The 133,552-nt window shown below is 46.8% G+C and overlaps 2 protein-coding genes across 2 annotated transcripts; one reads left to right on the forward strand and one right to left on the reverse strand.

The window, feature by feature from the left end:
- The first annotated feature begins 10,359 nt into the window (after window positions 1-10,359).
- On the forward strand, window positions 10,360-98,912 carry LOC126531932 (probable 4-coumarate--CoA ligase 1). Its single transcript, XM_055070696.2, has 7 exons — window positions 10,360-10,457; window positions 21,689-21,891; window positions 27,381-27,549; window positions 65,128-65,409; window positions 73,751-73,895; window positions 77,287-77,556; window positions 98,757-98,912. The coding sequence occupies exons 1-7, from the start codon at window positions 10,452-10,454 to the stop codon at window positions 98,873-98,875; spliced, it is 1,194 nt and encodes a 397-aa protein (XP_054926671.2). The 5' UTR covers window positions 10,360-10,451; the 3' UTR covers window positions 98,876-98,912.
- A 5,152-nt stretch (window positions 98,913-104,064) lies between these two features.
- Window positions 104,065-106,218, reverse strand: LOC126530653 (uncharacterized). The gene has a single exon (XM_072287580.1). It carries the CDS (start codon window positions 106,216-106,218, stop codon window positions 104,065-104,067), a length of 2,154 nt encoding a protein of 717 aa, XP_072143681.1.
- Between the last annotated feature and the right edge of the window lie 27,334 nt (window positions 106,219-133,552).

Genomic DNA, 133,552 nt, shown 5'->3' on the forward strand with positions numbered 1-133,552 from the left:
TATGTATGACGCGCTTTCTTAATGTCATACTCATCTTGTTTCACTGTTTCTCATGTGTCCCAGGTGGTCAAGAAATCTAGTTTTGATAAAAAGCGCGAAAAGTCTACTACATTCCTTAGTACATCTTAAAAGTGGTTTACTAAACCATGGCTTCCTAACTTTGCTATTTTTTCTAAATTCTTCTACTGGGATTTATTTTTTGTAAATATGAGTAGTTTCCTCAAGAAATAAATCGTGTGTTACGAACGGATCTTCTGTATGGTAGATATGATCCCAGTTTGTTTTGGCTGTTAATTGATTGGTGGGAGGTCCGAGTTGCATGTTGTGCAATGTGTGTTAGAAAAATAAAGGTCGGTAAGTGGTCGCTCAGGTCCGCTAATAAGACATCAGATTTTATATCGGTCGAGTTACAGTTCGCGATACAATGACCTAGTTGATCTCCGGATGCATTTGTTGCCCTTGTTGGTACATGAATGACATTTTCGTAACCATATGAAAGACACACATCAATAAGCTTTTACTCATTCAACTCAGAGCATAGGGCATCGATGGTAAAATCCCCGATGACAACTGACGAACTATGCTGTAGACAATATTCTACCATTCCTTTAAGAAAATTAAAAAAAAAACACGCAGAATATGTTCCCGAAGGAGGTCGATATACCCCTACACATAGTGTATACACAGTCGCATTTTATCACAATTGTTTCATTAGGAGGACTAATTTGGTAACAGTTAGAAATCGGATCGGCAGCTCATGTGTTCATTCACACAAACTGTGATGCCTCCACCTCACACACCATTACGAAAAGCGGATGTATGTATGTGTCCTCTGAATTCAATGACATCTGTTTCATTCATGAATAAGGTTTCCGAGAAGGCCATATAGGCAAATTGTTCTTTAATCGATTGTAGAAACATATCCACCGCTTCCTTTTTATTTCGTAAGCCCTGTGCATTTAAGCGACACAAGGAAAATTTCTTATCACAACGTGTCTTGCAACCGAGGAAAGAATCAAAGTCACGATATCGGCACGTGTACTTCTTTATCTTTGTCGGGCGACCACTTCTCAGCGCCTAACAAATGTTATCGCACAGCGCGGTTACTCTGGAACATTCGACGACTGATTTATAAAAGCCGACGCGCTTGACCCGCTGATCAGATTTTCGACGATCGCTGAGTGTGCTCGCCGCTATCGTTGTTCTTTGAGTATAGCTTGCTTTTGAGGGCACAAGTTCGCCCAATAAAACGCCAGTTTCTATAATCACAGTTTGGCTGCCTTCTTCACCGTGACCACTACGTGACATTTGGTGGAGGTGCTTTACGTTCATGTACCCGACGCCCCCGATAAGCCTTAGTAGAAGTCCGGACCGCAAAGACAACACCAACGTCGTCCCTGAACATAGAGCAAGCCGCCGGCTAGAGCAGCTGCCCCCGGAACACGGCGTTCTACCAGAGAGGACCAAGAAGATCCTCCGAGAAGATCGTCCAGAGACGACCAAGAAGACAGCCCCAATGGCAGGCTTAGCGGCCCCAATAGTTCTGAAACAGCCCAGGGAGCCGCCCACGTTCCGCGGTTCCACATTTGAGGACCCAGAAAGCTGGCTGGAGGCGTATGAGAGGGTCGCTACATTTAACAGTTGGAACAGCGACGACAAGCTGCGAGATGTCTATTTCGCATTGGAAGACGCCGCCAGGACCTGGTTCAAGAATCGAGAAGCCACCTTAAGGACGTTGGACCTGTACCGAAGCGGCTTCTTGCATACATTTACAAGCGTTGTGCGAAAAAAGTGAGCCCAAGCTCTACTAGAAACCAGAGCGCAGCTGACAAATGAGACGATCGCGATCTTCACGGAGGAGATGGCCCGTCTTTTCCGGCACCCCAACCCGGAAATGTCGTAGGAGAAAAAATCCGCTTCCTGATGCGGGGCGTCAAGCAAGAACTTTTCGCCGGACTTATTCGTAACCCACCGAAGACTGTAGCTGAGTTTTCTGCGGAGGCATCGACGATCGAGAAAACTCTGGAGATGCGCACCCGGCAATATAACCGACAGCGGCTCACGTCGCAGTACGCCATCCAAGGACTGGGTTCCGAAGACCTTCAAGATACCATCATGGCCATAGTGCGCGAAAAACTGCGCAAGGTCCTGCCTTCGTCGCAGCCTCAAGTGGCCTCGATCGCCAACATCGTGAAAGAAGAGGTTAAGCGATCGCTTGGGGTTCCTGAGGTGCAACTTCAAATACCACAGCCCCAGCCAGAAGCGATGACCTACGCCGCCGTCGCACGCCGCCAAGGCCCCCTCCGCGACCGCGCCAGGGCCCTGTAACGCCGCAATTCCATCGTCCGCCGCCGCCACCGCCAGCACGCCCACCTGTCGCCCAGCGTACCTACGCGAGGAAGACGGACATTTGGCGAGCCCCCGACCACAGCCCGCTATGCTATCACCTCGGAGAAGCTGGTCATGTGTACCGCCGATGCCCATACCGCGACTTGGGACTGAGAGGGTTCGCCGTCAACGCGCCGGTTCCACAGCTTGGGGAGCGCCCACGTGACATCGCAGATTACCTAGCCGCCACGCAGTGGAACTCTCGACGACACCAGGCCGTCACCGGCCGATACCTGTCGCCGCAGCGCCGTCCATACACTGGCCCATCCCGGGGCCGATCAGCGAGCCCATATCCGGAAAACTAAACGCAGCAACCGATGGAGGTGCGGTTGCTGTTCGTCGAACTTACTGAGATCCTCCGCCACCGACGAAGGCGCCGAAGAAACTACCTCGACGAGATAACAAGACGCCGCCGTCCCTACGAAGTGTGGAAGCAAAGAATACGACGACGAAAGACGACCTGACGACGTCCCATACCAGCCACAGGTCAACGAGGAACAGCCGTGATCCGACGCCAAGACCTAACTGTAACGCAAGACAAAGAACAACGAACCTCGATGTGCTTCTCGACGGCCACGCAATCACCGCCTTATTCGACACAGGGGCCAATTACTCCGTCATGAGGGACACATTGCCGCCCATTTGAAGAAGGTTAAGACTGCATGGGAGGGCCCTCAAATTAGGACCGCTGGAAGACACCTCAATACGCCGACTGGAATCTGCACAGCAAGAATTACCGTTCATGACCGGGCTTACCCTGCCACCTTCGTTATCCTCCAACAGTGTTCACGAGACGTCATTCTCGGCATGGACTTCCTGAAAAAACACGGCGCAATCAACGACCTGAAGTCGAATTCGATAACTCTGTCGGAAGATCAAGCGATACCGACGGACATCTCTCGTAGTCACCATGCCTTGAGTGTTCTCGAGGCTCAAGTGAGCTTCCCGCCGCGCTCCAGCATTATGATTTCTGTCGGCACCGAAACACCCGCTGACGTAGAAGGCGTCATCGAGGGCGACCAACATCTACTGCTCGACCGTGAAATTTGCGTCGCAAGAGGGATCGCTCGACTCCACGGAGGGAAAGCGGAAGTTATGATAACCAACTTCAGCCAAGAGTTCAAGCACATTAGCAAGGACACGACAATCGCGCACATCGAGGAAATTGTGGAAACCAGCAATGCATTTGTCCTCTCGGATTCAGCCGCATCTACCCCGATGAGCATTGTCCCCGAACCAGACTTCGACGTGAATCCAAGTCTTCCTATGAGTAAGCAGCAACAGATCAGAAGTCTTCTCCCGACGATACAAAGACTGCTTTTCGACGTCATCGAGGATTCGACAAACACCAATTGCAAAGCATCGCATAATAACCGAAGAGTGCGCTCGACCACTCCGCCAGAGCCCTTACCGAGTTTCGACACGAGAACGTGAAGCTATTAGGCAACAAGTTGACGAAATGCTGCGCGACATCATCCAGCCGTCGAAAAGCCCGTGGGCATCTCCTGTTGTCCTGGTGAAGACAAAGGACGGAACCCTAGGTTTCTGCGTCGAATATCGTCGACTGAACAAGATCACGAAGAAAGACGTATAACCCCTTTCACGGATAGACGTCGCATTGGATCGGCTCTGCAACGCTAAATACTTCTCGTCGATGGACCTCAAGTCTGGCTACTGGCAAATAGAAGTAGACGAGAGAGATTGCGAAAAGACTGCCTTCATGCCAGACAGCTTCTACGAGTTCAAGGTCATGCCATTCGGACTGTGCTGGGCGCCTGCAACGTTCCAGCGCATCATGGAGACGGTGTTAGCAGGATTGAAGTGGCAGACCTGTCTTGTTTACTTGGATGGCGTCGTCGTCCTTGCCGGAAATTGCGACGATCACCTTCGGCGGCTTGCGACAGTACTAGAGGCCATCAGGGCTCACTCTGAAGCGAGAAAAGTGCCGCTTCGCGTACGATGAGCTTCTGTTCCAAGGCCGTGTCATCAGCAAATCCGGAGTACGCCCCGACCCGCAGAAAACAGCTGCCATCGCAAAGTTCCCGCAGCCCATCGACAAGAAGGCAGTGCGTAGATTCCTTGGCATGTGTGCCTACTAAAGGTGCTTTGTCAAGGACTTTTCACGCATCGCTGAGCCGCTAACACATCTAACCAAATCTTATGTCGAGTTCAAGTGGCAAACGCCGCAGCCCGACGCATTTCATGAACTAAAACGACGCATGCAGTTACCGCCAGTACTTGCATATTTCGACGAGGACGCCGATACCGAAATCCACACTGACGCCAGTATCCTAGGCCTCAGTGCCGTCCTAGTCCAGAAGAAAGACGGACATGAACAGGTGATATATTAAGCTAGCCGGTCGCTGTCAAAAGCGGAAGGCAATTATTCTACGACTGAAAAGGAATGCCTCGCCATCATTTGGGCTACATCAAAATTCCCCCCTTACCTATATGGCAGGCCATTTAAAGTCGTCAGCGACCATCACTCATTGTGTTGGCTAGCTAACTTAAAGGACCCTTCAGGACGGCTGGCGAGGTGCAGCCTCAGACTGCAAGAATATGACGTCACGGTAATCTACAAGGCCGGACGAAAACACTCAGACGCAGACTGCCTATCGCGAGCCCCCATCGATACCCCGCCGGAACACGACGAGGATGACGACGCCTTCCTCGGAATAATAAGCGCAGAAGACTTCACTAAACAGCAACGAGCAGACCCGGAGCTAAAATACCTCGTCGAGTATTTGGAAGGGAACACCGACGTAGTACCTAGGGCATATAAGCGCGGATTGTCTTCGTTCACATTACAAAACAACCTGCTCGTAAAGAAGTACTTCTCACCAGTCCGCGCTAGCTACCTTCTTATTGTTCCGTCAGCGCTGCGTCCAGAAGTACTGTACGCCCTGCATGACGATCCAATCGCTGGGCACATCGGATTCTCCCGAACGCTGTCGAGGATACAGGAAAGGGATTACTGGCCGCGTCTGACAGCCGACGTCGCCCGTTACGTCAAGACATGCCGAGACTGTCAGCGACGTAAGACACCACCGACAAGGCCAGCAGGATTACTACAGCCGATCAAACCTCCTTGCCGACCATTTCCACAGATCGGGATGGATTTGTTGGGACCGTTTCCGGCGTCAACATCTGGAAATAAGTGGATCGTCGTGGCGACGGACTATCTCACCCGCTTCGCTGAAACTAAAGCTCTACCGAAAGGCAGCGCAGGCGAAGTGGCGAAATTTTTCGCCGAGAACATTCTGCCGTGACATGGTGCTCCAGAAGACCTCATCACCGACAGAGGAACAGCGTTAACAGCAGAGCTCACCGATGCCATTCTGCAGTACAGCCATACAAACCACAGGAGGGCAACTGCCTACGAATGGTTTTACGGAGCGCCTGAACAAGACCCTCGCCGACATGCTGGCAATGTACGTCGACGTCGAGCACAAGACGTGGGATGCCGTCCTGCCGTACGCAACCTTCGCTTACAACACGGTGGTGCATTTCGGACCGTACAAGACCGTACATTTAGGACCGTACGTCTACATTGTGTACTATTGCCTTCATCTCTAATACCACAGTAAGCTTGATCTGCATGTCACAAATTATATGTCAGTGTCAGTTTAATTGTATGTCAGTGGGCGCCCAACGCTCATGGCCAGGGACCATAAGAAAAACGGTGCTTAGAATTGACTTCATTGTAAGCAGCTATTTGGTGACCTTCTGACTATTCAGCCGTGGCGCATGCGTACACCGCCGGCACCACGGAAGAGCGATAAAACGCCGCCGCCTGGCCGAACGCACTTAGAGTGCGCGTGTGGTTCCCGCCACAAGAAGGCACCGTAATGCTCAAGAAAGTCGGTATCGGTGAGTGTTGAGAAGGAACCGCGCTAGTGTCCGTTTGCGCGCTTCCATTGTACTTTTCGCGAGCGCATACGCTGGGAGGTGTTTGTAAGCGCAACGTAGTCAGCTATACGAAACGGCATCATTACCTATTTTTTTTATAGCGTTCGATAACCACGATGATGTTCATAAATGATTTACTCATTGTTCCGCTGCCCGGAATTGCGGTAAATTGGTTCCAATTGTTCCAAGAAATACAAGGGTGCAATGTGGCAATAAGGCTGCAAAAAACTTGGCCGAAATTCTGATACCAAGAAGAATAAACACACCAGCCACTATTTTAGCACAACACAACTATGAGCACATCAGCCGAGCATATCATTCAATTTCCTCACAAACAAATGATACAGAACGTTAATAATGTATGTTGTGAATTTCTGCAAAATGTACTTCTAATATTAGCTTGCGTGGTCCCCGTGTTGGTCTGACAGATGGTGAGAAAGTTACAGCAAGGGTGTGACTTATATTTGGCGAAATAAGAGAGCTGTTGTATAGTCCTGACCTTAGTGAAATTGCACAGCACTCTTATCAGTTAGCAGCATAGAAGGCAGGTTCTTTTGGCCAACAAAACCGTTTATTCAGTTTGCTAACATTGTGTAGTATGAATCACCGGGGCATCTAAATTAGGCTGAAGGGCGGTAAAATATGCGGAACAAAAACACGTACCATATGTAAACGAAAATGCAAACGCGCGTTCAGTAGTAATTACCAACCCAAATATAATTTTTATAAAGTTGTGCTTCAGGGAAAATGGATATTGGAGTGAAAAGGCAGAAGGTATGGTTAGGCGTAAACCACTGATGATTTTTGAAGCGCTGCTCTTAGGCCGCTGTTCCTGCCGCAAGGCTGGGATGAGCAGCAAGCCAGCGAATGAGCAGAGCGAAAGAAGAAAGCGATTGCGGAGCGCATCGGAGGATGAAAGACGCGATGAGGAAAACGGAGAGCAGGGTGTATCGAAATCATCCCGCGGAAAGCGGAGGAGGGTATAGTGAAAGCGTGAGAATAAAAGCGTACTGCGGCGACGATGGCTACAAGGTGGCGCCAGAGTAGATCGCGTCCTCTGGGAGGTCTGTCTGTGACGATTGCCGAGAATCGCGCCCACGCGCGATTCACGCGCTCGCTTTAGTGATCTCAAAATAAACGAGACTGCCTCGCTTTCGCACCGTTTGTAACGTGCCGCACGAGACAAATAGTCCGCGTCAACCACTATATCGCCAAATGAAGACACGTTGACAGGTGCGCTAAAATTTCGGTGTTAGGAAGTATCGTATTCGTCGGTAAATGTTTTATTTTTTTCTCTATTAGATAGAAAGTGATAGATTACCACCTTTATTAGGTATCGAATTATTATACTTATGCTTTGCTAAACTCCAGAGCTATTCAGCCATAAATTGTCCTAGAGTATCACGCTGCCTAGTTTGACCAATTACTTGGGCTTTTTCATGCAATTTTTTAGACCAATTGCACATTCAGTGTTTTAATAATTGGTACCGTCGCTCTATCTTGCGACGCGTTTGCCGTGAAAAATTCATGTCAATGCCCTTTAGCGCATGCTACGCTCGATCCAGTTTAAGGAATGCAGCGCTATTTCATGGCACGCTGATTGGCTGACATATGAAATAATCCACTTCACTAGAAGCGCTCGTGCTTCGGCATACCTTCAGTAGCGCTGAAAGAGACAGCATCGATTTAATTTCGTTATTTCATACTGTCACGTGGTAGTGACGTTAAAGAACACAGTAGCAGTACTGTGAAAGACAAAACTAGCTTTTATTGGGCGAACCTGTGCCCACAAAACAGGCTACACTTACAGCACAACGATAGCGGCGAACACAGTCGGCGATCGTCGAAAATCTGATCAGCGGGTCAAGCGCGTCGGCTTTTATAGAGCAGTCATCGAATGTTCCAGACTAATCGTTGGGACCCGCGTGCCTTCCACAAAGTTCTACACCATTCGCGTCAGGGGATGAAATCAGATAACATAAGGTTCGGAGACAACAGACAGCGGATAGAAGCATCGATAACTTTCCAGAAACTTCGGATACATGCAGGCGCGTCCTGCGCTGTGCGATAACATTTGTTAGGCGGCGAAACGTGGTCGGCCGATAAAGATAAGTATACGTGTTAATACAAACGATTTTGACGTTGCTTTCTCGCGTAAACCGTTATCGTGCATGGCTGATGGCGAGTATCGAGATGTTGGTATGATATCCTTGGCACTTTTTCAAACAAACAACCCTTGAAGTACAGCGTTAATTAGCTCCCTTGTCTTCAATCAGCAATATTCCTCTGCTTGTCCAACGCATATTATATTGGACAATGAACCCAGAACAAGCAGCGCCTAATGTTGCGGCGGCATGGTAAACCAGCCGCTCCACCATGCATTTCTATCCAACCGTTACTATACCAACTCAATTTCACAGCTCCGCTGAAAACATGGGCTCCATGGCCGCCACGAGAACTAACGGTACTGTGATCGTGTCGCGCTACCTGCAGCGCTTCCGGTTGTCCGCTTTCTTCCCGGGGGCGGCATGACATGTGGATGTTTTGTTGCGGCGCATTTATTGTGTCCTGCACAGCTTTGTTTGGGGGTTTTGCATTCGCAGCTCGCGTTGGTCTGCGGAGGTGTGAAGCCTGGCTTGTGTCAAGCATACAATATGGCGACGTGCTTTGCTCCGGGTTGAAAAAACAGCTACAAGTTGTCCGCCAACCGCTACTTTGAAAGTGAAAGCATTCTTGGAGTACTACAAGTCTGTCAAGAGAAAACAGTAATGTCTTGTATGTGCATAAAAATGCGTAATTTTCGAAGATGTTTAATCGTTGCAATATTATAAATGTAGGTGATTCGTAGCTTTATAAGGGATCAGCAATAATTAAAAAAAATAAAACTGTTAATAGAGATATACTTCAGTAAAACAAGATGCTGGGCGAATTATTAACTAATTCCAGGTGTAACAGCAGCGCTGAAACACGCACCAAGGAAAGCAACACTAACAGATGCTGATAGTGATACGTCAATTGCGTTGTATAGTTCAGAATGTGACGTTCTCTCAGCAAGAAGATAAGATATGATCTGTGGGGTGTTGTGATGGTACGTGGTCTCTATGACCGAACGTGCATGCGTGACGCAGCCTTTATAGTCTAGTTCTTTTCATATGAATGAAATCACTCGGGAGTGAGAAGCGATCGTCCGCGTCTGTCAGTGTTCCTTTCTTTTGTGCGTTTTTCCGCGTTGCTGTTATGTCTGGTAAGAGAGAGTAGCCACAGCGATACATAAACCTCCATATAAAATGCATGGGAAAGCTTATAATGCGGGTGGGCCAAAATAAATTTGAGGCTAGGCCAACTTGAAATTTGTCGGTGTGCAGACTGAAATTTGGGGGTGGGCCAACTTAAAATTTGGGAGTGGTCCAACATGAAATATTCAAATGGGGTAACTTGAAATTTGCGGGTGGGTCAACTAGAAATTTCGGGGTGGGCCAACTTAAATTTTGGAGTGCGCCAAGCTGAAATTAGGGTGTGGCCCACAGAAATTGAGAGGTGGGCAAATTTGAAACTTGGAGGTCGGCTAATCGAGATTTGGGGTTGAGCTAACGTAAATTTGGGGTGCACAAGAGCCACAATACGACTGTAACTTTCTCCAAGTGAATGCATAGCTTATACAAGATGCAAGGGAGCTCTCAATTTTCAGATGGCGCGGTAAACAATACCTTTGAATGCTTTTTCGTCCTTTCTGGTAGTTCCCTCTTCCCTCACTAACTTTTCTACTTTTATGCCCCACCCGCGTAATTGATTATGGAGTACGTACGAACACAGTCACAAGTGATGTCTGGGCATCTTCTCATTATAGCATAACGTTAAAATTGAAGCGTAGACTTCGTCCTTAGGATTTGTACTACGCTTGCGAAGCTGTCAGTCATTGTTTCAACCAGCATCGTAACGTCAAACGCCGCCAAATGCACTAGCTAGAAAAGAACTACTAGGAGTGCCTGGTTAACTGAACATGTTAAGAATGCAGTACTGTGGAGGAGGTTATGTACCTGATTGCTTTTTTCGTAGGAGAACTCCGCTACCAGGCAGGAGACGCCGATTGCACCCATGTCATCACTGATGAGCAGTATACAACAAAGGTCATTGCTGCAGTGGCGAACTTGAATATGAAGGTAAGCAGCCACGCGCCCAAGTTCCTTTCGGCATGCTGTCTATCGCTACAGGTAGTACATAAATATTGCTGCCTTTGGCGCCAAAATTCCACCCACAAGTAATGGCCTTCTCACAGCCTCAGATCTACACGCAGGTCTAGCGCTTCTATCTGCCACCCATTTTATAATATGTAGAAACTCTGGCGCACCTTGTATTTGGCATGGGAAGTTACATATATGTTTTTATAGAATATCATCAATACCTACTGCAGCAAATTTTTACATTGGTATAGTCATGAAAGAACGTGCTAAGATATCTCAAACTACTTTAGCAATCATCTAGATCTGTCATACATATCTAGTAAGTAGCTATCCAAATATTAGCGAAGTCAGCATTTACACTTGCACGAAGAGTAAGCTCTCGGGATGATGCGACATTCTTTAGCTAAATCACTTAATTAATGCGGCTCCAAATGGCCAGATTATTTTTACAGAAGCGCTTTATTATAGTATTTCACGAATGTCAGTTTGTACTTGGCCGTTGACATTGAGGTAGGCTTGTCACCCATCAGAGGCAGTTTTCAGTATGGATTTATCTTGATCCAAGAGTCGTTAGTTTCAACGAAGTAGTGCCGATAAAATAGTAGACGACTGGTGCAAGAACAGCATCTCGTTGGTGAATCGGTTCTCAAACACGGGCAGCTCCAGTTTCGGAATGTGGACGGTGGGCAGTCCGACGCCCTGTACCGTGATGGATGAATTCAGTGTGGTTGAGAGACCCTGATTATAAAGGCTGCGTGTGCGTTGGTTCAGTTTAGTGAACGCGGTGACAGCTTGATCACTGAAGTTAACTGTTTGGTTAAATTCTATGTTCAGTTAGTTGTCCAGAAGCAGCTGTCGTAGGTCAGATTGCGTTTGCCTCGCGTCAGTGACCTTACAGGCACACGGAGAGTGCGCAGAGATCTATATATGTAGCCTCAGCACAGGCAAGTGTGATATCGCTTTCGGTTTTGCCACTTGTGGACATTCCGCCTTCCACTTGTACCTCATTGGCTCCATACCCCACTGTACACGGCTGGAAAAGTCGCGTGTCGGAACATCTAACTAACCATTAACATTGGATCAATGCTTTCGGTGGCGTTGATGTGAACGTTGTCGTGACTCGGTTTCTGCCGTATTTTGAAACCGCTTGAAAGGGCTCGATGCCTACCCTAAGGAACAAGATCAATAAAACTCAGAAGTATCCAGCGCAGTCCGTGGCTGTCTTGTTGAATACGGCTCGCAGCGTGTCTCATGTTTTTGATCATCAGAAACTTCTTCATTTACCCACCGCGGTGGCATAACGGCTATAATAAGTTGCTAAGTACGAGGTCGCGGGATGGAATCACGGCCGCGGCAGCCGCGTTTCCATGGGGCCGAAATGCAAAAAATACCCGCGTCCCGTGCAGTGGAGACAAGTCAAAGTTTCGGCAAGTAAAACCCCAGAATACAATTCAACTTCCTCTTTATTCGATGCGAATCCTATTGATGAAGTCTAGTTCCCCTCGAAATAAAAAAAAATCTATCTTGGTTCACTGCATTCTTCCGTCAGCCCTACCCCCTTCAAGTTTGTCATCATAGCAGAATAAATGTCGCCGTGTCATCGTGATTGTAATAAGGCAGTCATGCTTATCATCAGCTTATGTCTCGCCATGCATTGAAAAAAAGCAAGCATTAACCCACAATCACTGGCCATTTAAATTACTCCCCTGCAGCATTCATTCCTTTGCAGCTTTCTTTTTTACCCTAGCCTTGTTTGCAAATCATTCTCTATATGCGAATCACTATTCTCTGGTCAGGATCTATGCTATTGATGACGGTAATATTACGGATGACATATGTTTTTGGGTTTAGGCTCTATTTCCACCTGGGAGGGTCTGTTCCAGATAAAGATTGTTGAATCAGAGATGTGGTGTGAAATAAACGAACTACTCGTCCTTTTGACCGCGATTCTCAGATACGATATCAAAAGGCGCTCTGTTTCTGAAGTGGTATTAGAGGTCGACATGTTCATATAAAAACAGAGACCTACAGGAGAGAAAATTCAGGGCGGGTAACAAGACTCAGGTATTCTTTTCAACCCTGCAATAGAAAATGAGCACAAGTTATAGAAAAGAGATATCAAAGGGAAGAGAAAGTGTTAAAAAGACCTCCATCCTTAGAGTGCCTGCTTGGTAATCTAAGAGCACCTGTGCTAAATTTGTAAATAGCACTGTTTACGTTTCTTTGGAAACGGGTCCTCCAGGTGATTATTGCAATCAGCTATATTATTCGGAACATCTGTCGGATTACTTTGGCTACATATTTTTTTACACTTTCACCTTTGTCAGTCATAAATCTCAGATTCCAGATAAAACAGCTGCTTTGATGAGTTTGTTGTATTATGCTTTTTGACGTAAATAAAATCAAACTGTAACTCCAAAATGCCATGCCTTAGACAATCAAGATCTGCTATACTGTTGTTCACAGTCCCCTTGACTTCCCCAGGGTATTTCTAGCAGTGCAATTAGTTAACTAGCTGTGTTTTATTAGGAAAATTTTCAAATCTTTGTTAAGAGGTACAAACGCATTTCAAAATTTGTAGTGCGTCCTCAAAGACGTCCTTGAAATCTTGTTATCGTTATCTTTACCATGGTTTTTACAGCGAAGCGGGTATGGGCCACTGTGCCCACTCTAGTGTAAGCGTGTAGAAAAAAAAATCGCGAAGATAGTTCAGTGCCGCGCCTACCCGTAGCGAAGGTGACGCACGCATTATGCGCTCCTCATACTTGGGCCGACCCCAAAGATAATGCGATTTTAGGCCGACCCACGGCGGTGGTGCAGTTCGCTATTCATCATCATCATCAGCCTGGTTACGCCCAGTAGAGGGCAGTGGCCGCTCCCATACATCTCCAACTACCCGGTCATGTACTAATTGTGGCCATGTCGTCCCTGAAAACTCCTTAATCTTATCCGCCCACCTAACTTTCTGCCGCAACCTACTACGCTTCCCTTCCTTTGGAATCCAGTCCGTAACCCTTAATGACCATCGGTTATCTTCCCTCCTCATTTCATGTCCTGCCCATGCCCATTTATTTTTCTTGATTTCAACTAAGATGTCATTAACTCGCGTTTGTTCCCTCAACCAATCTGCTTTTTTCTTATCCCTTAACGTTACACCCATCATTCTTCTTTCCATAGCTCGTTGCGTCGTCCTCAACTTAAGTAGAACCATTTTCGTAAGCCTCCAGGTTTCTGCCCCGTACGTGAGTACTGGTAAGACGCAGCTGTTATACACTTTTCTCTTAAGGGATAATGTCAACCTGCTGTTCATGATCAGGTTGCCTATATCCCTCAAGAGAATGGCTAGAGTTCGCTATTAAGGGGCCCAAATACACATCTTCGCTGGTCATCCTTCTCCGCAGAGTGGAAGGGCACTGAATTATTTTACAGCGAATATCTATATGGCTAGGTTACCATGCAGTTTTGTTCACCGTGAACAAAAACGGTCGTTACCAATGGCCGATACCCCCGTAAGCATTCATGCCCCCGTAAGCAAGGAAAAAAATGCAGTGGCTCATAGCCACATACGGCAGAAGCTACGAGCACGCAACAAAGTGAAGCGAACAGTGCTATGTTCTTTCTAATCATGAGTACAACATACAGAACAGGATGTAGAAAACTTATCTTTAATGGCTCGTACCCCCGCACGCAATCAAGAAAATGTGATGACTAGTATGGCGACGCTCACACACGTGCTACGACAGTGTAGAAATGCTCCGCCCGGCTCTATCTCGGACAAGTAGGAGAAGATCGTATAGCAGCCTTGCTACTCCAAGACCAGCGACGGGCCATCCAATGAGGCCTGCACAGCTGCCACTCGGTATTCCCTGTCGGTCCCTGTGTAGGAGATGCCCATTGCGCGGTGATGCTCGCCTGTAGACCTTTAATAAAGTTTATTCAGTCCAATCATTGTCCCGTGAGGTTCATGGCTACTCAGTTCGCGTGAATTAGCTCCGATGACACTACCTCTCTTTTCTTTGTACAGAAAAGGAAGCATTGTACGCGTTTGGTATTGCAGACATTTTCCTTGCGATGCCACACCGATCCAGCCCAACCTGTATCGTGTTTGAAGTGACGGACCGAGGCGACTTGTTGCTGAGCAAAGAATGGCCCACTGGTCGTTTATTCATACGCTTATGTACCTGCGTAGGCAGTGAGGAAAAGGAGAGCGAGGGAAAGAAGTGGCAAACGATATCGGCGCACATGCGCGATAGCCCATTCTGATACATCTTTTCTTCATACAATTGGGAGACTTGCTTGTCTTCACAGAAACAAACACACACACACACACACACACACACACACACACACACACACACAAAAACAAAGTTAAGCTAGCAGACTTGACGAAAGTTTTCGTCGTAGCAAAGACGCTTCGGCTCCGTCCGGGATCTGGTAGATCGACGAATTGTTGGCAGGGCGGATAGGTTTCCCGGTGTGTCTTGTTGCCCGGCTGAGTCAGGAACCCCGGTCATTTGCCGGCTTGAGCAGCGGTCGGCTGTCGCAGTGTCACCTGCGTCGTTTACCGGTTCAAAGTCTTCGATCGGTTGTAATAGGTTATTCGGTTCCGGCTCAGTGTCTTCTCGGCTGCTCTCGTAGTCGTTCACGTTTGCGCAGTGCTCGTCTGTTCGCCGCAAATGTTGTCGTTTGCGCCTCAGCTGTTGGTGGATCTCAGTTTCGACCATATACGAACGTGGTGCTGCTTCTTTAAGCACCGTTGCTTTGCGTGACCAGTTCCCATCTTTTATCCGAACGACGTTTCCTGCTTCAAGAGGCGATATTGGCTTGCCCCGCAATGATTGCCGATATTTTGATACAGGGCATCCCCCATCAGTGCTGAACTCGGGAACAGTTATCCGAAGACGACGACCTTGAAGCAACTCTCCGGGAGACCGTCCATCTTCTAAGAGAGACGATCGATAAGCCAAAAGGCCCAAACAGAAATCCTCACTGCACTCCGTAGCTTTCTTGAGAATTCTTTTAACAATCTGTACCCCCTTTTCGGCTAGGCCGTTTGAGCGCGGGAAATTAGGGCTGGATGTTATATGTTCGAAGTCTTACCGTCTTGCGAAAGCAGCGAAGTAACTTGAAGCGAACTGGGGCCCGCTGTCAGTGCAGACTTGCGCAGGAATGCCATAGCGAGAGAATATGGCAGATATCTTAGAAATGGTTTCCTTCGCTGTTGTGCCCACCAACCTTTCAACCTCTGGGAAGTTCGAGTGGTCGTCATACACTACCACGTACGAGTGCCCTGCGTATTGGAACAGGTGAATTCCGACACTGTGCCATGGCCGTTCCGTGTAGGCCGTAGCAGCAGGGGCTCGCTGGGTTGGCTGTAGGCGTATTTCTGACACACATGGCACGTTCGTACCAGGTTCTCAATATCACTGCCGAGTCCTGGCCAAAAAACTAGCCTAGGTGCCCTGGCCTTGCATTTGTTCTGTCCCAAGTGACGCTCGTGTTTCCGCCGCAGAATTTCGGCCCTCATGGCTTTTGGTATGACAATCTTTCTTCCTTTTAGCAGTATGCCATCCACTGCCGCCAACTCGGATGTGAACGGCTTAAGTTCCCCTTGAATGGCCGCACCTGTGTTTGGTGGTTCTATAACGCTGCCTAAATACGTATCCGTGCGAGTTTCTTCTTCCAGTCGTTGCTTTGTTCTCGTGCTTACAAGGCTCGAGACCACTTGAACTGCGTGGATATCCACGTCTTCCGTTTCTTCAGCGCACCCAGGCAGCGTGGCAGCACGGGACAGCATATCTGCGAGCAGCAAGTCTTTCCCAGGGATGAACTGCAAGACATAATCATATTTGAAGAGACGGATAAAAAATCGCTGCAGCCTTGGTGGCATGTCCACAACACTTGAGCGATAGCAATCAGTGGCCTGTGATCAGTTTCGACCAAGATCCTGCGTCAATACACAAACTGATGAAACTTTTCGCACGCAAAAACTATGGCGAGCTCCTCCTTTTCGATTTGAGCATACCGCGTTTCACTCTCGTGTACTCTACTTGAAGCCTTTCCTTCGACCATGATGCGTTTCGCTGCGCAGAAACTTCGGCTGCTTTGCACATTTGGTCAGCTTTCTGCAAGCTAAGGTCCTTCTCGCCAAGTAACCTCTGCCTGAGCTTTTTGTCGTTGATACCAAAGACCACTTGGTCCCTTATCATGGATGGTTCAAACTCTCCGAAGTTGCAGAGTTTCGCGTGCTTCTTGAGATCCCGCAAAAAGCTTTCAAATGGTTCTGCCTCGTCCTGCACTCAAAGTCGGAAAACGTGCCTTTCATAAACTTCATTTCCTTCGGAGAGACAGTACTCTTCAAACTTCCTGACCAAAGCTTGATAATCTTCTTTGTCCTCACCTTCGGCAAACACGAAGTTGTTGTACACGTCCAAGGCATCGTCACTTGCGGTGCTGAGAAGTATTGCCGCTTTTAGGGCTTCCTTCCTTGGCTTGTCTGGCGACGTCGCTGTGATGTAGAGTTCCAACTTCTGCTTAAACAGTAGCCAGTTTCTTCTCAAGTTTCTGGAAAGCTGCAACGGCTCCGGGCGCTTGACGGCGTCCATTCTGCTGCCGTGACAAACACTTCTGACACCATGTATCGTGTTTGAAGCAACGGACCGAGGCGACTTGTTGCTGAGCAAAGAATGGCCCATTGGTCGTTTATTCATACGCTTATGTACTTGCGTAGGCAGTGAGGGAAAGGAGAGCGAGGGAAAGAAGTGGCAAACGATATCGGCGCACATGCGCGATAGCCCATTCTGATACACCTGTGTTTAGAAAAGGAGCCGCGTACATGCATCGATTTGACGTTATCACAGAATGTGATTGCAGTTGCGAGTGAAATAATGACCGCCGATCAAGGCGATAAATAAGCTCGTACGTTTGTTCAAAATGATATGTCACCTCCGTGTCGCGTACTGAAAAGCTTCGCGGGTCAACCCCCTTTACACAGTTGAATGGCTCATAATTTCTTTCTTTGCAATTCCGTACATATATGGGAACGTTCTGCATAATAAACGTGTTATTTAAAACTGTATGCATACTCTAGCTAAGAAATATATGGTAGCCTACATGGGTGGTTCTCGCAGGCACGTGATTTATTTATTTGTTTAAACACTCTCAGTGCCATTGCGGCGTTAGGTTAGGCTGGGCCTGATGCAACGTTACTAGACTAGCTTCAGTTTTAAAACTCGGCGCTGTTGCGCGGAACCGCCACCCGCCCGCGCCTTCGTGGCGCTGCAGTCGCACCCGGCTTCATTTCCTCACTAGCCGGCTACGCGGGCGGGCCGGACTAAGCACGCAGTGCAGCGTTGGTGTATTATGTGGTTCGTTGTTGACAGCGAATTCCAGCAAGCATGTCATCCGTGGAACTGTAGCCTTCGCCGAGTTTCTTAAGAATATCAGCAGACGATGCCGACGTGCTGCGTATCTGGCTGCATAGGTCGCTATCGGAACGATGTCGACAGTTCGGCGCACCACTTTTTCTGTGCTCCCAGCAGAGCGATTCCTCGTGCCGACCGGAAACTTTCTGCGAAATAACCATAGGTACAACACGTTCTACACGGACGCGGCTGTGTATGCAGAAGCGACCGGGTGGCGCTACCAAAGGAGGTACGCCCTAGCAGCCGCGAACACGGTCAGCCAACAGCAAATTACCGCGTCGGCCACGGCGGGATCCCCCACCTCGGCTGAAATATTAGCAGTGGCAATCGCACTCGCTCACGCGGAGCGTTCGCAAAGGGACTCGGTCGTGGTCACGGACTCCCAGGAGACATGTCCCATGTTTCTCACGGGGCACGTGACTGCGGCTAGCCTCGCGATAATCCCCAAATCCTTCAACCACCATCATCACCAATTCTGGTGCCCGGGCCACGCGGGGGTACAGGGGAACGAAAAGGCTAACGCGTTAGCTCGAGGGTTCACTTACGGAGTGACGGCGTCCTCTTCTAACCCCAACAACCCGCACTATACCTCACAAAATTGCACAAATTTAAATGCTAAACACATATCCTTGCTCATTAGCGCGGAGTCCCCAGAAAATACCCGCCACCTCACCCACAACTGAGCGGGGAAGAGGCCGCCGATTGGCGTAAAATACAGACCGGGGTTTTCCCCCATTTAAAATTGCTAAACGCCATGTATCCCACTCGTTATAGGGCCAACTGTCCTTGGTGCGGTGGCATACCTAGCCTAATACGTATAACCTGGGAGTGAACTAAGCACCATCATAGGCGAAATACCAGCAACACAATGGAGCAGTGGGAGGCACAGCTCGCCCGCTCCGACCTGGCAGGACAAGAGTCCTTAATTAGCCAGGTCAGGCAGGCGGCAGAGGCCTGTGGGGCCCTGGACTGAGAGGCTCCGACCACCCCTCCTTCAAATATTTTCCATTGCAATAAAGTTTCTATTATTATTCTGCGAAATTCACGGCACGCCCTCGTGCCATTGCTCCCGCGTTCGTCGTCGTCTTCCACAGCTGGCTGCGTGGCCGTTCATCTTTCCAGCGTAGAATTTCACTTCACTTCTGTCGTCGTAATAGGGAGGCCACGTTTACGGGGGTATGAGCCATTGCTTAAGGGAGAATGAGCCACTCATGGTCTTACGTAACGGAAATATTTAATTTTGAAGAAATTTAATTTCGAAGAATCACAAGCGGAAAATCGCAGGCGAAGGCTGCTAACCACGCCGCCGAGCAAACTCGAGACATCGAACGCAAGCGACAAATGCGGACTGCGGGCGTACCGCCAGTGACGTCGTTCTCTCCGTCGCAGCCGATTGTGTGTGTAAGCTCATAACTGAGAAATACTTTAATGAACCCTCGGGATTAACCCAGGGATGAACACAGGGGCCGCACGTTTCAGCTTCGCTGATTAAGCGTCTTCACGGCATGAAAAATCCGACTTCTTTCTTTTTTTGTGTGTGTGGCTTGTGTGTACAAAGACCGACCTCATCTTTCTTTTTGTAGCGCTTCTTTCGCGTGGTGAGAAGCTTCGGTGTGGATGAAGATCATCCTACAATCACGCTTATTTGGCCAGATATTCAGACTCGTGAGCCTAAACTGCGCGAAACGTTAAGACGACAGGAAGAAACACACGAGATTTAGAAACGTAGCTTCTGCGCTTCGCTGTATGCGTTTCTTCCTTTCGTGCAGTTTACCCTTCTTTCAGTATTAACGAACTAGCGCGATAAAGCTTATTGCTGTAGGTGGATACCGCTTTCCCGTGGTATCACTAATTCGGATAAGTGAGAACGCCAGCGAGCGTGAAACACGCGCAAACTGCCCGTCCGCACGAGCTCAAGGCTGTGACGAGGCGTCTGCAGTAGAGCCCGATGGAACAGCGTTGCCATCTGGCGGCTGTCAGAGAAGTGGCGACAGCGGCTGTAAGCGCGCGGGTGGGGAGTTTTACAACTGAAGCTAGTCTAGTAACGTTGGCCTGATGGGTGTGGCATCACAAGGGATATGTCATCAACACATAACGCATAAATCGCTCCCTTTCGGTACCGAAATATCCACGTTGAAATCCCCTACAACGATAACAGGGGTAGTGTCATCGCAGCTAATTCACGCAAAGTGTTTCACTCGCAACGGCAGTCACATTTTTGATCCTGTAAAATTGATCCACGTACACCGCTGGGTGGTCGGTTGGGCCGGATTGGTGTGCCGTCGCAAGAAATATGTCTGCAACATGGAACACCCCCATTTTGGTACCGACAAGTCCACATTGGAATCGCCGACAACAACAACAACAACGGTTGTCTCATCGCAGCTAATTCACGCGATGTGAGTAGCCGCGAACCTTACTGTACTAGGAGTCATTGCATTTTTTGTTTCTTTACGGGAGTATGAGCCATTGCTGGCGGTCGCATGAGCCACTGATGACGACAGTTTTCAACATGCTATTATGCATGTTTTATGCGTGATTATGAAGAATTGAAGCATTGTTAGTTCACTTTGCTGAGTGCTTCTAGCCTGCGACTTACGGTGCTATGGGCCACTTCATTTTTTGCTGGCTTACGGGAGCATGAATGCTTACAGGGGTATGAGCCATTGATGATGATGGTTTTTGTCCACGAAACGCGAACCATATACAGCTTCGCTGTAAAAAAATGGATGTTTTCTTTTCCCAGAAGTTTCACGGTGGTTTATAAGGGCCATAGGTACCGATCAAATAGCCTGGGCTATTATATCCGTGCTCAGAATGTTGAATATTGGCAAGCACTTAAGAATACCTGATTTGTGTCTAGCCTTATAGTGCTGCTTGTGGCGCATGTTCATTTTGAGGCTTAGCTATCCTTGTATTAATATTGGCACTTGTACTTATTCATGATTTATTGGGGAGTGCATTTCCCCGCTAAGAACCAAAAGTGTTTGCTCAGGACGAGACGCGTTTGCATGATTGGAACATACTGGAATGTTATCGTCAATTCTACCTGCTGTGTATTTTCTTCCCGAACCTATTGTATGGTGCATATCATATGGACCGCAAATTAAGGCGGGGACAGTGGAAGAGAACACGTAAACGACACGGACTGTATGCAGTAAACACCAACTTGGCCAAAATGACGTTCTTCTGAACCTAGTGGTATAAGACTGTACGCTTGAGAGAAATTACGCAGTAGGTATTGGAAGGCACGCGGGCACCTCCGATTGCGCTGGAATCTTTGAAGAGACAAGTATAAAAGCAGCCATGCTTGTGTCGCAGATCGGATTTCTGGCGGTCGCCGACAGTTCTTTTCTCTATCGTTGCGCTTCCCTGTTACTTGTTTTTCTGGGCACAGGTTTGCCCAATAAAAGTTTTGATGCTGCTCCGTCTTTCATAGTTTTTTCTACTGTGTTCTTTACCGTCACTACAACTTGACAATACCTTAATTTCGTCCCTGGCTAGAAAATTCTGATTGCTGACCTAAAAGGTATGTCACGTTTGCATCACTTTGGCGGAATCTGGCTTCCTGTCTCGTGGGGCACTGTCACCGATACACGCAGTAGCGTTATTCATTTAAGTAAGCATAACTTTCCGTAGGCCTTCATACAAAAGATCAGCCTAAGGTGACTCGTAATAGCCGCTAGAAAAGATATCGGTGCCCTTGATGTATTCTTTTCTAACTATAGCTCGTTTTGGTGCCTTACATACGCGAGACGTCGGCAGCCAACTCATCTCTTCTTGCAGGCCCTCTTCTGCATAGGTCGCGCGGCTGGCTTCGTGTCGGCTTCCCAGTTTTCGACGCTTGACGAGAAAGACTTCTACGAGTGCCCCATTGCAGATCCTCGGAAATCATTGCTAGCTCTGTGCTATACGTCGGGATCCACAGGACTGCCGAAGGGTGCCGAGATTACACACTACAACTACGTGGCTTCCTTCTACTTGTTAAGGTAAGATGCGGAGCTGCATATACAGCTTAAAACAAAAGAAGCGAAGAAGAAATCGGCTTATTTGTTTACATGTGAGGGCTAAAGGCGAGCTATGTGTTTAGGTACCCTTCTTCGATATTGCTCACTTCGTTTTCTCTGTGAAATAGAGTGGCATGCATCGGCATAGCTTTCTCACAAGTTATTGTAGTTGTGCTTGTTTAGAACAGTAAAAAACAGGCAACGGCGTTGTATCGGTATTTACGACAACAGGTATATAAAAGGAGGGCAAGTAGAGCGCTTGTAGGATTTTTACTCCGAAAGTTTAAGCTCTAGGACATTAATACCTGTAATTATCTTGTTATTTCTTCAAGTATTATGAAGGCAGATTCTAGATTTACAATTTTGACATGTTGTAGGCGGAGCGCAGAAATGGCCTTCAGAGCGAGCAGACTCATGAAACTCGTATTCCTTCGGCGTTTGCCTCTGCTTCTCCGTTCAGCTGTCGCATAAGTAGTACAATAAGGAGGGAATTTCAACGCTTAACATCGCGTCGATGGAGAACTGACGAATGCAGACAAGAGGGTCTAAGTACACTTCTTTCTTTACCGCGTTACTGAACTGCCCAATTCCATAGAGGGCATTTCACCAAACCCGTTCCTCACAGTCAGAAATGCAAATGTACGCTACCAGAAGACGACCAGCTTTGAATTGTTCACTCTCGCCTTGAGCACCTCACATTATTTTTGCCTGTGAGCGTAGTCTATGAAAATAAATATTTACACTCTTTTTAAAATATTTACCAGTTCGCTAAATTTCCCATGACGAACTTGTAGTGCCCCATCCATTAATATCCAAAATAAATTATTTCATTCATAACAGCCCCTTTGGTTTTAAATTTTTTCTGGCTGCGAAAGCAGGCGAGATTTGAAACCAGCACCACGAGACAAGGCGCTAGCGTGCAGCGACATTTGTGCCATTAGATATTGTACTAATTAATGATTGTTTCTGCGGACCACCCAACGCATAAATATATTTTAAGCGGATGAATTATATGTAAGACAGTGGTCTTGGCTACTTCATGAGATATCTCTTTTGTTGAAGCAGTACAATAAATGGAGCATTGTATGTGCCATAAATAACACATGGTAACTCTCAAACCTCGGTCGGGGTTTTTACTGTTGATAAGCCGTGAAAAGTGCGAGCATATTTTGTCGGCGTATCGTGTTGCATTGAACCGACCGTTATGATCATCACGTATCAGTTCGCCTTATCACTTGGTCATTTTCTTAGGTGCCACGCATTCTCTTTGCAGGCCTCGGAAATTTTTGAACTGCAGCAGCTATCGTCGTACACACACACACACACACACACATACACACACACACACACACACACACACATATATATATATATATATATATATATATATATATATATACTCGAATGGGGCGTTTGGAATCTGCTTTGTTATGATACAGACACTGTCGTAGTTAGCGAAACAACAAACGCAAAGAAGAGCGCCAAATCCTCGAGCTTCTCAACCGTCATCTTCTTGAATGAGGTAATAAGCAGCCTACAACATAACATGACAGGCAATCAGCCTTAAAAGAACATATTCTTATGCCATCCGATACATAAACGACATGCTACGAAAATTCCACCCAATGTTGTCGAGCAACGAGCGTCTGAAAAAAGTGTTCACAGGATCTAGGAATCCATTGATTCTGAGTATACACGAGCGAAGGACGCTCGGTTGGTCGGGAATTGGTAACAACGCAAATTGACTGCAAGCCGAGATTCGCAATACTTGGCGCATAACAGCCTAAACAAAGGGAGCCATAGAAGCGACGTTATCATTGACAGGTGGGAACAGAGCCGCCGGAGACATGGCTTCCTCTTCACGGCGCACAATCCTCCTTGAAAGCTGCCGCTACCGCGGCATACAGTCCTGGCAGTCTTCGAAAGAAGATGTTGCAGCCGCATTGAAAAAAGAGAAAAAAAACGTGCAAAGGACTGCTAAATACGATGGTTTTCACCTGCTCGACACGCTTGTACTCCGTCATCGTGCCATTCACCGAGTACACCTTTTAAAGCATGCCCGAGTTTACAGACTCCGGCATTTCGGCGTTGGCCTCGCGGCTGAGTGACAGGATGTCTTGTATACATAGGTGACGTAGTCGTCACTCGACACCTGAACTCATGCTGCCAAATCTTTCTTGGCGACGACCTTCTGGGCAAGTGGTTTTTATGAGAGATATTGCAGCTTCTGCTTGCTGGTATCCCAGTCGCTCAGTTCTTATTCGTGGCTTTGAAACCACACTCATGCAGTTCCCGACAAGTAAAAACATTTTTTTCGTCAGCATCACTGTGTGATCCCATTTGTGATGGCAGCTCACGCGCTTATACAACTTCCAGAGAGTCATTGGTGTCAGCCCCACCGATACCGCGCAAGGTACCTGGATGACGCGGATGCGTGAGTACAACATTTGCGTCCACTGTCCACGCAGTCGACGCAGGTGTTGCCGAATTAGACACCGTCTCCTGCGACATCGGGGGAAGAATCGAAGCGGTGGCCACTGGGAAGCTCCGTTCCGAGTTGCTACCCTGCACCTGCAATGTGTGTGTGTATATATGTGTGTATATATATATATATATATATATATATATATATATATATATATATATATATATATATATATATATATATATATATATATATATATATATATATATATATATATATATATATCATCAGCCTACTTTATGTTCACCGCAGGACGAAGGCCTCGCCCTGCGATCTTCAATTACCCCTGTCCTGCGTCAACCGATCCCAACTGGCATCCGCAAATTTCCTAATTTCGTCGCACCACCTAGTCTTCTGTCGTCCTCTACTCCGCTTCCCTTCTCTTGGTACCCATTCTGTCACCTTAATGGTCCAGGGGTTTTCTAATTTGCTTATTACACGACCTGCCCAGCGCCATTCTTTTTCGCTAAATGTCTATTTGAATATCGTCTATACCCGTGCGCTATCTGCTCCAAACCACTCCTGTCTCTTAAAGTTATGCATAGCATTCTCCGTTCCATCGCCCTTTGCGCGATCCCTAACTTCTTCTCAAGCTTTATTGTCAGTCTCCAAGTCCCTGCCCCATATGTCAGCAACGGTAAAATGCACTGATTGTATACTTTCCTTTTCAATTATAGCGGTAAGCTTCCAATCAGGAGCTCGCGAAGTCTGCCGTATGCGATCCAACCCATTTTTATTCTTCTGTGACTTTCCTTCTCATGGTCATGGTTCCCTGCGATTACTTGACCTAAGTAAACGTACCCCTACACACACTCTAGGGGCTTATTTGCAATCTTGAACTCTCTTTGCCTTGTCCGGTTATTTACCATTATCTTTGTCTTCCGCATATCGATCTTATACCCCACTCTTACACTCTCTCTATGAAGGTCTTCAATCATTTTTTGTAACTCGTGCGCAGTGTTGCTGAATAGAGCAATGTCATCGGCAAACAGAACGTTGCTGAGGCATTTGTCGTCGATCCCTAATCCCAAACTTTCCCAGTTTATTAGATTGAATACTTCTTTCAAGCGCGCAGGGAACTCCATAGGGGAGATTGTGACTCCTTGTCTTACACCATTCTTTCTGGGTATCTTTCTACTCTTTTTGTGCAGAAATAGGGTGGCTGTGGAATCTCGGTAGATATTTTCCAGGGTATTTACGTAAGCGGTCTTTACTCCTTGATTACGCAATGCCTCTATGACTGCTGGTATCTTTACTGAATCAAATGCTTTTTGGCAATCTATGAAAGCAATATATAGAGGCTTAATGTACTATGCGGATTTCTCGATAACCTGATGAATGACATCGATGTGATCAATTGTAGAGTATCCCTTCCTGAAGCCAGCCTGTTCCCTTGGTTGACTAAATTCCAGTGTTGCCTTTATTCTATTGGATAATATTGTGGTAAATATTTTATATAATAGTGGGAGTAAGCTAATCGGCCTATAATTTTGCAATTCTTTAACGTCTCCCTTTTTTGGATTAGTATAATATTTGCACTCTTCCAGTTTTCTGGGACCCTTGCAGTCGATAGGCACTTTTTCCTTTAAACAAAACAGATACCTTTTCCTTTAAACAAAACGCTTTCATCACCATCACCTTCTACGCGGCGTGATTTTATTACATGGAGCTAGCTCCACGACAACATCTCACAGACCGTGGCCGGACATTCCTATCAAAACTTATCGCAGACATCCTGCAGTCCTGCGCCACGAGGCCCAAGCTATCTACGTCATTCCATCCGCGAACAACTGGCCTCACGGACCGTCTCAATTGCACTCTCACAGACATGCTCGTGAAATATGTCTCCTGAGACAACACTGACTGGGACCTCACTATAGCGTTTGTAACATTTGCTTATAATTCCTCACGCCACGGCACAGCCGGTTATTCCACATTATTCCTTCTGTTCGGCCGACAACAAGCACTGCCCGTCGACACAACCCTCCTTGTTCGCGCGGCACCGACAAGTGAATGTGCACTTGATGCCATCGCCCGCTGTGCCCACGCAAGCGAAATTGCCCTTGACCATCTTCTGAAATCACGAGAGTCAAAGGCGTTTGTACTACCGGCGACACCGATACATGGACGTCCCGCCTGATTCTTTGGTGCTTCTATGGTCTACATCGCGTCAGGTCAGCCTGTCAGAAAAACTGCGGTCTCGTTACACAAGCCCATACCGAGTGCTTCGTGCCGTGACTCCCACCACCTATCAGATCGCCCCTGGCGCCTCATCTGCTTCCCAGTCCAGTTATATCGTACACCTTACACGACTGAAGCAGTATCACCCTCCCAGTGATGACATTCAGACGCTCCGGGACGTCGCTTCTGCGGCCAGAGGATTATGCTACACGCGTGAGGTATTTGATTGTTTGAGCGAGGAGCGTGGGGGCCATCCCTCGAGAAAAAAGGAAGAACGAACTGGCCTGGCACTGTGAATCTAAGCGGGCAGCGCTGCAACCGCTGTTGTAAAGATTACCTGTGAATAGTTTCTGGTATTACTGACACATCCTTCGCGTAAACATATATATATATATATATATATATATATATATATATATATATATATATATAATATGGTCCGCACAATAAGCTCACGCGCTGAACAACATTCACAATCATGGCATTGGAGCGATAAAATAAACTGCTTCGCATTTCGTAGAGAAATTATGGTCCTCAAGTAAAAGGACGTTCAAACACTCACATCTCTGACATACATAGGAGGTACCGACGAAACCACTATCCCGTAAGCGATACCGTGCTGGAGCCTCGCTGTGAAACGCTCGCACTTTTCACTCCAGATATTTCAGCACGATTTAGCCCATCCCATTTGCTACAATTGAGACGGCTACATATCCGAAGCATCTCTTACAAATGAATAGTTATCAGTTGTCGATGAAAAACGGTTGTCATTGTGAGAGAGCTGCTCAATGCTTATTTTACGCAGGTTAAGCATGCCATGGGGTGATGGAGACATCTTTTTGGGCTCGGTACCGATTACACACATAACGGGTATGATGTTCTCCATGACGGCTATTCTGGAGGGGGCTTGTTGCGCTCTTGTATCAGACAAGCTGACCCCTGCGGAAATCCTGGACACAGTCATCAAGTACAAGGTAACCACTTTTGTGAAGTACACTTGTTAGCGGAATTAGAGAAATCTCTGTATGCGGCTCGGTAATCTTGCCATCGAAGAATACCCAATGATACTTCTGTAAAGTAAGTGTTTAGTAAGTTGTTATCTCTGCACTTCCGAAAAGACGCAGGAAATGCGACGAGTGCTCAAAGCTTCGCGCTTATGTTGTCTGGCATTGGAGCATTTTCATGCTGTCGTTCAAGCATTCGCATATTTTCTCTGTTCTGAATTTTTCGAATACTATTCAGAAGCAAGCCTCTTGAGACGTGAAGCACCTATATGTATGCAGGCACACTCAAATGTGAAATATTTTTTGGAGGGCTTACAATAGCAGAACAACATTGATTTGGTGGACCTTACTGGTAGTGGGTAATTGTGCGCATTATGGAAAAAAGTAGTGTGACATGGGTTAGCGTGTAATTTGTTTAAAACACACACACAAGAAAACCAACTAAGCCCGACCTATTTTCTGGAATTCAGGTTTTATCCGAAAAGCTCAGCAATAGCAATTTCGACGAAGTGCTAAGGAGGCGATCGCTTAGCGCTACGATCACACATTGGCTCCAAGTCAACGGACAGTGTCACACTGCTACAGGAGTATTCTTTAGTTTTTAATTGGTTTAGCATTCTTTACGAAACGTCGATCACTTGCGACGGTCTAAACCACTTTCGTGAGCCTATGCCGAGAGAGTGCAGTCTAACCGAAAGGTAAAAACCAAACTGCCCTGCTTTGGTACTGGTCGACTGATGGTGCTAGTTTTACTTGTGGTACTGTGTGAATCTGCATGGTGCTAAGGGGCCTACCCGGCTTTTTTGTACATCAGTGTTTAGTTCGCGGGAAAGCCAAACGTGGCTTAATGACCTTAAGCTTTTAAAACTTCCCGCGGTTACATGTGATCACGTCAACAAAACAAAAATAAAAGAAAATAACGCTAACCCTGTTCATTGAACTTTCCCACAAAGTTTGTCCTGCCGGGAGTATCAGTGTTTTTGATTATGAGTGACCGCTCGTCGGCTGGAAATTACGTGTCATCCTAAGAACGTGTAGTCGCGACAAGGCAAACCCGGTGATTGTACAGTGCTTTTCATAGATTTCCCGAAACGCAGTCACGGCTTTTTGTTTCTATGTTTTTATTTAGTGCAGCGGAATTAACAGGCTAGGATAATCGTCGGACTCCCTTCGCGGCAGCTTTAGTTCGGGCCCAACTGTGATTTCGCCTACTCAAATACATGTAAAACGCAGGATCACATTTCTGAAATAAGCACCGGCCAATTTTATTGAAATTTGTTGCATTTAAAATGAAATTATACTCTAGCGAATCTTGGAAGCAGAATTTCAGATTAGTTTTGGATGTTCTACAAGGAATTTAAAAAGAATGTTAAGTTTGAAAAAGAAAGAAGCACGATGCTTACAAATTCGCAGCTCTGCACCTAGAATAGATATCGCAGTTGTATGAACTGCATCCACCAGAGCATCCAAAGCGGACAAATTTGGTATGCTGATTCAGATCTTACGTGAATTTGTTAAATTGTTTACAATGGTTTCACAAGAACTCTACTCACAAATTAATTGTATTATTGAGGGACATTTATATTAGAACTATTGTAGCCGCTTTAGATGTACCTTTAGGAGTAATTGACGAAAGTGATATATCTTTTTTTCATTGCTAAGATACAGATAGTTTCGTTTTCTGAAAATATGCGATTTTCTCCTATTTTTATCGAAGAACCCACGACCTAAAAAAATTCACAGCTAGCAATAACTATATTATAAATTTTTTATTTAAATGCAACCAAGCTAATCAAATTTGGTGCTGTGATTGCGGGGAAACACGATTTCTCAATTTCCTTGCATTTAGATAGGAGGCCCAACCTGAAGCTTTCTCAACGTCGCGCAGCATCTCCGATTGATGCCGCGTTGAATGGATTTCGTTTTTCTCCTATCAGTTTCGCTAAGGCACTGCCTAGTATTTCCTTAGCAATTTCCATTTCCGCACTGTTAGGCTACTGCAGTAGCTCCGAATCGAGAAAAGATGTGCTTAGGTATCAAGATGGACGCATGAACAAGTTGGCTTTGTACATTCGCGCTAAGGTATTACGCAATAATTGTGCGAGCTGTTTATTTGTAGTCGTCCATTAGCATACTATGGCTTAAGCTTCCCACAGAATCCCGTTACATTGACTGGTGACTCCTCCAGGTGTACCTTTAGGCATGACATATATAATGCTTGCATTTAGTTGTCAAAGCAATGACCTGTCACGGTTATTCACATACATTAAAGATGACCAGCATGGAAGATTATTGTGCAGGAATACATGCAGGATTTGTTTCTTCTTTGTTCTCTTTAGTTTGTATCGTGTTGCCGTTCGTCCTTGATAATGTGCCCGCAATCTAGACTAGTAGGTATCGAACGGCAAAAAGGGTGCCCGCCTACTGAAACGATTCCCGCACAACTTCTACCACATACTTGCATTCAAAGGTAGTGAGACTGTCTAGGACATTATTAAGGACTGTTGTCCGTTCGAGGAAGGTGACAGTTGTAGCATCAGACGATTTGTCTGCGTTCTCATTGCACAAAAATTGGTATCGGCCTTCGAAGAAAAACACCATAGAGTGCATCGTAATTAACCTGATGGAGTCGCAGTCCTAAATTTCAGACCCATGCCAAACCCTGTAAGGCTCACCCTATAGGGCTCACCCAGTCGGGTGACTACGCATATAAGCGTCTCGCTTATATGCATTGTCACCCGATAGTTGCGGAGTGCTGGCGTTGGCTATGGGACATACTGTACCTCTCTTCCAAGCATGCCGACATTATCGCCTTATTTCGTACTATTGGACTTCTGCGGAGCTCTTTTTACCGTCAATTTATCAGTCTCAAACTTTTATCACCCTTCCAACGTATCGCTTATATGCGTAGTCACCGGATAGTTGCGGAACGCTGGCGTTGGCTATGGGACATACTGTACCTCTCTTGAAAACATGCCGACATTATCGTTTTATTTCGTACTATTGGGTTTCTGCGGAGCTATTTTAACAGTCAATTTATCAGTCTCAAGCTTTGGTCTTAAACCCTGCCAACGTACGTCGCGGTTTTTCATCGTTACATTATCTTTATATTTTAGCTTGTGCTCTCCCAAGATTTTCATCTGTTTCATCTTTCCCGAAATACCCGCATTTGTTCGGTCTCTGCTCATATTTTGGTAGATTTTTGATAGACGTTGAAACCATTGCCCTACCCCTGACCATGCTGCTCAAAAAGTCCCTTGGTTTTCCTGAGGCCGTCTGCAAGCATCTGCCTTCTCGCCTTTTATCAACTTCCAGAATTGATTATAAAATATAGGCCATACTGAGGGCTAAATTCTCACCGAAGTCGCCAATCACACAACGGCCCTTAGATGAACACTCTTTAAATAAACTTACCATGAACACGACAGCTGCTTCTTCCCACTTTTAATATACTTATTTCTGTAATGAGCGGGATTCTAAGCATATGATTTCGCAAACTAGAAAATTATGCGGATCCCACACGTGGTTGCAAGCGATGCAAGCGAAGCTCTGTGCGGTTTGCTTTGATTGCCAATATTGAGCGGTGATGGTGGCTGCGAATCTTTCATTTCTACAGCCCTTGGTGCAATACGAGAGTAGTAAGTAAAGGGTAAATTTTGCCTTGCGTGTACCACTGCTCTTTGTCTGCGTAAACACGGAACATACAGGGAGACGTGCTTGCTTAAGGAGTTCTTATGTGCCATTCTTTACGACCTGTGAGAAGTTTGAGCATTGTCATTGCCTCACATGACACATCGCGTCGCGGCAGAAGTGCTGGTAGAAGGATGGGGCTGTACCCGTGACCGAAAGTATACGGACCACGGGAGCGCGTGCCATACTGCATCAACGCGCCGCAAACTGCATCGACGCGGTGCCTGCTGCGCATGCGCGTCCCATCATATCTACTTGCCTGACATGTAGCCAGGGGGGTGAATCTCTGCGTGGCTGCCATTGACTGTTTTCGAGCAGACGCTCTTTCGACACAGCGCCATGGTCCTCTTCAGTTAGGCCGTAAACGCTGGGCGACGCAGAAGCAAAATGGCGGCGCATACAATTGTGCATGTTGTCATGGCAACAGGAACAGCAGCCGCGCGGCGCTTCCTCTCCCAAACGTTTTTCTTTTCTTTTCGTTTTTATTATGCCGATCCGCTCCCCTCCACTCAATTTGCCGCTTTCCCCCATGCCGCGCACGCCACTTATCTTTTTTGTTTTTACCTGTATGCGGCGCACTTTTTTTTATCGCGCACGTGCCACGGCGCACCACGCGCCAGCTCACAAGGAATGCCCGCGCTACGCAACGCATTGACATTGCTTGCGAGCTGGCGCCTGGTGCGCCGTGGGCCATGCGTTGGGACGCACGCAGTCTTGCCCATACGTATATTATACCATCATCTGCCGGGACATAAAAAAATTCCACTTCCAACACAACAGATCTTTGGTCTCGGTTTATTGACTTCGTTTCCGAAAACAGATATTTGTTTATAACGTGGTGGTGATACATGCTGAAGAAAATGAGCCAAAGTGAAAGGTGCGTGACATATACAAGAGTACTAAACACAAAAGTTCACAGACGGTGAAATAACAAAAGAAAGCGTTAGAAAACGCGAAGGCCGTTTCATGTACACACACATAAAAAACAAGACTTTTATATAACGCCCTCAAGACCGAAATGTAGACGAGCTTCTGATATATGCACTAAGATATTGCACAAAACTGGACGACATTTATGACATAGTCATGACAACTACAAAAAGAGAAAACTCACTGGTAATGGCTAAAACAATGAAACAAGAAAATAACTAAAAGATAGAATAAAATGCTAACATTTACTGGGAGCCATACGAAAAAGAGAGCTTACTTATAAATCTGCACGAAAGTACACGAAATGCGTGACATGTTCATTACTGCTGAACAAATTGAAAAAGACATGGCAGAACAAAAATAACATTGTACTAAAAACTGAAATACACATTATCACTTTATTTTGCACTTGGCCACAACTTGAGTAACGGTGGCAAGGGGAACATAGGGTAGTCGACTTTTGCAGCAGCACATAGAAAACATTCGCAGAGAGGCTTATTCCTCAATCAAAGACCAGGTAAACTGAGCCAACAACACGACTTTTCTTTCGACTCGATTGACATGCTTAGCAATAATATCACCTCACTTAAAGCACTAAGTCGTACCTACTGGGCACTCGTTTGTATAATAAACACGAACTGCAAAAATCTCCATGTAGGACACTTGCAATTCTCATGCCTTCTAGGAGAAAAAAAAAGCGTATCATGCAGACGCATGAAGGTTGTTCGCGCGGTTTTCCCATCGGCGGTTACTGAGATAGTACACATACGCGAACAGTAATTTTTCAGCTGTTAGTACGTTTGTAGAACGTGACACACAGAAAAAGCAGTGAGGGCGGTATGGAAAGCTGGGCCAGTTACTGAAGTTGCAAAATTAGACTTGACACAGAAAAACACAAGTCATAGACCAGCTGACAATGAGGAGGAACATCTATTTGTCAGCCTTCTCTACCGGGAAGAGGCAAGTGCAGCACAATCAAGGCGCAACGACGTCCATAGCCCCATGATGCACACACATGGACAGGGCTGTGTTCGTGTACATGCGCCTTCTGATGTCCTTGGGTCTGAGCGCTCACCTGTTGTCTTTAGGCACCCGGAACAACCTTGCATGGCTTGTTTTTGAGGTATTTCTGTACCACTGCACGACGCACGAGCGGTACGAGTCGTGAAACGTGAAACATCGCGGAGCACCAGCACACAGCTACCGAGGACCACGAAACTGACGAAACTACCCACGGCAGTCAACGTACAGCAGTGCACGCTTCCCGATAACAGCAGATAACAATACGTGAAACGTCATGCAGCGGGCTGAGCTGGCGCCGGGGCGGCGGGGCCGCACAACGTGCGCGCGGAGACAGTCGAAGATGAGGGATTTGGGAGGGAGAGTGATTGTAGAGGAGTTGGGGGGGGAAGGGTTCGGCCACCTGGATCAGCGCGCCTGCGCGCGACGATCTACGAGGCCATGCAAAAGAAACGCATTTTCGGGTTCGCCCAATAGAGATGGCGCCAACTACCTCTACCATCGAAACCGGGGAGTTTAAGCCCACTTATGTAGCTTCGCCTGACGTGGTTATCGTGCTCGTAGACTAAACGTCTACTGGGTGTCGTTTCCTCTGCTCCGTTGCATCTGGGCCATTGTTTTACACAGTGGCTGCGGCTGGGCTGGCACGCACGTAAGTCCGCGCTTCGTTTCGCTTCTTTAGTTTTTTGGGGGTTCATCGCGCTCCGCAATGCCTTCTCTGACGCATTTAGAGAACTCGCGCAAGATGGCTTTCTGCGGCGTTGTATTATCTCGGAATGCTCCAATGTTTGCTGTCTCAGGTAGAAACAACGTTTTGCAATTGGTGGCCGTCATGGCGTTAAGAAATAGAACTGAGTTGCAGGCGCTACTATGCCCCGCAAGCAGCAGGCTGCTAAAAGGAGAAATTAGCGGCACCGCACTGACTTTATTTTTTCAAACCCTTCAATAAGGCTTGTACAAGAAATGCACGCAGGGGTGTTACTACAGACAGCTGCGGCAACTCTGACACATACGCGAGTATATAAAATCTGGTGCAGCTGTGCGGTGCACGCAGAGGTGTTACTACAGACAGCTGCGGCAACTCTAACACATACGCGCGAATATAAAATCAGGTGCAGCTGTGCGGTGCACGCTGCCGTGAAGTTCCAATTCCAGCTGTCCCCTTGCGAATAAGTTACGCCGCGTTACAGGTCGGGGGGATCACCGATAGATTCCGGTCTTCAGGGCACATAGGTCGAGCCAACTTCCTGCTGTTCTTTTCGGAGGTTATAATTTTCACCACTATATGCGTGATTTCACTACGCTGTTAGTTTTCCATAGGCGGTGATGATGCCTCGGAGGTGCCCTGGTATCCATTCGTAACGCGTCGCCATGAGGAGATGCCGGAACGCGCTGCCATTTTTTGCTAAGTAGGCAGCATAATGCGTCTGCTGTTGCGCTGGAGAGGTGCCACGGTGACAGGCGGCTCTCCACGATACCCCACACATGTCGCACTGGGTAGAAAAATCGAAATAAATTCTGAGGTCATACTTGCGAAAATCACCATATGATGGGGAGGCTCCGGGTTAATCCTGACCACCAAGGGGCTTTAGGTGGGCTTAATGGAAGTGCACTAACGCGTTTCCATTTCGCCTCAATCCTAATGCGGCTGCAGCAATCTGTCGAGGGCGGAAGGTGTACAATAGGCTGTATAACGCAGTAAAAGACCATCAATCCGAAGAAGTGGATTGAGTGCCTCTACATTTACAGACTTTCTAACGCGCACTGAACATCAGCCGCTAGGAAGGACCCTTTGGGCCGTGATGGAATTTCATATAAAGCAATTATACAGATAAATTTCTCATAGTACAACCAGGCTATACAATATATCTGCCTTGTTTCGTTTGGAGACATGTAGGGACATATTTATCTAGCAAGAACTGAAAATTAACGTGGCATAAATGCACCATCAGCTTCAGCTCTTGGGACAGCTTGCGTCGATAAAAGCTGCCTGAACGACGGTGTTACCCAGGGTGAACAGGAGTGAGATGCAGAAGTCTTGGGCGGGGAGTTGTGACCATGCCTTTAAAAAACTGCGTGGTCATTTATTGCACGCTTTAGCCGACACGCTGCCTCTCTTATCATTAGAAGCCAAAAGCGTAAACGATCCCCGTCAGTGACGCATGATTGAAATGGTTCCTGAAATTGTCTGTAATACAGCTGTGAAACACTCTTTGAAAGCGGCTTCGCAGGATTTTTTTGTGCTTAAGTTCACCTTTCGAAATGGTGCCATTCATACCGTTGGAAGAACGAAAACGCATTTTGGAGCTTTCACTTCAGGGGCAGTCGCAGCGTGAGATTTGCCGCCTGATGGAGAAGTCGAGGACAGCAGTAAGCAGAGTTATTAGGGCGTACCGCAACCATGGGGGAACTTTTGCTGACGAAGAGCGCAGCGGGCAGCTAAGGACCACAAACAACCTCACCGATTTGATCATTGTTCCCTGTGTTGTGGCGGATCCGTTCACGAACACCGACGAAATTTGCCATGAGCTTCGCCTAAGCATCTCGTCCAGCGCAATCCGGCGGCCACTGCGAGAAGCAGAGCTGCAGAGCTGCATGGCTGCTCAAAAGCTTCACCTGACAGAGCGCCAGAGGCAGCTAAGCCTTGAGTCACTTGGCGCGTTCTGTGAAAGATTGGACGGTGGATGAAGGGCGCCAAGTTGTTTTCAGGGATGAATCCACCTTCTCATCGCGATGGGATCAGCAGCGTCTTGTTTGGCGCCCTATGAGTTGCAGGTGAGAATTTACAGCAGTTTTGAATTATTCGTAGGAAAAAATTGCCCTTACTTGAATAATGTCATGTGTCAGCTCAGCACCGTCTGTATCAAACTTTCCCATGAATGAGAATAAGCCTATTAAAAATGCCAGCGCTTGTCTGATTCCGATGCCAGAGTTCTTTTTTTTTTAGCACATGACAAAATAGTTGTGACGAACCTGGCTCCGATTCACAAGTTGGCTAGATTAACCATGACGATTCTTAGATTTCAAGTGCACCCAATCCAGACCGAGGACAGACTTTCTTTCAAATGAATATCTCCAGATGCGAGCCACGTTACTGCCGCAGCGTCCTGTCGGGCAGCCGATGCGCCGAGCGTATTGGAAGCCCGCAGAAAGGACGGACTCGGTCCACTTGTTCCAACTAATGGCTCATTCACTGCATCAGCCTAGTGCGAATTGATCCGGGAAGTGCTGGTGCATTACGCCCTGGAGGGACCATTCAAGGATGGCTGCTATCTGTTGCAGCTCGCACTGTCACCACCGTCCTTCAGAACCTCACCATCTGTACGCTTCCTTGGCCACCCGTTGGCGCCAATCTGAATCCCATCGAAAATATGTGGGTCACCATGAAGAGCCGCCTGCCCGCGTGCTGGTTCTCCAGGGCAGCATCAGACACACTTTGGCGTGCAGTGAGTGAGGAGTGGCAGTGCATTCGACATTCTTCTGAGGTGGTGGTGTCGCTGTACGAAGCCATGCGGCGACGCGTCCAAACCGTCGTTGCCGTCGAAGGAAAACTGATAGCGTACTAAACAACGCGCACAATTGTGTACATTTGCATGCTGTAGAATCATGGTAAATTGAATTGCAGCTTTTTTTTATTTACATAATACTGCAGACCTCATGTGGTCCAAGCAGGAAGGGCAGATAACAAGGCATATTTACAAACACCATGAAGTTATTGCACAGACAAAAGGTTTGATACATGAAACAAATGAGCAAAACAAGTCAAAGGAAATACATTGCACATCAATCAGCACATCAAAATTCATTTGTAAGATTTCTTTCAAAACTGTCACTTGAGACAATCTGTTCAGGCAGTGCATTCCAATCGTTTATTGTGCGCGGAAAGTATGAGCATTTAAACAAGTTTGTTTTCGCAAAATATGGTGTTAGGGCATGGGTATGTTGGTGACGGGTTTTTCGTGTAGTTGAAGGTGTAACATAAGGTGAAGAAGAAATTCCAAACTTTCCCTGGATGAGTGAATGAAGAAACGTTAATCGAGCAATTTTCCGCCTTATATGAAGAGGTTTAATTTCGTTGGAGGCCATTAAAGCAGATGGGGAATCAGTTCTCTTGAATTTATTGTAAATGAAGCGCACAGCCCGTCTTTGCACGTTTTCTATTTTTGCTATATCTTTTTTGGTGTACGTTCCCACAGTATAGCCGCATACTCAAGTTTGGGCCGAATAAGAGAGTTATAGGCTAATAGCTTAACGTGACTGGGTGCTCCTTTGAGCTTATGTTTCAAAACTCCAAGTTTTTTTAGCGCAGATGAACAGATGTAATCAACATGGTCGCTCCAGTTAAGCTGTGAATTTATTAAAACGCCTAAATATTTGTATTTTTCGACTTCCGAGATAGTAGTGCCGTAAGCAGAGTAACTAAAGGGGATAGGACGTTTCTTTTTTGTCACGCGTAAAAGCACAGTCTTATCAGAATTGAAGACCATTCCTGATCTGTCACACGAAGCCACAATTTCGCGGAAAGCATCATTCAGTAATATTTGGTAAGCCACAGAACTTATTGGGGTGTACAGCATGCAGTCATCGGCAAATAAACCAATTTTAACATTTCTATCAATGGAACACACAATGTCGTTTATATATATATATAGAGAGAAGGGAAGACGGAAAGGCAGGGAGGTTAACCAGACTGAGTCCAGTTTGCTACCCTACACGTGGGGAGGGGAATGGGGAGTGAATGAGGGAGAGAGAGAACTTAGGTGTAGGATGTCTACAGTCGGGCACTCAAGTCTGTTGCCCTCAGGTAGCGAAAAAGCGCTCGAACTGCTTTCTGGGCCAATGAACTGTGAGGCCAGGCTCCCAAGATCTTCGCTTCCGTAAATGGCCTGTCATCCAGTCTATTTAAGGCACACTGGAGAGTCTCGCGTTGATTATCGAAGCGAGAACAGTGGCACAGAAGGTGACTGATGGTCTCTTCACACTTGCACTTAGCGCACATTGGTGAATCCGCCATTCCAATACGATAGCTGTAGGAGTTGGTGAACGCTACTCCTACCCACAGCCGACACAGCAGTGTTGCGTCACGTCGTGGAAGGTTCGCTGGTAATGTAAGTTTCAGTGATGGGTCGAGGCTGTGTAAACGACACTTAGAGTTCTGTGGTGTATGCCAGCAACCTAACGTGATTGTACGAGCGAGATTGCGAAGCTCTCTTGCAGCATCGACTCTGGATAAAGGTATAGGGAGTGTCGGTGAGCCAGCCTGGGCGCGTCGGGCAGCGTCATCAGCGAGGTGATTACCAACGATGCCACAATGTCCCGGCAGCCACTGAAATATGATATCATGTCCTCTTTCAGAAGCGCAATGGCAGGTTTGGTTGATTTGTGACAACAGCTGTTCATAATTGCCACGTCGTAAACTTCGCAAGCTCTGGAGGGCTGCTTTCGAGTCACAAAATATTGCCCATTTGTTGGGCGGTTCTTTTTCAATGTATTCGACAGCAGCGCGAAGAGCGGCCAGTTCACAGCCTGTAGATGTCGTTACGTGTGATGTCTTAAACTTGATGACGACCGATTGAGATGGTAGAACAAGGCGCCCGTAGAATTTTCCGAAACGGAACCATCCGTGTAAACATGAATTCGGTTAGCGTATGAACAATGCAGAAGTTCCAATGTGATCTGCTTGAGAGCCGAGGTGGTCAGGCTAGCTTTCTTCACTATTCGTGGAACAACAAGGTACACTGGAGGCTTCTTCAACCACCTCATAGGGGACGGCGTTCTTGTTGCGGGTGAGTGCCTCAAAGACAAAGAGTACCGGTTAGCCGCAATTGATCTGGAGAACGCTGCCCTGGGTCTTTTCTCAGGCAAGCGAGCGAGATGGTGGTCAGGGACTCTGGATATATGGCGAACATGCACCCGGAGTGCGTCGATATCTATATAGGTCCTTATTGGGTGGTCTCTCGCGGTGGCAATTCTTGCCAGGGTTAAAGCATTTCGACGTAGCCCCAGACACGTTCGAGGGCTTGGCCTTGAATGCTCTGTAGGACATGGATGTTAGTTTTGTTAGCATTGGACAGCACTGGTGTGCTGTATCCCAAGTATCCCAGGAAGAGCGTCCTGTATAGTTGAAGCATAGATGCCACGGATGTGCCCCACGTTTTACCGGCAAGAAACCTTAGTATATGGGAGATGGAAGTAAGCCTCTTCTTCAAATATGTGATGGAGTCGTTTATATAAACCAAAAATAACAGTGGACCTAGTACACTTCCTTGGGACACGCCATATGTGACTGGGAGTAATGTGGAAGAGAGGCCACCAATATCCACAAACTGTGTTCGATTTTCTAGGTAGGAAGCAATCCAGTTTACTAAAGTCAAGGGCACGCAAATAATTTCAGTTTTTCAAGAAGTTTATTATGGGGAGCTTAAGCCAAGCAGCGTGATTTTTATTGTTTTGTCATGCGGAAATGCATATATATATATATATATATATATATATATATATATATATATATATATATATATATATATTGTTCCGCACGAAGGACACCGTTTAACACCCGTACGGTTGATGGGGGCCATGTACTTTAGGTCGCCAAGGTGAGCGCAAGAGTGGCCAGCAGGTTGGTGAACTCAGCGTCGTCTTCTTCCTCTTTTCCGGCTCGGGACTGCAGGCACCATTACCGTTCTTCATTTTCCTCACACGTAACATTCCTCTCGTCAAAGACGAAGCCCGCCGAGCGTATCAATCCATTTGTCTTGAAGTGAACAATTTCAAGCGGGGGACATGGACCACTTGGATCTTGGCAGTTCTTCTACCACTCACCGTGCAGCGAGTTGTGTTATAGGTGACTTCTGGTAGTCTGTTAATAATAACGAACGATCCATCGTAGGTAGCCAAAAGCTTTTGGCATAACCCGCGCTTCCGTACTGGAGTTCACAGCCCGACTAAATCACCGGGGCAAAAGGTTACAGTATGATGACTAATGTCGTTGCGTGCTTTTCATCTTTCCTGCGATGTCAAAGGGAGCAATACAACGAGCTTCTTCGGCAAGGCAGAGAGTCTCGGCGACAGTGGGATTTTCGTGACTATAGAAAGGAAAAACAGTGTCGATGGTGTACCGGTGAGGCCGTGCGCACAGCAGGAAGAAAGGGCTGTAGCCGGTAGTCTCGTGCTTGGCGGTGTTTGACGCGTACGAGATAAAAGGCAGTGCGTCATCCCAGTTATCTCAGGTCGGATAAAACATACATGGATAGCATGTTTACAATTGCCCGCTTGGTGCGCTCCGTAAGCCCGTTCGTTTGTGAATGGTATGCTGTCGAGTAATTCACGTGGGATTCTCACAAACGAAGCAGCTCCTCCACGACATCCGCTGTGAATTGTCGCCCACGGTCGATGATGATCACGCAAGGCGTACCAAGTCGCAAGATGTCATATTGCAGCAGGAATGTTAAAACGTCAGTGGCAGCTGCGGAGGGCACGGCCGCCGTCTGGTAGTACCGTGTGCGGAAAAGGGCCCACAAAGTCAATGCCCACTTGTTGGAAAGGCGTACATGGAGGCGGGATCGGCTGCAGGAGACAAGCTGGAGTAGTATATGGCCGTCTGTTGCGTTGACACTGCATGCAGACGGCCACATACGTCTAAACAGACAGTTGCTATCCAAGCCAATAAAAGCGTTCCTGAATCCAATAGAGCGTCCTTGCCGAACCCAAATGGCCAGACGTCGGGTCGTTGTGCATAGCACTCAGAATCGCTGTGCGAAGGCTCTCCGGTATCACTAGGGGAAAACGTGCGCCGGTCGTAAAAAAGTTCTTCTTATACAGGAGTCCATCCCGTGCACAGAAATAGTTTACTGTAGTCGAGGTAGTCGTAGCCGTGAAGAGCGGTGTTAATTTAACGTCTTTTCGCTGTTCAGCTATGAAACAGTCGAAGTCTGGAAAACGTGGCGACGCAGAAGCAACGAGGTGATCGAAGTCGTCGGCGTCGCAGTCTGTAGTGTTAAGTGGCATACGCGAGAGGCAGTCCGCATCAGCGTGTCGTCGATCGCTCTTATAAGAGACGGTGAAGCTGTTCTCTTGCAGTCGGAGTGCCCAGCACGCAAGGCGGCCACAACAGTCACGAAGATTCACAAGGCAACACAATTAAATTAAATTATGCCGTTTTACGTGCCAAAACCACTTTCTGATTATGAGGCACGCCGTAGTGGAGGACTCCGGAAATTTGGACCACCTGGCGTTCTTGGACGTGCTCTTAAATCTAGGTACACGGGTGTTTTCGCATTTCGATCCCATCAAAATTTGGCCGCCGTGGCCGGGATTTGATCCCGCGACCTCGTGCTCAGCAGCCTAACACCATAGTCACCGAGCAACCACGGTGGGTCAGCCAACACAATGAGGGGTGGTCGGTTACAACTGCGAAAGGGCGTCCATACAGGTAAGAACGAAACCGCTCAACCGCAAATATTACCGCGAGGCATTCTTGTTCCGTGTCAGTGTAATTCTGCTCAGGCCTACTTAATGAGAGACTTACATATACAATCACGTGTTCGCGGTCACCATAGCGTTGAACTAGGAGGTCAGGAATACCTGTGCCACTGGCATCCGTATGTAGTTCCGTCGGAGCTGAAGAACTGAAGTGTTGAAGAACCGGTCGTTTCGTCAGCAGAAATTTCAACTGACGAAAACAACAGTAGCACTCTAGAGTCCACTCAAAGGGGTGTCCTTTCGTAGCAGGCATGTCAGCGGATACGCGACGTCGACGAACTTAGGAATAAAGCGGCGGAAATAGGAACAAAGCCCCAGAAAACTTCGGCGCTCATTGACAAAGCATGGTGCACTGAACGCTTCAACGGCTGTTGTTTTCTGGGGATCAAGGGGGATGCCATCCTCATCGACGAGGTGGCCAAGCACAAGGGTTTGGTGGTGTTAGAAGTGGCATTTCTTGGAGTTTAAAACTAGGCCAGTGTTTCTGATGCAGTTCAGGACAATATCCAGACGTGAGTTGTGTTAACTGCAGGTGCGGCCAAAGGTGATCACGTCGTCGAGGTAACGCATGCAGATGTTCCATTTCAAGCCGCGCAGAACAGTGTCCATAAATATCTCGAAAGTTGCCGGAGCGTTGCACAGTCCCAATGGCATCAAAGTAAATTCGAAGAGCCCGTCAGAGGTAACAAAGGCAGTCTTTTCCTCGTACTCAGGATGCATCGGAATTTGCCAATAGCCGGATCGTTAATCTACTGAGGAAAAGTAAGAGGCGGAATGAAGGCAGTTTATTGAGTCCTCAATACGTTGGAGTGGGTACACGTCTTTTTTTGGACAGCATTCAAATGGCGATAGTCGACGCGAAATCTCCAAGATACATTTTTCGTTTTAACAAGAATCACTGGAGCTGCCAACGGACTCGCTGACTCTTGTACTCCCTTTTTCATCATTTAGTGCACTATTCCGTTGATAATCTGGCGCTCTGATGGTGAACGAGATATGGCTTTTGTCTAATCGAATTTGCTGAACCCATGGTGATGGTTATGGCGTGTTCGAGACGCGGGAATAGCAGGTATTTTGTCCTGCGCAAAGTCGAATATCGAAACGTGCCTCAAAAGCACACCCACTAACGTTCGGTGTTCATTCGTGCTGAGCGATTTATTTACCATTGACAAAAGAGCCGTTTCCGAACAGTGGCCATCAGGTTCTGCAGGCACATTTGTAAATTCAGCCACTGATGAGGATGCGTATGCCCTGGCGAAGGCTAATTTCAAGCCGTATGGTAGTATAACGGGCTCCTTAGAATAGTTTACGGCGCATAACCTAGTGCGTCCGCTTTTCATTGACATCACACAATGCGGCACAAACACATTCTTTTTGAAACCATTAATGTACATCGGTTCTACGATAGCATCGAAGCTGACAGTATCGGCGCCGCAACAGACAACGGGAACATAAACGGTAGATGATGCAGGTATGACCGTATCACCACAAACACAGTGTAGTTTCGTGATCTCCAGGAGTCCTGATGGAACCCTACCACTTATGAATAATTTCCCTGTGCGGCAGTCAACAGTAGCGTGACACTCCCGCAAGAAGTCCATGCCGTGAATAACATCATGGGTCGACCGAGGAATAATTACAAACACTGTCGTAATAACGTGGCCTCCCAAAAGCGTGTCAGCACTACACGCACCTATAGGTCTCAAAGGCTCGGCACTCACTCCACAGAACTTTGAATCTTTGTCCCATTTAAACAAAACATTTCACCCTAACACGTCTTTAAAGTAGCACTCATGACCGAAATTGTTCCTCCTGTGTCCACCAGAACCATCACGGGCACATTATCTACAAAAACCCGCACTTTGTTTTCAAGCATGAACACAGGAGGTATTTCTGTCAGTTGGACGTCTCCGGCGATCTCGCCTCCATCGGTCGCGCTAGCTAGTTTTCCGGTGATGAAGGGGACGTGGTGGGACGTAACGGCGAAGGAGAACGGAGAGCACGACTTTGCGGTGGAGGTGTCAAACTCCTGTCAGATACCGGGGAGCCATTTCAATAGCTGCTCGACCAATACTCGTCACCAGATGAAACGTGTGCTGGCCACGGGGCACCGTGGAGCCGTTCGGAGGGCCGTGAAAACTCTGAGGGCTGGCCATACCACGTGGTCATGCGCTGGTCGCCAAACCGCGATATATGACCCGGGACACCGAACACACCAGGAGAAGTCGAAACCTTGGTTGTTCGGGGATGAACCGGACAATACTATTTTCCCTCCTGTAGTGAGTTGGTTCGTGGCGTGTGTCACTACGATACATCGGGCGTCGAGAAGGCGTGCGCTGAGCGCGTTGGTCATAGCGGTCAGTCGGAGGGCGTGTTGTCATCCTGGACTCTGGGACTGCGCTGTACTCTACGGCCGCTGCGCTAACCACCGGTTGCGAAGTGGCCGAATGTGGCGCAGTCATAGCCTCACGTGACGTGTACACGCCATGGTGGTCAGCAGTTAAATGCAACATCTTTTCGTGGCGGGAAAGTTCCTCGTGGACAATCTGTCGGATAGTCGACGAAAGGTCGAGGCAAGGGCTCGTGTACACACTGGCAACCACCGTAACGTTTGCCAGCCGACCAAACTTTGCCGTAATTGACGCATCTTGAGCGTTTAAAAAGTTCTTTCCTTTCCAATTCCTTTCAAATTATAAACATATACACATCCTAAGCCACTCCTTCAAGCAAATGTCCTACTTTATCTTCCGACATGCGAGCACTGACCCCCTTGCACAGCTTTAATACTTCTTCGATATATGTGGTGCATGTCTCACCTGGTAGCTGCGCCCGGTGCGACAGTGTCGGCTCTGCACGCTTCTTTTTGGTGACTGAGTCCCCAAAACACGCCTTTAACTCGTCAACAAAAAGTTCCCACGTCGTAAGCGCGTCCTCGTGGTTCTCGTACGACACGAGTGCGATATCGGTGAGGGAGAACACCACATTGGTGAGCTGAGCGGTTGCATCCCACCCGTTGGACTTGCTCGCTCGTTTGTACTGGGCGAGTCACTCGTCGGCATCTTCTTCCGCTTTGCCTCCGGGGTGGGTGGAACTCGCTAGTATGGCAGTGGACTGCTAGGCGCTGACCTCGGAGCGGCTCCTTCTGGCACGTCGAAGACGGTCACGGCTGATGGCGGGAGGCCGGCACGTCGACGGCTTCGACGAAGCTGCAGCAGTGACGGTTCCTTTGTTGTGAGCGCTGCCCAGCATCTCCACCACTTTGTTACGCGCGAAGGAGACCGTTTATCACGCTTACAGATGAAGAGGGCCGTTTATATTAGGTCGCGAAGGTGAGCGCAAGAGTGGCCAGCTGGTTGACGAAGTCAGCGTAGTCCTCTTCCTCTTTTCCCGCTCGGGACCACAAGCACGTTCACCGGTCTTCGTTTTCCTCACGCGTAACAATATATATATTTCAACGGGGCAACATTTATTTTTATTGCTTAGATGCATTTGTATTAGTATTGCAAATATATCCTGTTGTTATCTCTAATCGTCGGCTGCGTGCAAGTAAAAAGTTTGTAATGAAATCGCTTACACTTATTATGTGGTGTCGACCAGAAAGCATGTGCCCCTTTCAAAAGACCATGTTGTTTACCATTGAGCTCAAGTTCCCGGTAAATGAAACTCTTCTGAAAAACCAAGTTATTTACCTGGTCTCTTGAATTCTGTTTAACGAGAGTTCGCTATAAACATTAGGCTGTAGCGGCCGCAGAACGTGTGTACGCAGCACGCCAGGGCGTTGCGTCAGGAATTATTCATCACACCGCGTGTACATACACTTCACTTATGTGTTACGATGTCGACAATTCTAAGTAATGTTCGTATTGATTCGGCCCGCTCATTTGAGTCTTCTTTAGCATTCTATTAAAGCATTCATTAAATATGGTATGTTGAAGTTCAATCCAAGTTATACCTCAGTTCCGGACTTCAATTTACTATGTTTAAACCATAGCCAACCTGTCTATGAACGTGTTTTATTTTCCGTGGTGGGTGAAAACATTGCGTTCTGTATGTGTGCAAGCTCGATGATTAGTAAAATCAGCACGCTTGATCTACAGAGTGGTTATTATTCTACTTTATTTTCTCTAGAGAGAGGGCTATTGTAAGAATCATTCGGGAAACCCTGGACGTTTAATAATGGAGCAAAGATAACGTCGGCTCCGAACTTAACCGAATCGAACATCTGTGGGCTATCGTGGAGAGCCGCCTGCTGGCGTGTCACCTCTCCAGCGCCACAGCAGAAGCATTTTGCTGTGCACTTAGCAATGAATGGCAGCGCGTTCAGGCGTCTCCTCATGACATCGCGCAACGAGTGGATACCAGGGCACCTCCGAGGCGTCATCCCCGCCTATGGAAAATTGACAGCGTGGTAAAATCATGAATACAGTGGTGAAAATTATAATCTCCGAAAAGAACAGCAGCACGTTGGCTCGTCGTAAGTGCCCTCAAGACGGGAATACGTCGGTCGTCCCCCCTACCAGTAACGCGGCGTAACTTATTCGCAAGGGGGCAACTGTAATTGGAACTTCATGGCAGCGTGCACAACACAGCTCCACCTGATTTTATATTCTCGCGCATGTTTCAGCCTTGCCGCAGCTGTCTGGTGTGATAACCTCGCATGTATTTCTTCTTCAAGCCTTGTTGAACGGTTTGAAAAGATGAAGAGTGTATTGTGGTGCTAATTTCGCCTTTTAGCATCCTGCTGCTTGCGGAGCATAGTAGCGCCTGGAACTTAGTTCTACTTCTTAACGCGATTACGGCCACCGATTGCAAAACGTTGTTTCTACCTGAGGCAGCAAACATTGGAACATTTCGAGATAATACTACGCCGCAGAAAGCCATTTTGCGCAAGTCCTCTAAAGGCGTCAGAGAAGGCAGTGCGGAGCGCGATAAACCCCCAAAAAAACAATAAAAGCGAAGCGAAGCGCGGGCTTACGTGCATGCCAGCCCAGCCGCAGCCACTGTGTAAAACAATGGCCCAGATGTGACGGAGCAGAGGAAATGACGCCCAGTGGACGCTAGTCTGCGAGCACCATACCCATGTCAGGCAAAGCTACATGTCAGGCCAGCAGATATGACTGGACGCGCATGCTCACCGCTGCTCTAGCGGCCCTCTCGACAGCCCGCACCGCGTCGGTAGACGACGCGTCGATGCAGTTTGTCAAGCGCACACGTGGTCCGTATACTTTTGCTCATGGGTGTACATGTCAAAACACCAATCAGATTATGACGCATGCCGTAGTGGCGGATTCGGGATATTTTGGACCACATGTGTTTTTACGTGGCCCTAAATCAAAATACACGGGTGTTTTCGCATTTCGCCCCTACCGAAACGTGGCCGCCATGCCGGGTGTCGCGTGGTAGGGACGATGACGAAGGCGCCAAATTTGTGAATGAGGAAACAAGCGTCCCATTGGGTGAACTTGTGCACTCAAAAGCAGGCTGCACTCGGAGAACGATAGCGGCGAACACAGTTGGCGATCGTGGAAAATCTGCTCTGCCGGTCAAGCCCGTCAGCTTTTATACACGAGCCATCGAACGTTCCAGAACAATCGCTGGCGCTCGCTTGCCTTCCAGAAAGTTCTACACCATTCGCGTCTCGAATACATGCAATCAGATTACGCAAGGCACCGTGAAAACAGAAAATGGATAAAGCCATCCATAATATTCCAGAAACTTCTGATATATGCAGGCGCGTCCTGCGCTGTGAGATAACATTTGTTAGTTGGTGAAACGTGGTCACCCGATAAACAAGTACAGGTGTCATGGTAGTCGATCCCGCGACCTCGTGCTAACGACGCTCTTTACTCAGAACTTTCGTCGTGTGCGTGGTTATCCGCCGGAATAAAGGGTAGGAGGGTAACACGCCTTCCCCAAATTAAACATTGGGGATATAACTCTTTGTTCGACGGTTGGACATATGTCAAGGGCCCACGATACGAGCCGCCTTCAAGTCGGTATCAGCTTGCGAAGTGGGAACTCAGAGAAAACGTTTTCAAGAGGACAGCCTTTTAATTATTATAAGGACATCTTCATTGAAATTTTCTTCATTGCCATCAGGAGAAAGGTGATTAATAAGCATCTATATTTTCTGTATTCTTAAGACCTGTTAATATGCATTTGCTGGTTTTTAAAACCTAAGGTAAGGAGTAAGCAATTAATATTATAGTATTGCGTTGAATGAGTAAACGCACTCGCAAAGAAAGTTCTAGACCGTTTCCCTGCATTCACTCAATGAAAATGCAGCCGTTTTTACTATCACATTGTGGTGATCTGAAGAACAAGGCACTTCCAAAAGAGTGAGTAACGAATCTAACTCATTATAAGGCGAGCTTGCGCTAAAGGAAATAACACGCAAAGCACAACGATGGCTGCCCGCTAAGTATTACTTCATCTCGATCTGGTCTACGGATCAAGGCGTCGATTCATTAGATTATATTCTCGTACATTGCAGCGCAATCTCGTGCGCTCAAATGTGATTCACAGGGTACGCCAATATTCGTTTCACGCGCGCAATCTGATTAGATAACGCTCTTTCGCTATTGAATCCATGGCAATATTCTGGATATTAGAAATACATGCAGGCGCGTCTTGACCTAACCGATAACATTGGAGCAGTAGTAGCTAAAGAAAGCTCACCGAAAATGGAAAACAAATAACGTACTGTTGCTTTAAATTGTAGCTGAAACACAGTGGTCATGGTAAAAAGCGCCCTCGAAATGGCACAGGGGCGCCGACATAACAAAAACTCGAGAATGGGTGACAAGAGGAGCGAAGCGGCAGTCGAAGAAGGCAAAAGACTAGATATGGCGATGAATTTAGGAATCTCGCTGACACTAGACGGAATCGGTTGGAACATGGCATGGGTAATTGCAGATCGCATGGAAAGGCCTTCCTCGTGCAGTGCGCAAGGAGTAGGTTGATGACGATGATTATGGCGTTCTTTTACTGTAATATGTAGAATTATTCTGTGGGCTTTTCAAGCTTCTAATTTCTTTATAAGATAGCTTGCAGACACTCACCACGCGATTATAGCTCTCGCAATCTGCTGGCTGTATACTTCCTACGCATACATTAAATTGACCATGACCACTGTGTTTCAGCTTATATTTAAAGCAACAGTACATTATTTTCTTTACATTTTCGGTGGGCTTTCTTTGGCGTCTACTGCTCCAAAGTTATCGGTTAGGTCTAGACGCGCCTGCATGTATTTCTAATATCCAGAATATTGTCATGGATGCAATAGCGAAAGAGCGTTATCTAATCAGATTTAAGTAAATTTAATTGCAATAAATGCAGTAAGCGTTCATCTGACAGCATGTCACCTTTGTTATGTTGGCAAAGAAAGTTAGGCATGCTCCACGTTATAGGAAATCATTATTTTATTTTTGCAGTTACACACTTTTCTTCATGTGAATATGTTTGGCAGCTCATTAAGCATCCTTATTACGCGAGTTCTACTCATTGTTGGTTAGAGTTATTTGCATTTACATTTTTCCTGTGCATTTTATAAATACGTAGCAGAAGCGTTACTAGTGAATAATGTATTGCTCCGTCATAACATGTTGAGTTTCGGCGCAAAATCTATAACATGCCCTTTCGGCGTAAGATCACTGGCCGACTTTCAAGACGCGTCCGATATTTTGTATCAGGATCACATTGCCACATTGATATTTGTAATGACTGCTGCATGCTAAGGCAGTATTCCGCAATAATTATCTTTTGCGGACATGTTAACTATCACGTGGTGCAGCGGCTTCTATAGGCATTAGTAGCCTAGGCATCCGCGAGGAACTGGATGTTGTACGAAACGCCTACGCTTCGACGCTCGGCTCCCTGAAATATACAAAAGTAATTTTCACATTATCCCGTACTTTTCAAAACTATTCATAGACCACCTTTTTGATAACGCCCCAAATAAATTTACAAGTTAGATATTTAAATACCAGTAAAATACATGTTTTATCGACCACCCTCCTGAAAACGTTTGGTAGACCTTTTCTAGATTGTCTCGTAAAATGTAATTGGTTGGACATTAGCCGCGATATCTGGCGTTTTAATAACGAATATGCCTCATGCGGGTTTCGCCTTGACTTCTTGTATCGTGTCAGATCAATGTTATGAAAATGTTCGGTATCTCTTGTATGCTAGCTGGGAGCTTAATAAACATTTCCTCAGAAGTATGCGTCTCCACCATATTCTGCCAATGTGTGTGATGCATAAACGCATAAATGTCCTTATATTTGACCTAAGAGTTCACAAACTTGTAGTTGACAACGGCCTCAAACTATTCCACTAAAAATTTTCAACCCCAGCTTAGCAGGCGCAGCAGTGGTGATCAGCAGAGGTGAGGGAGCGATCAATCTGGCGACACTCGTGAGCGTATTTAGCGACTTGAGACTGTCGTCGACTCACGTCAGGTTGATACGGCAGGATGGTGTCTATAGCGTGCCGAAGGCTCGTGTCCGTAAAGTAGGAAGTATGGAAAGAATACAGTGGTGCTCTGCGTAGCTATATTGTGGACATACGCCACAAAAGAAAGAATACCGTCCGAATTTGAGCGGTTGGAAGCGACGTAGAGTGGCAGCATATCGCCCAATGTTCGACTAAATATTTCTGTCGTACCGTTCGTTTCAAAATGGTAGGCAGTGGAAGTTCGGTGAACGTGGAATTGCTTCGAGACCGTTCCGACAACGTCCGACAAAAAGACAGGTTCTCGGTCGCCAAGCAGCTCACGTGGTGCTCCATGCCTTAGAATGAAGTGTTCTAAAATGAAGGAGGCAACGTCACTTGCCGATACAAATGGTAACGGCGAAGTCTGTGCGTATCGCGTGAGATGGTCGATGGCAATGATTATCGAGCGGTTGCCAGCAGGAGTGATGGGGAGAGGTCCGTTCAAATCGATGCCGACGCGGTTCAAAGGGCTCGCACTACAATGCAATGGCAGTTGAGGCGTGGTTGAATGGCTAGGAAGCTTTTTTACGGCGCTGGCATGCGAGACAAGAACGGATGTAGTGGCAAACGAAGCAGTACATTCCGTCCTAGTAATAGCGGAGGCGAAGGCGCATGTAAGTTTTCAATACTCCGCCAAGTGCGCACTGTGGGTCAGCGTGGAAGACGGCGCAAATGTCAGAGCTCATATGGCGGGGAATTGCCAAGATCCACTTGCGTCCATCGCGAAGATAGTTGTCAGGGTATAGCAAACCATCACGAAGAATGAAGGGGGGCGCTTGACGGCGTACTTCCCGCGAGACAGGACGCAGCGTGGGTTGAACCAGCAAGTCGATAAGAAAGCAATCCAGAGGTCCTTTCTTTGCTCATGAAGCACGACGGTGATGGCTAAGGTGGACACGTCTTAGGGAGGCATAGACGGTGTCACAAATCCAGGTGGGAGTGGTGAGCGGCATAGAGCGTCCGCATCAAAGTGTTTGCGTTACGATCGGTAAACGAGGCTAATTTTTTACTCCCGGAGCCTTCATGCTCAACGGCCTAGTCGACCGTATGAAACTTTCAAGGAGTAAAGTCAACATAACGCATGATGATCTGTAACCTGCATAATCTGTAACATCGATTATCTGTAATCTGAGATCGTCCACAAGCACCGAAAGGGATTTGCAGCCGTCTGTTCACAGCTCACGGATTTTTGTTTCATGTATCATAGGTGAGTGGATTGTGACGAGAGCTTCTTCAACTTTGGCACTGTTTAGGCTGCAAATTCCGACTGTCGTCTGATTCACCATGGGCGTTGATCTGTGTACCTACCGTGCACAGATAGGCTGCTTTGTGGCGCATGGCCATTTTGCCAGCCGTTGTTCGCCAATATGGCTTCGGCCTGCGTTGTTTACTAGTTGCTGGCGAATGGGTGGACGGTGTTCCTTGGTTTGTTTTGCACTGCCCAATTCATACCCTGCTTTGCCGACGTAGAGACCAACCGAGGCCCGGAAAGCTAGACCAAGTTCTCGCACTTGGTAAATGGTTACCGTTGTCAAATGAAAAATTTCAAAAAAAAGACGCTTCGTAGTAAAGGATATTCAAACGAGCGTCACTGACATCAAAAGGCGACTCAGCGGTGTCCAAGAGCGACTAAAAGCAATTGATAACCTGTGACATGACGTCACTGCCGTTAACTCAGTCGTTCAGGAATCGCAAGAGCAGTTGAACAACATAGAAACTAAGCAGTTGGAGCATGCCAATCAAGTTCTTGATGACCTAAATACCCGTATGCGCAGAAATAACCGAATATTTAAGGGAACTGCGGCAGAACCATAAGAAAGATGGGTTGATACTGAACGCATCATCAACCAGTCCGTGTTAACCAAGCTCGGCTTCAATGCAGGCGAAATAGAGCGAGCACACAGAATAGGTCGATCTAAAGCAGGTCACATCCGACCAATTGTGAAATTTCTGAATTTTAAAGACAAGAGCATCATTTTAAGAAATGCTTCCAAACTAAAGGACCTGCAGAAGCCACGAGTGTGGATTGAAGAAGGTTTCTCGGCCCAAATGCAGTTTATCATGAAAAAGCTCAGAGAGTTCCCACGCATAGAAAGTAATCCTAACGAACATATACTGTGGTCTACGAGAAACTTCTTCTCGGAAGCAAATGTTACACCTTTGATTCACCAAAAAAACTAAATAACCTGTCTTTCAACGCGCAGTGAAGCCGAAGTATGTTGGCTGATTGAGCAATCTACTGCTGGTGCACGAGGGGACGAAACTAGCCAGAATGATTGACACAGTCATGCTAATCAAGGTGATTCATTGTCACTCCTGGTGTGCAACTTTCGAAGCATGTTTCACAAACAAGACTAGCTATGTGCATTTATTGAGACTTATTCTGTAGATATTGTTCTTAGTACAGAAACTTGGCTTACACCCGTTATTGGGGACAACGAGCTGTCGCTCCCTAGACACTTTATTATATTTAGATATGATAGGTTAGCCGCACGGCGAGGTGGTGTTGTAGCTACAGTGAAATCTAATCCATGTGCTCGCGTTGTAGACACGCAGTCAAATATCCATGTTTTGTGGATTTCACTTCAGTTCTGTCCCTCTGTCAATTGTGCAGTCGAGGTCTGTTACCGTCCGCCTGATTCTACCGCTGAATTTAACGAGAGTCTTAACCATTCCCTCACTTTAATACAAGACAAGTATCCAACTTCACCTATAATCCTTGCTGACGATTTTAGGTACCCCACAATAAATTGGCAGACGTGTACGCTCCTAGGCTGCGCAAGGAAGAGGGAATGCAGGGAATTTTCTTATGTTCTTTGTTCGTTTGATCTGCATTAAATAGTTTGCAAGCCAACACGTGTAAACTCAATTCTAGATCTAGTCCTCACAACTAAATCGGAATATATGCTCGTTCCCGTCCTTGAATGTATTAGCGACCACAACGTAGTACACTGTGAATATCTTTTACAAACTAGTAAACCACAAAATGAAACGAAATCTATTTACGATTATTCCGTGCAAATATCGACCCGATTCTTACAGATCTGTCATCTTTTTCTGTGTAGTTCTTGGAAACCATGGCTTATCGCAAAACAAATGATAACTGGCTCGCTATCCGAAGAAAGCTTACTGAATTGAAACAAAAGCACGTTCACAAAATTGAAATCACCTCATCAACACAGATCTCACTTTTCACGTCCCAAGTGAAGAGAGCAATTAATAAAAAGAAGCGTCTTTACTCTAAAGCTAAATTGTCCAACACGGGTGGCGATTGGCAGCGATACCGAGAACAATAAAATAAATGTAAATCGGAAATTGAAGCATTTAAAGACAAGTTTTTTTTATGGGGGCCAACGTCAGCATGTTAATTATCAATCCAAAAAAAGTTTGGAAAGTATTTAACCCTAAACACCCTTCTCAATCCACTATACCGATCGTTAATAACGGCGTGCTACTCTCACCATCTGAAGCTACGACTGAATTAAACTCGTTTTTCAGCTATGCACTCACAAACGAAAACCCAATACCACCGAAATCTGGCGTCATTCAGGTCTCCGCACTTGCACCGATTTTATTCTTAATTTACAATAATGACATCAGGAACAACCTGACTTCAAGAGATCGGTTGTTTGCAGAAAACTGCGTTCTTTAAGGACAAATTATCACCTCTAAAGATACTAATATTTTACAGGCCGACCTACACAAAATTTCACTTTGGTGCGGTGGAAATTAATGTTTCTAAAACAAAAACAATGACATTTACCAGAGCCAGCAACATTCACTTAAGTTCATATTTTATGAACAACATTTGCATAGAGAATGTGTCTACATTAAAATACTTGGGCGTCCATTTAACTTGAATGCTTACACGGAATGATCACATTGATGAAATAATTTCGAAAATGAATAAAACACTTGGATTCATCAGGCGTAATTCCTATTTAGCAAGTCAGCCAACTAATTTATTAGCTTAGACAGCTCTAGTTCGCTCAAAGATTGAATACGCTTCCATAATGTGGAATCCAAATCAGACATACTTAATAAACAAGCTTGAATCTTTGCAAAATAAAGCAGCGCATTTCATCATTAAAAGCTACTCTAGAACATCCAGCATCACGGCTATCAAAGAGTCCCTCCAATTACCATCTCTCGAAAAACGACAACTGTTAGCACTGCTGCCATTTCCACAGATTGTATCATACCCCATCATCCTTTACAGCATACCATATCAAACCCCGCAAATAATTTTCCCCCGCCTCGACCATCCCTTAAATGTGCGTCCCATGTTTGCGCGTACGAATCTCCTTCGACAATCACCGCTCTTTCTTGCTATTTATCACTGCAACCAGCTGCCAAAATGAATTGCTTCTATACATGATTATGACTAATTTGTAAGTCACTTGAGCGCAGTTTTACGCAAGTTGAGTAAAACCAGAATTTTATGCCTTTGACACATTGTAATGCATCCACACGCTTGGTACCGAGTGTTCTTTTCCGTCGTGTATGCATTTCTTTCATTTTCTTTTTCTTTTTTCATATTTTCTTGTTGTATTCCTTGATCTGTATTCCTTGATATTGCCTTTCCGCCCTAATTGTGTTTGAACTATTCTGTTGTTAACCCCCCTCCCTCCATGTAATGCCCGTAAAGGCCTTTAGGACATCCGAAAAAAAGAAATAATGGGCGGCCGTAAACGTAAGGGCAAAAATTTCCTATGGCCCATACGATGGCTAGGCACTCTTTTACCGTAACAGAATAGCTGGCTTCGCCTATAGTGAGCGCACGGCTGGTGCAAGCAATGATGTACTCGCCAAATTCATGTTTACGCGGGGCAAGTATAGCGCCAAGGCCAACCCCGCTAGCGTCTGTGTGGATATCAGCCAGGGCGGATGGGTCGAAATATCGCAGGGTCCGAGATGGCGTAAGTAGGTGGCGCAGTGAGTCGAGTACATCGTCGCAGGCTAGTGACCATGCCGAAATGTCCCGGCAGCTGGGGAAAAGCTCAGTCAAAGGTTCTATCATGGAGAAAAAGTTACGAATTGAACGACGAAAATATGAACAGAGTCCGACGAAGCTGCGAAGTTCTTTCACTGTGCTCAGCTTGGGCAACTCAGAAACGGCACACAGTTTTCTGGGATGCGAAAAGACGCCATCTCGCGACACGACGCGGCCGAGCATAAACAGCTGCCGAGCACCAAAGCAACATTTCTTTAAATTTAGTTGTAGGCCAGCGGAACTGAGGCAAGAGAGGGCAGCTTCTAGGCGTTCGAGGATCGTCTTGAAATTATGCGAAAAGATCACAATATCGTCCAGGTAACTCAGGCACCTCTGCCACTGGAAGCCTCGGAGGCTATTATCGATCATGCGCTCAAAAGTGGCAGCCGTGTTGCTGAGTCCGAATGGCATCACGTTGAGTTCACATAATGAATCGGCAGTAACAAAGCCTGTTTTAGGCAAGTTGGCCTCAGCCATTGGCACTTGCCCGTAGCCGGAGCGCAAGTCTAATGAAGAAAAGTATTCGGCTCCTTGTAAGCAGGCCAAGGCGTCATCTATGCGAGGCAGTGGATAGATGTCCTTGCGCGTGATGTTGTTCAGCCGACAATAGTCTACACACAACTCTATTCAGCAGTTCTTTTTCATTACGAGAACAACAATTGAGGCCCATGGGCTATTTGAGGTCTGTGGGACGCAGCGCTGAAGCATGTGATCAACTTTTTCTGCGATGATGCGGCGCTCAGAGGCTGACTCTCGATATGGGCACTGATGTAAAGGAGCTTGGAGACCAGTGTCGATGTGGTGGGCTACGGTTTTAATACGGCCCAAACAAACCTGTAAGCAATTGAAGCTGGCGCGAAAGCGTTCAATTAAGGTGATGAGCTGTGCACGTCGCTACTGAGTAAGATGGGCGTCGACGCATCGAGAAAGGGCGTCAGTAAATAGCATCAATGGCGCCAATCTGAAGAGAAGACGGTGGGTCAGGAACGACGTATGTAGAAAAGGGCTCGAGTTCGTCAAAACCGCCAAGCCACTCGTCCCACAGTAAATTAGATGGGCAGGGAAACGAATTGGAAACAGAGATGGGAGTGGAAGTATCGTCAATTCTCAGTACGGCGAATGGAGCCAAAAACACTTGTGACGGAAGGGGGTTTCAGAAAGAGTAAAAGTAGGGTTGAGCTAGTTGGGACATGTATGTATGTATGTATGCTTTATTTCCACAAAATTAAATACAGCTTTGCGGGGGTAAAGTGGGGAAAGAAGCTGCTCGTAGCAGCTTGACCAGCCCCAAATACCCTTAATACAAAAAGAAAATAAGGGAGCAGCAGAGCGGAAATACAGTTTTCCGAAGTACTTACATATTCAAGCATTACAACATATTATGCATACGTATTGCAAATCAGGCGAGGAAAAAAAATACAAGAAAAGCAAGATGTGAGCAACCAAGCAAAAACACGAAATCTCACTGCACTTCAAAAGCACATAGGCATTGTACAACTCAGATATGAGAGAAAAAATCAAGAATATCAGGAGGAGAACAAGTTGCAATATCAATTTTATTAACAATAAGATTGTTTAATAACCGAGGTAGCCTGGAGCACAGCATTTGTGATCCATAGTTTGTGCGCAATTTAGGTACGTGCCAGTACTCTGGCTTTCTTGTGCTGTATGGAGTTTCGTGTAGTTTTAAGTTAGCCATAAAAGTAATGTAGTTTATGTTATTTTTCTGTTCATTTTTATACGCAAGCACTAAACGATACTTTAAAAGGGCCTGTAGTTTCGGTGTGTTAAGTTTATGAAATAAGTAAGCTGAAGGGAAATCGTATGGTTTATTGCAAATAGCGCGAAGAGCCTTCTTTTGCACTATGTACAGCCTGTTGATATTTGTGTCAGAAGTGGTAGCCCAGACCGAACAACAATAATTTAAATGGCTGAGAAAAAGTGAATTATATAACAGGCACCTAATAGAATGAGGAAGATAGTTCAAGGAATAAAATATTCCAGTGATTTGTGAAAGCTTACTAGCAAGAAAATCTATATGGCTCTGCCACGTCATAGTATGATCAAGAAATACACCTAGCGATTTTACCGAGTGTACAAGTTCAATTTTAGAATTGTTCATTAGCAAATCTTCTTCTCGAGTAATTTGCGTGTTCTTAGTGCGTAATAACACCGCCTTAGTTTTTTGTGAATTGATAGCCAAACCGTTGTCAAATGACCATGTGTATAATTTATTCAAAACTGCATTAGCTCTTATAATCAATTCGGCAGGGCGGTTAGATGAAAAAAATAACGTAGTGTCATCAGCATAGATAACGTAACGCGTATCAACATCAATGTTTACTAAATTATTAATAAAGATATTAAAGAGGAGGGGCCCTAAAATACTGCCTTGGGGTACACCTACATTGACCGACCGAACTTCAGCTTTAAAGCTATTTACTTGTACAAACTGCTTTCTATGACCAAGATACGACCTAATCAAGTCAAGTGCATTGCCGCGTATACCGTAGTGGTTTAACTTCCTAAGCAAGAGATCATGATTTATAGAATCGAAGGCTTTTGAAAAATCGACAAATACTCCCAATGTTAGCAAACGTTCCTCAAAATTATTTAGAATTAGTTCTTTCTGTTCAAGCAAGGCTAGCTGTGTTGATATATTTTTCCGGAAAGCGTACTGATGCCTAGTTATCAAATTGTGCTTGTCCAGAAAGTCTGATATTCTGCAAAAAATTATTTTTTCCAAGCACTTTGAAAATACAGGGAGAATAGACACAGGTCTATAATTAGGTAAGGCAGTTTTGTCACCTTTCTTGAACAATGCAACTACTTTTGCCATCTGCATTTTATACGGGAACACACCGGTAGAAAGGCATATATTATAAATATGGGCTAGTACTGGAGCGATTATATCTATTACAAATTTCAAAGGCTTGATTTTAATGTTATCAGCATCGCAGGAATTGCTATTGTTTAGTGCGGAGAACAGTAAAATTACTTCTGAAGTGTTTGTGGGACGCAAAAGAATTGAATGCACGCAGTTCGTTGTAATGAAACGGCAGGCGTTTTCATTCACATTGCGTTTAGGTAGATTAGTGAAGTAATTATTAAAACAGTCGGCAAACTTCTTGTCAGGTATGGCCGCTCCATCGGAAATTATTCGCAACTCCGCCGCTTAATTGGGCACTCTATTCAGCAAAGAATTAAGCCAATGCCATATCTTATTGCTGTCATGGCTGCAAGATGCGAAGGATGGCTTATAAAATGCAGTTTTCGCAGCACGTAATTCCTTAGTTAGGCCATTTCGAAATGATTTAAACACTCTTAAATCATCAGGATCCCGAGATGTGATGAATTTATTGAATAACCTAGCCTTTTCTTTTATCTTTTTAAATAATTGAACAGTAACCCAGGGTTTACGTATCCTTGATGGAGCGGACACTTTAGGAATGGAAGGAAAATGTTTAACATAATAAGAAATGAACGTTTCCAGAAAAGCACCGTAAGCACGATCAGCACTTGTAGCAGCAACAACACTGTCCCACACTACGTGACGTAAGTCATCGCGAAAACACTCTAGCCGTTCTTCAGTTATAATATGCGAAAAGCAAACTCGTTCTGGTGATCTTTTATCTTTACGTTTGACAGTGAGGAATACCGGCATGTGATCACTCAAGCTGTATGAAATAGTGCCACATTGAACACTGTTTGATCCGTAGTTAGTAATGAACAAGTCAAGGCATGTGGAGGTATCACAGGTAATTCTGGTAGGAGTATTGATAACATTAGAACACCCATACGTTTTTAAAAGCAATTCAAGATCATATGTGACATTGCAGTCAACCAGCATGTTTATATTGAAATCGCCACCACAAATCAATTTATACTGTAATTCAACAATGTATTTTAATAATTTCTCAAAAAAGAGAAAAATGCCTTGGAGATTACCTCGCGGTGGTCTGTAGATAACAGAATAAACAGTGCGCGCATGTAACACAGACAGTACCTCGTAGTCATCGTTAACACAAGAAAACTCTTGAACACAGTTGACATTAAATGAATCGCACACGATTAGGCTAACCCCGCCACCGCGCAAGTTCATTCTTGATCTTGCAAAGCACTCGTACTTTGGTGGACACCAGGGGACCGTAAAATCAGTGTACCACGTTTCAGAAAGCATTATGAAATGAAAACGTAAGTTTAGGCTGCTGAAAAAAAATCTCAAGTTCATCCTTTTTATTTTTCACTGACTGGCAGTTGATATGTATGCATCTAATCAATCCACCATTCTGCGAGCTTGCATTAGCATGAAGATCCGACGAACGCATTTTATTCGAGTGTCCCAACATCGTCATTTTAACTGCAACTTACTTTCACTCCTATGCTCAAAAAACGATCTTATCCAGATCTGCAGGCGACTTTATCAAGTGTGCGCGATCGCCTTCACTCTTTCTTAGGAACACTTTTCCAGCGCGGTGCCATGCAAAGCGGAAATTATTTACCCGCGCACATTCTTTCGCAGCTCTTAGGAGCATTCGATTCTGCGCAGTCAGGTTTTCCGTGATAAACATTCCATGCTGAGCACCTGACAAAACTCTCTTTTTGTTCAGCCATTGTTCCCTTGTTGACTGGTTGGAAAAGCGTATGATAATGCCGGGAGGCCTGTCGCCTCTGGTCTGAAGCCGGTGAATCGAGGTAACAGTTTGTTCAGTCAAAGGGGCAAATTGCAGTTTTGATGCAATGACATTCATTTTATCTATAAGACACTCGTTGTTGTCTTGATTAACACCGTGAACCTCAATATTTAGTTTTCTGCTGTGGTACTCAAGTTCATTTATCGAGGAGCGCACTGAAAGCAATTCTGCGCTCATGTTTTGCTCCTCTAGTTTGCAGACTTTGTTCTTGAGCGCCTTTAGGTCATTGTCATGCTTCGCAACGGCCTCAAGAATTTTGTCATACTTGGTTGATAATAGACTCACCGATTCCTCATTATCGTTTACCGTTTGCTTGAGGGGCAGTAATTCACCAAGTTTCCTGCTTATCTCGACCAGCATCGTGGCTATTTTTCCATCAGTTTCCTTTGGCACAGACGAGCTATGTCCTACTTTGCCCTTACGACATGACGAGCAACGCCAAGATTTCCTATAGTCTTCCCCTTTACACCGGTACGTGCTCTCAGAAACTCCGGAGCATGCAGTTCCGATATGATAATAGGCTGAACACTCGGAGCATTCCATAAATTGGTCATCGTCCTTAAAGGCACTGCGACACTTGCCACACTCCGATTCACTTGAAGGACCCATGACGGCAAATAGAAATCAGTGATTATATAGATGCAGGAAAATAAGGCACAAGTTTCAATCACAGAGATTGTTCAATGGCAGCAGCAGCAGCAACAAGAAAAAGTCATCACAAGGAAGAAATACATCACAAGGAAGAAATACCAGATTGTATGAGAAAGAGGGTAACACCGTGTCAGCAGCCACACACAGTTTTGGTAGGCAGAGGTGGTGAGCTGACAGAAGCCAGGTCACACAACGGCAAAAACTCCATTTCGGCGCGAGCACAGTCGATGATGGTGGGGTGAACGAAAGAAATGCCAAGCCTAGTATAACGTCGTGGGATCATTGCGAAAGCACAACAAATTGGATGCTGTACAAAGCATCCTTTATAACGACGCGTGCTGTGCCCGCCGCGAAAAGTCGTATATCTTGTGAGCTTGTAGTACTCAATGTAAAGTCAGAATGTAGCGTCCTTATTTTTCGGAGTTCATGGCAAAGTTTATCAGTCATTACAGACACTGCAGCTCCCGTGTCAACAAGGGTTGGAACATGCAAACCTTCGACACAGACGGCAACAACGTTCAAAGGGTACATACTAGGCCATGAAGAGTTCGAAAGCTGCATAGTTCTTGCCCCGCAACTGCGGCTTCTAGTTTTCCACAGGGACAGGCTGAGGGCGTCACATTATCGGTGAAAGGGAACGGCAACGTGGTGAAGGCTACTGGTGTGCGTTGAAGGTTGGGCAAGTCGAAGATAAGGAGTCAGCAGAAGGACCATATAGAGGGTTCTGAGGTATCGATGTAAAATCATAGTTATTTTGTCTTAAGTATTCAGGAGAGAGAAATGCGTTCCGGCGGCGAAACCGTGCTACGTTGCCTGGGATGCCGCGCGAGTAGCATATGGGGTGGTTGTCAGCGGTGTGCCGTGGATTTTGAGAACGAGGCGCAGGTGGTGACTTAGGACGGGCCGCGGGGTGCGCAGGTTGAGGCGACGCTGGGAAGGTGCGTGTTGGCACGTAGGAAATGGCGATGGGTACAGGCCGAGGTGTGACTACGACTTCGGCGTAGGTTCGCGGAGGAAGAGGCGTGTCGATGGATCCGGTGTTGTTGAGCGGAGCTGTCACCGCTAGCGCAAGGGCTGCGGGTAGCACCTCGGGAACTTGCTTCTGAACAACCTGCTGCATCGAGGGCGGCAGCGTGGATGGGTTAATGCCAAGGGTACGAGGCACAAGGGGCATTTGGCGCGCAATCTCCTCGTGCACGAACTGCTTTATTTCATTAAAAATCCAACAAACACTGACACCAAGGACAAAATAGGGCAAATTATTTGTGCTTAATAAATGAAATAAAGAAACGATAAATTAATAGAAGTAAAAGGGGGTGAAAAAATTTTTTAATGACGGGTTGCCTTCACCAAAAAAGGTCACGTTCTCGTGACGCCTGCGGCAGAAAGGATGGTCCAAATCCGCCGCCAAGGTTTTTCTGTGGTAGCGCAGGCTAACACTCCCAGGGTTCTGCTAGGAAACATATATGTATATATATATATATATATATATATATATATATATATATATATATATATATATATATATATATATCCAAGAATGTGAATGTGGAAACGGCGCCGCGGTAGCTCAATTGGTAGAGGAAAGCACGCGTAATGCGAAGGTTGCGGGATCGTTCCCCTCCTACGGCAAGTTGTTTTTGCATACACTTTTATATCCATGAATTTATTGTTTCTTTATTTGATTTATTAAGCACAAGTAATTTCCCCTGCTCTGTCCTTGGCTTCAGTGTTGGTTGGCTTCTGATGATATGACTAATAAATATTATGCCCATCCCACGCACTGTGGGAATCAATGTAAGTCAAGCTTGCCGTGCTGGATGCTTTGTTTGACGATAATTAGCGGTGACGTTGACGGCTAAAGCCTTACACACGAGAGTGGTGAGTTGATGTTAAACTTTGTCATGCGTGCACCACTGCTGCTTGCCTGCATAGTATACACAACACACTGGGAGAGGTATTTGCTTGAGGCATTAAAAAATTATGGGGTTTTACGTGCCAAAACCACTTTCTTATTATGAGGCGTGCCGCAGTGGGGGACGCTCGAAATTTCGACCACCTGGGTTTCTTCAACAGGCACCCAAATCTAAGTACACGGATGTTTCGGCATTTCATCCCCAGCGAAATTCGGCCGTCGAGGCCGGGATTTGACACCGCGACCTCGTGCTTAGCAGATCAACACCGTAACCACTAAACAACCGCTGCGGTTGCTCTGATCTCTGAAAGAGTTGAACGTTGTCATTGCCTCACATAGCCCATCGAATTGTGCCAGAAGTATTAAACTTGAATGGGATTATGGGGCTGTACGTGCTAAAATCACGCTCGGAATATTAGGCACGCCGTAGTGGCGTACTGCTCATTAATTTTGACACCGGGACGTTCTTTGACCTGTCCCAAAATGTAAGTGTACGTGCGTCTGCCATTTCACCCCCGCCGAAATTCAGCCGCGATTGGAGTCAAATACATGACCTATAGCATTGCCATAGCCCCAAAGCTAACACGGCGGGCACTGAAGCGTTGATTTGATGGTCAACCACATCCATTATGTCTCCGGAACCCTGCGGTGCGCTTTCATTAATGCGCCTCTGCTTCTGCACGCCCTGTGTAAATTGCCCGCTCGATAAATTTGCATGGCGTTTATTTTTCAGAAATAGCAGCAGCGTACTGTACCATACATTGAACTTAAGCTTATCATGTTTCCCCGCAAAAGCTGTCATATAGAAGTGCGGTTGCCTTCTCACGTAACCTCCACCCCTCACTTGTATGGGAACTGCCTCTTCTACGCCCTCTCCTTCACCTCCTCTTCTTCTCCTCTCTACAGTTCTATCTGCGTCCCGTCTGCCTCGCACGTTAGTAGAAAGACAAGAAACGTTTCAGAAACGCTCCTGAGGGGAGTCACTCATAATTACAGCTGCCTAGCGGCTAAAGTGGCGACGACCACGGAGCTCCCGAGAGCATTGTGCACAATCGACGCGATGGGGTGAAAACGAGTTTCTTCTGTCGCCTTTTCTCTCTGCCTTGAGCCTGGCATTACATACACGCTCTGAACCACCCAGTGAGGCGGTGTACGTGACAGCAGCAGACACAGCAGCCCAAAGCAGCCCAAACCAGCAACACCACCAATGGGAAAGTGGAAGGAAGAGGCAAAGAAAGCTTCAGTTTGGAATCGGGCCCCTCCGTTAACCCCCTTTCTTCTCGTTTAGTGCATAAGGAGTGTATCGAATCCGGCAACATTGATGCCTCAGGTAGCATGCGTGGGTTTATTGACCGGTTGACTTTACCCAAAAAGATCACGATCTTGTGACGCCTGCTGCAGAAAAGATGTTCCACATCCGCCACCAAAGTGGGTGAGTGATGGCGCTGGCTAACACTTCCAGGGTTCTACTAGGCAACATAAATACCAAAGAAAGTGGATGAGGAAACGGCGCCGCGGTAGCTCAATTGGTAGAGCATCGCACGCGTAATGTGACGGTTGTGGGATTGTTTCCCACCTGCGGCAAGCTGTTTTTCATCCACTTTCATTTCCATTAATCTATGGTTTCCTTATTTCATTTATTAAGCACAAGTAATTTCATCTATGTTGTAGTTGGTGTCAGTGTTTGTTGCCTACAATGCATACATGTCCTTATCATTCACCGAAGAGTGCACAAACTTGAAGTTGACACGGCCTCAAACTACTCAGCCAATATTTGTCAACCCCAGCTTAGTAGGCGCAGCATGTTGAGGTTTCTCTACTGCTGATCTGTATAAGATTAGCAATGACCATGGCATATATTTCCACATCACTACAATGTAATGATACGAAGGGGCATGCGGAAAAAGCTGTCATTTCGGCTGCTTGTCAAAGCAGCAGGCCCCCGCATTGACGATTACATTGGCATGTGGGAACTTCACAGTTTTTATTGCCAGATCACAATAAAACATCTCAGTTGAAATGCTCTAACGGTATGGGTGATTCATGAATCAGTTGCGCCAGGGAATGTCTTTCAATGTATGGTTATTGAAGGCCTTGCAAATGTTACTCGAACTTCTGGAAGGCTCGACAAACCGCCTTTGTGCACACCGGGGCGCTCTCGGGCAACTTGAATAAACCGGAACCTCGGTGCGCCCATGGGCTCTTTGTCGCGGATGTCACTAAAACGACAGGAAGAGACCCATGTACAGAACCTCTACCTTCACTGACTTATCGTGCGCATAACTTTTAACGCGTGATTGGAAAACAATGTTCTGCCTTCCAGTGTTATTCGGTTACGAACCATGTTCACTTGCACAGATAAGTATTTGAAAACGTCCATTTACTTTGGACATGTGTTTTGAGAAAGTCCAGATGTAGTCTACACTTCTTATTTACCGTCAGGGAGTTTAGTTTAGCGGTACAAGCAGCACAGCACGCCTCAATGCACCTGAATGGTGTTTTGAGAATTTCATTCGTGCAAAGCTATCTTTTGTGTATCCCACGGCAGGCCATTGTCATTCTATTAGCAGCTTTACAATGTTACATAAGCCTGCCCACTTGTTCCAAAAGCGGTACAGTCCCACTAACGTTCTCATTGTCCTCCAATCTCATCCCTCTGAAATCTTCTGATGTCTGTGCAGTCGACGACGGCGTTCTTCTTCCCGTCCCAGCTCCAAGCTATTGTGGGTCTGATGCGGCGCACAGGACGGGATCTGCCTAGCATGCGAGCAATCACCGTCGGCGGCAGTGCTCTGTCGGCCGCAGCAGCCGAGGCAGCACGTCAATGTTTCAGCGGTCTCAAGGTATTGCAGAAGGCGTATGGAATGACGGAATCGTGTGGCGTTTTCACTTGTCAATCCAGGACAGGCGAGCCACAAACCACTGCTGATGTTGGTGTTCCCTTGAGCAATTGTGAGCTAAAGGTAGGTTATTCTTGATTGATTTTGTGACCAACAAAGCTTTCTGCTGTAACCTGAGCTCATATCCTACAAAGAGTAGCAATTTAGGTAAAAATAGCACTGATACAAAGTAAGCGCAGTGAACGCAGTAAACGCCACTGATAAGGAAAGATTCTAAACTATTCCTAGGCAAACCACTCAATGCGGACAACCTCAGGCCGATTTCACTCACATCATGCGTCGGCAAACTGATGGAGCACGTGGTCCTAGACCGTCTCAATGAACACGTAGAAGATGGGGACGAGTTCCCCCACTCTATGTTTGGTTTCAGGCCACACCTGTCCTCCCAAGATGTGCTCCTTCAGTTAAAAAGGCAGGTGATGCAACCCGAAAGTCCGGCGGACGCTCGCCGATTCCGGTGCCTCCTGGGCCTCGACCTGAAGAAGGCCTTCGACAATGTCGCCCACGCAGCGGTTCTCGAGGGCCTGACCCAACTGGGTGTCGGAAACCGAGCATACCAATACGTCCGAAACTTTCTCACCGACCGGAAGTGCCGGATCAAAGTCGGCGAACATGAAACTGAATTTATAGAGCTGGGGAGCCGAGGCACGCCGCAGGGATCAGTCATCTCCCCTTTTCTCTTTAACGCGGCGATGCGCGGGCTCCCGGAATTGCTGTGCTCTATCCCTGGGCTTCACCACAGCCTCTACGCTGACGACGTGACGTTATGGGCAGCGGCGGATGATCCACAAACTCTTCAAGAGATCATGCAACGCGGCATCGACGTCGTACAAGCTTATGCGGAGTCGAGGGGTCTGACGTGCTCACCGGAAAAATCCGAATACCTACTGATCAAGCCCGGCAGAAGTAGATGTCCCAGGGGATTACCACGGAGAAGGCGCTTCCTTGAACTTAAGGTCGGAGAACTTACCATCCCGGAGCGCCCCAGTATCAAAATATTGGGGCTAGACTTTCAGAACACGCTGCGCTGCGGGCTCATGTTAAAGAAACTCCAGAGGGCGACCAACTACACACTACAGCTCATTCGCCGGGTGGCTAATCGGCACCACGGCATGGGCGAGGGCGATCTGCTTCGGCTTGTGCAGGCATACATAACCAGCAGAATCATGTACTCGACACCATATGTCAAACTCGCAGCCACGGACTTAGCCAAATTAAACACCATGATCCGACGAAGCACAAAGGCAGCCTTGGGCCTTCCGGACCACGCGGCCACCGCAAGGCTAGAGGCCTTAGGCATGCATAACACGATCGAGGAGCTCTTAGACGCTCACCACACAGCCCAAGTCCGTCGTCTCTCGCTAACCCCGGCTGGCCGCACAGTCCTCCGGAAGCTCAGTCTCGAGGCTATCCCCGAGGGGACAGAGTACATTACGATTCCGCGAAAGGTCAGGGGGCATATTTATGCCCCACCTCTACCCCGCAACATGGACCCCGAGTTCCATCAGGGCCGTCGGCAGGCCCGCAGTGAAGCCATTTGGCGACGCTACGGCTCGCAAGATGGAGTGCTCTACACAGACGCAGCCAGACACCCTCGGGGCGACCTCATGACCGCGGTGGTAGCGGATCACAACGGAGGACTGATAGAATATACAACAATCACGGCTGGCCGAGTGGTGGAAGCGGAGGAAACCGCGATTGCCATGGCCATGCATGCGGAAGCGAATACCGTCATCAGCGACAGCAAGCAGGCCATCGGCAATTTCGCCCGTGGTAGAATTTGCAAACAGGCGTACCATGTCCTCACACGACGCCCCCTAAGCGGCTTGAAAACCCTCGTGTGGACCCCCGCTCACGCGGCTGTGCCCGGCAACGCGTCGGCTCACAGTTTGGCTCGAGATCTCGCGCGCCGAGCCTCGTCCGCGGATGCGGACGGCGTGAATGAGGAGGAGAGACACGAGGAACCCTGCGAGACTTATTATGAAATAGCTCATCGGTATCGCTTGAGGCGTCGCGCGCTTCCACCGCCGGCCAAGCAACTCGACAAAACGCAAGCGGTCGCGTTTCGGCGACTTCAGACAAATACATACCCACACCCAAAATACATTAACAAAATCACAGGGGGCAGGGAAAGCGACAAATGTAGGCTCTGTTCAGAAACGGGAACACTAACACACATAATGTGGGAAAGCACCTCGCTCCCGTTCTCTCATCCCCCCGTCAGCAGCGAGACTGACTGGACAGCCTGGCTCAGTTCCGGGGACGTCGACCGACAACTTGAACTGGTGGACTGGGCGGAAAAGGCCAAGCAGGCCCAGGGCCTTACTTGAGCCCTAACCCTCAGCCACGTCCCTCTTTACCCTTCCCCCTTTTAATAAAGTTTATCACCACCACCACCAGAGAAATTCCTAGAGAAATTTTGCCTGCAGCAGACGACGGGTCTGTCTGGTGTGGAGGCAGTCCACCCTATTTATTGCTGCTTTGTATCTCAGTCCAAATACATCGTAAATAGTCACGCGTTGTGTCGTGTTACATAACAATATCATAATGAGTGTTAAAATTCGCACGTTTCTCAAAATTATCAGCATATCCTAAGTATTTTTAAAGTTCAATACCCCTTCATGCTTCAGATTTGCTTTTTGTATCCATTAAGCGTGAATTGCATATTTTTATTTGTTTCAACTGTGAAGACAATGCATATATTGAAGAGGAGGAGAGAGTCTCTCAATTTTTGCGTATGTGAGCGTTCATACCTCAAATCGCTGAAACTTTTAGTCATTTCGTCACAGAAAAAGTAACTTATTCAACCGTAAATGAAACCAGAAGACTATAGACATATTGGATATTATATGTCGCAATGTAGACTCATGCAATGTATGAGAACATATGCTTACACGAAGTGCCTTCCAGAGCTTATTTCTACATAAAAGATGGAGCGCCATCTGAAGCTTTCCAGCGGATGTTATAAAGACCGGACCATGATACTGCGTTTTTTTAAAGCAAGAGATTCCGATACATATTATTCGACACTCTAAGAATATTGCAATGCGTGTGCATGATGGGCTGCAAAGCAGGATTAAATGCAGTGACTTCTAATGGACATCAGGACCGATTTCGCGTTATGAAATTTCATGCCATTGTACCAAGAATAATACCTTAAACGCTACGAAAATTAACAAGTTTTTCTTACTTCTTAGGAATTCCTGCAAAACACGAGTAAGTAATACATTGTATTCTTCCCTAATATTCATTATATTGCGACAGGGCAGAATTAGTGAAGTGTAGTTCTATTTATAACATATTTAAAAACTGTTGCAACGCTGCATTTACAAGTTAACTGCCCGAACCAGCAGCTTCTTCCTCTTGCAAAATCGACTTTCCTGTTGCTAGTCTCCATATCGCGAACACCATGGCGCACTGTTCCGTAATATCACGCTCGAGTCGGACAGCCCCCGTGACGTCGCTAGTGTTTATGGGGTTGAAATCGTGGTGCAGTAAGGTTTTTTGCCTATATGCTCGTGGGTATCATCCAAATGCCTGACATCAAATGTCTGACTGAACGATTGCGGCTGTGGGAACTGCAGCTTTAATACTGTTCTGTATAAATTTAGCCGTTTACGCAAGGATGCTGACGGTCTTTCCGCTCACCAGGACGACACTTCAGATATATGGTGCTCGTGACACCGATGCTAGCGTCCTCGCCATTTCGGACTTGCGTGACATTCGCTATAAAGAATAAACTGAAAATTATTTGCGCCTCCTCATCGATCGTGTAGCTGCGGTGCATCCTGAATCCGCTATTAGGGTAATCGTACTCCACCACGACGTTCTGTACCGACACAACTTTCGCCCTGAAGGACCGGAACTCTTGCTCGTTCTACGTCAACATGCTCCAGTGCAAGTTCTTGGGCAGCTACATTACGCACCCACCGCCAGCCACCCAGTGTATCCCGTTTCTCTCGCTCTGTAAGCACCGCAAACAACCTGCTTTACTACCCGCTGCGCACCTACACCCCGTCGATGTCCGTTCCGAATAGGTATATGGTAGCGCTATTTAAAGACAGGACAAAGAAGACATACATGGACACACACAGTGTCTCTTCCGAGCCATTTTCGGCGCCAACATCGATCTCATAGGCTCTTTCTCTATGTCTGAAACCGACAACAATGGAGTCGACGCGGCGATGACTACATGACGCGTTACGCTATCACGCGAGCATTGTCGACAAACTGCACTACTTAAGTTGCGGATACTCTGTGAAATGCCGTCATTCTACACCACGGCCCACCGATTCGGATGCTCCCTAATCGCAGGTAAACGTTCCTGCCTCGCGTTGTCCAACGTCTCTTATGTTCCTGCTCTGCCGTGCACAAGCTTGCCACCGCATATCACCTGCAGACCAATCGACTAAATTAGAAGCTCAACTGGACGTGGACGGAGATTCTATACATGTATGTTATTCCAGGCCACAGTGATAGACACCATCCTACATAACATTTGCACAGAATTCTTCCCGTTTAGATGCCGCTGTTCTTTATTCATTTTATCTGCTGTTCTTCCGCCACGCAACCTTATGCTTAGACCCACTCCCTCCAAACACGACCAAGACTACAACCGAATATCCCCACGACACCTTTCTTCCGGGCGGACACAGCTCGCGAGATTGGCTGCACAAGGCTCTCACCTTCACTTGGTGTATAGTAAACGAGGTATGACAGCGGCATCCATGACATTGTTCATTTGTTCCCTGGGTCTCTGGACACCGTGCCACCGCATCGGCTTGTTTAAAAAAATTCCTCCCGCGCTACACAGTGTCTTACAAGATACTGCGTCAGGTCGGCTGCACAAACTACAATATGTCCCCGCCCGAGTATCCCTCATTGTTCGCCCCTCTGCCCACTGATGATGTCCACGAGCATAGGCGAAAAACCTTACTTCACCGCGATTTCAAATCAAACAAGACCAATAAAACATAATGAGCAATGACAAACAATAAACGCAATATACATATACAAACACATTAAATCACTATGCATTCAAGCTCACCGTGAGAAAATCCATGTAATTGACACAGAATGCGCTGCATTTGTTAAGAAGCCCTGGTAGATTGCTCTTAAGCATTTCTAGTCCGTAATTTGTCCTCGTGAACGGTACTTTCCAGCGCTATTTGCAGGATTTGCGGGTAACACAGGACGGTAAGGTTTCGATGCATTTGGCCGGGTCCTTCAGAATAGTGCAGTTCTGTTTATTTTCAAAGTATGTTTTACCAGCAAATCTAAATTTCTGTATCTCAATAACACTAGAAATATTGAATTGAACAAATTCAGTATTTAACGGATTCAACAACTTGACGTTCAGCAAGTGGAATGCGGAATGAATGTCGGCTTATAGGATTGGCGTTACCGGTATATATCATCATCATCATTATTATCAGCCTGTGTCTTCTGCAGGATGAAGGCGATCTCGAATTACCTCAGTCCTGCTGCAACTGAATGCAACTAGCGCCTGCGAATTTCCTAATTTCATAGCCCGACTTAGTCTCTTGCCGTCCTCGTCAGCACTTCCCTTCTTCTAGTGCCCATTCTGTAACCCTAATGGCCCGACAGTTATCTAGCCTGCGCATTACATGAGCTGCCCAGTACCATTTTTTTTCTTTTAATGTCAATTAGAATATCCGCTATACCCGTTTGGTGCCTGAACCAAACAGCTCTTTTGCGTTGTCGTAACGTTTATGCCTAGCATTCTTCATTCCATCGCGCTATTCACACCACTCTGAAGGACACTGGTGTGTGTATATATATATATATATATATATATATGCATACATAGAACGGTAGCAAGTGTGGGCTGGCTTAAGCAACGGCTATCAAATCCACAATTTTTTATGTCAGCAGCCTGCGTGGGATGGAGGCCACATGCGATCACCTTGCTTACTTCTCCTGGGGCAAGATTGGACCATTCAAACATGCCTGCGGATGATGGTGGAATTTCCGCGTGTAGTACGGATATTTCTCCATCATTTATACGCGATATGTCGGGCAGCGACATGCCTCGCGGGATAGCTTGCGCTAAATAGTTGAAGTTTAGGAGAGGGAGTGTAGTCCGGTTGTCTGCTGCAGTAACTAGCATTGGCGGAATTGCGACGTTCCTTTCTAGCACTACGTGAAGACTCGGGCACGCCATGTAGATGCCGTCAAGAACAGACCTAAATGAGGTCACAGGAGCCCAGTTTGTGGCTTTAGGTGACTGGTGGAAGTCATCGAGGGAAAATAAGCTCCAGTTGTGTGTCTTGTGGAATTCCGCAGCTGTGAGGCCGTTGAAGATGTATTATACCAGACGCGCAATCAAAGAGGGCAGAATATGATGATTAGAAGTCTTGTCCTAGTATAATGTCGTGAAGGTTCTATTCCAAAACTGCAATCGAAAATGCTATAGAAATTCTACGGATGGTGTAGCACAATTCAAGGAATTTGCGTAGATTAGGAACCCAATTCCTGTTCCTAATCTCTGGAGATTCTACTATTTCTCTGGTAAGCTGGCCAGGATTCGCGGTCAGCGAATGAGTGCGATTTAACATAGCTTTGCATCTACAGCGTGTGCAATGCGTGGAAACGTGGCCTGGTAAGGCTAGTTTTTCAACTTTGCAAAACTATACTGTACGATGCGCCGGGTGTCAAAGCAAATTGTGCAATTATCGACAGTTCACCAGTCGGCTATTTTTAAGGTCCATGAGAAAGTAGCGAAGCGGAATTAAAGGGGACTGAATTAACTCCGAGATTTTGGTGTTCTTCGCAGGCTCATGCTTGAAAATTTTCCATAAGCATGAGTGAGACGCGCAAGTGTTAAAAGATCGCTAGTTGCTTCTCACGCTTCATGGCAACTACTGCTTATATAACTGTAATATTTCCCTGGAAACGCTGGCGGTGAACGCTACGCATTAACGCGAGCTTTCTTGCACTTTGTTTTGGTGCTGTTGCAAGGAACCGAGCGGGTCGCGCTGGTCCTGCTAAGATAGACTTCAAACGGCAGCTGGAAAACGGGTCTGTGGTAACGTCTCCACGTAAGAGAATTTCGGTTTCACATTTATTCATATAACAACCCAGAGGTATCATGTCTGTTGGTTGTGTGTAAGTCGCACTTTGCGAATTTCTTGACGCATCTTACTAAGAAATTAGTTTGATCAGTAACGTCTCTGCGCCACGTGGAGGGCCTGCGTGGTTTCTTAGATCTTTCTTAGTTGCGTTCTTCCGTCAAAATTACGGAAAACCGTGCAAATCCTTCCACATCTGTGTACACGCTTCCCCCTCAGAGAGCTCATTTCCGTGCTTGTCAAGCAACACCCTCGTCTTGACTTGCAACTATACAGAACACCTGGTTGGCCAACATTTCAGTTGCATTCCGTCGGTTTTGGTTACTCAAACGCTCTTACATGGCCATCCAATATTTCACTTCGAAGTTATTGGTGCCACAGAACGTTCGTGTGTTTTTCGGATACGCCAGGACAGCGGTTGGGGTTGTCACTGCTGGCGCAGGCTCCGCCGACTCCATCATTACGTTAAAACCGAGCAGATGACCACAGCGTACCTCCGCGGTCTATTAGGGCTATCCCGCACCTCCAACAAATTTTCCCTGGGCAGAATTAGCGAAGCGTTGTTGTACTTAGAGGGCATTTGCGAGTATAAACTGCAGCAGCGATGACTACACGAGTAGCTACCCGAATCTGCCGCACGTTCCTCTCGCAAAGTAGTATTTGTCGATAGTAAGTATGTCGTCAACGCTATGCGCGCTGCTCCATAAGAGTAATTTCGCCACAGTGTGTGACCCTTTTTTTTAGTTTTGCTGTGGTTTCATTACTAGCTGAATGTGTGTGACTTAATTCTTGCTTATATGCTCTGCGTTTAGTTTTAGTGCTCTGGTGCATTCCTAATTTCTTACCGTAGTTGCTTATTACTAAATGACACTAATTCTGATAATCAATACCTTTAAATCTCATCAGGTCTCTACCATCATTTCCTTGTTGAATTGATCTTAGTGCTTAATACAAAGTAATTTAGTGTGTCATATACACTATTGTAAGTTTGCCCCGCGCAGGAGATAACTTCGTGAGCTGACACACAGCACCGACTATGCCGAAAGTTATCTTTTGGTGCATGACCTATCTTTCAAAATAATTACCTCACTGGGCCGTACGTTTTACACATAGCCAGTACAGTAAATCTATTCACATGTTATGCTTTGTTCTTCATTATCTGGTGCCCACTTTTATTAGGGTATTCCGCTCATCGGGGCCTGCTTTATGGCAGCAAGGTCAGGTTTTCAGTATATAAATATAAAAATGTCAATTTTCTTCGCTAATTGCTTTGCAAATCCAACATAATACAACTAGTTTTGTTTTATTTCCAGGTTGTGGATGTGAAAACGCGGCAAAAACTGGGTCCCCACCAGACCGGCGAGATCTGTTACCGCTCACCCACTATGGTGAGGGGCTATTACAAGCGACCAAAGGAAACCGCCGAGCTCTTCGACGAAGAGGGTTGGTGTATGTCGGGTAGGCATACTGTTACTAATAACGGCCCACTTTTTATTCCCCGCAAACATTTGTTGAAAAATATGAGTGCACACACAATGTGTCCCTGCGACCACTAACCAAGCACAAACACTTGCGAGAGCTTCAGAGCTCTATAGAAGGACTTGACCAAATACATGTTGTCGGCTAGTGCATGAAAGAAGCCACACTACTTTATTGCGAAAGCATATTATGCTCAATTACGCGCACATCCGGCGTCGTCAGCATGGCCACCCAGCGATAGTAGCAGAATGACCGATGGCACAAAAAATAAGAACACGTCAAAAATGCTCGGATTGGCGTGAAATTTCTCAGGGACGTTCCTGTAGACAAACTAAATCAGCGGCATAGAAAACAAAATTTTGTACAGTTCTGCCTGGATGAGAATTTCCGTCCACGGTGGGAGACGAGCACACTTTCCCGATGCCACTGCGGCTACATGGTTCTGGCTGACTGAAAATGTGCCTTGTGCATCCGTTATTGCACACGTCACGTCGCGTTGAGACGCTTGACGCTTGATTTTGCGTTACCGAGGTGCAGTTAAAAAGCAGGCCAAAGCTTGCGCGCACAAGGAATGCGTGTAAAAATATTTGACGCGACGGAAATATAATACTTTCGCGTTCGCACGCGTAAACAGTCTTAGTGTCTCTCCCGACTTTTCTTCTACTGGGCATATTGCCATATTTACTCAAGCGATGGCCACAACTAGGTCAGCGAACCCTATTTGTGGGCTTTGAGACACATTCCAATACAAATAATGTTATCTTCGTCAATTAATCCCTTATTAGCTCAATAAATAACATTAAGTGATCTAGGATGTACAGAACTGGAGCATCGCTGCAGCATCACATTACTCTTGATACGACTATTTTGCTAGTTTCGCGTGGATCAATCAGTATTTCGAGTTATTATAAGCAGCGTATTAAAAATGATACCTTGGGTTATGTGGTAGCCAAGTTACTTCCAATTTAGTAACAGTGTAATTGTGAGGATCCATGCAAATACAATTAATTTTTTGTTTTTAGAATCATTAATATGACCGCCTGGTCTTAAAAAGCCTGTACACACGAGTCGCAAGGTTGAAGATAACAAGGCTTATTCTTGGGCTAGTTGGTACGGCTTGCTCATAATGGCACATCCTTTAGCGCAATTACAAAAAAACAGGGACGCGACAGAGGCACAGGACAGCGCTGTCCTGTGTCTCTGTCACGTCCCTGTCTTTATTGAATTGCACTAAAGACTTCGCCATTATGAGTTGTAGACAAGCAGGTTTGCTGATTTTTAGGTGTTGACATGGCTGAAAAGATTCTTCATAATGATTCGGGGAAAAGGCCAACAAATTCAGGCCCAGAAGGATGGGAACGAATGCCTGTAATTAAACCATCTATTCACTTTAAGCCATAGATGCTTCATTTAAAAAAATATGTAGCAAGAATGACGTACCGGTTGAGTTATTCGTACTGCAAAGAAGTAAACAAAAACACACGAGAATATAAAAGACGCGCGATTGAACATGCGCTGTAATTTTTTGTGTCTGAAGTACAAGTATCTTACAGTATAACACTAAGATATAAAAGGCAGTATATCAGACAAACATCAAGATTCGTAAGCACCGCACTCACGGAACATAGAAACAGTTGTACGCAGGCAACCTATACGGGAAACCTAACCACAAACTATAATCGGTGCGCTTCAAACTTTAATCAATTGCGAAAATTGGACTAATCAACATTTTAATGGATTCCTTTAGGGAACATATTGTAATGCATGAATTGAGGTGAGTGATTGCGGCTCTTTTGGATTGACTATCTGACTCCTCAGCGACTCACCCGTCAAGCTTCGCTCTTTACGCTAGATTCAAATGGTAGATTCAACTAGCCCCAACTAGCTTCAAACGGTAGCAAGTCGTTGTTCGTCGTCCCTTGTCACCTCCGCACATATGTGTGCTCCGCTTCTCATACGGAGCCCGCGTTGGCCTCTTAAAAATGAATACCAAGCTCCGCTGGCACTTTTATTGTCGTGGGATCCACAGTTTTCTGCAGAAGTAAATCCGCTCACGTTCAGAATGCCAGCGGTGCAAATCTCCTGCTCGCCGTCCTTGTGGTCCCTTGCAGCCAATCTCGTACCCATCTCGACCATTTGAACGCGTCGGCATCGAACTCTACGGCGCTCTACCCTGCACGCCTGCTAGTAATCACTGGATTGTCGTTACCGTGAATCACTTCGCGCGTTATGCAAAAACAGCTGCCCTACCAACCGTCACCGCCGGTGAGGTTGCGTCCTTCCTTTTGTAACACTTCGTACTTTGGGGTGCGCCCCAGCAACTTCTCAGTAACAGAGGACGTGTTTTTCTTTCCGAGGTAGTTAACGCGCTCCTTACTACATACCGTACTGTCCATCGCACAATTGCTGCCTGTCACCTGCAGAATAAAGGCATGACTGAGAGATTCAATCGCACTTTGGGCAATATGCTATCTATGTACATTGCGTCTGACCACACCAACGGGATCTAGTTTTACCATACGTTACCTATCCCTATAACACCTCCTCACAGGCCACGACACGCTTTTCCCCATTGTTCATCGTATATGGCCGTGAACCGTGCTATATCTTCGACACAATTCCCCGCTACCGACTTGACCCATCGGAGTGCACGCCCCTGTCTGACGTTTCCAGATACGCCGAGGAATGCCGCCAGCTAACGCGCTCTTTTGCGACTGAAGACCAATGGCTGCAAAAGTTCCGTCGTGACAACGACCGACGCTAGAGGGTCCGGCTGCTCATATCAGCCGGACCCTCTAGTCTGGCTCTGGATACCTTCCACACCCCCACACCACCGCTCTTTCCTCTAAACTTCTAGTCGAGTAGCACGGTACCTACCGCGTACTGCATCAAACGTCTCCTGTCAATGACCTTGTCGAGCCTCTCACGCTGTCCGCTGACTTAAGGTGCCGTGGAAGTGAGACGGTGCACGTTCAGTGACTCAAACCTTACTACGAACCGGTCGTCCTCTCCTCCCCTTGAGCCTAAATTTGAGCAGCCAGGAATGCGCCCTCTTCCCCGGGAAGTTGTAGCGAAAAATGCGCCTGACGCACACACCTGTCTTCTTCGCTACAACTGTGATTTCTCTGTTCTTCATCATCTTCTAGATTTGAATGTCAACACAGATGATTTCTCGAATGACTTTCTTTCCTTCATTGTCTCTTGGGTTTGCATACTCCTGACTTAAAGAACAATGGTGCCCCTTGGATTCCCGTCTTCTCTCGTTCATACAAATGGAAAGGTATTCAAGGGCTTACGATGAGAAATTAGAACCCAAATAACATTTTGTTTAGGATTAGGGCGCTTGTATGTAATTATTCCTTTGACGCAGGTGATGCAGGCTACTACGATGAGAATGGCCGCCTGTACATCGTCGAGCGGCTGAAACAGATGATAAAATGCATGGACAAGCAGGTGGTTCCCGCAGAGTTGGAAGAACTGCTACTCCGTCAGCATGCGGAAGAGATCGCTGAGGTTACTGTGGTGGGCCTTCCGCATTCCGATCATGGCGAAGCACCTGCGGCTGCCATTGTCCTCTCTCAAGTAGGCAGCAGGCAGGACCTGCTGACTCTCGCCGAGAGGATCAAGGCCACTGTTGCCAGTGAGTTCGTGCAGACAAACCACACCTACGTTGAGGTGCATAGATGACACAATGACACCACAATCACAAGCCAGGAGCTATACAGGAACTGCTAGAACATAATTTTGCAAATCATCTGAATCTGAGGGAGCGTAATAAAAAATCATGACAGATATACCAGCATATTGATCGATTCACACTCACCTGCTTGTTACTATCGGTTCCCCTTTTATTGTGTATTTGCGATGTAAACTTCCCCTTCATTGAAAGTTGTCTGCTAACAACACCGCAATGACGCATTTTGATCAGTCTGTAATGAAGAAAGGAAGAGAATGGCATACCGATCATCATCAAGAGCGGAGGGCACGAGACCGGCGTTCGAACACCACCATCTTGTGCTCCGTGCTCACTGCTCCGAGCTACCGCCCGTTTGTTGGACTCGCTCAATAAACTTCCTTACATTTGGTGGATCGTGCTGGGTACGCACATCGTCGGCACCCTGGAACTCCGATCCCGCACGTTGCACTCGACCATGCAAGCTGACGCAGCCCAACAGCCGCCACCTCTCCCGGCCGCCGTTTGTCCCGGCCCCGTTCGCCAGCGAGACCCCCCGGTATTTTCGGGTACGGAAGACCAGGACGTCGAGGACTGGCTGTCGTCCTACGAAAAAGTTAGTGGACCCAACAAGTGGGATGACGCTGCTAAGTTGAGTACCGCGAACTTTTACTTGGCTGGCGTGGCGAAGCTGTGGTATACGAACCACGAATCCGAATTTGAAAACTGGTCTGCTTTCTAGGAGGCAATATCTGCCGTTTTCGGTCGCCCTGCCGTGCGGAAGTTACGCGCCGAGCAACCGCTGCGCACACGGGCACAGGAACCGAATGAAACATTTACCGCCTATATTGAGGACGTACTCGATCTCTGCAGGCGCGCCGATGCCTCAATGAGCGAAAGTGCCAAAATACAGCACATCATGAAGGGCGTCGACGACGATGTCTTTCAGATGCTTCTTGCGAAGTCTCCTGGCACTGTGTCTGAAGCTGTAACTCTTTACCACAGCTATGACGAGTTGAGAAGGCAGCGGGCTCTCACCCGACGTTCATCTCAGACGTACAATCAGCCGCTCGCTGCACTGGACATCATGCCTGACCAGTCATACCTTATCGCACAAATGAAAGAATTTGTGCGTGAGGAGGTAGCCCGTCAGTTGTCTCTCCTGCCGTTTGCTCAGCGTCAGGAGCTCCCACAACAGCAGCAACTGCAGCGACCAATCCCGTTGGCTCCCGTGCTTCGACACGTCATTCAAGAGCAGATTTCCGAGGCCATGCCGGTGCCCATTCAGCAGCAACCTGTCGCCGCGCCTCTTAGTTACGCTGAGGTAGTAAAGCGGCAGCAGCTTCAACAGCCCTCACCACCCCATGGTGTGTCGTATGCTGCAGCCCCGATTCAGCCGTCCGTGACATGGTCTGCTCCCATCCCTGCAAATCCCTGGCGAACGCGCGACAACCGGCCGATCTGTTTTGCGTGCGGTGGCCCTGGTCATATCGCCCGATTCTGCCGCCGTCGCGCGCCAGGATATTCAGACGCCCGTTCACCGAACTACATAGATCGTCCCCGCTCTCGTTATGAAGATCCGGGTCCCCACACAAGCACGTCTTCACGTGACTATCCGCAACCCACGTCTCGTCGCTCACCTTCACCCCGTCGCCGCTCCTTGTCGCCCATGCGTCGTCGACCAGCCCCTGAAAAGGAGGGAAACTAGCCTCCGCAGTTCGTGAGGCAAGAACTGCGCTGTCGAAATGCTCAAGTCCTCGAACTTTGCCGTCGAATATTGTCGAAGTTTTCGTAGAAGGCATCCGTGCATATGCTCTTGTCGATACCGGTGCTGCCGTTTCTGTTATAGACGCCACACTTTGCCGCAAGCTTCGGAAGGTGACCACGCCTCTTGAGATGATGCCCTTACGTACAGCGAATGGAGACCCTGTTCGGCCTATAGCTGCCTGCACTGCTCGACTTATTATAGCTAAAGAGCACTACATTGTCGAGCTTATCGTCCTTTCCTCTTGCTCGCACGACATTATACTTGGCTGGGACTTTCTATCGTATAATCACGCCGTTATTGATTGTGCCAGATCTGAACTTGAGCTCTTCCCCTTGTGTGACCAGTCCTACTACCCCGCTCATCAAGCCGCACACAAAACAGTAGTCACAGAAGACACAGAAATTCCGCCGACAGCAGCTGTCTTGCTCCCCGTATTCTGCAACAGCATATGTGATGAAGCTGCATTCTTTGAACCATCACGCCTTCTTCTAAATCGGAAGCCACTTCTTTTGCCTTATTTGACCCTCTCTATTTCGAATGGAACAAGCGCTCTCTGCCTCACAAATCCTCTTCCATATCCCATCAGACTGCTTAAAGGTGAATCCCTTGGATGCGTGCAACCCATTGATATCGGCCAAATTTTTTCCGTGCAGCAAGATTCAGCTCGACGCGACCTCGACGTCATCAGTGCTCTTACCCCTTCTGATGTTCCAGCTGCTGACCTATTCGATTCGTCCATCGCAGACGGACTGTCCCCATTTGAACGCTCTGCTCTTCTCCAGCTGCTCTACCAGTTCCGCGACTCCTTCGATGTTGCCCAACGTGCCCTTGGCCGAACTTCTACCATTGTTCACAACATCGACACCGGCTCCAACTCGCCAGTGCGACAACGCCCTTACCGCGTCTCCACCGCGGAACGTGAAGTTATTACCGACCAGGTTGACGATATGCTTAAACGCGACGTTATTCGCCCTTCACAAAGCCCGTGGGCATCCCCTGTGGTTCTCGTTAAAAAAAAGGATGGATCGATTCACTTCTGCGTGGATTACCGGCGCCTAAACAAGGTCACTCGAAAAGACGTGTACCCTTTACCCAGAATTGACGATGCCCTTGATTGCCTACAAGGTGCCGAGTTTTTTTCGTCGTTAGATTTGCGTTCCGGGTAATGGCAGGTACCTTTAGCAGAGGCCGACCGTTCAAAGACAGCCTTCGTCACGCCTGACTGTCTATATGAATTCAATGTCATGCCCTTCGGCCTCTGCAATGCGCCTGCCACCTTCGAACGCATGATGGACTCGGTTCTGCGGGGTTTGAAGTGGCACGTGTGTCTCTGCTATCTCGACGACATTGTTGTCTTTGCGCCAGATTTCGCAACCCATCTCGAACGCCTCAACCATGTCCTGACGTGTCTGAAAACCGCTCAGCTGCAACTAAATCTCAAGAAGTGCCGTTTTGCTGCGCGAAAACTTACAATTCTTGGTCACGTTGTATCAAAGGATGGTGTGCTTCCGGACCCAGCTAAATTACGTGCCGTGACTGACTTCCCCAAACCGACGACTCTAAAGCAGTTACGAAGCTTCATAGGGTTATGTTCCTACTTTCGTCGGTTTGTGCGCAACTTCGCCTCTATAATTGCGCCTTTGACCCAACTACTAAGCAGCGCCTCCAATATCTCGTCATGGTCTTCTGAGTGTGACCAAGCCTTCTCCACCCTTCGCCGTCTCCTGACGTCACCACCTATACTGCGCCACTACGATCCTACGGCCGAAACTGAGGTGCACACAGACGCCAGCGGTGTCGGCCTCGGTGCTGTTCTCGCGCAACGAAAGCCTGGGTTCGCAGAGTATGTCGTCGCATACGCCAGCAGAACGCTCACCAAGGCTGAATCAAACTATAGCGTCACCGAGAAAGAATGCTTGGCAATAGTCTGGGCGCTTGTCAAGTTCCGCCCTTACTTATATGGCCGCACGTTTGATGTAGTTACGGACCATCATGCATTATGTTGCTTGTCTTCGTTGAAGGATCCGTCAGGTCGCCTTGCCCGCTGGGCCCTTCGACTTCAAGAGTTTGACATCCGCGTTATATATCGTTCCGGACGCAAGCATGCCGATGCTGATGCACTGTCGCGGTCACCTCTATCCACCGAAACTGCGTCGATATCCACTATAGCCCTTCCATTGTCAGCTCTTGACGTCGCCACCGTCTCCTCTGCACAGCGCCACGATCCCTGGATCGCTTCGCTTCTTGACGTTTTATCCGGGGCACCCACTCTTTCGACCACTCGAACTCTGCGACGCCAAGCTTCGCACTTCAGCATCCGTGATGGCCTCTTGTACCGGCGCAACTACTCGCCAGATGGTAGGAAGTGGCTCCTAGTTATCCCTCGAACGCTTCGCTCTACAATCTGCGCTTCCTTTCACTCCGACCCGCAGTGTGCTCACGGTGGTGTCTTCAAGACCTATGAACGCTTACGGAAAAGGTACTACTGGCGCGGAATTTTCGCTTTGTCCGCAAGTTCATTCGCGGCTGCCACAAGTGTCAGCGACGAAAAAAACCACCGCATCCTGCCACAGGTTCATTGCAGCCCCTTCCATGCCCAGAACGCCCATTCGACCGCGTTGGAATTGACCTTTATGGACCTTTACCTTTGACCACGGCCGGAAACCGATGGGCTATCATTGCTGTCGACCACCTTACACGATACGCCGAAACCGCTGCTCTTCCCGCGGCGACAGCACAGGACGTCGCCTCTTTCATCCTCAGGCGTTTTGTGCTTCGGCATGGTCCTCCTCGCGAACTCCTCAGTGACCGTGGCCGCGTATTTCTCTCCGATGCAATTCAAGCACTTCTCCACCAGTGCAACATTGTACATCGGACGTGTACTGCCTACCACCCTCAGACGAACGGTCTCACTGAGCGGTTTAATCGGACTCTGGGCGACATGCTTGCGACACATGTTGCATCTGATCAATCAAACTGGGACCTGGTTCTCCCATTTGCGACATACGCGTATAACACCGCTACGCAAGTCACAACCGGGTTTTCCCCCTTCTTCCTTTTGTACGGTCGCCAGCCGACGCACACTATCGACACGTTGCTGCCATACGCACCAGATACCTCAGAGTGCACGCCCGTGTCAGCAGCGGCCCGTTACGCTGAAGATTGCCGAGAACTAGCCAAGCGCTTTACTACAGCCGACCAACAACGCCAGAAAAACGCCCGCGATGATGATCACTCTCCGGCCGCAACATTCGCTCCTGGAGCACTTGTGTGGCTGCTTGTACCACCCTGCGCCCCTGGCTTGTCGTCCAAACTGCTCCCAAATAATCATGGTCCCTACCGCATCGTCGAGCGTACTTCCCCCGTAAACTATGTCATTGAGCCTCTTACGCTGCAAGGCGACCGTCGTCGACGTGGACGTGATGTTGTTCACGTAGACCGCCTCAAGCCGTACTTCGACTCTCTTGTACCCACCTGTTAGATCGCCAGGATGGCTCCACCTTTCTCGACGGGGGCAATTGTAATGAAGAAAGGAAGAGAATGGCATACCGATCATCATCAAGAGCGGAGGGCACGAGACCGGCGTTCGAACACCACCATCTTGTGCTCCGTGCTCACTGTTCCGAGCTACCGCCCGTTTGTTGGACTCGCTCAATAAACTTCCTTACAAGTGTTTATGTACCGAAATTTTGATGACTTCAAGGAATGTAGCAATTGTACTCCGCGTATTGTGCGCTCTATATAGTGAGAAAGAAACATAGATATTATGATATATGACGCCTTCTATGTGGAGGGCTTACTAAGCCGCCGAAGAAGCCTTAGTGATGATCTCATTCTTCATCATCAAAAGCAGATGCAGTCCTCCACACTCGCGCACGTCGGATCTAATTTTAAAGCAACACTTTCTTTCCTTCGTGGGTGCCCACCCCACCTACGATATCTGCTGCCACTCATCCACTATTGTAAGCAGCAGCAGCAGCAACAGCTGGCAGCTACTGTCACTGTATTACACATCGCGTGGACGGGGAGGTGGAGGAGGGTTCGAAAGGCGTATATGGGATATTGTAAAGACGCGGGAGAGGCGTCTGTGAGTCCTCTTCAGTGACAACGTCGTGGAAATCGCCACAATGGCCTCTGGAGTTTTCTGGTCGTTGTCACAATGCCCTCTGAAACTCCCTGGGCAATAAATTAAGCCCCACAATTAAATTATGGGGTTTTACACGCCGAAACCACTTTCCGATTTTGAGGCAGGCCGTAGTGGAGGACTCCGGAAATTTCGACCTCTTGGGGTTGTTTAGCGTGCACCTAAATCAAAACATTACTATCATTATATCATTATACCATATCATTACTAATATGGATGAGATAGTTCAAGTGGCCCAGGAGTTCTATAGAGATTTATACAGTACCAGTGGCACCCACGACGATAATGGAAGCGAGAATAGCCTAGAGGAATTCGAAATCCCACAGGTAACACCGGAAGAAGTAAAGAAAGCCTTGGGAGCTATGCAAAGGGGAAAGGCAGCTGGGGAGGATCAGGTAACAGCAGATTTGTTGAAGGATGATGGGCAGATTGTTCTAGAGAAACTGGCCACCCTATAACGCAATGCCTCAGGACTTCGAGCGTACCGGAATCTTGGAAAAACGCTAATATAATCCTAATCCATAAGAAAGGGGACGCCAAAGACTTGAAAAATAATAGACCGATCAGCTTACTGTCAGTTGCCTACAAACTATTTACTAAGGTAATTGCAAATAGAATCAGGAACACGTTAGACTTCCGTGAACCAAAGGACCAGGCAGGATTCCGTAAAGGCTACTCAACAATAGACCATATTCACACTATCAATCAGGTGATAGAAAAATGTGCGGAATATAACCATGCTTTATATATAGCTTTCATTGATTACGAGAGCGCGTTTGATTCAGTCGAAACATCAGCAGTCATGGAGGCATTGCGGAATCAGGGTGTAGACGAGCCGTATGTAAAAATGCTGAAATATATCTATAGCGGCTCCACAGCCACCGTAGTCCTCCATAAAGAAAGCAACAAAATCCTAATAAAGAAAGGCGTCAGGCAGGGAGATACGATCTCTCGAATGCTATTCACAGCGTGTTTACAGGAGGCATTCAGAGACCTGGATTGGGAAGAATTGGGGATAAGAGTTAATGGAGAATACCTTATTAACTTGCGATTCACTGATGATATTGCCTTGCTTAGTAACTCAGGGGACCAACTGCAATGCATGCTCACTTACCTGGAGAGGCAAAGCCGAAAGGTGGGTCTAAAAATTAATCTACAGAAAACTGAAGTAATGTTTAACAGTCTCGGAAGAGAACAGCAGTTTACAATAGGTAGGGAGGCACTGGAAGTGGTAAGGGAATACATTTACTTAGGGCAGGTAGTGACTGCGGATCCGGATCATGGACTGAAATAATCAGAAGAATAAGAATGGGCTGGGGTGCGTTTGGCAGGCATTCTCAGATCATGAACAGCAGGTTGCCAATTTCCCTCAAGAGAAAAGTTTATAACAGCTGTGTCTTACCAGTACTCACGTACGGGGCAGAGACCTGGAGGCTTACGAAAAGGGTTCAACCAAAATTGAGGACGACGCAACGAGCTATGGAAAGAAGAATGATAGGTGTAACGTTAAGGGATAAGAAAAGAGCAGATTGGGTGAGGGAACAAACGCGAGTTATTGATATCTTAGTTGAAATCAAGAAAAAAAATGGGCATGGGCAGGACACGTATTGAGGAGGGAAGATAACCGATGGTCATTAAGAGTTACCGAATGGATTCCAATGGAAGGGAAGCGTAGCAGAGGGCGGCAGAAAGTTAGGTGGGCGGACGAGATTAAGAATTTTGCAGGGACAACATGGCCACAATTAGTACATGACCAGGGTAGTTGGAGAAGTATGGTAGAGGCCTTTGCCCTGCAGTGGGCATAACCAGGCTGATGGTGATCTAATCAAAACACACGGATGTTTTCGCCCCCCTCGAAATGCCGCCGCCGTGGCCGGGATTTAATCCCTCAACCTCGTGCTCAGCAGCCCAACACCATAGCCACTGAGCAAACACGGCGGGTATCGACTCAATGAGTTCTGCGCAGCTGCGATTAAGCGTTATCCCTCTGCAAAAGCGCTTCAGAAGCTGCAACGCTTATATTTTACAGGCGTGCAACAACCCAGAGCCGAGATGGTATGGCAGAAAGAGGATGTAGAGACTGCTGAAAGACAACGTACTGTGGAATAGGGTTAATAATAGTCACTCGTCGCTTGTGGCAGCTTGTATACACAGAATTGAAAATCACCAAAAATGATTTTCCATATAGCGTACTGTATACACACTCCTGGAAATGTGTGCTCATGCGCTTCGTTGCACCATGTGCCACCACCCATCAGCCCAAATTTGATTTCATCAGTAGATTCTGTCAACCGTACTTACAAAAAGTGGTTATGCCACTTCGTTTTGCTTTGTTGGATAGCTGCAGACTCCATAATTTTGCCATAATAGGAATTCAAAACGCACGCTGAATGTAACAAGGCCCCATTTTGTAATGCGAGGCATCCCCTAGATATCATAGAAATCAGTGTGCAATGGATACTTGGTACTTGGCGGATCACTGAAAAAGTGAAAGATGTATCATCTTACCGAAGCTTTGGGCGAAAAGATTATAGGTGAGACAAGTTGGGGAGGGCGGCCTTCGTTCTCCATTTTTAATAGAAATTGTGCTGAAACTATGGAGAATACAATGCAAGCGATTAGCCAGCGCTGTTACAAAACCGAATGCTTTATTAAAATGGTGCGCTCGCGGGCATATAGTTCTGTTATTTAGCACACATTGCTTGTAAGGACATTATTATGGAAACTGACCCTGGTAACCTTTAACAGCCGAACTCTGTCGACTAAGGCTTGCTTAGCAGGACTCCTTAAGGAACGATCAGACATTGTTTGGAATATCATTGGCCTTAGCGAGATTATCACAACTGGTGAGGCTTATACAGTGCTGACTGACGGCCATGTCCTCTTCTAAAGAGGTATCCCAGATAATAAGCAATACGGGGTACGATGCCTAATCCATAAGGACACAGCCGGCAACATTGACGAATTCTAGAGCTTTAGTGAGAGGGTAGCAGTTGCCCTAATAAAATTTAATAAGAGTATAGTTTAAAGGTAGTACAAGCCTACCTCCCAACATCTAGTCACCATGATGATAAAGTAGATCAGTTTCGTGAAGATGTTGAATTAGCGATGATAAAAGTGCAAACTCAATGTACTATTGTAATGGGCGACTTCAATGCAAAAGTGGGGAAAAAGCAGGCTTGTTGGCAAGCAATTGTCAACTATGGCGTCGATTCTAGGAACGGTTGATGAAAGATGCTGTAGCATTTGCCGAAAGTAATAAGCTGAGAATAATGAACTCCTTTTCCAGGAAGCGTAGAACCTCTATGTGAAGAGAGAAAGGGCAAAATTGGTCAAGAAGAAACAGAATGACCTAGACGCAGTGAGGGTAAAAGCAGGCAAATTCAGTCTGGTAGTTCCAAAGAAATATGCAGGATTAGAACAGAGAGAGGATGACAGAGAGGTAATCAATGAAACCGCAAGTAGGTTGGCTTCAGAAGCAGCAATTCAAGTGGGAGGCAAGGCACCAATGCAACCAGTAGCCAAGCTCTCCCAAGTGACAAAGGACCTTATAAAAAAATGAGAACGAATGAAAGCGTCCTACTCAAGAGATAAGATAGAATTCGCGGAAATGTCAAAACTGATCAACAACGCGAAAATATGCGATATTCGAAATTATAACGTGACAAATGCTGAAGACGCTGTCAAAAATGGACGCAGCCTGAAATCAGTGAGAAGAAAACTTTCTTAGGACAAACCAAGATGAATGCACTGAATGGGAAGCAGGGTAATATCATCCGCAATCTCGAAGGAATAGTAAGAGCCACGGAAAAATTCTGTACTGACCTGTACAGTACCCCCATGACTCAGAATAACTCCATTCGAAAGAGGAATGAAAAGGATACAGAAACAGCTATAACTAGCGATGTGGTTAGATGGGCCTTGTAAGACATGAAACGGGGAAGTGGGGCAAGAGACTATAGAATAAGAGTCAGTCAAAATTGGAGGAGACGTAATGCTTGGAAAACTGGCGGTTCTCTACGAAGTGGCTATCGACTCCAAGGGTCGCAAAAAACTGGAAGAATGAAAATATTATACCATTTCCCAAAAAGGGGGACGTTAAATAATTGAAAAATATAGGCCCATTAGTTTACTCCCATTATTATATAAAATATTCACCAAGATAACCTCCAATAGAATGAGGGCGACACTGGACTTTAGTCAACCAAGGGAGAAGGCAGGTATCAGGAAAGGATATTCTACAATGAATTCCATCCAATTCATCAATCAAGCAATCGAGAAATCATCAGAGTACGATCAGCCTATCTCTATGGCTTTCACAGATGCGAAATGGCATTTTTTTCACTGAAGATACCAGCAGTCACAGAGGCATAACGTAATCAATGAGTACAGAGCGCTTACGTAAATATCTTGGAAAATATCGACAGATGTTCCATAGCTATCTTAATTCTACACAAAAAAGTAGGAAGATACCTATAAAGAAAGGGGTCGGACCAGGTGAAACAGTCTCTGCATTGGCATTCACTGCATGGTTGGATAGAAGTATTCAAGCTATTAAACTGGGAATACTTAGGAGTAAGGAGTAGAGTTACAACAAATAATTGAGGAAATTAACAGAGAGAGTGTAAAAGTGGGGTTGGAGATTAATATTGTGAAAGCCTTACGTGCGTACTGGGTTTACGCTTCAACAAACAATATGGGAGTATCGAAGAGAGGTGAACGAGAAAGACGACGTGCGGTTGGCTAGCTGAATATCGGCAGGCGCTCAGCTGATCAAGGCCATCGCGTCTAACTCTACCCGGCTTGAAAATATACACCTTTCGTGGCCGTAACAGGGTGATGGAGCTGCGGGGTACGACACAACGTACCACGGAGTCCCAACACCTAGAACTTCACCCGAGCCGTAGTCTTGTCGGTCTCTTTCCAACGACCTTCCCCATGGCTCAGGGTGGAGGTGGACAAATGCCAGCTCTAGTTTCACATGTGTCAATGGTCAGCGCCAGTTGGACCTTTGCAGCACTACATGGAACCACTCTCGTTTGCGGGAAATGTAGGCGAAGACGTCGACGAGTGGCTGACGCACTACGCAAGAGTGAGCCGCTACAACCATTGGGATTCTGTCACTCAGCTTGAATATGTAGTACTCTTTCTGAGTGAGACAGCGCTGATGTGGTATGAAAACCACGAAGACTCCCTAACAATGTGGGAGCGCTTCGTTCAGGAAATTAAGAAGTGTTTTGACCGTTGCTACGCCAAACAGAAACGCGCCGAGAGGACATTAGCTCAAACAGCTCAAACTCCTGGAGAAACATTCATTACATAACGTAGAGGAAATCCTCAAACTGTGCAAAATTGTCAATTAGCAGATATCTGAGGAAGACCGAGTCGGATATCTCCTCAAAGGAATTGCTGAAGACCTCTACAATTTCCTTATAAGCATGGAACACATTGATTCCGTCTCAGATGTCGTACGTCATTGCCGCACGTTTCAGACGTTGAAAACACGTCGCATTGTGCCAAAGTTTGGACGCCTGGCGAATGTAAAAACCATTGCCAGTGTCGATGAGAGCTCGTCCGCCGATCTTTCGTCTACTATACGGCAGGTCATGCGTAAAGAACTGCTACGACACCAGGAACTTGCGAGCAACTCCATACAACAACCTGATGCTTATTACCCGCAACACATGGCGCCTGCCGCACACTGCGCTTCGAGTAACCGGCGGTATGTGTCACAGACGTCAACCACAGAGGAGCTTCATGGCCAGGTGAGGGCACATTTTGCCCGAACACCGGCTTCCGTAACACCCTCGCCCCAGCAGGTTTGCACGCAGACAGACCGTTCCTCCTGTGCAGCAAGCTCAGCCACTTCTCTTTGCTACATGACCCTCCACGGCTGAGCGATTCGAGGAGCAGTTCATCGATCGCCGTTTACCTGTTTTTTATAGCTGTGGCGACTTCGGTCACATTGCAAGGCATTGCAATCGCTACCAACCACGGAGGTTCAACCGATTGACGATGTCTAGGCGGTAGTACGCTCCCTTTGGCGAAACTTATTCGCCCTAGCACACATATCCAGAAACCTTACCTCACTAGCCCCCGGAGCCACTGTGGAGCCATTCTCGAGCATCCGATCACAGCTTCACACCACCACCTGCTCCTCGCGTAAGCCGGTCGCCCTCTACGTGGCGTCGCTACCCGTCGCCACCTCCGGAAAACTAGTCAGCGCGGCCGTTGGAGTTGAGGTCGCTGGAGAATCTATGTTGTCGACAGAGATACCTCCAACCATTTGTATGTTTAAGAACAAGGTGTCTGTATTAATTGACGGAGTCTGATCAATGGTCTTAGTGGACACGGGAGCAACCGTTTCAGGGGCGAGTCTTGCGTTTAAAAGCCTCCTAGGACGAAAAGTGATGTTTCGCTGGAACCGTGCCGATACGCTTCACGGAGTGAGTGTGGAGTTCTATCCTGTGGGCGTGCGCAATGTAGACGTTACATTGGGTTGTCAAATATTTAACGCAGAGTTCGCTGTTCTACCTCATTATACGAATGATGTAATCGTTGGCCTTGACTTTTTGAAACTGTGTGGTGCCACTGTCGCCTGCAAAACGGGTGAAATCAGTGTAGGTACGAGCTTTTCTGCTACGTTTATGGAAGGCCCACCGTATCATAAAAGTGTGCTTTGTGTATCCAGGGATACAGTTGTGCCTCGGTTATCCGCAACGTGCGTTTCAGTTGTATGTTTCCCTACCACTGACGGAACGTTTTAAGCTACCGCGGAGCCCGTTCATGTGACTTGCATCAAGAGGAATGTGCTGATACCGTATTGAACGCTGTCAGTTGTTCAGGGACGCACTAACTTATGGGCCGCAGACTGTTCGAGTGAACCTGCAATACCCCCACAGTGTCTGAATCTTGCCGCCTACAAGGAAGATCAAGTGCTATCGCTTGCCATTCTTACCGAGCCCCTAATATGCGGATGAACGCCATTTCGTTAATGCCTGCCCTCCTGCGCACTCCTCAATTCTAACAATGGTGAACAAGTCACTCAGCACTAAGCAGCGTCACGAAGTGGCGAATATTCTGCTGAAACATGCCCGACTGTTTGACTTTTTGCAGCAAGAGGGGCCACCATTGTTGCCTCCTTCTCGTATACACCGTCCCATAGATACGGGATCTGCCAAACCTTTGCGACATAAACCATCCAGAGTTTCACCATGGGTCCGCAAGGTGATCAACGACCAAGTTCACAAAATGCTAAATAAGGATGCAATCCAAGACCCTTGTAGTCCATGAGTAGGCGCCAGTCATTCTGGCTAAAAAGAAGCATGGTACATGGCGATCTTGTGTTGACTACCGCCGTCTGAACACAATCACAGAAAGGACGTAATCCTCTTCCGCGTATTGTTGATGCTATCGACGGCCTTTCATCAGCGTTTCATTTTTCGTCTTTTAACTTGAGGTCGGGGTACTGGCAGATTTCTATGCACAAGGCAGACAGAAAGAAAACGGCATTTGTAACACCAGATGGACTTATTGAATTTAATGTGATGCCGTTTAGACTCTGTAATGCGCCTGCAACTTTCGAGCGCTTTATGGAAAACATACTGCGTGGTTTGAAGTGGGAAGTATGCATGTGCTATCTAGACGATGTTGTTATTTTCGGGCGCACGGTCATTGAGCGCAACGCACGTCTCGATCTTGTGCTAGACTGCTTCGGCAAAGCGGGTGTGGTGCTCAACTCGAAGAAGTGTCATTTTGGAGAGCGCCAAAAAGTGGTTCTGGGTAGTGGATAAGGACGGCATACGACCCGATCCAGCGAAGACTGCTACGGTGGAAGCCTTCAAGCAACCTCGCCATGTAAAAGAGCTACGCAGTTTCCTAGGGCTTTGCTCGTACTTCCGTTGGTTTATTCGCGGGTTTGCCAACATCGCGTATCCACTGACATACCTCCTCCAGACGGGCGTTCCCATTGAATGGACTCCTGAATGTGAAGCTAGCTTTCGTGAGCTGAAGTCTAGTCTGACGTCTCATCCCACTATCGGACGCTTCGACCATGCGGCTCCCAGAGAAGTTCATACGGACGCTAGCGGTATTGGCATCGGCGCTGTCCTTATTCAACGCGTCGACAACAAAGAACATGTCATCGCCTATGCGAGTCGCTCTTTAAGTAAGTCCGAGCGTAACTACACCGTCAGAGAGCAAGAATGTATTGCACTGGTTTTCGCCGTACAGTGCTTCCGGTCATACCTGTACGGGCGCCCCTTCACCGTGTTGACAGACCATCATTCTCTGCGCTGGCTGGTTAATCTGCGTGATCCGTCGGGCCGGCTTGCGCGTTGTAAACTTAGTTTACAGGAATGTGACTTTACTGTTTCTTATAAAAGCGGCCGCCGACACGTCGACGCTGACTGCCTCTCGCGCATGCCGCTTTGAACGCTGGACTGTGATGCGGACAACTTCAACGGCTATATCGTATCACTGGAGCCGGGATTTCCTTATATAACTACCTTCAAGGTCGAGCAATAAAAAAAACAACAAAAAAACTGAACGTTATGACCACTGCTCATTACTGCAAGGCAATCATCACCATCGACTCGTCTCTGCATTCGTGATGGGATTCTTTACAAAAAGAACTATTCTGCAGCAGGCCCACGATATCTTCTGGTGGTCACGGAGAGTGTTCATGTCTCCGTCTTGCACACTATACATGGCGATCCAACAACTGGTAATTCGGGATCTACGCGAACGCTGTACCGCCTTGAAGAAAGGTTCTACTAGCTTAAAATGCGCCAGACGACCACCCAGTGTGTGTCCAGCTGCAGCGAGTGTCGACGTCACAAGCGTCCGACAAGAGCTCTTCCTGGTCGACTACATCCAGTGCCACCCCATAGCACTCCTTTTGAGCAATTTGGCATCGATCTTCTCGGTCCTTTCCCGCGGTCATCTGATGCGAATCGCTGGATTGTCGTGTGTGCCGATCACTTGACACGCTACTGTGAGACAGGTGCAATACCATCCGCTACTGCAACCGAAGGGTTTATTTTTCTGCTTCGTTTTGTCATTCTCCGACATGAACCTCCCAGCGATCGTGGGCGGCAAGTCACTGCAGACGTGGTCGAAGAGATGCTTCGTCTATGTGCTTCATGTTTTCTACATTCAACCCCAGGCACGTACCCAGGATTTTTTTTCGGGGGAGGCCCACCCCCTCCATCATCATCATCATCATCATCATCATCCTGTTTTATGTGCACTGCAGGACGAAGGCCTCTCCCTGCGATCTCCAATTACCCCTGTCCTGCGCCAACTGATTCCAACTAGCGCCCGCGAATTTCCTAATTTCATCGCTCAACCTAGTGTTTTGTAGCCCTCGATTGCGTTTCCCTTCTCTTCGAACCCATTCTGTAACCCTAATTGTCCAACGGTTATCTAACCGGCGCATTACATGACCTGCCCAGCTACATTTTTTCCTCTTGATTTCAATTTGAATATCGTCTATACCCGTTCGCTCTCTGATCCAAACCGCTATCTTTCTCTCTCTTAACGTTGTGCCTAGCAATCTTCGTTCGATCGCTCTTTGCGCTGTCCTTAACTTGCTCTCAAGTCTCTGCCCCATATGTCAGCACTGTCAAAATGCACTGATTGTACACCTTACTTTTTAATAATAATGGTAAGTTTCCAGTCAGGAGCTGGCAATGTCTGCCGTATGCGATCCAACCTATTTTTATTCTTCTGTGAATTTCCTTCTCATGATCAGGGTTCCCTGTGATTGATTGACCTAGGTAAACGTACTCCTTCACAGTCTCTAGTGGCCAACTGGCGATCCTGATCTCTTGTTCCTTTGTCCGGCTATTTATAATTATATTCATCTTCTGCATATTAATATTCAACCCCACTCTTACACTCTCTCTGTTAAGGTCTCCAATCATTTGTTGTAACTCGTCTGCATTGTTGTTGAATAGAACAATGTCATCGGCAAACCGAAGGTTGCTGAGATATTTGCCGTCGATCTTTATTCCTAAGCCTTCCCAGTTTAATAGCTTGAATTCTTCTAAGCACGCAGTGAATAGCTTTGGAGAAATTGTGTCTCCCTGTCCGACCCCTTTCTCTATAGGTATCTCCCCTGCTTTTCTTGTATATAATTAAGGTAGCTGTAGAACCTCTGTAGATATTCTTCCGCGAAGGACGAGTCAGTAAGACGAGAAACTATTTACAGATTATATTTACGACAACGGTTGCAGCGCTGACCGGTTAGATTCACAGCGCGAGCCCAGTTCGTTCTTCCTCCTCTTTTCTGGAGTGATGGCGCCCACGCGCATCGTTCAAACAAACAAATACCACACGCATGTAGCAGTACTTTCCAAGCTATTTACGTAAGCGTTCTGTACTCCTTGATTACGTAGTGCCTCTATGACTGCTGGTATCTCTACTGAATCAAATTCATTTTCGTAATCTATATAAGCCACATAGAGAGGCTTATTGTACTCTGCAGATTTCGCGATAACCTGATTGATGACATGGATGTGATCCATCGTAAAGTATCTCTTCCTGAAGCCACCCTGTTCCCTTGGTTGATAATATCCAGTGTTGCCCTTATTTTATTGGATATTATTTTGGTAAATATTTTATATAATACTGGGAGCAAGCTAATGGTCCTATAATTTTTCAATTCTTTAACCTCTACTTTTTTGTGGATTAGTATGTCTGCCTTCCAGTTTTCTCGGACCCTTGCAGTCGATAGACACTTCGTAGAAAGAGCCGCCAGTTTTCCAAGCATTATGTCTCCTCCATCTTTGATTAAATCGACTGTTATTCCACCTTTTCCTCCTGCTCTTCATCGTTTCATGTCTTGCAGGGCCCTTCTGACCTCATGGCTAGTTATAGGAGAGTTTCTCTATCCTGGTCATTACTGTTTCTAAGTGAGGTATCGTGACTCCTCTGGGTACTGTATACAGGTCAGCTTAGAATATTTCCGCTGCTTTTACTATATCTTCGAAATTGCTGATGATATTATCCTTCTTATCTTTTAGTGCATACATCATGGTTTGTCCTATGCCAGGTTTCTTTTTTACTGATTTCAGGCTGCTTTCATTTTTTACGGCTTCTTCAGTCTTTCTCATGTTATAGTTTCGAATATCAGTAATTATCTGCTTGTTGATCAGTTTTGACAGTTCCGCGAATTGCGTAACGCTGTGCGGCCGCCAGTCCCATAGAACCGCGTAGAGCGCAGGACTCTGCGATTCTAGACGTACTGCGCTCACCGCGATAGGTTAGAAAAACACCCACATAACCACAGCAGAGAAGTGGCTACGTGAGGCGGTTCGACCGATAACTGTGCAAGCGTCATTGAAAACAAGTAATTGTTTTCCACTTCTGGCGGCCTTTTCTCTACTTCCTTTTTAAATAAAAAGATGTTGATGCATAAATATTCTCATAAACAACGCGTAACTTTTTATTATTCGCTTTTGCTTGCAGTTTGGTTGTTGCCTTGGCTCTCTCCCTTAGTAGATCGCTTAATTTCTCAACTCCTTGCGATTTTTTGTTTCCAGTTGCCAATTTTGCACGAAAAGTGCTATACAATTAGGGAAAACAGACGAGGTAACGGGCGACAGTCATCTTGCTTATGGGTTTAAGGGTTATTGCAGGGTTTCATGATGGACGCTCTTGCACATTATTTTATTTCCCACCCATATCACGTGTATATGGTTCCGGGCATCTGCCAGCGTCGCGGCGAACCGTAACTCGAGGAAATAATGAAGCAAATGGAAAAGTTAAACGCAATTGGCGTTTTCTCCGGCCGCAACTCGTTCCATGAGAGTACAGACCAGCTAAGTAACAGCCGTATCCCTCTCCTCGTCCCAGGATCAGCCTAAACAGAGAAGGTTGAACTAACAAAAGCAACAGCTATGCGCGTGACGGTTGAATAGATGGTGACAACTGAACGCATCTCGAGTTAATCGCATGGGTGCGGAATCTGAGAAAACTGTCCTTCACATTACAAGAGATGCCGGTAACTACCGCCATCTAAAAGGAGTGAAAGAGGCAGCATAATGCTGACCGATGAACAGCTGCCAAGTATCAACATTGATCTGGTGGCGCTTAAGGAATGTGTGCCAAGTATCAACATTGATCTGGTGGCGCTTAAGGAATGTGTGAGGAGTGGTGGCGTGGGTGGGGAAGGGGGGGGTTATGCCACTTGATTTCGGGGGGGGGCCCGGGCCCCCCCGGGCCCCCCCCTGGGTACGTGCCTGTTCCACCCCGTATCATCCACAAACAAATGGCCTTACAGAACACTCGAACAGAACTCTTGCTAACGTGCTGTCCATGAACGTCGCGTCAAATCATGAGAACCGGGACAGCGTGCTGCCTTTCATTACGTACGCATTTAACACCTCACAGCACGAAGTTACGGGCCACAGTCCCTTCTTTCCTTTTTTACGCTCGTTCGCCTCGTTATACACTAGACACTATGTTCCCGTTTTCCAGCCACGATAATCTTTGTATATGAGAGACAGTCTGTCTTGCTCAAGAAGCCCGACGACTTGCTTCTTTGCGCGCTCTTGTTTCCCAAGACCGCTCGAAAGCACGCTTCGACCGCCGACGCCGACACGTGACATATGACCCTCGTGATTGAGTGTGGCTCAGGAAACCAATCAGAAAACGTGGATTATTTTAGAAACTGCTGGCCCACTATGTTATACCCTATGTTATTACTCAGCGTATCAGCAAATTAACCTACCGCATAGCACGCCTCACGTCAAATTGCCGACGGTCAGCAAAGACTCAACTTTCGCATCTCGGCGGTTTAAAGCCCTTTATTTCTCGACTGCCTCTTTGACTTGCCCGAAGGGTCTCGTCTGCGTGGAGGGAAATGTGACACTCTTACGTGCGTAGTGTGTTTACGCCTCAACAAGCAGTATGGGGCCATCGAAGAGAGGTGAACGAGAAAGACGACGTGTGGCTGTGTAGCTGAAGCTCGACAGGCACTCAGCTGATCAGGGCCATTGCGTCTAACTCTACCCGGCTTGAAAATAAACCCCTTTCAAGGGCGTAACAATATGCAGAAGACAAAGATAATGATGAATATCTGGGTGGTAGCGCGAGAAGAACAGGACAGCGAGAATTTTGTGGTAGCGCGAGAAGAACAAGGACAACAGAAAGGCACATCTGACACACACAGCGCTAATTTTCATTTAGGGGCTCGTTGGTACGGCATATCTTATTTTGTTATAGCGCAAGCTGAAGAAGGACAACAGAGATGAAGCTACTTGGTACAATGTGAGTGTCAGATGTGACTTTGTGTCGCTGTTGTTCAGCTTGCGCTACAAAAAAAAAAAAACAATAAGCCATGCCGTATCTACAAGCCCCTATAGCTGTCCTCATCAACCGGGAAGGAAACAAGTGTTAAGGATCGCTAGTCAGCCTCTAGAGTCTGTGAAGGAGTACGTTTACCTTGGTAAATTATTCAAAGGGAACCTTGATCATGAGAAGGAAATTCATAGAGGAATACAGACGGATTGGATCGCATAAGGCAGACATTGTCAGCTCGTGACTGGAAGCATACCATTAGCATTAAAAAGAAAGGTGTACAATCAGTGCATTTTACCAGTGCTGACATGTGGGGCAGAGACTTGGAGACAGACAAAGAGGCTTGAGAACACGTCAAGGACCGCGCAAAGAGCGATGGAAAGCAGAATGCTAGGCATAACTTTAAGAGACAAGAAAAAAGCGGTTTGGAACAGAGAGCAAACGGGCATAGCCAATATTATAATTTACATTAAAATAAATAAATGGTGCTGGGAAGGTCATGCACTGCGCAGGTTAGATAACTGTTGGACCATTAGGGCTACAGAATGGGTACCAAGAGAAGGGAAGGGCAGTAGAGGATGTCAGAAGACCAGGTGGTGCGTGAAATTAGGAATTTCGCGAGTGCTAGTTGGAATTGGTTGGCGCAGGACAGGGGTAATTGGAGATCACAGGGAAAGGCCTTCGAGCTGCAGAGGACATAAAAAAGGTTGACGACGATCATGATGATGATATTATTATGGCTTACGCGTTAGCCATGTTTAACCACTGTGATATAAGAGGAGTTATATTCTGAGAACATCAAGGTGTGTAAAAAGCCCATTCCTGGACGATCGCTCATTCGAAGAAAACAATTACCGCACTCATCTGACGGAGCACGTAAATTCTTGCACTTATGAGGAATTTCTTCGGGACGCAGATCATTCACAAAAACTACAGCGGTCGATCCTGCTGATACTGGAAGAATTTTACATGAATAAAGGGAGAGGGCTGCGTCACTGAGAATTATTTATTTGCACACTAGAGAAACACTATACCTCTAGGCGTATATTAAGTAGTGAAACCTTTTATTTTGCTTATTTATTTTTATTTTTGCATTTGCACATACGTGTGATACACTCATGCGCGTCTATATGTAAGTACGTTTAGAAAGGTCTTTCTGGAATATACATGAATTATTTAAGAGCTAAAAGAAAAATATAAAAGAAAGGTGCTCCATCCCGTACCACTAAGTATAACGGGCTTCTGGAACATGCAGTCGCAAATAGCACTTGTTCGGTGTCCACCCCATTTTCTATCATGTGGCATTTGCTTTTTGCACAGAATAATTTTTTGGTATCCGCCAACTAGGCCCTCAGCATGAACTGTTATCATCCGCCTTTTACAGCGGGGAGTAGTTACCACTGTTTAGAATTTTTCCCTTTATAGTAGATTTAATCATACCCATCATCATCATCACCAGCCTGGTTACTCCCACTGTAGGGCAAAGGCCTCTCCCATACTTCTCCAACTACCCCGGTCGTGTACTAATTGTGGCCATGTTGTCCCAGCAAACTTCTTAATCTCATCCGCCCACCTCACTTTCTGCCGTACCCTGCTGCGCTTCCCTTCTCTTGGAATCCAGTCCGTAACGCTTAATGACCATCGGTTATCTTCCCTCCTCATTACAAGTCCTGCCCATGCCCATTTCTTTTTCTTGATTTCAACTAGATTGTCATTAACTCGCGTTTGTTCCCTCACCCAATCTGCTCTTTTCTTATCCCTTAACGTTACATCTATCATTCTTTTTTCCATAGCGCGTTGCGTCATCTTCAATTTAAGTAGAACCCTCTTAGTAAGCCGCCAGGTTTCTGCCCCGTACGTGAGTACCAAGCGGTGCATAAATACCTAGCTGCGTATAATCATACCCAGCGGTGTATAAAGAATCGCTCGTTTTGCTTTAATACGTTGCAGGTAACCTTGCAGCGCACAAACATCTGCATGGCGGTGTTTATTTCGTGGACTCTATTCCGAAGACGGAGACAGCAAAAGTCAACAGACCAGCGCTGGCCCGCACTCTACTGAGAAGTTAGACCTTTACTCTACGAATAAAATTTCCTGTGTCGTAAATTTTTGTGCTTCTTCCAGTAGCAAACTGGCCGCATTCCAAATGGGGTAGATCTTCAAAATGTGAAAAGCGAAACATAAATGAAATTGAAGGCATTATAAACACGAGTAAATGATTCCTGTAAATGTTTTGCTTTCGTCCAAAAGTTCAGGTACAGTTTAAACTTTTCATAACACGTCACCATGAGTGTTTGAACTGTTACAGGCGGCCCATAAGCTAGGACCAATGTATGATACGTATCGGCAGTTCCTGGGCCAATGAAAGCGCAAGGTTAACGGCGCAGCGTGGTATGAATAGCGGCTGCGCCATTCTGGTTCATTACCCCATATCACCTAAGGTTAATAGCACGTCGCGAATATAGGTTGCATCATTAAAATAGAGATCCAACGCAGCCTCATATTAAACATGCAATAAACAATACGAACACTGCTCAGCAACAAAGTTTGAATTATTGTACCGACATTCCATTCGGCTTGCCAACGTGGATAAGTCGGCTTTCTAGGGACAACACTTGAGCATAATAGACAGAATTTCGCGCCTGACTATATTGAATAAGATTGAGGAGAGGGCCGAACCCTGAGGCGCGCCGTAGGTTCCTAGCTCGCAGGGCCCTCCCGAAACCGTGCCTAGTCGAATGTGTGCATTGCGATCCGCGAGGATAGATTTGGTGTAGTCATGAAAATGCTGACCCAGGTTAAGAGAGGAAATCTTCGTGAGGATGTGCTTATGCGCCATCCGGTCGAAGGCCTTGGATAGGTCCAATGCAACAATCCCTCTCACGTCGTGCGTACAGTTATGAAAGATTGCTCTCTTAAGCAAAAGCATTGCGTCATGTGTGGAAAACGTCTGTCTAAAGCCGATTACGTTGTGTCTAAAGAGCTCCTTTTTTCAATATGTTGAGTGATCCTGTTATGTAGCGCGTGCTCCGCAACCTTGGCAATCCATGACGTAAGAGAAATAGGCCGCAGGTTATTTATGTGTTGAGGTTTTCCTGGTTTCAGTATGAGTACAACCTTTGCAGTGCGCCAGTATTCTGGGATCTGTCCAGTTTTCCATACCTCATTGATTTCGGCCGTGACTATCTCGATTGTCCTATTGTCTAGGTTCCTGAGAAGTTTGTTCGTGACTCCATCGGGTGCCGGAGCTGATCTGACTTTTGAATTGCAGAGAACATGTCTGATCTCTTAAACAGTGAATAGTTCGTATAGATCAGGGGCCGAGAGCCCCAGGTAGCTTACACACTCTACCGGACGATCCCTTGTCTTCGGCGAGGGGGAGATAAGTATGTGCTTGATTGTTGGCCAATTCCCTTTTGGTGAGACCGATTGCAATTTGCTTCTCTATGAGCCTATCCGTTACAAGCCTAAGGGTGCCCTGAGACTGTTTATGGTTGCGGAGACTTTTCAATAAACACCATTTGCTACTTGTTCGCGTACGCCCGTACGTTTCGGTACACGTTTCATACCATTGCTGCCGGGCGAGCTGGGCCGCATGGGACTCAATTTGCTTGGTAAGAAGCGCGATTTTCGCTCAGAGGCTACCAATAAGCTTCTGGGTCTCCCACTGGCCAAGAGGGCGCGTTTTGTCTCCAGATGTTGAGCGAGTCTCGAGTCATTTTTAGGAACCTCCAGATCCGTAATGATTTCTTTGGCAGCTCCTTTACCTGCCATGCACAGATTCTCTAGCAGCTTTGAATGTGTCTTGTCTGGAGGGACTGTTTCACTCCTGATTTTTCAAAAAAGAGGTCACAGTCGTATACTCATATCTCGCGGGGGGTCTGGGTTTGACAAGCCACAGAATTAAGAGAATGTGATGGACACTGCCTATCCCCTCGTGCAAACGCGGTCGGTCGTTATTTTCCTTCTTCTCGGTGGCGCCGGAAGAATGCAGTGGGGCTCATTCTTCAGGGGGAGAGCATGACGTTTATGCCCTCTTCTTAGGTCACGCTTTTCCCTTGCTCTTTCGTTCTATGCATAGCGGGCATGCTGACTGGGTGAGGTGACTGGGTGTAGTATTGTCCGGTCTCGTCAGCACATTGCTATGGTGAAAAATGCTCATTTATGGTGGTGATTTTGCCTACAAAGCCTGCATCATAAAATATGCAGCAAAGTGCTCGCTGAATATTGTAACTGTTAGATATATTTATAGGCAAAGGGCACAAAGAATGTCTACGCTGGCGACCACCATCTTCGATGTGGAATGAGCTCGGAAACAGAAGAACATAGATATCACAAAGGTGAGTGTATTTGCTTTGCGCGTGTTGTACATATTCTAAGGCGCCCGAAGGGTTGTATTAGAAAGCGGTGCCTAAAGTTGCGTGTTTTGCAACCGAGAGTGTTTTGATTAGCTGTATTTAATTATACGGATGCCTCAAAAATAATGTCGAGCTTCTAAAGCGCTTGTTCTTGTTACTTTAATCCCATTATTTTTGTGTATGTTACTGTTCAAGTTCTAATAGTTGCTTCGTTACCGTTGCGATTTATTTCCATTCACGACACCCTGCATGGCAACGATTTTTCCAATGAGCAGGCTTAAAGCAAGGTTCGCGTTTCGATGAGATGTTGTTTGCATTTGTCTCCCATAATCTTGAGGCAGTATTTTCGGGAGTGCGAACCGTGCTGTTTATTTGTCCTTAGTTCGTTTTATATAATAAATGTGCTATATATATATATATATATATATATATATATATATATTCTGAGCGTTATTCATACGCTTCATATTCTCACCTGTGCGTACTCGACATCACCGTTTGGGGCCTTGCGGTGGGGCTCTCACTCGAGAGAATAAAGACTGGCTGCCTAAACCTCGTCTCACATGTGGGGGAGTGTGCTGTCCGATTCCTTCGCCCTCTCGCTCCCGGTCTCTCTCCAGCTTCACCTGTGCTACATCCCTGGAGCTCCGCTCGGGTCCCCGCCTCTACCAACTGCACTCAACCATGTCGCAAGACGAGCAGACCAATACTACGATATCTAGCTTGCCTACTCCAGCGGGACCCCCTTTTTGAACAGTCGCCAGCCCTCAGAAGGATCCACCGATGTTTGCTGGGATTCCAGGTGGCGACGTTGAAGACTCGTTGGAGCTATACTAGCGCGTGAGTGACTTTAACCACTGGAACGAATCAGCAAAACTTTCTCACGTCGCCCTCTTTCTAATTGTTGTTGCGAAAACTTGGTTTTACAATCATCAGCTCGATTTCGTCAACTGGAGCACCTTTAAACACCATCTACGCCAGATTTTCGCGAACTCGTCTGTCCCCTCCAATATCGCCAAGAAGAAGCTTGCTGAGCGTGTTCAGCACTCAGGCGAGTCTTACACTTCCTACATAGACGACGTCCTCGCCCTCTGCCGCCACGTGGACACCTCGATTGCAGAGAGTGACCATGTACTCCACCTTGCTCAAGGGTATTGAGACGGCGGCATTCAATGCCCTTGTATTGCTGAATCCCACTACCGTCGCAGATATTATCAGTACGTGTCAGTGTCTCGATAAGCTTTATATGCTGCGCTTACACCCTGACACATCTGTCCAACGACTGCGAGGTACGTGCGCCTTGATTCGCTCCATTATCCTTGAGGAACTGCACGCCCACGCTTTGTCAACCCATCCTGAGGTCCATCTGAAGCCTCCTGGTGGCGGCCTACACCATATCGTGAGGGACGAGATAGCTGCCGCGACCTGCCCGCAAGTCCCGAGCGCACACCCTATCCCTACACCAACTTACGCTCAGGTTGCCTCTATAGTGCCACCCTCCCAGCAGCCACCCCAACAGGCACCTGCACCGCAAGTGTCCCTGCATCCTATCACTACAAAAGCACCGCCTGTTCCATCTTACAACGCATGGAGCCCACCTCGACCGGTTTGTTACTACTGCGGCATCCGTGAGCACATATAAAGGTTTTGCCCACGCCATCAGCAAGATCAAAACGTGCCTATGACGGGTTTGAAAAGCATGAGTTTTCTGGCCCTGCACCACGACGTCGGCGTTCTCACTACGAGTATTATCCACGACGTTCCTAATCTCCATAGGACTTCAACACTGCAGGTTCATTGCTTTCCCGCTTCGTCACTCTCCATCACCGATGTGGTGCTCCTCTTCCCCTCTACGACCGGCTACTTCGCCCTCCAATCACCGCCCGGAAAACGAAATGGTGCAGCTTCAGGAGGGAAAGCTGCATCCTTTCTACAACGTGAAACTCCTCCGGAGCACGCGTCAAATGTACTTTTGGTGTGTGTTGAAGGTGTCCGAATCGAAGCCTTGGTTGACACAGCTGCATCGCTTTCCGTGATTAGTACTGACTTGTGTTCTGGATTGCGAAAAGTGAAGATACCTTATAATGGCCCTTCCCTTCGTTGTGCTAATGCAGTTCTTGTTCAGCCCTGCGGTGTTTGCCCTGCGCGCGTTTTCATTGATGGCATCCTTCACCACATTCAGTTCTTCGTGCTGTCTTTGTCTACTTACGCGATGATTTTGAGATGGGACTTCCTGTCAACGGCCTCAGCTTTCATCTCGTGCCGTCAGCGAACTATTCATATGACGGACACTCAAACTTCATCAGCTCTCGATGCTCACAGCCTACGTTTTGTCATGTCTATCAACTGTTTCATTCCCGCGGCCAATGAGCATATTCTCACATGGTAGTGACGGTTAAGAAGGCAGCAAAACTGTCACTAACGAAAGAAGCGTTTTATTGGGCGAACTTGTGCCCTCAAAAACAGGCTACACTCAAAGAACAATGGTAGCGGCGAACGCGATCGGCGGTCGTCGAAAATCTGATCAGCGGGTCAAGCGCGCCGGCTATTATAGAGCAGACATCGAATGTTCGAGACTAATCGTTGGGACCCGCATGCCTTCCACAAAGTTCTACACCATTCGAGTCACACGATGAAATCAGATAACACAAGGTTCGGCGACAACAGAAGCATCAATAACTTGCCAGAAACTTCGGATAGATGCAGGCGCGTCAAGCGCTGTGCGATAACATTTGTTAGGCGGTGAAACGTGGTGAGAGAGAGAGAGAGAGAGAACAACTTTAGTGAAAATGCCTGCAGAGTCGGTTAGGCTCCCTCCACGCAGGGAGGACAAGCTTTTACCGCGACGTGGCCACTACGTCAATCTCGTGCATTGTGCTCCTCGAGGTCTTGGTTCCTCGCTACTTCCGCGGATCCGAGAGGGCCGCCGCTCCCGTCCTCGGGGTGCTGCCCCCCTTCTCCTCGGTTTCGCGAGGTTGCTGCCTCACTAGAGCTGCCGAGACCTGCTGGACGGCCTTGAGTTGTGTATCTTGTTCATATCTCCTCGTTGCAGCCTCTAACTGCGGCGGGATCGTCGTTTTCTCGCTGGCTTCTCGTGGATTTATACTACAGTCACAAAGGATGTGAGCCGCGGTGGCTCTCTCCTTAGCGCACAGTCTACACACGTCACTCGCGTACACGCTCGGACACACGTGTTTAGCTAGCACCAGGGTGAGCAGGGACCCCGTCTGTAATTGCCTGTATAACACTGCCTCCTTCCGGGTAAGCCCCGGGTGAGGTGGCGGCATAGTCTGTTTGTTAAGTCTGTACCACATCAATATTTCGTTGAAGGTGGTCATCTTGTCCTTGGCACTGCACCGCGACCAACAATCCGAGTCGGCCGTGCTTGCAGCTGCGCGGTTGGCTAGTCCTCGCGCGGCCGAGTTGGCCGTCTCGTTGTGGTTCACGTTCCCGCGTTCCGACACGTCACTGCCCATGTGGGCCGGAAACCACTTGATCACCACAGCACTTGTGCGTCCGATGTCTTCGGCCTTGCGCAGTATGCGCGCAGCCTCACTACATACCCTACCCTTGGCGTAGTTCTTCACTGCCGTTCTAGAGTCACACAACACTGTAGTGCATCCGGGGTCGGAGACGGCCAAGGCGATGGCCACCTCCTCCGCCCGGTGCGCCTCTCGAGTCCGGACGCTCGCCGCGGTCTTCGTTGCACCTGTCGATGCCCCGACAGCCACCACCACGTATGCGTCGCTGCTCCCTCGGTACTCCGCCGCGTCCACGTAGATGGCACCTTCTTCTCTGGCGTGGAGGTCCACGAGAGCCCTGGCCCTCGCCAACCTCCGCTCCTTGTTGTGCTCGGGGTTCACGTTCCTCGGGATCGAGCAGACCCTGAGCTTTCTGTTGATGCTATCCGGTATAGGTACGTCTTCCTGCTGCTCGCCTTCCCTCGGCTCGAGGCCAAGGTCCCGCAGTATCTTTCTTCCGGTTCTCGTTTCAGAGAAACGCTCGAGTTGCGCCGTTCTCTGTGCTTCGGCTATTTCGTCCAGCGTGTTGTGGACTCCCAGCGCCATGAATTTTTCGGTGCTCGTGCTCCCGAGGAGGCCGAGTGCCGCCTTATACGCCTTGCGTATGGTGGCGTCTATCTTGTTAGGTTCGCTCGGCCTCCAGTTGTGGAAAGCGGCCACGTACGTTATGTGGCTAACTGCGAAGGATTGAACGAGCCTAGTCAGGCTCTCCTCCTTCATCCCCGCTCTTCTGTTGGACACCCTCTTGATGAGTCTCATTGCCGCGGCCGCTTTGGCCGCGAGCTTGTTGACCGTTTCACCGTTGACTCGGTTTCGCTGGATGAGCAGCCCGAGCACTCGAAACTTCTCGACCTCCGGTATTACTTGTCCTCCCGCTGTCTTGACCGTGATCTTGGGCCGCTCGTACTCGACTTCCATATTCTTTCTTTTCCTGCCCGCTCCTGTCGGTGGAATCACCAGCAGTTCTGACTTGGCCGGAGAGCAAACGAGTCCAGACCCGCCCAGCTGCTCCTCGATGGCGTTGACCGCTTCTTGTAGCGTCGTCTCGATGTGTCCGTCGCTTCCTCCCGGTACCCATAGCGTAACGTCGTCGGCGTAGATGGTGTGTCGGACTCCCGCTACTCTTTCTAGCCGGTTGGCCACCCCGATCATCACGAGGTTGAAGAGAAGCGGGGAGATCACCGAGCCCTGCGGAGTTCCGACGCTTCCCAGCTTTTTCTCTTCGAGCTGCAGGTCTCCCACGCAGATTTCGGTGGTCCGTTCTGTCAGGAAGTCTTTGATGTACTGGTATGTCCTTCTGCCCATGTTTAGTCTGGATACTTGGGCCAGGATAGCCGAGTGCCTCATTTTATCGAAGGCGCTCTGCAAGTCCAGCCCGAGTATGGCTTTGTTGTCCTTGGTGCCCGTCGTATCGTCGATGATCTCGTTCTTCAATAAGATCATGGCGTCTTGCGTCCCGAGCTTCTTCCGAAACCCGATGATGGAATTTGGGTAAAGCTCCGATTCTTCCAGGTAACGCTGCCACCTGTTCATGAGAACGTGCTCGAGGACCTTTCCCACGCAAGAAGTGAGCGATATCGGCCTGAGGTTCTCTATGTTCATCCGACAAATATAAGTACACATGTCAATATTCTCGCACTGACTCCCTACACTATTCTTAATGGTGATGTGTTCCTTGCACCGAGGGGTCAATGCATTTCTGGTGGGCTTAGCCTTACTTCTAGACTGGTGCGATTTCAGGACGATAGAGCGTTTGTCGTTGTTCGTAACAGTGTTTTTTCGCCAGTTGTACTCTCCCAGAGCACTACTGTGACATGCTTTACTGGTACCGCTTCACACCGAATCACCGCCTTTGTCTACCACAACTCCTTATCATACTGCTGCCGCTGCTTTAACGGCCGCGATAAATCCCGATCTTACCACTGCGCAGAAAGAAGACATCTTGGCACTCCTGCACAAACACAACGCCTTATTTGAGGTTCACTCCAGCTTCTGGGGCGCACTTCCGGCGCAGTACATCGCATCGAAAACAAAGGCAGTTCGATTGCACGCCACTACCCGTATCATGTGTCTTCCGCAGAAGGGAAAATCATTGCGGATAACGTTGGTGACATGCTCAAAAGAGACATGATTCGGCCATCTTCCAGTTCTTGGTCGTCTCCTGTTGTGCTGGTTCGCAAGAAAGACGGCTTTGTGCAATTTTGCGTCGACTATCAAGCCCTGAATAACATCACGCGCAAAGACGCATATCCTATGCCACGAATCGACGATGGCATTGACTCCCTCCAGGGTGCAGAATATTTCTGCAGTCTAGCCCTCCGATTCGGATACTGGCAAATCCCCATGCGCGAAGCAGACAAGGTCAAGACAGCTTTTGCAACACCAAACGGGCTTTACGAGTTCAACGTCATGCCATTCGGTGTATGTAATGCTCCTGCAATATTTGAACGCATGATCGATACAGTTTTACGTGGCCTTAAGTGGAAGACCTGTCTGTGCTATTTAGATGGCGTCGTTATTTTTTCTAAAACTTTTCGTCATTACATTGAGCGTTTGGACAAAGTTTTCACGTGCATTTCCAACGTTGGACTCCAACTCAACACGAAAAATGCCATTTTGACAGAAAGAACATCAAAGTGTAGAGCCACCTTATCAGCAAAGATGGTGTTTGATCAGATCCCGAAAAGGTTGCTGCCGTGCTTCGCTTCCTTTGCTCTCAAAATCAAAAACAATTAAGAAGTTTCTTGGGCCTGGCATCGTACTTCCGCCGCTTCATCATCCTATTTGCTGCCATGGCGTCGCCGCTGCACAAGTTGCTCACTTCGGGCACTGCTTTCCTTTGGACAGACGACTGCGAACATTCTTTTCAAGCCCTTAAGCAAGCATTACCCACCGACCCTGTCCTCTGTCACTTCGATGAGGACGCACCAACTTTTTTGCACACCAGTACTAATGGCCATGAGATTGGTGCTGTCCTTCAACAGCGTGATACCACCTCACAAGAGGGAGTCGCTGCCTATGCCAGTCGCGCACTAACTGCGGCCGAAAAGAACTACTCGATCACAGAACAGGAATGTCTCGCAGTAGTTTGGGCTATCCAAAAAGTTCGACCGTATCTTTACTGACGCCACTTCACGGTCATAACCGACCACCACGCCTTATGCTGGTTGTCGTCAATCAAAAATTTCTCTGGACGCCTTCGTCGCTGGTTGGTCCGCTTACAAGAGTACGATTTTGAAGTTGTCTACAAGTCTGGGAAAAAGCATCAAGATGCTTACGCTCTCTCTCGCTGCCCGCTGCCACTATTGTCTTCGAGTACATCTCTACATTGTTCGCCACTCGATGATGAGACTAAGTCGCCACTCCCGTTATTACCTCTAGTGGTTACTGGCACAGTATCTTCCAAACATGTCACTCTTCTCGCTTAGTGTCAACGTTCTGACACCAGCTGCAACAGCATTATTCAACGCCTGTGCGGAACTACTTCTGCACCAAATGCCAGATTACGTCGACAACGGCGACTGTGTAAGCTTGACAATGATGTGCTGTACCGCTACATTTACAACTCCGACGGACACCACTGGGTACCTATTCTTCCATGGCCCATGCGCACACCAATCTTTGAAGCCTTTCACGACGACCCGTCTGCTGGCCATTTGGGTTTCTACAAAACATACCACCGCGTTAGCAGCCGTTTCTTTTGGCCAGGCATGTCTACCTTTGTGGCCATGTACGTCGCTTCTTGGGTCCAGTGTCAACGGCGGAAACGACAGTCTTCGCCTCCTGCTGCGCTTTTACAGCGCATCCCATGTCCCGAGACACTGTTTGCCATCGTTGGGATAGACTTAGTCGGCCCTCTGCCTATAACGCCGGCAGGCCATCGATGGATCGTGATAGCTTTTGACCAGCTCAGACGTTACGCAGAGACCACTCCTCTACGCTATAGTTCTGCTTCCGACGTTGCCATCTTCTTTCCGGATGCCATTATGCTGCGTCATGGTGCACCTCGTGTACAGTTAAGCGACAAGACCTTCATGTCAACATTGATCGTAGAAGTACTCAGAGCTTGTGGCACAGTTCATGAGACGACATATCACCCACAAACAAATCCTTAACCGAGCGATTTCGTCGCACACTAACAGATATGACATCAATGTATATCGGGCCAAACCACGACAACTTGGAGAAACTTTTACCTTTTGTGACGTTTGCTCACAAAACCGCTATCCAACGAACTACGGGGTACTCACCTTTCCACCTAGTTTACGGCCGTTCACCGACATTCCCCATCGACGCCGCTTTCTTCAATAAACCAACTAACACCTCGGCAAGTATACCCGAACAGTTCGTCTCGAGACTTGAAGAATGCCGTCAACGTGCTCGCTTCAACACAGAATTCAGTCAGCTAGATCGCAAGCAACGTTACGACATCTCTCGTCGCAACGTCTCCTTTCGTCCTGGAGAGGAAATGCTCGTTTGGACGCCCATTCGTACTCCCTGTTTGTCTGAGAAGTCTGAATCCCGCTGTTTCGAAACCTACATTATTAATGAACAAACATCCCCCGTGAACTATCGCGTTACTCCCGTAGATATTTCTTAGGACCATCGTTATCGTGGTTCAGAGATCGTTCACGGTTCGCACCTAAAACGATTCGTTCGGCGTTTCCCTCCTGGCTAAGTTGTGGCCTGGCTGGCCGCTTGCGCGCGCGGGGACATCAGTGTGAGCTTTATTCATACGCTTGATATTCTCAAGTGTACATACTTAACATCACCATTTTGGTGCCTGGTGGTGGGGCTCTCCCTCGACAGAATAAAGAAGAGATTGGCTGCCTAAACCTCGTCTCAATATATATATATATATATATATATATATATATATATATATATATATATATATATATATATATATATGTGTGTGTGTGTGTGTGTGTGTGTGTGTGTGTGTGTGTGTGTGTGTGTGTGTGTGTGTGTGTGTGTGTGTGTGTGTGTGTGTAAGAACAAAAGAGATCATGGGAACCCGAGCGGCTCAATCTTAACCATGACCATACTTATCACTGAGCCAAAGCATCAAAATAAAGAATCGAGATAATTAACTGTGGTTGCAATTAAACCGTACAAATTAATAAGGAAAAGAACAATGAAAGTGCACGAAAATAACTTGTTGCCGGTGGGAGCCGAGCCCCCAACCTCCGCATTACTCGTGCGCTGAACTACCCTTTGTGCTACAGTGACGGCTGTCAATTCGTGTACTGACTCTATTATTGTGTTTGCTATATCTAGCCTTGGGATCTTTAACCAGCGCCCCTGAGAGCCGTGGTGGACGGATGTGGAAAAGGTTTGTTGCCTGATGGCGTCACATCACATGGGGTCTTAGGAGAGTAGGTAATTGCTAAAAAACTGTATGCCACCTCATGACATCAAGGCTGCTAGATTCGATACCCTAGCCATTATGAACGAAAGAGAAGAAGAGGAATGAATATACATCAAAAGCTGGCAACGAAGGACGACACTAAGGACAACACAGAAGAAATTAATATTGCTAAATTATTATTGAATTGAAGTAATGATTAATAAAGTAAATCAATATGGTTGAAAAAATAATTTGCCGCAGCTTGACGCCTGTGACAGAAAGGATGTCCCACATACTCCGCAAAGATGTCTGAGTGGTGGCGCAAGCTAACGCTTCCATCTCAGTTCCAGTAGCCCGGAGCACAGCCCTAACGCTAAAATCTCCGCGTTACACAATTCATTCGTAAGCATAATGCGAGTTTACTTTTTTTTTTGCTATTACGCAGGCAATGCCTTTTATTTCGTCAAAACGAAGGTGCCAGAATCTCCGTTAATTGTATGCTTCCTTATTTATCGAGCCTGTACTACTAAAAATATACAGAATTCAACAAACACATCTCTATTTTCTTGGTGTGCTTCGGCTTCACTGCTTGACTATACGCCGAAATACATTGTTAAGGAATGATAAGAGAGAGGAAGAAGAAGATCGCGAGACGCCGGATGCTGCGTATTGTTACTAGTCAGCCACCTTAACCCCAATAACTCTGCTTGTATATACATTATAAACAGAGTCTATCTAAACTCACAACACCCCCGTAACATATTGGTGGGAGGTGCGGGGTACCACGGCTGGAAACGGAGCTCCGCAGTGGACGTCGCATCACCGTCGTCACCATGAATGACGGTGATCACTCGAGATCAATGTCCTTGCGGCCTTCGACGTCACCATGGCCCGATACGTCCCTGTACTCTTCGGCTGCGGCTGTGCAACCCAAGGATCCCGGAACCGGCTGCGGGACCTATGGAGCCGACGTTGAAGATTGGTTTGCGGTGCACGAACCTGTGAGTAGAATCAGCATATGAGATCCTACGCTTATGCAAGCTAACCTGTTGTTCTACCTAAGAGGCACAGCAAAGGTGTGGTTCAAAAACCCCGAAGAGGAGCTCACCAGCCGAGACCAACGCAGAGAGAAGTTAACAGAGTTGTTTGGCAAACCAGCCGGCCGTAAAATTGCCGCAACACGGAAAGTGGTCTCCCGTGCCCAATCCCTCACGGACACCCATAATTCGTATATCCATTGCGAGCTGGCGGTTTGTCGTAAAGCCGATCATGACATGACAGAACCTGCGAAGGTACGGCATGTGCTCAAGGGAATTGCGGACAACGCCTTTAACCCCCTCATGTGCAAGAGCTGCTCTACAATTGATGCTGTCATCAAAGAATGCCAACAATTCGAACAGGCCAAAAGCCGACGCCTCCTGCACCCATTCACCAGATTTCCCAATACTGCTGCAAAGTCGACGTGCGAAGATCAGCCAGCACAGCAGCATGCGTCGCAATCAGAGGACGTGGTGCGAATCGACCGACGTGAACTGTACACGATGGCGCCCGCAGCTTTCTGTTCGCGTAGCCTTGATGCCTCCCCTTTTTCCGTTCCCCTCGTGCAAGCGCTCTTTCGACAGAAACTTGCAAACTTTGGCCTACATTCTGTCTGTACTGTCGTCAACCCCAGAGCCAACAAACGCCTTTCTACTATTTTCGCTCTACCCCGACGCATCTCTCCGCGTTATCGCAATCCGAATGAGCGGAGAACCACTGACGACCAGACGATATGTTTAACTTGTCGCCGCATTGGTCGTGTACTCTCGCAACTCTTGGCCCTCAACACCTCGGATGCGGACCAACCTGAGCCGCCTTAATAGAAATGCCCGTAATGTTTCGTCCACCACCGAGTCTAATAGCGCCAACAACTCTGCTAGGAATACGTGGTACAGTCGTTCACCATCGCCGCGCGGATACTAGTCTCGTTCACCGCCAACATGTCGCCCATCTTCCCATTCGCTGCAGCCACGTCGTCTTTCGTCCCCTGTGGTGCTTGGCCGCACCATCTTGGAAAAATAAAAATAAATGCAGCCTTTGGAGGTGGTGCTACATTGCCAACTACTGCAGCCAATCCTGTCTCTGAGCCCACAGAGAAGTGTAATTGACGTTAAAATAGACAGCTTACCTGTCCAAGCACTCGTCGACACTGGAGCCCACGTACTGTACAGATGAGTGGTAGTCTACGTAGACTTTTAAAGAAGGTCCACACTCTAGCAGCTGCCAGAGTGTTTCAAGAGACCGACGACGGCGGCGTGCTGGTTGTTCTTTAAGAGTGAAAGAGTTTATTCAGACAACGCATGGTACAGTTGCTTAGGGCGCAGACCAAAAGGGAAGTGGATGACTGGCAAGGAGTCTGCGCCCTTCTTTCTCCCATTCGAGAGCACAAGACATTCAGCGCATAAAATAAACACTAAATGAGATAGAAATACAGAGTGGTTGGTTAACATTGAAATGGGAATTATTTCATATTGAACATCTATGTACAATTGGGAAAGTGCTGTAAGAAACAACAGAAAAAAAAGGAGTGGTCATGCCAGCAGTGACAATAGATACACAGTGATGCTATTTTTTAAGCTTTGAATGATTTAGTTTCCTGGATAATGTTTACAGCAGGATGGTGATCGTTTAAAAAAAACTGGAAATTCTGTAGCTAAGTTACTGGGTGCCGTAGTTCGCACGTATCTTTTCCTTATTGTAACATATGTGCCGGGTGTTATAGGTGTGTGGTTTCGTTAGATACTGATGAAAAAGACCCGTAGGATCGGAATGCATTTGTAGGTAACTAGCTAACGCTATTTTTCTGTTTATAACATACCACAGTGTAAGCAGTTGATGTTTTCTAAACAATGGGGCAGTGTGACTAAGGTATGGTGCATTATCTATAAGGCGCAAAAATTTCTTTTGTAATAAAGATATGTTTTCTATGCTCGTTTTAGGTGCAGTGCCCCAGACAAGAAGAGAATAGTGGAAACGCGAATGTACCAATGTGTAGTATAGTTGTTCTTTTAGCCAGATAGGCAAACGGTTGTTTATTTTATGCGTGATACTAATGGACCTAGATATACCACTGAGAACTTTTTTCTATGTGAGGTGACCAGTCAAGATGCTCGTGAAATATGACACCAAGAAATTTATGTGTTGCTACACGTTCCATAGATTCATCGCGAAACTGGATAAGTCAATCTTGTTTTATACACTTGTGGGTTACGAGCGCGCAATATAATGTACTTAGTTATTTGAGTGTGCAACTCTAGTTCATTACCTCGGAGCCACGTGGACAAATTTTTCCAGCCATGCATTGCTTTCTACTTGGAGGACTTCTAGGTCTTGTCCGCAGATGAGTACATTGGTATCATCAGCGTAGAGTATTATTTTTGGTGTAGAGGGCGCGTTAATTATATCATTTATATAAAGCCGAAATACCAGCGGCCCAAGGATTGATCCTATTTTAACTCCATAATGTATCTGACCTAAGCTGGACTTTGCATTCGTAATATTCGTGTACTGGTGACGATTTAAGAGGTAATTCTTTATTAATGTGAAAGCCGTTCTTCTAATGCCATATTCATATAACTTGTACAGTAAAATAGGGTGCCTAATGGAGTCGAATGCCTTTTTAAAGTCTAGAAAAACACCTATTATATATATTTCCCGCTCAATGTTCTCTATTATGTTGTCCTTAATTTTTATTAGCGCCATTTCAGTAGAGTTCTCTTTCTGGAATCCGTATTGCTGCTCGGCGATGGTATCGTTTCGCTTGCAGAAGTTTAGTAGCCTGATGTTTATAAATTATTCAACTACTTTAGAAAGGATTGGTAGGACTGAAATTGGCCTATAATTATTTATGTCATTTCTATCACCTCCCTTGTGTGGGACAGAGATTTTTGCAATGTTTAATTTGTCTGGAAATATTCCGGTAGTCAAAATCAGGTTGCATATAAGCGTAAGTGGCTGACTAATCATGTGACAGATGGATTTTATAGGTTGAACTTTAATGCCATCAGCACACATGCACTGTTATCTTTTAGGTTTTTGATTACTGTGTAGATTTCTAATTCTGTAGTTGGAAACATGAAAATTGAGTTTTGGATGTTGGACGTGATATACGTTGTAATATCGCAGTTACTTGCCTGAGAAGAACTTCACATTGGCCTACTTGGTGTTTACTGCCTATCATATTGACCGCAAATAAAGACGGTGACCGCCCGTGCTGTTTATGTGTTCTCTCCCTCTGTCCCCGTCTTTATTTGCGGTCAATATGATATGCATATACTTGCCTGAGATTTACTTGAAGCCCCTGATATAACAAAGTGCTCATTTAGTTTGTGAGCAAGCGACGCCCCTGTGTAAGGCACTCCATTTATAACGAGTTCAGAGATGCCGTCTCTTTTGTTGTTGGACATTAGCTTGTTTACTGTATTCTATACTTATTTAGGGTTGTTGCGGATATCAGTAAACTTATGTTCGTAATAGCTAGTCCTGAATTTTTAATATCAGAGCCTAACTTATTACGAATTTGTTTGTATTCAGTCAAACAGTCCATATTTTTCGTTCTGATGAGAGAGGCAAATAGTCTGTCACGTTCTCTAATTCTTCTTATAAGGTCGACATTTATCCATGGCTTTCTGGCTTTCTTACACTTTTTGAATTCTACGGTAGGGAAGGCTTGATTATAGAGCTCAGTAATTGTTTTAATAAAGACGTCATGTGCTACGACGGGTCGACAGGCCCAGCTTGTTTCTGCTGCTAAGTTTCTAAATATTGTGGCCTTAGCTTCATTAATGATTATGTATGTAATGGGTGCACATGTTTTGGAATGACTCTGTGGTGTAGAGTAGGGTTTAAATAACATAAATATAGGTAAGGGGTCACTAATATTAGCTGTTAGTACACCTACTTGCACATCATCCTTTTTGTAACTTGTAAAACACACATCTAGTAAAGTATGGCACATGTAAAGTAAAGTAAAGTATGGCACATGTCTGTCACTCTAGTTGGCATATGTATTACATTTTTACAACCAAACGAGAGAAACATATCAAGCATTCTTTGTTGATTAGAAACAAGTAATAAAAGATCAATATTGAAATCACCACAAAACACTACAGGCAACTTAAACTGCATGCACTTTTCTAACATATTTTCAAGAAATTCTAAAAAATAGCATGTGATCCAGAAGGCGGCCTATATGCAACAGTCAGTATGGTACTAGCACACTTTAACATGAGACATTCAAAGTGTGATTTATTATACAAAACTCCTCTATGGTGACCTAATTTAAGTAGTGCATTATATAAATAACCACACCTCCCCCTCTCTTATCGCTCCGTGAAATTGATACGCATTTTTATCCTGGAAACTGCATAACATCATAATCATTGGTGAACCAAGTTTCAGTGAAAGCTAACATTTCAAATTTATGGCTTAATTCATTAGGAAGATTTTCACAGAATCGCGTTTATCCGAAGGCTTTGAGCATTGAGATGAAATAAGGAAAATGTATATTTCATAATAATTATTATAATTATAATAGCTATATATAATTTATAATTATTTATAATTTTCACCATGGCTGTACTGCTCTAGTTCGTTAACTTGTTGCCTTAATTCCTGGTTTGCTTGTTCTGTTACCCAAGCCTCGAGGTTTTCTACTCGCTTCCCGAAGGCAGACATGCCTGCATCCTGCGGTTTTATTTTTGAGACAACTTCGTCGTATTTTGTGTCCATTCCCTGCATAAACTGCTCAATACCACTCACAGTGGCCTTTATCTCTCGTAGTGTATATATTTTTGACTTAATCTTAAGCACTTCTGTGAGCACGAGACGAATATCCGCAATTTCGCTTGCAAAATTTGCTTCCGGTTCCTCGCTTGTTTTCTTACCACTCTGGTTGCTTCGAGCCTTAGCTGTTTTACATGTTGGGCATTTCCATGCTTTTTTTGTAGCTTGTGTCTTTTTTTGTATGCGGCTTCATTTACCCCTGAACATGTGCCAATATGATACATAAAATGACATTCCGAGCATGTTAGGAACACTGCATTCTTAGAAAGCTCTTCGTTGCAGGTAAGACACGTGTCAGCCATTTTTCCTATCGTCACAGACCGAGCAGTCAGCAGCAGCGGCTACCAAAAAAAGTGCAAAAAATACAATAGACCAACCTGCAATTTAAGGCAAAGTTTTTAGGGTCCGGATAGCAGCTCGTGCGGTGCCGCTGCTGCTGAATGCTTGTGAAGCAGGGGCGCTATAACGTAAAACTATTCCAAACTTTTCTATTCCAATTCTGCAATCAGCCCTCCGCGATTGGTGAAAAACTTTTTTTGCACCACCCCCACTTCACCTGTCTGTCACGCGACGTCATGAAAACCGCGATAGCTCCTCATCTGATATGACGTGTACAAACTGATTATGCATGATTTGACTGGACAAAAGAAAAATAGTTACTTCTGATTCGATGCCTTGCGCCATTAGTCCTCGGGTATTGGTCAAAAGTTTTCCGGCTGCAGCCATTTCACCTGCCTGTCACGCGACGTCACAAAACCGCAAAAACTCACCGCGTCAAAGTGACGTGTGCGCGTTAAAGATGCATTATTATGCCGAACAAAACTGAATTTTCTTCTGAATAGCCGCAGGCTGCCCCGTTCCGAAAGGAATAAAAGATGGCTGCCGCCGATCGCTCAGGCACTGGCTAGTCGCACCTGCCGGATAGCATGGACTTATTTGCGTGTAATAAAACTGTTTGCGTGGCCTTGTAACATTTTCGAGCACTTTCAGCGCGTTTACGACTTCGTTCTGCCATCTATTCTTTGCTGAGGATCCGTTTTAGCGTCATGCTTAAGCTTCCGCTGCATGCCGCCGCGATTTTCGACCAGCCACCGCTAGTTAAATAAGGGAAAGTCGACCAATCGCAGACGCCGGCGCCAGCCTCTTAATCCGGTTATCGGTTTTCAGTGTAGTGGCTCAGGCCCATCAAATCCCTCTCCACTTGAGCATGCTTCTTGCCTCTTGTCCGCCAATGAGATAAGACAAGCCGCTCAGCGTACGCAATGTTATTCGTTTTTCAAGCAAACAAAAGCGACCTCCTATGAACGGTGAGAGCGTTTGATTGATCTGTTCAGACAACCCTGCGGGTGACCGCCCGATGCTTGCGTCGGCGGTCGGAATCGGCTCCAGCAATTTAAGGCGAAGTTTTTAGGGCCCGGATAGCAGCTCCTGCGGTGCCGCTGCTGCTGAATGCTTGTCAAATTTTGGAATGTGCACTGCGCGTGTCAGAATACCCGGCCGCCCTACTTCCGTTCTCTTTGCTGTGATCGACAACAGCCCTCACGACATTATCCATGCATTGGACTTTTTATTCCATCATTCCGCTCTCCTTGACTACGAAACCGGCGTTCTTCAGTTGGAACTACCTCAAGAACCCGATGCTCCGAGCACCGCTCCACCGCACTTGTGTTCGCTTTAAGATGTGCGTCTGTCACATGAGGCAGTCACTTACGTTGCTTTGACCACACTGCCACCGATTTCTGACGGCGAATATGTCCTTCACCATATCATCCACATGTTCTTGAACCAGAACGTTGCTGTTCCGTATACGCTGCTGATGATTACTAATAACGGCGTCGTTATTCCGCTTCTGACTTTCAGCCTGTCCCCTCAAGTGCTTACAGCCATCATGGTCTTCGCCACCGTTTCTATTACTTCCGAATTTGACACTGAAAGTCAGAATGCTGAGAGCGGTTTCTTAGCACCAATTGCACCTGACCTCATCCCTGCACAGGTCACGGACATACGTCTCCTCCTCGAATCGCACCTTGACATCTTTGATTTCGGTGACAAGGCTTTAGGACAAACATATGTTGTTCACCACCATATCGACGTATCGACACTGGAGACATCCTCTTTGTCGGCATCCCTATCATGTATCGCAAGCTGAACGTCGAGTCATCCATTCAGAAGTGGACAAAATGCTCCGCAAAGGGGTCATCGAACCATAAACCAGCCCTTGCGCTTCGCCCGTCGTCCTTGTGAAAAAAAAAAAGGATTGTACTTGCGTTTTTCCGACGATTATTACCACTTAAACAAGATCACCCGAAGAGACGTCTACCCACTACCACAGCTCTGTGCTCTTAGCTCTGTGCAAGCCATAGAGTGCTTGCACAGAGCTAAATACTTCTCGTTCATTAATCTTCGGTGCGGCTACTGGCAGAGATCAGTTCATGAAATGACAGAGAGAAGACGGCCTTGATCACACCTGAGGGTTTATATCAGTTGAAAGCCATGACTTTGGCCTGTTCAATGCTCCTGCGACATTTGAACGTGTCATGGACACTCTTCTGCGAGGCTACAATTGGACCACCTGTATTTGTTATCTTGACGACGTTATTGTTTTTTCTCCCACGTTCGGTAGCCACCTTACTCGACTGACTGCAGTTCTTGTGGTCGTCCAAAAAGGTAGTCTCCGACGGAACTCCACGAAATGTCAATTCGGGCACATTCCGATTGCTGTGTTGGTTCATCTCGTTGGCGCATCCGGTGTACAACCAGATCCAGAAAAAATTCCCGCAGTTCGCAGTTTCTATTTCCCATGCTCTGCTTCTGACGTGCGCTGCTTGGTCGGCAAATGTTCTTGCTTTCACCGTTTCGTCAAAACCTTCGCCGACGTTGCTCCGCCTTGGACCGATCTTCTTAAGAACACCACGTTCTCATCGGACCCTGATGAAGCTCACGCTATCGCTGCTCTCATCGGGATTCTGACAACCCTTCTCATACTTGCCCACTTTGATCCATCGGCACCGACCGAAGTGAAGCTGATCTCATAGCAAGGGCTGGAAGCACGTGCGTAAGCGCGCATTCTTTGTGCCTATCTCCGCACTGACGCAAGCAGCCACGGCATTGGCGCTGTTCTCGCCCAACAGCAAAATGGTACCGAGTGTGTGATAAATTACGCCAACCGCTTGCTGTCACCTACTGTGAGAAATTACTACGTCACCGAACGCGAGTGCTTGGCTTTAGTTTGGGCTGTCGCCAAGTTCCGGCCATGTTTGTAACGCCGCACGTTTTCGGTCGTTACAGACCACCATGCTCTGGCTTGCTGTCTTGCCTCCCGGACCCCACAGGACGGGTTGGTCACTGGGCTTTGCGGCTCCAGGAGTTTTAATTTGTTGTCAACTATAAGTCCGCACGTCTCCACAAGGACGCTGACTGCCTCTCTCGTCACCCCGTGGAGACTTCCAATCCTGTTGCGCATGATCCGGTTTCCTGCGCGGTGGCTTGACTGACATGACCGACATGAGAGCTGAACAACAACGCGACGCATCCTTACAGTCCATCATCGCCGGAGTGCAATCTGGCAGCACCAATGGCACGTACCGCCCGTTCGTGCTGCATGACGGCATCCTCTACTACTGTAATATCAACCCTGATGGTGCGGAGTTGCTCGTTGGTCTTCCTCGTCATCTGCGATGCGTTATTCTCGAACAACTTCACGATGCACCGACGGCGCGACATCTTGCAGTTTTGCGTACATAGGATCGCGTATGACGCCACTTCTCCTGGCCGAGTCTCTACCCCTCTGTGCGTCGTTATGCCGGAACGTGCGAATTGTCTCAGTGCCGGAAGGAACCTCCCCTGCCACAAGTCGGACGACTCCATCCAATTGAAATTCACTTTGAACCTTTCTTTCCATAGGTCTTGGCTTGCTTTGCCATTTTCCGACGACGACTAGAGGGAATAAGTGGATCGCTGCCGCTACTGATTACGCGACTGGCTACGCGATAACAAAGGCGTTGCTGACTAGTTGCGTCACTGAGGTTGTCGATTTTGTCCTTCATGACGTCATTCTCCAGCACAGTGTACCTCGACACTTACCTACAGACCGCGGCGACTCGTTCTAGTCTCGAGTTGTGGACGACCTCCTCCGCTCTTGTGCCACTGAGCACAAGCTGTACACTGCCTACCACCCACAAACGATTGGTCTTATGGAACGTCTCCACCGAACATTCATATAGATGCTGTCGATGTACGTTTCCAACGATTACCGCGACTGGGACGCCACGGTGGCCTACGCGACATTCACGTGTAACTCATCCCGACATGACACCGCAGGATATTCAACCTTTGATCTTTTGTACGGTCGCGACCCTAATTTGCCCTTTAACACCAGCCTACCTTCTGTGCCACGCGTTGCCAGTAAGCACGCTCGGGAAGTCATCGATCGCGCTGACATGGCGCGTCAAGTCGCCCAACTCGTTTATTAGCCTCGCAGCATGTGCAAAAAGAGCCTTAGGACCGGTGCCATCACGATGTTCAGTTCGCCCCAGTTGCTTTGGGGCCGCTTTGGTCACTATGTTTTTGGGTCGGCCTCTCCGAGGAGCTTCTCTCTCGTTACACAGGGCCTTATGAAGTCCTACGTCAAATATACGACATCAATGACGAGATCACGCCGTTACAGTTTCACCCATCCTCAAGTCCACCGCCTGTTGATGTCGTGCACGTTTCGCGGCTGAAGCCATACTTCGATCGCTGTTCTTCGCCTACCATGCGCCGAGACAGCGCTTCACTACCTGGGGGTCCTGTTACGGAAGGATGAAAGAAGAGTGAGGAAGAAGCTCACGAGACGCTGGCTGCTGCGTGTTGTTACTAGTCGGCCATCTTAACCTCATTGACTCTGCTTGTACATACATTCTATACCTGTTATAGCCCCAACGTCCCCGCAAGAATATAAATCACCAGAAACTTGCACGACACCATTCAATGGAACGCTAGAAGTGTTGCGAAAAGCAGCGGCCCTTTGCAGAATATCATGCACGATCACAATGGTCTCAAAAGGACGAAAATAAAACACCGAATTTGAATGCACAACGAATGCGCCACGAAGAATGGCAAGCGATAAACGCAATAATGGAATATCTTATGGGAGAAATTTTTTCTGAGAATTCTGTTGTTAAGAAATGTGGTGTTTATATCTGCGACTGATGGAAAACAATTAAAATGCAACCATGCGTCGCTTCTCTGGAAACTCATTTTATTGGAAGAGGGGAATACCATAATTTTCTCTTTCCAGCTACTGCAAGGGGAAGAAGCGGAAAGCGGCGCTCTTTATCGGAAGCGTTATCAGCCCCGCAGAACCGCCGAGTTGGTTCGCACCCCTAATCAGTGCTCCTACTAAGTTCAGCTATTCAGCAGACAAGAGCGAGCCACATTCTACCGACGCATACCACCTACCACCAGTGTCTAGACCTTTCCTTTCTTTCTTCGTCTACCAAAAAACGTGTCTGGCCCCAAAGCTTTGTGCAACCAATTGTGTAGAGACAATCAAGCATTTTGCCAACAAAGGTAAGCACTTTGCTTCGCAGTTTTAGCAAGCGAGAAATGAAATTGGACGGCCATAACTGCGTAATGTTATGAATGCCTAAACAATGTCTAAACGCAAATAATATCTTCTCTACTTAAGTGAAGTTGTGGGGGCATGCTCGATGACACCTGCCATGATGTGTATACCTTTAGACAGGCGGCGTTGATAATCATTTACATAAGCAGACTAGCATAGCTGTGAAAATGTGCTTCCCAGACAATCCACACAGCGAAATTCGTATTGACTGCGTGTGATTTTCATAATATTTTCTATAATTATAATACGCTGTTTCCAATTTTAAGCTCAAGCTCTGGAAAAATAATCACGTGTGACCTGCAGAACACTATGATATTTGCCCACCTTGGGGGCTTTTAATTGCCTGCCATAGTGTAGTCATGTTTGATTTCGCTGAGTGTTTGCACCGTGAAAATCACCCGTCGTAGATACTTAACAAAACTATTGGCATTTTAGTGCATGGGGTGCTGATCGAACATATAATAACAAAATGTAAGATGTTCTTGCATATGTAGTAAGTGTTACTGGCGCTATACCATTATCCTCTCTGGAAAGCATCCGCTCATATTAGTTTTATTTTAGTAATGTGACTAGCAGCGAAACTCTTATTCCGGCTTGGTTGTATGGAGGTTGCCTGTTTCTATAGTAGAAAAAATCGTGATGAGAACCAATGTAGTGGTGAACTTGGCTTCATTAACTGACACCGCAATGGACCTCACATCTTCAGCAAGACCTCCAAGGCACTAACTTCGCCTTCTCTCCTGACGATATCATAATTAGGATATTGAGCTGCCCTGTGACCGCCAAGAAACACTGTATTCAGGTTTCGTGCAAAGATAGAGCTTTAGGTGGAACAATGGAAGAATGATGTCTTCTGCGTCAGTGAATTCCACTTCCTCACTATCAAAAATATCAAGATAAGACGTTTGGTAAGCCAAAAAAGCGTACTCACAAACGACAGGTGGCGACGTCTCCTTGAAGTTCACGCACCAGCTCGCTGTCACGTAGCGGATTTTGGCAGCGGCCTCTAAAGCTTACCTCGCGGTAAACGTGACTACATTGTGTTCTAAGGTGGCAAAGGATGAAGATGAGTTTTGGGAACTTCTGCTGCGCCAAAGCGGCCTTCATAGAAGAATAATAATCATAATTTGAAATTCTTCAGGGCACAGTGCCGGGTTTTTGCGCCGGGTTTTCGGCATGATATTCAAAAGTCTAAATTTAACCTTCATATTTTCTGCTAATAAGTAACCTAATATTTCGAAGTTAACAACAAAGCTTTCGAAGACCGTTTGATCAGTCTAAAATAATTGAGCCTATTGCTTTGGGGTTCCGCTTATAGGAAGTTGAAGACGACAAATAGCAAACAGTTGTCACCACATTTCTTTGGAGCCAACGAATCGTCAATGGGACTTAGTATTTGTATATATGGCTTTACATGTATTTACTGTCAGTATCCAGAAGGCACCAGAGTTTTCATTAAAAAAAATGAAGCAGACCCCACATTCTGTGGGAATTGACATGCGAAATATTTTGCTTTTATCTGGCTTTCAATCATAGTTTGGGATTACTCAAAACATTGAAATGTGTGTATGTCTAAGAGGAACAGCTGTATATCCGTCGCGAACGTGTCTGTGACGACAGCAGCAAGAAGTCAGTGAGGAAGGTTGTGAGACGCCGATGATATAAATTCTACCCAGGCCGTTTCATGCGTGCTGATGACATCCCAGTTGTTGGATTTACAATGGCAGTGGACGCTCGCGAACGAGAGAGGCACGGATTGGGACGTAATCAGCAACTATGGGTTATTAAACTTTATGTACATATGGCTACATCATCGGCCGTACGTTAGAATGATAATATCATTTGGACTGCGCCCATTAAAAGTTAAACTTGCACAATCTGGGCCGATCACGAAGGTAGTACAGCGTGGCGCAGTTTCTACATAGCTGTAGCTGCTCCGACGAAGGTAAGAGGAGGTGCGTACACCGCCGGCAGCGAACTGGCCGGTGCAGCTTTGACTACGGCAATGGTATGAATTTCGAGGACGTACACCCGACCTAAAATGTCTTTAACAGATGGTCATATCAGCGCTGATAATGGTATGTAAAAAAACAGAGATTGCAGAGCACCTGCCATATGAGTGCGGCAAGCAGAAGCCCCGCAGGCAACAGGTTCTCGTGTCTTGATAGCACCATTGCCTCTAGAGACACTCGTGTGGTCGATACATTTCAAGTGCATAATTCAAGCTTGCACTATTGTTTTCGGGATATTTTTCGTCAAAGTATGTGCCGAGGGTTTCGAGTATTGCATCTGAAGCACTAGATCCTGCTTTGTCGTCACTTCGTTCCCGCCTCGGATGGTAGAGTAAATGGAAGACCACCGTGCTCTTATACCAGCCATTACGACAAAAGCGTTTTCTTCGTATTTTATGTGCACGTAAGAAATCGGTCCATGTCCTTAGAGAAATACCTTGAGATCTTATCTTATTTCTGACCTGCTTAAATTCAACCAAGTAGTCTAAGCGCTTTGTTTTTATGAATTCAATGAACAGCTTATCTCTTGCTTTCATCATTTTCAAAAGTGAAGCATCTACCCATGGTTTTCCTGCCCTCTTGTTTATTTTATGCATCACAATCAGAAACGCTAAATTATAAAGGTCTCTTAACTTTGCTATGAATATGTCATAGGCACTCACAGGGTCAGTATTAATGAAAATACAGCTCCAATCAGTGTCAGCGACAACATTCTGAAAATGCCTAATTGTTTCTTGGTTAATTTTTCTACGCTGCGTAGGATTTGCTGGATTTCGTTCTTTTGCACACCACGGCAAAAATGCAAAAATCGGCAGGTGATCGCTGACTTCAGGTGTTAGAACCCCTGTGCATATTTCATTTTTGTAGTTAGTGAAACATAAATCCAGGGCAGTTTCAGTCAACTGTGTTACCCTTGTAGTTACATGACTTGTGTTTTCATTGCCAAAAGAGAGCATTCTGTCAAGAAAATTTTGTTGTTGCTTGGTGATAGCATATCTATGTTGAAATCTCCTGTAACAATTACGCGTGCGCCATTCTCTTCACAGTACTCAAGCATTTCATCCATAAAATTAAGGAGATCACACACAGTTCCAGAAGGGCACCCTATATATAGCAACTACTAAAAGGGTTCGACATTTTATCATGACAGATTCAAAGTGAGAGGTTATTACAGTATATTCTTTGACAATATTGTATTTAACGCTGTCATGAACATAAATCGATACACCACCACCCCTTTGGTTTTCCCTGTAGATTGATGCACAATTGTAGTTCGCAAATGGCACGGTATCATGGTTATCAGTAGATCACGTTTCAGTAAACGCTTAGAAATCAAACTGGTGATTTAGGTTGTTCAAAAAGAAGTCAACACATTCTTTTTTCTTTTGAAGACTTTGCGCATTAAGGTAAATCAGTGACAACTGTTTTTTCTGGCGTGAAGCAATTTTTTGGAAGGCCTCAGCGTCATAGTAGTTTGTTATGATTGTGAAGAGCACGCAATCACTTTTTGCGATCAGCTATCTTTCATTTTGTTGTATTTTTTCTAGGTCATGCACTGTTGCAATTTTAATCACCTTATCACTCGGGCTGCGGCGCACGAAACGTTCGCCATTCTTGTGCCATATGAAATCATGCTTATTTTCAAGAGCCCTATTTTTGATTTCCAGAAAAGCTTCTTATTGCATGCCGTGAGTTTTTCACTGAAGAATATAACTGACTTTGTTTTCTGCAATTCGCTTTTCATTGCAAGCCGTTTTTCTTTAGTTTGACGAGATGAAAACCTCACCATCACAGTATTGGGCTTGTCTCCCTTCCTCTCGTTTCTAGAAGCTAGTCTATGGGCGGCTTCAATGTCAGACTCAGAAAGCTGTGGAAGCCCAAGATCAGTTGCCAGTTGGTTGAGCTTTTCCAGAAGGTTCTCATTTTCGTGATAGGCCAAGCCATCCCCTTCAAGATTTAGGTGCCTGCTGTACTGATCTAGCTCGTTCAACTCATGCTGAAGATTTTGCACGTATGTTTCTTTAGCGTGGGCCTCAAGCTTCACAACCCGCTTTCTAAGGTCTGAGATGTCTGCGGACTGCCGTGTCATCTGAGTAAGAACTTCATCATATTTACTGGACATAACTTTCATAGATTCCTCAATGCTATCAACAATTGCTTTAATTTGGGACAAAGCGTCAACCATTGATTTTATGTCCAGCAACTCAGTAAGCTTGCGATAAATTGCTGCAAGCTTTGAGGTGAACTTCTTCTCTAACGTTTCATTCTGCATTTTCGCGGAATTGGCGCCTCGAGTCGACGCTTTGCAACGTCATGCATATCCAAGATTTTTTTGCAGCAACAGACTTCTTCTTGTAAGCATTATCAGTTACCGCAGAGCATGAGCCGATATGGCTACTACACTTGCATTCGGAACACAGCAACCACTAGTCCCATTCGTGAATCCTGCCGTCGCATGCTGGACATATGTCAGTCATATCACCCAGCACACATACACTAGTAAAGTTCGCTCACAGAGTGCACCCAGCAGCAGCAGGAAACGTAACAGAAGAAAAGTGCCGTCGATAGGCTAACAGAACAGACCAACCTGTAACGTTCGTCAAAAGTGTTTTTTTGCCGCCGTACAACTCTCTGCTCCGCTGCTGCTGCTGAGTGCGTGTGCGATAGTCCAAGGGGGCGATGTCATTTTGTAGGCAGCAGCGGTGGCTGTACCACACGTGATAGTCCGCGTGGCCTACGGTTGATCTAATCGATCCTGCTCGTCCGTTCCATCTTTCGTCGTCACAGGCACTGGTTTCAGGCAACAGTTCCAACCTATAACGTTCGTCAAAAGCGTTTTTAGCCGCCGTACAACTGTCTGCTCCGCTGCTGCTGCCCTAACTCAAGTAGGAAAGTCCTTGTCCAGGACAATTGTACAGTCCTCAACTAGGACAATCCTTGTCCTAACTCAAGTATTCAAGTGGTGTTGCGTTCATTACAGCATACTACATATGCCGTTATAAACGAAGCCTAGTTATGAACTGTTACAATTTAGCACTTGCATCCGCTTTACGAAAGAAGCAGTGTACACGAGAAAAAACTACAGCTGGCATACCAACCATATCAGTGTTCGCGCAATAGTGATAAAAAGGCAGCGATAAGAAATGCCACATCTTGGAAGCCATTCTATAAAGCTATTACCCACAGGAAGACGACTACTAAAGTACCCATCATTAAATGGTTCACTGCGGCTCACATGCGGCAGGCGGACAAGTACCTTTATATCGCAAAGTGGAGGCGAGATAACTTTGAAGCAGTAGATAAGAGTTGGACATACGTAGCCTTTTGTGGGAAATAGAACATGCTCTCCGCCGCTACGGAACCCGCGATAATGCGGCACAACCACCTTCCTTATGTACAAGTAGGCAATTAGATTAAATTGAACTTTGTTTTTCCCAGACGGCGTTTCCTGAACGGAATACCTTAAATATACAAGGAATCCCATGCGCTGTATAGTTCATGTTAAATGAACCTTTCGCTGATGTTTGTGAAGAACGCCGTTCTTCTTTAGCGATATCTTGCAAGTAGGGACCACACCACGTAGGTGCACACATATTCAAAGGGAACCATCCCACTCAACATACGCTCGCTGTGCACAGCTATGCATCCAAGGCATTACGATGAACGAATGACGACGACGGAAGCATCACAATGGCATGATTACTCGCAAAAAATCACGCCATGACGACGCTGTAATGCTGACGCTGGCATGAAGCAAATGACATGGCAACACTAGAATCAACAAGAAAAGTGAAGTCAATGGAGCTACAACGAGGGCATAATGTCAACTTCCCGACGACAATATCATGACTACCATGAGATGATGATGCTGAAATGACGAAACCATGATGCCATTGCTAAAATGATGACGATGTCATGGCGACGATGGTGTGACGAAGGGAATTATAGCGATAAAGTAAAGACGACAGCATGATTGAAATCGTATGATGGATGATAACGGGAAAACGTAATGGTACTACGATTCTGAAATTACGACTGTTGACGCTGACACGACCACAAGGTGACACACTACAACAAATCCACAATAAAACGATGACGACGACATGGTCACAATGCAATGATGACAATGGCATGACCACGACAGAATTACGAAAAAATTTTGGACTTCGTCATGAAGACCTATAGACGACTATAGTTGAGCGACAATGAAGTGACGATGTGACTACAAAGGGATACCGAAGCTGCAATGGAATCCATGTATTCCAGTCGTGACGTCCAGTGGAAAGAGAGGGCTGTGGTTGAGTTTATGACTGCGGAAGGTTGTGCGCTCATCGCCATTTGTCGCCGTCTGATAGCAGTTTACAAGAATGGCTGTCTTCACGTCAGCTCTGTGCGGAGGTGGGAAGAACTCGTCATCATTCTTGCAATGACATCATGGTTTCATCATTTCAGCATCATCATCTCATGGTAGTCATGATATTGTCGTCGGGAAGTTGACTTTATGCCCTCGTTGTAGCTCCATTGACTTCTTTTTTCTTGTTGATCCTAGTGTTGTGATGTCATTTGCTTCATGCCAGCGTCACCATTACAGCGTCATCATGGCATGATTTTTTTCGAGTAATCATGCCATTGTGGTGCGTCCGTCGTCGTCATTCGTTCATCGTTTTACCAAAGTCCAGCCGTATGAAATCTACAGGATTAGCCCCGAAGTCAACGGCCCGCCACGGCCTATGATGAGGATTATCAACCTCAAGTGTACGAGTTGATTCGGGGCATTCGCAGGATCAAGGAACACGAGGTCGGAAAAGCTCAGACCATTTCCATTGGTTCAGTGAACCACATCATTAAAGACCTCCTGCGGTCGAAGAAGATTTGGCCTCGTAGAGTACGTTACCTCGACTCTTTCATGCCAGTCGTGAGTAGCCGTGGTCCCCAATGAGCGCAAATCTTCTTGTAGCGTAGGAGGTCTTTATTGATGTAGTTCAGTGAATCATTGGAAATGGCGAGTGTTGTTGCCGTCCGGTGTCGTTTGATCCTGCGGTCTCCCCCAATGAACTAGTGCACCTGATGCTGATCCTAACCAGAGGTCGTTGCCAGCCGTCCACTTCGGTGCTGATCCTGCAGATTTATTGCAGTTGGATTTACCAGTCTTTGCCTACCTCCGCACAGCGCTCACGTCAGCAGAGGCATCCCCGTAAGCTGTAGTCAGATAGCGACGTTGATGGGCGGAATACTTTCCGTAGTCATAAATTCAATTACAGCCCGGTGTTTCAACTGCGTGTCACCACTGGCTGCCGTGAATTGCTCAATTACTCTGGAACGAAAATAGATAGGAAGGTCAGGCATGTGTCATTCTATACCTTAAACATCAGCACATGAAAAAAGAAGAGTTCAAAATGTTTGCACTACTATTCGCAACGTAGGGGGCATGGAGGCCTTACTTTCTGAATCGCCCTCGTAGTTACGACTTGATAAGCTAAACACTTTAAAAAAGGTCAACATGCAGCTCTGCAGACGTTCTTATGTCGTGTGAAAAAGACCTACGTATAAAGGAGAACCTCCAAACGTTTACTACAGAGTGAGTTGTGGAAATAATCACCTATATGACACTAAACCGGAGCGTAAATGAACAGCTGGAGAAAAGGATCACAGCGCGGGAGACCATTAAGAGAAGTAGTGGGTTATAGTTAAGAGCTGAAAAACGGACGAAGTTTGAGAGTGTTAACCAAGGAAAAATGATATCGCTCGCCTAAAGCAAGCTATAAATAGAACAGTCCTTAATGGCAGGTCTCTTGTGGCACATTGGCCTTATAACACCATTGCCAAAAACAATATTAGTGGAGGAGTCTTACATTATTTGGCATTAACAATGTTATAAAAATAAATTATAAATGAGGTTTGTAAAAAAATGAGTGATGTTGGTTTATAGCGTGGACGAAGAGCAATGAGAGCCTGAGCGATGAGTTCTAAAGGCTAACTTTTCATTCACTCACAAGAAGGTGGGGGGATGAGGAGGTGGGGCAGATCGCAAACAGTCTTGTATGATCACGTGCTTAACATGATATCACAGAGTGGGGCTATGAACCAACCATTTAAACACGCGCCAGTTATAGCGGCGGATGGCGTTCACTGCATCACTCCCTCGCCAGTGAGCTTCTGAACCTCTCAGGTGCAGTCGAATGGTCGCAGTGTTTCGCCTCTTACTGCGTGTGCACCGCGCTGTTATTCGGAAGGAAGTCGCCGTTGCTTCATTCGAAGCGCTGACAAGAGTCGCCACAGCTGCAGGGCATGGCTAATCAGAATTCTCCACATGAGCTAGTTTCGCGCGATCACTCAAGACTACCTCGCATCGAATGCCAACTTACACAGGAAACTGCTTTTTTGTGTGATGGAACACTTTAGACGGCCTATATCATAGTGGTTGGAGCTGCCGCTGCACCTGGTCATGCCGCAGAAACACATAGAAGCAAGACCGAAGTTTAGAGCGCATGTGTGCGGGTTGCGGCGCTGCCTTACGCGATGGTATAGCACAAAGCTTGCCCATAAGTTTGCGCAAGCGGCTAATATAGCCAGTATCAATAGGTGTTCGACCGCCACAGCGTGTGAAAATTTCGCCAGGCAGTCGCCGTGTGGTTACACACATCAGTTCGGTGGCACATTAGCCGCCGAGTGGTGGCCATGGTTCTTACATGCTTGACAGCGTCGACATGGTGGAAAGTTCGTCTTAGGATGCTTGGCAGGAGTTCTCAAGCAAGAGGTGCCGATCAGCCGTGTTATGCTGCCGAAAAGAGCCGATCGACACTGGCTTCCGCGGTCTTCCGTAACTGTGGACCACGACTCAGCGGTCTACGGACTGGTGCACAAAAGCGTCGGCGATTGTGTGAGTGGTAATGTCAGCGATAAACACAGCTTCAAGCTAGCCTGTAAACATTTCCATGCAGGTGAGTAAATACGACTGATATTAAAAAGTGGTAGCCGTCGGACAATGTCCAAGTACACATGCTCAAATCGCGCGTCTGGTTCTGGAAACCCCGGGTGGCAGTGGCATCATAGTGTAGCGCCGGGCTTTGGACAGCTGGCGTGCACGATCTGACGTCTCGATTTACACGTGGCCTGATGTATCTCGCCGTCACTAGCATTGTTTTTTTTTTTTTTGGCACGAACATGCGGATGTGCCAGTTGTGCAGCGACAGGAAGACGCTATGACGAAGGCCATAGGCAAAGAAAGGACGAGAGCTGTACTTTGACACGTCGCGGCACACTCAATTTTTTAAACCATGCACAGGTAACCATTGCAACTTCAGAGCGGTTAATGTTGTCAGCAACTGGCTTACTTCTTTATCTGCTTGCTGAGGTGAAACTACCTGAGCGAAATTAGTTTCCCTCGAAAAGGACTACATTGTTGACGCCGCTTAGATGCCGAATGTCCGTAGAGAACTCGGATATGCAAGTCATCTGACGTAGCTCACGGGCAGTGTGCGTTCCTCTATCTGATGTCAGGAGAGGCAGTGCTCATGTGAGATGTTTGTGGTGTGTAAGCGTAAAGAAATGCACGTGTTCCCGATAGTGATGAAAAAGCAGAATGGCGGCATAGACAGCAAGCAGCTCTCGGCCGGAAGTGCTGTAGTGTTCTTCCAAGGGATCAGCTTTCTCGAGAAGAAAGATGTGAGGTGTCGGACTACGTTGCGCAGCTGCTGTAGCACTAGGCCAATGGCTGTGTATGAAGCATCGACCATGATGCACTGCGGTATGCCTGGTTGCGGCTACAAGAGCAAAGCAGCGTTTGCCAAAGCCTTCATGACTCGATAGAAAGCGCTGCATGCTTCGTCAGTCCAAAAGAGGGTTCGCTCTGTGCTCTCCGCAGTTGATAGTAGCCCGTGTAGAGGGTGCAAGATATCCGCGCACTGGCGATAGAACGGCGATAGAAGTTCGCCAATCGAAGGAACTCGCGGAACTGCAGCTTAGTGTTAGTTTTCGCAAATTTGCGCCCAGCTTTGACATTTTCCGGGTGGGGGAGCACTCCAGCACTTGATATAGTATGAGCCATGAAGGTTAGCTCAGACACAGCCAGCTGGAATTTTGCTACATTGACAATCACCCCATATGCAGAGAGACGTCGAAAAACTGTTCGCACAATTTCCCCGTGTTCACATAAAATCGCACTAGCGATAAGATCATCTATATCAGCGTGGCAAAAATTTAGACCAGCTATGCAGCCTCCATAAACCACTGAAAGGGCTTTTCAGAGTTGCCGAGCCCAAACGGCATTCGCAAAAATTCAAGTAGGCTGAAAGGTGTTGCTATCGTGGTCTTCATTACGTCCTCTTCGGCCACTGGTGGTGTGCATTCATGAGGTCAACTTGGAGAAAACTGTAGCACCGTGCAAGTTGGTTATAATATCAGGAATGTCGTAACGGGTACACTTCGGTAAAGTTGCTCCATCGAGTGTCCGGTAATCTCCACACATGGTCGCCAGTGATTTGATGCCGGTTTCTGTACCAGGTGAAGACGAGACGCCCAAGGGCTTGATGACGGCCGGACGATACCAAGCTCAAGCATGTGATGGAAGGCTTGGCGAACCAAAATGAAGTTCTCAGGGGACATGCGACACGCTGTGGCATGGACGCGAGGACCAGTCGCAGTATTCGGATAGAGCAAGTTATGATGAGCCTCAGTGTGCGCCTAAGCTTGGTGTATAAGTCCTCGAAAATTGTTCAGTATTCTCGCGAAGCGTGATGTTAAGGCTGGTCCGACCAAAGTTGGGCTTAACGGACGGCGTCTTGAGGCCTTGCCGTGAACTGTTGCTTCCGACACAGGATCGTATAACTACCGGCTGTGCACGTCTAACAAAAGACCAAAATGACGAAAGCAATCGTGCCTGAGGATTGCGAATTTCACATCGGCAAGTATAATGAACCAGCCAATTGATCTTTCAGGTCAAGGCTGAGAGAGAGCGAGCAATGACCGTAAGTAGCGATCCTTGCGGTGTTGACTGCCTGCAATGCAGATGTGGTCAGACGCTTACGGTGAGCTGAACACGTAGGGATAACGCTCGCCTATGTGCATGTGCCCACAAACAAACGGACGCCATAGCGACGTTCGGTGAACACTGTGGTGCAACTTTCCTTCAGTATGGCATCGTTGTTCACCCTCAGTGACAGTCTCTAAGGCTTCCCGGATAGCCACAACGCGCAGCGTCGCCATATTTCCTTTAGTTTCAGTCTCAACGCAGACATGGCATCTGTACTGGTGCCGTGCGCTGCTTTAAGGGGCGCGGGGTGCTTGCCTGCAAAGCGGCCACTGTGTCGGTGGGCCCGTATATCAACATGATAAGAAATACCTACAAGAACATTACATTCTGGATGTAGCCGCCCTTGTTAAATATAGCCTAGCTACTTTCGTTTTAAATCTATTAAACAATCAAATCTGGCTGCCGTTGCTTCCCGAATAATTTTTAATTAATCCAAACGGAACACGATTCGCACGAAATAATGAATTCATCTCAACAAAATTTGCATTCATTGCGACGTACAGACTACGTCACGGCTGTGTTATTATGGAATGTCATTCCCATTTCTAGCTAAACCCCACAAAATCACAGTTTAATTGAAGAGTTCTACATGTATTTTGTCACGTTATTCATATATGTCACAGTGTATTGAGTTCGTTTTCTGTTATCTGTTATCCTACTGCACTAGATATGTTTGTTTAAATGATTTTTTCTGTATACTTGACATTCCATTACAGTACAGTTACTATTTAACATATCGATGCGTATCTATGTTCTAGTTTCTTTTCGTACTTGTATCTAATTTTTGTGTATTTTTGTAATTCGCTGGTCACTATTACTGTGAATGTAAATTGTAGGTTCATTAGGTGCATAAGATGCCAATTATGAACCAGACGCGCACAGCTCTGATTAGGGCTCTTGGATCATTTCAAAAATAACGCCTTTCGTTTCAATCTACGTGATTGCCAACACGAATGAAGTATAAAAAACAACGAAATGCAGTCTATCACTGCCGAACCTATCACGGCGCCATTACCTTTGCCACCTTTGCCTTTTTCATATAGTCT

The sequence above is a fragment of the Dermacentor andersoni genome, chromosome 4 (assembly GCF_023375885.2).
Source record: "Dermacentor andersoni chromosome 4, qqDerAnde1_hic_scaffold, whole genome shotgun sequence".
Lineage (NCBI taxonomy): Eukaryota > Metazoa > Arthropoda > Arachnida > Ixodida > Ixodidae > Dermacentor > Dermacentor andersoni.

Coding starts and splice junctions, on each gene's coding strand:
- LOC126530653 (XM_072287580.1), bottom strand. CDS start 106,218: ATGAACAGGTGGCAGCGTTACCTGGAAGAATCGGAGCTTTACCCAAAT.
- LOC126531932 (XM_055070696.2), top strand. Junction 65,410..73,750: donor TGAGCAATTGTGAGCTAAAG/GTAGGTTATTCT, acceptor TTTTATTTCCAG/GTTGTGGATGTGAAAACGCG. Junction 73,896..77,286: donor AGAGGGTTGGTGTATGTCGG/GTAGGCATACTG, acceptor CCTTTGACGCAG/GTGATGCAGGCTACTACGAT.